The 144,179-nt window shown below is 36.8% G+C and overlaps 22 protein-coding genes across 22 annotated transcripts; 12 read left to right on the top strand and 10 right to left on the bottom strand.

The window, feature by feature from the left end:
- Window positions 1-13,862: 13,862 nt before the first annotated feature.
- Window positions 13,863-15,242, top strand: EAF02_001764 (uncharacterized protein; the record flags this gene model as incomplete). Its single annotated transcript, XM_038897812.1, has 1 exon — window positions 13,863-15,242. One exon carries the CDS (start codon window positions 13,863-13,865, stop codon window positions 15,240-15,242), a length of 1,380 nt encoding a protein of 459 aa, XP_038762787.1.
- A 2,345-nt stretch (window positions 15,243-17,587) lies between these two features.
- EAF02_001763 (uncharacterized protein) lies at window positions 17,588-18,325 on the bottom strand (the record flags this gene model as incomplete). Its single annotated transcript, XM_038897811.1, has 1 exon — window positions 17,588-18,325. The coding sequence occupies one exon, from the start codon at window positions 18,323-18,325 to the stop codon at window positions 17,588-17,590; it is 738 nt and encodes a 245-aa protein (XP_038762786.1).
- Window positions 18,326-19,848: 1,523 nt separating this feature from the next.
- Window positions 19,849-20,987, top strand: EAF02_001762 (uncharacterized protein; the record flags this gene model as incomplete). Its single annotated transcript, XM_038897810.1, has 3 exons — window positions 19,849-20,141; window positions 20,228-20,414; window positions 20,459-20,987. Exons 1-3 carry the CDS (start codon window positions 19,955-19,957, stop codon window positions 20,985-20,987), a joined length of 903 nt encoding a protein of 300 aa, XP_038762785.1. The 5' UTR covers window positions 19,849-19,954.
- A 544-nt stretch (window positions 20,988-21,531) lies between these two features.
- EAF02_001761 (uncharacterized protein) lies at window positions 21,532-21,792 on the bottom strand (the record flags this gene model as incomplete). The annotated part of the gene is made up of 1 exon (XM_038897809.1): window positions 21,532-21,792. The coding sequence occupies one exon, from the start codon at window positions 21,790-21,792 to the stop codon at window positions 21,532-21,534; it is 261 nt and encodes an 86-aa protein (XP_038762784.1).
- A 1,903-nt stretch (window positions 21,793-23,695) lies between these two features.
- EAF02_001760 (uncharacterized protein) lies at window positions 23,696-24,554 on the top strand (the record flags this gene model as incomplete). The annotated part of the gene is made up of 2 exons (XM_038897808.1): window positions 23,696-24,360; window positions 24,404-24,554. 2 exons carry the CDS (start codon window positions 23,696-23,698, stop codon window positions 24,552-24,554), a joined length of 816 nt encoding a protein of 271 aa, XP_038762783.1.
- Window positions 24,555-25,164: 610 nt separating this feature from the next.
- Window positions 25,165-25,560, top strand: EAF02_001759 (uncharacterized protein; the record flags this gene model as incomplete). Its single annotated transcript, XM_038897807.1, has 1 exon — window positions 25,165-25,560. One exon carries the CDS (start codon window positions 25,165-25,167, stop codon window positions 25,558-25,560), a length of 396 nt encoding a protein of 131 aa, XP_038762782.1.
- A 3,077-nt stretch (window positions 25,561-28,637) lies between these two features.
- EAF02_001758 (uncharacterized protein) lies at window positions 28,638-28,922 on the top strand (the record flags this gene model as incomplete). Its single annotated transcript, XM_038897806.1, has 2 exons — window positions 28,638-28,825; window positions 28,889-28,922. The coding sequence occupies 2 exons, from the start codon at window positions 28,638-28,640 to the stop codon at window positions 28,920-28,922; spliced, it is 222 nt and encodes a 73-aa protein (XP_038762781.1).
- Window positions 28,923-93,254: 64,332 nt separating this feature from the next.
- On the top strand, window positions 93,255-93,849 carry EAF02_001757 (uncharacterized protein; the record flags this gene model as incomplete). Its single annotated transcript, XM_038897805.1, has 2 exons — window positions 93,255-93,366; window positions 93,521-93,849. The coding sequence occupies 2 exons, from the start codon at window positions 93,255-93,257 to the stop codon at window positions 93,847-93,849; spliced, it is 441 nt and encodes a 146-aa protein (XP_038762780.1).
- Window positions 93,850-94,176: 327 nt separating this feature from the next.
- On the bottom strand, window positions 94,177-96,577 carry EAF02_001756 (uncharacterized protein; the record flags this gene model as incomplete). Its single annotated transcript, XM_038897804.1, has 4 exons — window positions 94,177-95,239; window positions 95,290-95,451; window positions 95,527-96,466; window positions 96,553-96,577. The coding sequence occupies 4 exons, from the start codon at window positions 96,575-96,577 to the stop codon at window positions 94,177-94,179; spliced, it is 2,190 nt and encodes a 729-aa protein (XP_038762779.1).
- Window positions 96,578-98,916: 2,339 nt separating this feature from the next.
- On the bottom strand, window positions 98,917-99,799 carry EAF02_001755 (uncharacterized protein; the record flags this gene model as incomplete). Its single annotated transcript, XM_038897803.1, has 3 exons — window positions 98,917-99,393; window positions 99,484-99,639; window positions 99,752-99,799. The coding sequence occupies 3 exons, from the start codon at window positions 99,797-99,799 to the stop codon at window positions 98,917-98,919; spliced, it is 681 nt and encodes a 226-aa protein (XP_038762778.1).
- Window positions 99,800-104,774: 4,975 nt separating this feature from the next.
- Window positions 104,775-105,386, top strand: EAF02_001754 (uncharacterized protein; the record flags this gene model as incomplete). The annotated part of the gene is made up of 1 exon (XM_038897802.1): window positions 104,775-105,386. The coding sequence occupies one exon, from the start codon at window positions 104,775-104,777 to the stop codon at window positions 105,384-105,386; it is 612 nt and encodes a 203-aa protein (XP_038762777.1).
- A 1,041-nt stretch (window positions 105,387-106,427) lies between these two features.
- Window positions 106,428-111,502, bottom strand: EAF02_001753 (uncharacterized protein; the record flags this gene model as incomplete). Its single annotated transcript, XM_038897801.1, has 3 exons — window positions 106,428-109,884; window positions 109,936-110,755; window positions 110,818-111,502. 3 exons carry the CDS (start codon window positions 111,500-111,502, stop codon window positions 106,428-106,430), a joined length of 4,962 nt encoding a protein of 1,653 aa, XP_038762776.1.
- A 2,207-nt stretch (window positions 111,503-113,709) lies between these two features.
- EAF02_001752 (uncharacterized protein) lies at window positions 113,710-114,507 on the top strand (the record flags this gene model as incomplete). Its single annotated transcript, XM_038897800.1, has 2 exons — window positions 113,710-114,145; window positions 114,200-114,507. 2 exons carry the CDS (start codon window positions 113,710-113,712, stop codon window positions 114,505-114,507), a joined length of 744 nt encoding a protein of 247 aa, XP_038762775.1.
- A 236-nt stretch (window positions 114,508-114,743) lies between these two features.
- On the bottom strand, window positions 114,744-116,675 carry EAF02_001751 (uncharacterized protein; the record flags this gene model as incomplete). The annotated part of the gene is made up of 1 exon (XM_038897799.1): window positions 114,744-116,675. The coding sequence occupies one exon, from the start codon at window positions 116,673-116,675 to the stop codon at window positions 114,744-114,746; it is 1,932 nt and encodes a 643-aa protein (XP_038762774.1).
- Window positions 116,676-117,469: 794 nt separating this feature from the next.
- EAF02_001750 (uncharacterized protein) lies at window positions 117,470-122,118 on the top strand (the record flags this gene model as incomplete). Its single annotated transcript, XM_038897798.1, has 2 exons — window positions 117,470-117,508; window positions 117,565-122,118. 2 exons carry the CDS (start codon window positions 117,470-117,472, stop codon window positions 122,116-122,118), a joined length of 4,593 nt encoding a protein of 1,530 aa, XP_038762773.1.
- Window positions 122,119-122,665: 547 nt separating this feature from the next.
- EAF02_001749 (uncharacterized protein) lies at window positions 122,666-123,808 on the bottom strand (the record flags this gene model as incomplete). The annotated part of the gene is made up of 3 exons (XM_038897797.1): window positions 122,666-123,069; window positions 123,142-123,633; window positions 123,778-123,808. The coding sequence occupies 3 exons, from the start codon at window positions 123,806-123,808 to the stop codon at window positions 122,666-122,668; spliced, it is 927 nt and encodes a 308-aa protein (XP_038762772.1).
- An 847-nt stretch (window positions 123,809-124,655) lies between these two features.
- On the bottom strand, window positions 124,656-130,133 carry EAF02_001748 (uncharacterized protein; the record flags this gene model as incomplete). The annotated part of the gene is made up of 5 exons (XM_038897796.1): window positions 124,656-126,925; window positions 127,564-129,716; window positions 129,768-129,880; window positions 129,939-130,005; window positions 130,090-130,133. 5 exons carry the CDS (start codon window positions 130,131-130,133, stop codon window positions 124,656-124,658), a joined length of 4,647 nt encoding a protein of 1,548 aa, XP_038762771.1.
- Window positions 130,134-130,615: 482 nt separating this feature from the next.
- EAF02_001747 (uncharacterized protein) lies at window positions 130,616-131,651 on the top strand (the record flags this gene model as incomplete). Its single annotated transcript, XM_038897795.1, has 3 exons — window positions 130,616-130,985; window positions 131,072-131,490; window positions 131,562-131,651. The coding sequence occupies 3 exons, from the start codon at window positions 130,616-130,618 to the stop codon at window positions 131,649-131,651; spliced, it is 879 nt and encodes a 292-aa protein (XP_038762770.1).
- A 966-nt stretch (window positions 131,652-132,617) lies between these two features.
- EAF02_001746 (uncharacterized protein) lies at window positions 132,618-134,431 on the bottom strand (the record flags this gene model as incomplete). The annotated part of the gene is made up of 6 exons (XM_038897794.1): window positions 132,618-132,839; window positions 132,893-133,008; window positions 133,082-133,373; window positions 133,422-133,685; window positions 133,740-134,217; window positions 134,268-134,431. The coding sequence occupies 6 exons, from the start codon at window positions 134,429-134,431 to the stop codon at window positions 132,618-132,620; spliced, it is 1,536 nt and encodes a 511-aa protein (XP_038762769.1).
- A 1,113-nt stretch (window positions 134,432-135,544) lies between these two features.
- Window positions 135,545-137,647, bottom strand: EAF02_001745 (uncharacterized protein). Its single transcript, XM_038897793.1, has 3 exons — window positions 137,403-137,647; window positions 136,027-137,348; window positions 135,545-135,981 (listed from the first exon to the last, which is right to left on the bottom strand). Exons 1-3 carry the CDS (start codon window positions 137,461-137,463, stop codon window positions 135,565-135,567), a joined length of 1,800 nt encoding a protein of 599 aa, XP_038762768.1. The 5' UTR covers window positions 137,464-137,647; the 3' UTR covers window positions 135,545-135,564.
- Window positions 137,648-138,144: 497 nt separating this feature from the next.
- Window positions 138,145-139,825, top strand: EAF02_001744 (uncharacterized protein; the record flags this gene model as incomplete). The annotated part of the gene is made up of 2 exons (XM_038897792.1): window positions 138,145-139,538; window positions 139,609-139,825. The coding sequence occupies 2 exons, from the start codon at window positions 138,145-138,147 to the stop codon at window positions 139,823-139,825; spliced, it is 1,611 nt and encodes a 536-aa protein (XP_038762767.1).
- A 3,248-nt stretch (window positions 139,826-143,073) lies between these two features.
- EAF02_001743 (uncharacterized protein) lies at window positions 143,074-143,949 on the top strand (the record flags this gene model as incomplete). Its single annotated transcript, XM_038897791.1, has 4 exons — window positions 143,074-143,155; window positions 143,216-143,246; window positions 143,304-143,423; window positions 143,493-143,949. The coding sequence occupies 4 exons, from the start codon at window positions 143,074-143,076 to the stop codon at window positions 143,947-143,949; spliced, it is 690 nt and encodes a 229-aa protein (XP_038762766.1).
- Between the last annotated feature and the right edge of the window lie 230 nt (window positions 143,950-144,179).

Here is a 144,179-nt window from a genome sequence, read left to right as displayed (position 1 = left end):
GTTTTTTAATAGCCTAGGGATTTGATGATTATAAGTATTTCTTTATTATAAACTTTGTAGTTCAGTTTAGTGGTAATTATTGTTTTCGAAAAGTAGATAATTGGTAATTATTTATTGCTATACTTCTGAGATAGTATGCTAGCGATTATGTTATTGAATATATCGATTTCCAGTATACAGAGTAGTGTATAATTATAATATTATAAAAAAGGAATGGAGATGAATCTGTCTTTGAATATATCAAATACAATTTAATAGATTTTATTGAAATAGAATTTGATGTTCACTTTTATGAATTTATAAAAAGGTTTTACTATTATATTATAATTCTTAATAAATCAATAATAAAAATTACAAAAATCTAAAAACAATTGGATATTCTTTATAATAATAGGATAAGTTCAAATAACAACTACTTTAATCTTTTTTGAATTGATTTATATACTATCTATAGAAATAATAAAACCTAAATACTTTGTATATTTGATATTGAATTTATATTTCTTAAAATCTGCCTAAAGACTAGTAGACTCAAGTTGTTTGAGGATACATTTGATATATTCCTTATGTTCATCTTTGTTTTCAGAATATATAAGAATATTATTAAAATAAACAATATAGAAGTTATCTAAATAATCAAATAGGATATTATTTATATATTATTAATAAGTCGTAGGGCTATTTGTTAGTCCAAAAGATAAAACTTTATATTTATAGGAATTATATCGAATATAGAAAGTAATATATTCTTTGGAAACTGGATCTATACAGATGTAATAGAATGTTTATTGAATATCTAATTTAATATACATCTTTGCACTAGTAAGTTATGTAAGTATTTCGTTAATAAAAGGTAAAGGGTATCTGTTTTTGTATATTAAAAAATTGAATAATTGGAAATCTATATAGAATCTTAAGCTTCTATTTGGCTTTTTTATAAAGAGAATTGGTATTGTAAACAATATTTGACTAGATTCTATAAATCCTTTAGCAAGATTCTCTATAATATATTCTTTAATAACCTTAAGCTATTCGAACAATATCTTATATAAAAGATTATATTTGAAAGCTTTTTTATTTTCTCCTTCAAGTATAATCTTGTAATTATACAATCGAAAAAGAAATAGGATATTGGATTTACATTTGAAAAACGCTTGATAATATTGTTAATAAACTTTGGAAATTAGAGGCTTCATCTCGATATCTACAATAACACAATTGAGAATAGCAATAGTTTCTGGTTTAGAATTGTTTAAAGCAATAACTGTAATTAAGATTTAATGATTATTATCTTAATTAAATTTATAAATCAAGATAATATTATCAATTTCTATATATATAATTATAAAGATTTTATAATCCTTATTTCTCTTACAAATAAATTGAAATTGAGTTGGTTTGAATATATAGATATTGAATATATTGGAGATACAAAGCAGAAAGGATTTGTAAACAGATTGAATAAAGATTTGACTAAGAATAGATTTCTTTTTCAGATTAACTAAAACTTGAGCTTTGATTACATTTGAGATTATTATATTAGTCTCTTAGAGAGGGGTAATAAATATTTCAGATACAATTGATGCTATAATTGATTATCCATTATCAAATTGGTAATATATCTCTTTCAATCGGGTGTTCCGATTATTAGCATCTTTCTATCTCAAATAACTGATTCTGGGTTGTTGAAAACTATTTCTAATTAAAAGTATATTTTTTGATAAGAAAATAGTAAAAGGATATTTGAAAAGCTATTCAAAATATTGATTAAAATAATTGACTTTAATTTGAATCTTTACTAATCATTTGCAATCTAGAATTATATTATATAAATCCAAATCGATAATAAAAAATGGCAAATCAGATTATTATCAAGTATTAATTGTGAAATTAAGAAATGTGAAATAAATAATAGCTTTATTTATTTATTTATTTATATTAATTAACGTCTGTTTTGAACCTCCCTAAGGGTATTTAGATGTGCTAAGATAAGGAACTATTTGAGCGGCATGATCGTCGCAACCGAATTTAGCAATTTAACTTCAATGCCAGGGGCTATTCGCTTCTTTGCGGGTGCGATCCGCTTTTGTTTCCAGAAGGGAACGTCTGATCCGGGTTGTTGTTGAGGCAGAGCTTGGTTTCCGGGTGGATAGGCTTGTTGTGGGCTTCGATCCTTATGGTAGAGGAGAAGAAGCGAGAGTGGGTTGCTATTTGTTTAGCCGAGCAGCAGGGCTCTTGTATTATATATTAGGTTTGTGGTTTTTAGGGTGTAGTGTATTTGAATGATTAGTTAAGTAATAAGTTTATAAGGAATGAGCAACAAGTTTTGTTGAAAAGATTGTTGTTTTTTAAGGGTCTTTTAATAATTAGAACAAATCTGAGTGTAGAACTCTGAGTTGGTGATCAGCTGAGTAAGCTTGTTAGATGTGTGTAAGAGTTTCTTGATATATGTGATCGCCTACTTGTTAAATTGTATTTCTATAAAGACAAGGGGCCAGTCTAAACGCTTTAGATTGTTTATAGTGTATTTAAAGAAATGATATAATTCCTTAGTGTTACCGCATAAGCAGTTCAACTTGTTGTTTTAATAACCAAATCGCTGATGATAAACGGCATAATCGCCATGACCTGTTTTCATAGTTATCAATCAATATAAGACTGCTCTTGGTAGAATTAGTTCTTTTAATTCCTTTATACTGTATCTAGAAGACCACTTCTTGTAACCAGCAGAGAGAGAGAAGTTCATCTCTTCCCACCAAATAGATTCTGTGTGTAGGCGCTTCTGACAAACGATTGTTCGGACCCTATTGATTGTTGATAGCTTGTTGATTACCTAATCCATAGGTTTAATTGCACCTACATTTGCTAAGCGATCTATTTCTTTATTGCCTTCGATCTTTATATATCCAGGTGATCACTTTATCCTAACATCGAATTGTTTTATTACTTTGTGATACTTATAAAAAGCCCATTATATTGTAGGCGGTGCATTTCCGTGTATACCCCAGATAACCGATGTACTGTCAATACACATCTAGATCTGGCTGTTCAAAGAATCTTCAAGCATAATGATTAGATACTCCAATCCACGCCATGCTCCTATCGCTTCTGTATCGAATATATGTGAGTCGCTTTGGATCTGCTTAAATCCAAAGGCTATTTGAATGCCATTGTGATATATTGCATATTTATAGTCAATATAATGTTTACAATCAATAATTTATTTTGATCTGTTAGAGAAGATTATATAATCTTCAAATAAAAGTTGTTGCCATTATTCTTTAAAGGTTTAAACTGTTTTTTTTTTGGTTAATCTTTTTATTAAATCCATTCTATAGTTATTCGAGAAATGCAAACAGAATAGTTTTGAGTGTTGTGTCTCTAGAATAAGATAACTGAACCGCTAGATTCTTATAAGAAACCTTCTTGTTATATCTATTTCTTATCCGCGTTTTTGTATTACTAGCTTCAAACAATTTACTAGCAAGTATTAATTATCAATCGTTTTTAAACGGAGTGCAAATTGCAATTTGGCATATTCTAACGTAATTATCCCCAATAGCAGGCCTGTTTCTTTAATAAGAGCTGTAATTGGTGTAGTCTTATATACTAGGATCGCTCCTCTTACAGCAGTATTGATTATTCTATTGATATAACGGAAATGACCTTTTATGCCTGTACTTATACTTGAATCGCTTTGGTCTAGACTAGGCTTATATTTACCAGCGTACCATACTTCCATGCCGAATAGTGCTACTAGAAGAACGCAGATGATTACTGCTTTTTTTAGAAAGGAAGCTAGCAGCCCATGTATAATGCGAGCAATCGATCTGATATGCAAGGCTACTTTCATAGCTTTCGCTGTATATGTTTTGACATATTATAAGAACAAGAGCCAGTGATCGAAGAAGATGCCCAGCTATCTCAGAGTAGGCTAAACGCTTTCACTTGTTGTAATCGGTATTGGAATGATTATCAGATCTGGATTCACTATCAATAGTGAATTAATGATATTATGTTGTCTGGTAATATGAAGTAGTTCGAATTTCTCAGGGGTGAATAGGATTTTGTTCTTCTTGTCCTATTTAATGATCTGCTGTACTTATCATTACAGAATCCTAGTATTTGTAGAGAGATACTTGGAAGAGTAATAGATCGCGATATTATCTGTATAGCCAAAACGGAATTTCATATCTCGATTAAGGAGCTCAGCAAGATAGAGCATATAGAGTATAGGTGATAGTGGGGATCCCTGAGGGGTATTGCATGCTACTAGATACTCTTCAGTTGTAATGCCTTCGAGTCTCACTCTGACTTTTCTGTTTGTAAGAAATAAATCTATCAGCTTGAGCAACGAAGTTAGCCATTCTTGTTTAATTATTCAGCTCAAGAGTTGATGTTTCAAGAGAGTATTAAAAGCTTTCTGTATATCTATAGTAATAATCGAAACTACATTGCTAGTTGTTAATGCGAGCTCCGCGTTGTGAGTGAAGGTAGTTGCTAAATCTATCCCTAATCTTCTAAGAAGTGTTTTGCAGTGTTGTGGGCTGATTACTTTATGTCTTAAAGCTATTCAAGATATTTGGCTGGCTATATATTGTTCGAGATCCTTTTTGATGCAGAAGATTAGGGCTATTGATCGCCACAACTGCGGTGACATTTTATCTTTTTTGCCTATCTTAGGAATCATTATTACCTCTGCTAGCTTCCATCCTTTTGGGTAGTAGTTTAGAGCTAGGCATGATGCAAATATCTTCCGGATCAGTGACTTGATGCTCGGCTAGTATGCCTTAAGGAGGTGTACAGTGGCTCGATTTACTTCTGGTGTAGTATATAAGGCTCCTATAACATGCTTTTCTACCTTTTTAGTCGAGATTGTTTTTTTTCAGGGGAGGGTCTCCTTGTGTGTTTGATTACGTAGTGGATTATTTGGAAGATTATTGTTCGCCTTGAATCGATTTAGAATCGCTGTAAATAGAGTGTCCACTTTCTTTTTTGTATTGCAGATCTCCCGCTCACCGATTATTAGAAAAGGGGATTTCGCATTACTTTTGGGGATCAACTTATACTATCCTATAATTCGATAGAGTTCTTTATCATCCTTAACCCTATCTAGATGTATAGTTCAATAGAATCTTTTAGCTTGTCGTACTACTTTTTGTAAAAAGTGTGTAGTATAAATCTTCCTTTCCAAGTCCGTTTCTCTTTGTGCTTTTATATATGCTCGATAAGCTTCTCTGTACTCATTTGTTCATTATAACAAGGCTTTCCCTGCCTTTCGATCGATTTTGCTAATCATTTGGATTGACTTGTCTAGTACTTTCACCAGCTTATTAATGTAGGTCTCGATCTCGGTTGTGATCTGGATATCTATATTACTGAGGTGAGCTAGCTGATTGGCTATTAGTTTACCCAATCTCGGCAGATCCGCCTCCTTTATCTGGTAATGGTATTGATCTCACTCTATTGTTCCGTGGTTTGCTAGGTTGGTAATCTGAGTAGTATGATCAAATCTATAGTGGAGTTTTTCCAGTACCTTTGTATAAGTAAATGGTATATTGGAGAAGGTTAGGTTTAGTATATACCCTTTTGTGTAGGTGAGTATACCTGGGGTACCTATAAATTCTATACCCTACTTGTTTGTCTATGTTGCAAGCTGTGCTCCTTAATTAACTGTAATTATTTCCGATTCCTACAGTTTATGCTTTGTATTAAAGTCTTCTCCTATGATTATATACTTATTTGGAATTAAGTATGTAATATAATTAATAATATCCAAAGTGTATAGAGCTTTGTAGATATTTAAGATTGAGTATTCATTAACTTGTATTCAGAGTAAATCTTTATTTTCGAGTTAACCCATTTGCTCTATTTTCAAGTACACATCTTTTCATATATATATTATAACCTAAGGGCCTTATTTGTTCTCCTCCAAGTCTCCCTAAAGATTTCAGTTATCGATTAGCTAATACTGATTATATACATTGTGATTTTGTATGGTTGAATTCCAGTATAATCTTGGCTCCTATAAACAGATTACATCCAGCTGAGCTTCAGCTACTAGCTGTAATAATATGATATGATTCGCATATCCCCAACCTATATTCACCCAAGCAATAATGAAACCTTTATTCCTCTGAATATGCTCATCGATTATGCTACTTATAGAAAGGATCTAGATACAGTATCTACCATTATAGAAGTCTTTGCATTGTTTATCTCCAAATCTATTAAAGTGAAGGCTTTTTTGCTAAGACTTTTATATTAAGATTCTGCTAACTTTGGCTACAAGCTGGATGTGTATATAATATAATTGGTATGATTAACAGACTTGTACTAAGCCTATACAAATATTTGCTGAGGTATTCATTCTTATATACTATAATCCTCGTCCCCGGAGTGACCGGGGTTTCTGTGATTGTTACTCTAGGAGGTAAAGGTGATTCAGGGATATGATCCGCTTTGTTTGTATCTGCTTTGTATAGCATCTCATAATCTTTTCTACTAATAGTTCTGATTGCAGCCAATTCCTTTACGATTAGAGCGATTTATTGTTTAGTATAGATCCTAAGAGTAGCTGGGTAGTTGAAATAGCTAGCACAGAAGGGCCTATAACAATTAATACATTGAGCTGTTTTAGTACATTATTGATATACAAGTGCGTTTTTATACTCAATGTTTAGTTTACTGCATATCGAGCATCTTAGGGCTCTATTGCAGGTGAAGGGGTTACAGTACCCTAGGCAGCCAATACTGTGAAGTTGAATTTCCCGGGGTTTATCTAGAAGAACCGAATAGGAGCTATTATTGAATAATCGAAACCACAGTACTGCAATATTGAAGTTAATAATCCAGGTGGCTCTTTTAATAATCGGGTTGACCCCGCTATATGCTAATCTGTAGTTGATTAACTGCTTGCTGATTTGAGCTATGATTTCCTCCTTGATAAGCTTAATGGGTATAGAAGCAGGAGCACCTTCGATGTAATAGAAATCGTGTGGTATTTGTGGGACTGTATATATGAATCATTTTTCTAATCTATGTATATTTATTGCATGAAGGGTTTTAAGTATCCGCTCGACATTTTCTGTTTTCATGATCTCCTCCCGACTAGCACCAGAGCTGTACCTTAACGTCCAGCCTGTGTTGTTCCTCTGAAGAAAGGGGATCTCTGCTAGTGTGATCCCAGTAACTGCCTCTTTTATTTTGAGTCTTAACAGGAATAAGCTAGTCTCTAAAAGCAGAGCTTCCCCGTCAGCTATTATAAGGATCGTTTTCTCGATCCGATCATTCTCCCTTTTGAGTCTGTGTGCTCCCGAGCGATCAGTGTTCGTACTTCCATTAGGAGCAGAGCGCATTATATTAGTGGAGCCTGTAGTGGGGCTTGCTGTCTCAGGCCTTATCTGAGTTTTCAGTGCATCAATATAGGTTTTCTGCGTATTGCTTTTTGGCTGTAGTTGCTCCGTTGTGGGCTTTCTCCCTTAATCAAGGGTAATCTCCATTACTTCTAGTAGAGCAGAGATAATCGTGCTCTTAAACTTCGCGGCGAGTTTGCGTTGTTGGCCTTGGAACCCTTGTGCAAGCTTATCTGCTAGCATTGCGAATGCCTCGATTATCTCCCATCTCTCCCCCTCTATCTTATCGATCCTTTCGAATCGTTCCTTAATTGTACTAAGGGTAGAGCCTGTAGGCGATCTTATAATTGGTGGGGGCTGTATGCCAGCCCCTGAGGTGTTGGTGACTGCTTGGGGGGGGAGCGCCCTTTGGGTTGAGGAACCGCTCGGTGCGCCAGGGGCGCGCATCGCCATCGGCATAATGGGAGCCTCCTGTGGTTACAAGGTTTGATAGGATTAAGCCTGCTGGGGCAGGGGAAATAAATAAGGAGTTAAAGTATTCCTTTAGTCTCAAAGCCGAAAAGCCTTAAACTCCCTCACGAAAAACATCTCCTCAAGATTACTATGAATAATAGCTTTATCTTATACATTATTATAGCTTTTAATTTCAATTAATGATTCGAATAATATAAAACGGGATTTGAATATAGGGAATAATAATAAAAGAAGTATCTTGTTGATAAAAGCAAAGCCATTCGCTTTGGAATCTATAAGAGATTGAGTATTATATAAATATCCGTTTTTCGAAAGTATATATGGTAGATTTATAAAATCATTTTTTATTAATTTTATCAAATCAAGGAATCTTATATTCTGGATTGCATTTAGGAGGGAATTTCTATCTAAGTATATTGATTTAAATATTAGTTTTTGATAGTACAAGCAAACTCGATAGTTTTTACTTACATTTTTTGATTTATATTCTTTTCAATATTTTCTTTTATATTATAAAACTCTTCATCTTTTTTAATCTTTTGAATTTCAGCTATAATACTTATATTATCTATATATAATATAAAACTATAATTTATTTCTGATATAGGGATAATAGTATTATAATTGAAATTGTTTCCTGGAAATGAAATATTATTTGACTTAAAGGTTTCTATATAGCTAGTAGGAGTATAAGGAGGATATTAGATATGAAACTGAGTAAATAAATTCAAATTACTCGATAAACGGAAAGTGCTTTTAGGGATAATCAATGAATTAATATTACTAAATAGCTTTTTAAAAAATATCTCTTTAATTATTTTGTAATAATTATATTCTCGAAATATAATTTTGAGTTCGTTGATTTTAATAAGCTTGATAGCTAGATTCTCAATAGTGTAGTATTCGTTAATATAAAAGCTAATAGCTTATTAAAGAAAATTGAATATTTTTCTTTTCAAATTATAAAGGAGAATTATTGAATTAATGATTTCCGTTTGTATAGCTAATAATCTAAACCTGCGATATTATATTAGAAAGTTTCCTTATTGAGTATTATTAGATATAACCTAATATTCATATTCAATTTATGTATAATCGGCTTTGGCTGGATTCTTGTAAATAACTATAAGCTGATTAATCAATTACTATCTTGTTAAATAGGGAACTTGAATATATAACAAGAATATATATTCTTGTATTTTTTTTTCATTTAATCTATTATATAAAATCATTATTGTATTTTCGAGATAAATGAATTTTCATAAAGTTCGAGTTGTTTAGTAACTAATAATTATCAAAGGCTTACTTTCGGCTTTATATCATTTTTAAGTTTGAATAAAAGATTGGTGGGCTTCAGAATATACGAATACTTTATTATAGTGATAAATAAATGAAAGTAAGGTGTTTAGTGAATTTGTAGATTACTTAATAAAGTAATTGGGTTTGAGAAAGATTTATTATTAATACTTAAAAGGGATTATCGCGAAGATTAACTTTGCAAACAGGGGTTTTTCTTGTTTTTCTTTTTCCTGATAATAGGAGATACCCTTTCAATAGAATTGATTAGAATATCAGAAATCCAAACTCCGCGATTTATAAGGGAATCTGCATAATATTACTATTGATATCTTGAAGATTGAAATAGATAAGCGGTATTAAGATTACATTATAGCAATTCGTTTTTGAGTTTTATAATTTCGTTTTACAAGTTCTCAAAGTTTTTAAGGGTTAGTACTTGTTCTTTCTATGATGGGAGAGTATGTGTCGATATATTATTCTCAAGAGTTAATGTTTTGATCGAGGAATTGTTTCTAGGCTGTTTATCCTTTCTATATCTATCAATATTTATATTAGAATTGTAAGAATTATAACCATCACTTCATTGAGATTAACTATTATTAATTAGGGGCATTCGATCAGCAAAAAGGGGAGAGTAATAGAGTCCCTTTGAGGTAAATAGGTTAAATATAATAACAATACTTATAACTTTATATATTGGAGATTTGTTATCTTCCATTAAATAGATTTATTCGGAATCAGCCCTCTTCCTATAAGTGATATCGAATGTTCTTGATATATCCAAAAGATATTATGATTATAAGGTATTATTTGATCGGTTATTAGATAGCCATACAATTGTATAGTAAATTGTAGATAATATAATACTTTGCTTTAGAAAAACTACAAAAGTAGGGTACAATTTATTCTTAAAATCTATAATTACAGAATCAGGAGCAAAGCGCTTATAGAATACTCCTATATACTAGCTATATATATATAATTGTGTATGTGTGCAAGCACACACATGAGCAATTACAGCTACAATTGAATGCGATCCGTGACAAAAACAGCTGCTAGATCTATCCCTGATCTTCTGGGGAGCACTCCGTAGTGTTGTGGGCTGATTACTTTATGTCTCAGAGCTGTCCAATATATGAAATTAGAGTGTATAGTCAATCTTGCATTTGAATAATTATTTCCATTTTTGATAATCCAAGGTTCTTAAATAATAATAAGATTGATATTGAGTTTTATTATAAGCTATAGAATATTCTTTATAGCTTATAAATTTCGATTAAGATTTATTTGAATGATTTGAATATTAGTGTAATTCATTAATGAGTATTATTCGATTTTTGTTAAATAGTCTGATAGGTTTTGTATGTTTTTGAATTTGCTATATAATTCTTTTAGTAGTTCGAGCATTTTGCTGTTAAATGTTGATAGAACTTTTCTTTGATATTATATATTATATATAAATATATTAATATAATATAAGACAAAAAGACCATTGTCCTCCGCAAGGAGCCTGGCTGGTTCAGTGATAGAGTGATCGGGTCACTCTCCTATTGTTCTACGACTTATGGCTATAGCGATCTGATCCACATAGATCTACCCTATATACCACCTCATAGGTCACCTTAATGTGGATCTTCTGATACAGCTTTACTAAGCTCTGACAATCTATTGCTAACCCTAATAGAGCTTTTCTATTATGGGCCACAAAAGCGATCGATCGAATACTGAGGGGGAATTGATCCCCCCTCCAGCCACCACTATTACGCCTATACGCCATTCCGCTACTCAGCGGAATTATTGTTCCGGTTGCTCCTCTCAAGCAGCCCAATAGCCGAATCCTCCACTTCTCTAAAGCACCATCACACACACACCCGCTTCTTTGAAGCGGTACACCTGTATATATTGCTCCTATCCATAAAACATAGTTCTATGATAAAAGTAATTATACAATTAGAACGCTCCTCTCCATGAACAGAAAGAAGCGCTAGGAATATAGGGCCAATCAAAAACGGTCTTATTTGCGATTATTATACTGGCTTGTTTAGGATATATAGAAGGAACTGGGTTTACCCTGTAAGGTTTTATTAGTGTGCGCATTAGCACCTTTCTGTATTTGTAACTCTAGATCTAGTCATGTCTTTCATACCCCTCGGGAGGTCCTTTACAAGACGTTAATCACTATAAATAAATAAATAAATAAAAAATTAATGTAATATACTTGCCTCTATATAAACCACAAAAAGGGTTTCTTCTATAATAAATATCTTGATATTCAAACCTTTAATACTTTTGGTATTGTATAGTTGGTTTCGATTTATAGAAGTTTTCTACTCTTATATTACTTCTAGCAATATATAGTCGCTTTTGAATAGCTAATTCTGCTTCTGATTTTGTGACAAAAGCAATAACTATAGCTCCCTCTTATTGATAAGCTTTTTTGAAAACTGATATAAGCCAAAAGAGGGTTCTGATTAATTTGAAATCTGAATTAAAGATTTTGATTTCCTCTAAAATAAGATTTATTCTTTTTGATTCTGAGAATTCTCTTATTGGGATTTTATAGATAATAACTTTATATCATTCTTGATCCTTTTGAATCCTCTCGAATTTAATAATATTATTCCAAATAGTTTTTTTTTCTAAAAGGAATTATAATGTAAAAAAATCGTTTGCTATAATAATAATATTATTATTAAAGAATAAAGTAATTATTACAATAACTAGCCCTTTGATTTCACTCTTTTGAAAGACTTTGTTTATTTTATTTCGAATAATTAAGGAGAAAAAGGAAATAGAGTTTGGGATTTCTGGTTTGATTAGAATTAGGTATTTTTAAATGATTTCAATCTTTTTGTTTATTGAAATAGGCTTAATAGCTTTTCCTTTACTAACTAGATTTCATTCTCCTTCTTTTATTATAATTACAAAAGTTGATTTAGTTGGTATTATAGTAATTAGAATTAGATTTTTGACTAGTGTTTTAACTTGAGATTCGATTTTCCGTATAATTGATTTGAGATAAGTGATTTGGGATATAATAATATTAAAGACTATAATAAGCTTTCCTTTTTCAATATATTCTCTAAAGATTTCTAAAAAATCTAATAGCTTTGATTGCTCATTATGTGATTAAGAAAAAGTTGAGATTAGTATTATAAAATCTCTTGTTTTTAGAATCGCTTTCTTTGATGTAATTACCTTATTTTATATTCTAAATTGTTTGTTCTGATTGCTAAAGGGTATTTATTTATTTTTTATTTATTTATAGTGATTAACGTCTAATATCTGACCTCCCAAGGGGTATTCTAGATGTACTAAGGAGCGGGCCTATAGGCCGCTAGCATTCCAGCTGCTTATAGTAGTGTAATGTTAGTTAATCAGGGGCTTGTTGCCTCTGATGTTCTCCCGCTCAATACCACTTATAGCGATCCTGTGGCTATTCTATCTAAGGATTTGTGGTTCTATTTTAAAGAGCCTTGTTTTATATACTATTCGGATATCAGCGGATAATCAGATCGATCGCTATCGATCAGGAGAGTGCTCGGAGTGCTTATAGCTAATTGGTATGGATCTTAGATTGATTGGGATGAAGAGTTTATCCTTGGGATATTGAAGTAGATTGGAATTCGTGTAGTTTTATATAGTTTGGGTATATTCTAGTATAAAATCTGGATCTAGCGAGAAGATCAGTAAAGCTATGTTGTATTCGCAGAATGCAGTTGATATATGCTATCGCATCCTATTTGGATTGAAGTCGATTTGGTGTAAGCGGCCAGTCACTGCGCGTCTGATTATTGATTGAACATTGAAAGAAGTGCAGTAGGCTTTTCTCAATCCTGTATATATAGGTCTTCGTGCTATTTTCGTGATTGAATCTGATGTAATAGACTGCAAAGTCACCGTATCCGATCCGCATCACTATAAGTCTGTATAATACCCCGCGAGGGAGCTTGAGGCTTCCCGGCTCCGAGGTATTATATGCCGGTTTTGCTAAAGGGTATTGTAAAGTATTATTTCTTATTTTAATTGAATATATAGATAGTATTGATTGTATCTTGAATAATAAAAAGATTACTAAGTAGATTGAACTTTTCAACTCTTTTTCTAGAACTAATTGACTGGTTAGTTAATAAAATAAAACTAGAGATTTCGAATTGAGGGTTTTCAGAAGGCAAGGGAAGGCTTGAAGGTATTAGGATATCTAAAACAATAATAAGATAAGTGTTTGATATAATAAAGGCTTCAGAAGAAGCCTCCATCATAGCTATATCCCAAAGTGTTGATAGATTATTGAAATAATCCATATTGGGAGTTATATTCTTATTTTGAAGGTTTGAAATAAAAATTTTATGCGAATTTTCATATGAGTTTTGTGTTTAGAGTACCGATAACAATATCACAACAACTATTGGTTAGAATCACTTGGGGGTAATTGCAATCAATTTGGTTTAATAATTATAATCTAAATCGATCGCAAAAGGATCGTATTTCGAAGAAAAAGTTTCCTTCGAAATTTGTTGTGTGTGGGGCATAGATATAATTAGTACACTTATTACGATAATAGTTCCATCAAATTACTTAGTCTCCATTTAAGAGCTTCCAACGTGATCAGGATATACAAGAATTAATTCAGATTATCTTCCAATACAGTTGAGACGTGTGAGTGCGTTAGATATAGACTGAAGATCTCGTTGAGCAATATTTTCAATACAAGCCATCAAGTGCCAACGCAGCATGGTTGACTCAAACTCATTACTACCAGATGTCGAGAAGCTTATCACCGATCCCGAAGTTCTCAGGGTCTTGCGACTTTTCATCTCGCTAGGGCGAACCGACATAATCAAATTCCTAAACGAGACAGTCAATCAAAATCCCAAGGCGGTCCAAATCACATTAGATACTGTCTACTTTTTTGTGAAACGAGGATTGCGAACTCAACGCTATCTTACGTCCCAAATGCGTACCGATGTAGAACCCTCTGATTGGCCATACGACCCTGACGAAGAAAATTCTTTCACGTCTGCTGAAAGGCAGCTTCTAGATAAATATAAGTTTGGGGCGCGATGGCCCACAGTGCGTGGAGCAATCGATATATTTCGCCGCGGGCTCATGCACTGCGTCGATAAAATGACTTGGAAAGATAGCGACACTGGGTTGACATATCGCGCCTGGAATACTGTCAACATATGCCCTCCCGATAGACGCCTATGGGACCGAGAAAGCACAGCGTATAAAAGTCAGAGGTTCTGTGCATATTCACGACTGCAGTTTGTGATCTTCTACCCAGGACTAGTCAACCTCGCATTCCTAGAGCAAGGGCAAGCCGATGTGCTGGCGCGGGCCGAGGGACACTTCGACAGACTGTGGGCGCGCGACGAGAAATTTCGCAAGACGACTGTAAATTTAACGCGTAGTGTTCTGAAGTACTACGGTAGCGTTGACGACGGCTACACCAACTACGAGGGACTTTTGCCCAAAGAAAAGCTGGCGAAAGAACGGAGAATCATTCTTGAAGATTTTGACGCTCAGCGTAAAGCGATGCTAAAGGCTAACGCGAGCGATTTTCGCGAGTTCTCTCATGCGGGCTGGTGGTTGAAGTACGGGAGGTTCTGGAGCCCTGGGAACTCGGTTGGCAGCATTCTACATTCAAATAAGATGCTCGTGGGGAAGAACTTCAGAGATCATTGCAATTTGGCTAATGACTCCAAAGAGATCAGTACCGAAGTGGCCACGCGTGCAGTCAGACACTATGGTTTTGGATACGTGCCCACTATGATGACTAGAAGCAGCAGATCCAGATCCTCGTCAAAAGCTTCACTAGGGAAGACAGGAACAGAGAAAGGAAAAGGAGAGAAAAGAGAGAAAAGCCGAGATAAGTATCGAGAAGAACAGAATCAAAGCCTACCGATTCGAACTAGTCGTGATCATGGAAGTTCACTAAGAAGAACAGAGAGTCCTGGACAACAACGACAAGAGAGTAAAAGCAAGACAATAGAAGCAAGAACGCCAGCGAAGAAATCAAGTAGAGGAACTAAGAAACCAGCTGCTCAAGTTGATAATGCTGCTGTTCCATCTTCGTCACGCACTGGCGGGTCGGGCCATTCCGGCACCTAGGATAGGAAAATGGCGATGAGGTCATGTATTTTTACTAAAGTGAGTGGAAAAGTGTAATTTAGACATGATACTGTATCTTTAGTAGCGATATGATACATAAATAATGATGTAATTTCAATGGCTGGAGACTAGAGACTAGAGACTAGCATGTAGTGGCCAAAAGGGCGAAAAGATGACAAAGATTAGAAAGGTTACGTCTACTTTAATTCCTAGCTTGACAAAACAGGTGAGAATTCCAAGTGTTTGAATATTATTGTTCGAAAATGTTGAATGTTGAATTATACTTGAGTACCTGTCCTATTGGCATCGATGTAGTTTTAAATCGTCTGAACTTTTTCAGACATCAAATGTCTGAGCTGCCATGTAATTTCCAGGTATAAAATTTCGTTTATGAGCATGTCTGCCACATACGACCATAGACTGAAGAGAATTGGGCATCCCGTCCGCTCTGCCATACACAAGCTTCAGATCGGTAGATTAGTAGTTGGGTGGGTGACCACCAGCGAATTCCCCCTGTTGTATGTTGCTTTTTGTTTTGCTGTAGAGGGAGGTGGGTGACGACGACGAGGACGTCAATGGTGGGAACTCCGGGAGATTGTCAAAAACTCCCTATTTTGGGCCATACGTTATGAAAAGTAGCTAGAGAAATGAGCTGAAAATTGAGATTGAGGGGTGTGTCAATACATTTTGGAATCATTGCTGTTGTTGAGAGTGGCCTCCGGTCAGCAGTAAGATCTTCCCTGTGAGAGATCAAGTTACAGATCATGAAAGCCTGATAGGGTCGAAGCTGGTAGGTATCTTAGTATTGCTGTCCTTCGCTTAATTGATGTTACGCTCGGCTATTGCTTTATTCCTGCTATGACTAAGGTATTCATTTCATGATACCATTTTCACCGCTAGCAGTCTGTGCTGTCATTATAAAACTCACCACATACATACATAATCGTCTCAATTAGAGATAATCACTTGGTTCATGCTATATGCAAATGATACCGCAATTTCTCACGCTCTTCCCGCTGTTGGTTCTTAGTTTTGTCAAAATATTTTCCCACATTATTCCACCTGTTCTATATCTCGCTGATGTCGATAGTCGATCACGAGTAAATTGATTGTGTGATGGAGTTTTATGAGTTTATCTGCAGTTTTTCTCTTTGGGAAAGGGTGGGGGACCTGGAGAAGGAGAGCAGGTTCAAGTTCTGGGGTTTGGATGAGTCACTTCTAGGTGATCTAGGAGGTTATTGTAAGCTGGTTATATATAAACATCTCAAACGGATATGATATCAATAATGTTTTATTATACAATCTGAAGATGAGATTCCAGGAAGTTTTCGCATCCTTCCTTGTGCAACATGCGATAGCATCGAGGGTGTGGAAGTTGGTAATTAATTTTACTGCTGGGAGGTATCAGCTGAGATTCCATCGATGTTTCGGGGCGTAAATTTTTGTTATCGTTGTCCGGGCGAGTTTGGTTATTTTCCCAGAAATCTTATTGTCATTATCATTGTCGTCTCATGGCAAGATCAGATGATATAGAGATCCTGAACCACATTGTGTTGACTCAGCAGATTTTACAGTCCGTCAGTAAGCTATCTGTATGAATATCACAACGTGAATTTATGCCCAACTTTACCTCGCTGAAAGCTACATGCATTTTTATTTGGCTATGAGCATATATTTATAATTACTAGCGAAAGAGATGATTCAATACTATTCTTCGAGGCCTTACAATACAGAAAATCTGTTACTATTATTAATGGATGAAAGTCGTTGCTTTTTCTTCACCATCTAATCTTCATCTGATCGACCCTTCCCGCACCTCACACGCGAACTCTAATTCGGGTTAGTACCTCAAAAGCTTAATTATTTGCTGTTGATGACAGTATTTAGAGCCCGCGCTCTACCAGCTTAGCGTCTTCATTGTAAGTGGTGGAACGGATTTAGAAATACAAGGGCATACTTTAAATACACCCCCTTTCAAATTCCTTGCCGTTCTCCGATGCACTTATGGCGATTTCGTAAGAAACTATTCTTGGAACAGGCCGGCAGACCAAACAAGATCACAGAGTGGAGAAGGGTTCTCCACATCTGACTGTTTGAGCCCCGACTGGAGCCAAAAAATTGTTGGGAGTTTTTGGAAACAAACATGAAATTGACACCGTTGTAATATCTCTGGTCATATAAATAAATTAAAGGTGTTTTCTATTTACACTAGAAGATTTGATTATGTTTTACCATGTCCGGTTGCGAATTCTTGCGACCGTTAGAATTCTTTGCTATCACTGAATATTGAATCCAATTTGTCAATAGTTCCCAACGCCATGACCCGCGATTCTAATACATTTGCATTATATTTCAAACCCAACAATCCTCCTCGGCCATTCCAAAATCTCGTGATAATCGTGTCCAACTTCCCTCCAAATAACCCCAAAAAGCCCCTTACTCCAACCCTTAAGCCACCATACCTGTGGAACCTTTCCGATAATCACACAAGAAAATGCCACAATCACCAGAGCAAGAGCATCTCTAGCCCTGATCAATTTCAAGAATTCTTCTTGCAACCCGCATCCGCATTCGCCGGATAGATGCGGATTGTCATTTTGTCCTTCTTCTGTCTTCTTGAAAACGGATTTTAGAGAAGTGATTGCTGTTGTACAGAGTGTTTCGTTTTGCCCTTGGCTCAAAGCATATAGTCGATCAAAAGTAGCTTCTGCATCCGGTGACAGAGTGACCTGATCTCTTTGGAGGGAGGGGGACTCTAGTCCCCGTCTCACATGCATAACGGTTTGCCAACCTTTAGATAAAGAAATAGCTTGAACCATGTCGTCAATCAATCCCACTGAAGCCTCTTTCTTTGCGTCGGGCCTGGCGAGACCAAAAGCAAACATAGCAGTAATACTCGAGAAAGCAATACTGGCAACATCATTCCCTTTGTCCATATTTGAGAGGATGGAGTGGTAAAGAGTAAGCCCTCGGGTGTGATGTGCCGTGGCGATCTCGATATATTTCTGAGGGTCTGAATGGGATTCTGCGTAGTGAAGAGCTGATAGGGCAAGGAGTCCATGGAGAAGAAAATGATGTTCCATTGCTTGATTCAAGATGAGAGTTTGTGATTTTTTTTAAGGCATCGAGATTATTGGTTGGATTTACTGTGTACACGGTTTTCGTGAACCAGTGGATTATCAGATCTATGTTTTCGAGATTGAGTGACGGAGTTTTCGTGTCCGAAGCCAGAACTTCCTCACTTTGAGGAGTCGAGCTGTAAGCTGGAGGTGAAGGGCCACTGTCGTTTGATCCTTTACTGTTTGTTTCTGACGTAGATGGGTCATCAACCCAGACAAGAGATTGCACTCGTGGGTAATTACATGTGATATCACGTGAGACACATCTCTGGCAGCGGGGCTTTTCCTCGTCACACTTCGAGGAGAAGCAAAATAATGTTAGCGATTGACGTAGAGTGGATAAAATCGACATGCTTGAGTTTGTGTTCAAATTTCAGAGGTAAATAAAAAAAAGGGGAGAATAGGTGGTTAATGAATATATAAACATACCTTGATTCGCCTCCTTTTGCAACCAAGACATCCATTGCGCGACTTCTTGTGAGGTCTTCGGATCATCGGACCTGATTGAATTGTGCAGTCGTACCTCAGACTTGAGAAAGGTGTATACGCGACTAGGTCTCGGTCACAGGTAATCCAACCAATAAGATATGCCTCGAGAAGTCGTCGCTGCCTTTCGTTTATCAAGTACTATTTGGGTCTTGAATACGATCAATGGAAAATTTGAAATGTCGAAGCTAATGCGGCTTTCTTCCTTACTCTTCCAGTTTGTTTGATAAGCTCGTGTCGAATCTTGGAGCGGGACATACGTATATATGGCTGCTTTCGGAAATGTCATACGAAAAATAAGGTTCCAGCTTGTCGCCCCCACATCTGGCGTTTTGCAAAAATATCTTGGCCAGTAGGCGAGTTTGGCGTTTATTAGGATCTGTGCATCTCGGAGCGTACTCGTACACGACTTCCCAATATGGATTAGTTGTTACTGACTTGGTCGATTCCGGTTAGACAACTTGAATCAATTCCAGAGAATTTCTTATTTCTATTTTCGAGAAGAGGGTGGCCGAGCAGGCAATGTCTGTCTGTATGTTGTGTGTTTGGAGTAGCTTCGAAATTTCTCACCTCCGACTTCTGTTTAGTGGCAGTTGTCATAACATTTCACTTTGAATCGTCTCAATTTGGTCCACCCCTTGCATGATGAGGTACCCTACAAACCGTCTATCTGTCGTTGCAAACTGCCGATAAGCCAAGAACAACAAAAGGTCCTAAAATAGAAGCCGATCAGGTCTCCGTGCTGTTCATCATTTAAGGAAATCGTTCTTGCAAGTCATGACCCCTGACTGGCTATCTGGCACTTCATATTGGTAGGGCTAGAGTATTCGGTCTAGATGTCAGGGTGCAAGTGGATCACCAACTCTCGTACTGCGTATAAGCTGACCACATTGGTAAGTGAGGGCCGTCACCAATGCAAGTTGATATTTAATAGCAAGATACTTATCTCTGCTCCATCACCTTATAATTTTTTATTCTTTCTAACCTCCACCTTGTTTACCATTTCCCCAATTTCATATATCTTATGTCATTATCACCATATATACTGCCTTCTATCTATTAATTCTGGTCTATTTTCAACAAAGGGAAATTAAACAATAACACATCATGGATATTACACTCATCCAGTCTCCAGAGGGGAATATCACTGGAGGCGTATATTTCACTTACAACCCATCAGAACCCGCTGCCTACGGGTTCACGGCTCTTTTTGCATTACTCACTTTGGCACATATAATCTACATGTTTCCATTGCGGTCATGGTATTTTATAAGTTTTATCCTAGGTGGAATATGTAAGTATTGGACTCTAGAGACACAGACAATTCGAGTGTCTTTACACACCGCTAGGTATTCCTATTCAATAAGCTAATAGCCACAGGTGAAACGTTTGGGTACTATGGACGGAGTGAATGCCATGACAACATCAATGATCTTGGTCCTTGGATCCTGCAAATGATCCTCATTCTCGGCGCGCCTACCTTTCTTGCAGCTTCGGTCTATATGACACTCGCGCGACTTACCATAGCCTTAGGAGCAGAAGAACATTCAATGATTAGTCCACGATGGTTGACCAAGATTTACGTTCTGATCGACGTACTTTGTTTTTTAGTCAATTTCTGGGAGCAGGAGTTCAAGCTTCTGGTGACGCAACAGTCATAGCCGTTGGAAACAAAGTCATTCTCGGCGGTCTCGTATTCCAAATCATAGCATTTTTCTTCTTCCTTCACATGGCCTGGCGTATCGGTTCCCGTTTCGAGAAAATCCAAGAAACTCATCCGAGTAGCCTTCGTTATCCGGAACTCGAGAGGGGATGGAAGAAGTACTTTCGAGCTTTATACGCAGTTAGCGTACTACTCATTATTCGAAACTTGATGCGTGCGGTTGAGTATGGACAGCAGGCAAGCGGTGGAGGATTTTCATATGCTACGAGAAATGATGATGGAACTCTCACCTATGTCGGACATCGTTCCAAGAAAATTGGAGATATAGAAGCGTTACTCTATGTGTTTGATGCTGTGCCAATGTTCTTGGTGGTTTTGATATTCCTGATTATTCATCCGGGGAAATTCATCAAGAGGGCTCGTGTTGTCAAGGGGGAAAGATTATCAGTCACTGAGATGGAGGCTTTGACGAAATAATAGCGATTACTGCTAGAGAAAAATGAGCATATGGTCTCACAACAGTCACTCTACGGGATGGGGTATGCAATGGTTCAATTTTTTTTTGTTATTTCATTTGTACATAGACTACTTTCATTTGTACCTATCGCATTTCCTCGCCTAACCTCCTTCTTTCGTACTATTCATCGTGTTCAATCTTGATCCACTGCTACGATTTGAAAAGGTGTGTGAACACATGAATACAGTATATCAAGCCAATTTCGCAGATATATGTCAATAAGTACGACTTCTACAATTTCTCGATGGAGAGTAAATTTTTGCGTAGGAGGATTCTATGTTTGAGATATGAAGAATGTCCCTCCATACGGGGAAGAGTTTCGAATCCCAAACCCGCAATTCAAGAATTGAACTGCTTCGATGCTGTGGGGCAGAAGGTACTCCGATCGCTTCGCACAAAATATCCCTAAGACTATTGCAGTGCAAGCGAGATTTCAGATGGATTCATCAGTATGACTCTCCAAACAACATTCTATCACGCAAGGGGCTCATCCACTCAGTTCCTCTACTTGATGTTCTTGTTAACAATGCTTTGCATCTCCTTAACCTGATCACTCCCGGTTCCCTTATCCGGGGCTGGGACTACATTCTTGACCGTGATCAAATTTTGTTCTTCTCTCCTAGTAACGGTATATTTACCACCAGACCATGTTTGGATATTGGCAATGATCTTGTCCCCAACTGAGTCGGGGATTCTTCCGGCACTCTTGGATGTGTAAGTTGCAACTGTGCCGTTTTCGTACTTGGCGCTGTAGTTTAGACGCATGGCTAAAGACTTGGTTGCAAAGAGTATGAAGGCGAGGAAGAAGAGCTTGAAGATGAACGATTCTGGAAGGTAGGCTGATGGACGATGGATTACGAAGAGTGGTTGGTTTGATAGTTGTTTTGAAGATTTATCGAAGTGATTGGTATGTTGTCAATGAGCTTCAGTAATGTGCTTTGGTTCAATGATGTTCCTGTGAAAGATTAGAAGAATCTTTTTGCGGTGGGAGGTGAGAGACACTTATATCTTCATCTAGGTGCTGTGTATACGCACACATCATGTACGGTGTGTATTGATTCATAAGATCGCGCTGTTTACGCCAGTCTATGAAACCAAAAAAGGTAAAGAAAGTTGTATCGAAGGGGATCTTCTGACATACAATTCGGAGCGTAACTAGGCCACGGTTATGCTATAAACATTTTACGGTGAATTCTGGCGAAGAAGTTCATCTTAAGATGAGATAGCTATTGCCCGTATTTTGCATGAATATACCGTAGACTATACCCTCCGTCGTAGTTCGAATGAGGGTGCAACTACGGTCATTCCAGGATTCGTTTTGTACGGTACCAATTCAGATCATAGGGCAATCCCCAATAATGAGGTATTTCCCACTGAACTTGCAATATAAGTTATTGTGGAGAGAATGCTGGATGATATCGTCACACTGTGGGAGTAGAGGATGAAGTCCAACACCCCTCCTCAAACGAGATTCTCACGTCACAGCTTGCTCGATAAAATTTTCATCGCAAACCTCTCGTCTAAACAACGAACATAAGAAGTCCAGATTATTCCATTCCTTCAAATCCCTCGACTTAGGATGGCTTAAAGCTTAGCAAGGGAACGTTCTAACAAATTGGAATACGGAAATTATTTGCACTTATTACTACCTTTCAATTTTACTGAGAATTGGTAGAAATATCTGCTTGGATGAAATGTGTTTGACTCTAGACAACGATACCATCTGAAATTACAACAATTGAAATTTATACAGAGGTTTCTCAGAATTCGCGAATAAATTAATGCATCTTGCAGTACTTTGATATCTCCGTCTTTGCAGCGTTTGTCAGCGCCTTTTTTCCTGACTTCATGCGTAAAATATGGCTGCTAATCTGTTGCTTCTCTTCACTAGGCTTGAACCTGTATTCGCTTGACTAAAGATGACCTCGAATTTTTGAATTTATGAAATATGACATGGATATAACAGGTAAGTGCCAAACCCTAATCGGAAACATCCTCTCTTTTCGAGTACGTATTTAGTGAATTTCTGATTAGGTCTACAATCCTTCTCATTTGACTGTGATTCTTGTTCGTCAGTGGCACAAGCATTCCAAATTTGCTTTATTTGGTACTGGCGGAGGCCCTATAAATATAGTATATTAATAAACGGGAGGGGAAGCCAATTTTCTTCCTTCTTTAGAGGTTTCGGTTGCTGCAATGCCATGTAAAGTAATCTCACCAAAGGCAGGTTGTATTCAAAGCAGTCAGAGCCGTCGCACATAAAGCTAGAGCCTAGTTAGGGTTAGCGTTGTTTTCTTTACCCCACCACGGCGTCTTAAGAAGGTTCAAGTTAAACATCGTTCAAGTTCTTCACTAAATCAACACAAGATCATTCTGAGGACTAGCTCCTGATTCTCAATCTACGATATCTATTGTGATCTCACACTTCAATAGACACTCTTTACAGGAATAGTATAAGGGAGCTGTCCACCTACCACAATCGCGCCACAATAAACAGCAAACAGAGCCTCGAAACTGGACCAAACGCAATCGCAGAAATTCAACAGCGTCTAAGATATTCGAGATTCAGCAGGACTTTGTATCTCTTCCATTAATTTCACAGAGACTCTCAAGAACTTTCACGTCACTTACGTCGGCGCCCCTCATAAAATCACGATACCTAACAATCATGATATCAACAACAACCACTCCTTCCACGTTTCCCCTCTTCTCCAGCCTCGCTCTTGAATTACGCACTCAAATATGGCAAGAATCTCTTCCATGGGAATTCCCTCCAGCACTGTACTTCTACAAAAAAGGATGTTGGCAAGCCCGAATCTTCACCGAATCTGATCCAGGTTACTGCAACGAAGTCAGTGAACAATTCAGCACCGAAGATCTGAACAGAAACTTGGAATTTCGCTACGATCTTCTTGATAATTTCCACGTTCAGACACCTCTCTTATTTGTGAACCATGAGGCTCGAAAAATCACCCTCACTTGGGCACGCAGTCATGGTATCGAAATATGCGGAGATCCACTTTTCCCACGCTTGTCTCTTCCTTTCAACCCCGCTAGGGATATACTTTATTTGCCTGCTGTTGAAGGGTACAAATTTTTCACGGAACCTTATAACCGATCTTCTGAGGAAGACATGATTAATCCAACTCATGGAGTATTCAATGAAGTTAAGCGTTTGGCTGTGCCAGAATCGGGGCTTGGAGCTTACTTCGTCATGGCCGGGTTCGGCGGATTTTCCAAGTATTATAATATTGAAGCACTATATGTCATTATCAATACGCCACTGGGCTTACGTTCTATTGATGATGATTTGCATGTGCAGTCGCGATGGGAGTGAGAGCTTGCCATTATGTACTTTTCTCTTAGACAGCAAAAGATCGGTCTTTGAACTGAAAGAGAACGGATATAATGAGGATGAACAGATACACCTTTTGACTCAGGAAATTAGTCGACATTTGACACCTGAATTTATCACCAGCTCGCCTGCCATTCGTGAGATCCGACCTGTTTTGGCTGTCAAGGGTTAATAGAGGGTTCATGCGATGTAATATAGTTCCACATACCACAAACCTAGAGTATCAAAATTTTATACAAGACCTTTCAAAGTACACTTTTATATGTATATTTGACTTTCCATCTTTGTGGCAGAAAACTGCAGTGTTTATGAGATCTTTGAAGCTATGATCTGATGTTAGGAGCTGTTGTTACATTTTCATTCTCAAAACTTCCACATTTCTAAAACACTGGATGCAATGATACCAAACTACATGATATCATCCTGTGTACTCACTTGAATGAACGGCGTGGCTCAAATGATAGTCCATTTCCTTGCACAAAGCACAAGTCTATATCATAAATTCCTGACAATACCTACCGAGGGAGTTCACCTTTACTTCGGTAGGTAGCGAGAGGGCACTAGCAAGGCTACGATCTAGCCTTCCTCATAATAATATTTACGACATCGACAAATAAATCTCCCTCCGCTTTCATCTGCAACTTATTTGGGAAACCACCATCCTCTTCTCAACCACTTGTAATCAATTACCTGCCTCCACACAACGCCACCCATCTTCAGCCATCTTCTCGATTTAACTCACAGAAAGCCACTTTCTCTCTCGAATAATCACTATTATCGCAATGGTACGATCTCAAGCCGCCGATGCTTCCACGGCGGAAGCTCGCGCCCAATCCACCAAAGCACGAGCAACAACCAAAGGCGACAAAAACAAAGAATGGGAGGTCAAAGAAATTCTCGAAGTCAAGAAGAAGTGGAAGAGTCTATACGTTCGAGCGTCTTGGGTTGGCTATCGCGAAGAAGATCCAGAATGGTATCCCATCTCCGACTTCAAAACCTCGCCATACTTGTTGAAGGAGTTCTATCGGGAGAATCCTAAAGCCCTTGGTCCGCCCGCACAATTACCTGCTTGGGAAGAGGCCTTTGAGGCGGGAGAGGAAGACTATGAGCACTTGAATAGTAATAAGCCTATGAATCCGGTTTCAAAGTCCAGGTACCTTAAACAAATGTTTGAGTAATTAAGTGAGTAAAATGATGGCTTTCTTTGAGATTACTACGAAGCCAAATATTAACTCAAATGGTAGGGGATCGAATCAAAGTATACATGTGCTTGGCGAATGAAGAAATCTTGATGTCAAATATCCTTTCTCCAAATTGTTCTACGACTGTTGTGCGCTTGCTGGATAGCTTCCGTGTCGTGATTCTATGATCTGGGGACTTTGAGACGAAGAGCCATGAGAATACATTTACTGCGCATCCTATATAATTTTGTATGGGGAGGAAGAACATGAAGAGCCTCTATGGTCGGAGCTGGCAGAACATAAGTCTCAATAAATCTGGAGGATATTGTCAAATATATTAGTGTTGCTAGATGTTGCCACATCAAAGTTGTCATATCAAAGTTTCCAATCAAGTAGATAAAATTTACACAATATTGCAAATTTCTCATCTAGAACAAAAATTATAACTGAATGTGAAAATATGCAATAATGAGGAGACTACCTAGATAATGTTCGCTGCGTAATTTCCTCTACAAATTTCAACTAGTCCTGTTGGAGACGAAGTTTAATAGCCACGTCTAACCCTACATGAACGAGATAACTCACGTCAGATCCAGTATTTCTACGACTAGGCTCCATGATATACCTCACATCCAATTCAATCCAGAACAAGTTTATATAACTTAGGGTTCTCGATGCTATCAGTATAAGGTTTCTCATTAGCGTACGACTATTTCATCCGTTGCGGAACACCAAACTAGTCTCTCACAGAAGATGCCAATCAGAGCCCCCCAAAGGTTTGTGATGCACATCTTTGGAATTGAATTACAAGCTCTATCCTGGTAAGTATGGAAAAGCCCTCATTAGTCGATACTACTATGGAGTTGGTTTAGTGTCTTGCGGGTAGTATTCTAGGAGCGAATGTCGATAAGGGATTGTTAAAGGTTATGTTGCACATCTCTAGTTTGTTTGACAAGATTCATCCTGGTAAGTATGAAATGCACAATTCATGCGACTAGATGCTAGATGAATCAAATTTGGTCTTTCTCCTGATACTAGACTGCTCCCAACAAATGCCAATTAGAGCCCCTCATTAGGTTATGCTGTACATCTCTAGTTGTTGTATTACATAATTGATCCTAGCAAGTGTTAATTGCCTCTCATCAGTACATATAACGGGATACGGTTGATTACCGATCGAGGGTCTTTCAAACTTACGATAGTACAGCTAGGTAATTTCGCATCTTGATTAAACGCCCAATTAAAACAAAGCTTACTAGGTAATCATCTTCAAACTACAGCCAATTAGTTCTTACCCCGCTATCCTCTACGGCCTAAACAGTACGGTCTTTGGAAATCACGAAGTAATGATTTATTAGTGTTCTTCAAGAATAAGCGAGTACTCAGGAAGTTAGATACAGGACAAGTAGAATAAAAAAGAACTTCTTGCTCATCCCCAAGTTTTTTTTACAAAAACCATTCAATACCTTCTCACCATCTCTCTCCACCATTAAAAATCTTCAACAATAAGGGATCGCAACAGAAATCATTTCCTCTCAGACAAATTCTTCCCTCTACTACCATCACGTCACCTTTTACAAATTACTTCATCAAAATGAAAATCATTCTGTACATCGTCGCAGCAGTATTAGCTTTTGACGCCATCAATGCTATACTCTCTTTCTCAGGAACAGTCTTAGGTGGCTTTTTCGAAATGAAAGAAAAGGAATTACAGCATGCTATGAATCTCAAGAAAGAGGAGTCGGAACAAGCCCTCAGCTTAGCGAAGTACAATTTTCAGGGAATCTGTGCGGAAAGGTAAGATATTGGATTCTTGATGAATATCGATGACAAACTCCTAGAGATTTACGTGCTAACCGTTATTAGAGATTCTATAAAGATGAGCTTGAGGAGATGAAACTCAGCAATCGGGAACTTCTAAATGCTCTCCTCAAGATCCCTTTGGAAAGAGGCTTAGGAGAGGATGAACTCGATGTTGGTGGGGCGGATGAGGGTTCTGAAGTTTTATGAGGCCTTTAAGAACCTTTATCTTATGGGTTGGGGACATTCATCGACAATGACAAGAATGTTTTACTGTCAGGGGTGCACACGTACGTAGTACGTATCTGGGATTAAAGCTAGGGAGGGATCAATCCAGATTCCTTTCGTAGCTTAACTCTTCTCTCTTCATAGTTTACAATATCAATTGAAACTATTCAATCTCTACAGGTCTTCGATGCATTCACTCCGTGACATTTATAGTGTACAATATCTGATTTAATACATCTACTAGCTAGTTGACTCGATGTAAAAGTCTCTAATAGCTCAAGATATGATATAATCCACGAGAAATGACTATTTCAATGTGATTAATAGCACAAATGATCAAGCGGATAAAATTTCAAATATCAAGTGAAAGGCAGTAGATAGTTTTGATCAAACTTAGTAAGCTTTTATCTTAAGAAGTTCTAAAGATTTTTCTTTTTTCTAGTATCAAGTAGTAAGGTTAGAAAGAAGAAAATTCCTGAACAGTTCTATTTTTCACAAGGGGAGAAGGGAGAGAAGGAAAAAAGAAAAAAGTGACGATGTAGCAGAAGGAAGAGAATCAAAAAGAGTAGTCAGAAGAAGAAAAGGTTAAAAGAGCGTTATTTTGACTTTCGATTTTATAGCTACTATCAATACAGTTAACCAATCTTATTTATATACATTATTAAGTAAATAAATAATCTAAAACGAAAATTAATTATTAGGTTACGGCGACATGACGATACTATAAGAATTCAATAGAGATCTACAATATCTTATTAAGAATTATCCAAAAACATATCTAAATTATTCACTATAGTATTTTATCCCTAAAGCCACGTTGCTAGAATGCTAATAAGAACCGTATAGTATCAATCAAGCGAGCTTTCCAACTACTTTATAGCCATCACTCTTTATGATTCCAAACCAAAATTATCTTCGCCATAACAACTTTCTATCATCCATCTACGATTTCATTTTCTCTTCCTGATTTCAATTCCCTCGAATAACACATCACCACAACATCATCACCACCGCAACATCATCACCATCACCACCATCTACCCACCATGTCCTTCGGCCAAGAACTAGGCAAACTCATGGAAAATTGGTACTTCATTAATATCATCCATAGAATGCTCGCAATATTCGCGGATAACGGCGAAAAGACGAACCTCCGAGCAGAACTTGAAGAGGCACAGACAAAAATCCTCAAGTTGAAGGAGAAAAACTTGGCGCTTAAAAATCGATTGGCACAGTAAGTTTTGTATTTATTAACATCTGCGATTGTGATGAAGAAGTCGAACTAACGAGTAAATAGACTTGAGACTAGAGTTGCGGCTCAATTTCTCTAGGGTCGTTTTGGGGAGAATCTTTTACCATGATATCAGACTGTTTTCGACTTTCTGTTTCAAGATTCGACGCTGCGGATTGACGGTTTAAGATTTGTAGGGGGAAAGATGTCGACTTTGGTAGTGATTAGGAAGTTTGAGTGGTCGTCCAGCAGTCAGTATCTAAATATCGAACACCGGATAGAGGACTTCATATCGACTGTTTTTGAGGGTTCAGGAATGACTTTGTATTTTGGGAATTTCAGGGCATTCCGGAAGGGGTTACCTGTGGCATAGCTTTAGGTGTTCACAATCGTACTGTTCTTGTGAGAAATAAGAGTCTATTTAAACACCTCTCGAAAAGGTTTCATACGTTTATTGTCCATCTTATATTTAGCAAATTCTAGTATGTCAGATGAACTGAAGTGAATTAACTATATTTTAGTAGTATTTAGGCATATACTATATTTTTAAAACAGAAGTAGAACTAACCATCTATAGATCTCATGCCGTAATTATCTTTTTCTTCGAGGTTTATGTTGTGAGGAGGTATAATAGAGGTAGTCTTTTTTACACTATCGTAAGTACGACTGTACGAGTGAATTAGGAAAATTAGAAGATGGGAAGAGTATCTATGAGAATTGTGGGTATGAAAACTCTATTTCTGATATGATTTGAGTGTTTGATTGATTGATTGATTGATTGATTGAATTTACGTCCACCTTTAGTCTAAGACTATATAGGACAGCTGGGCCCGATGGGCCCAACAGGTAACTTTTTGATTTACAATATTAGTTATAATCTTATTAGAGAAATGAAAACAAATACTAGGGAATAATGCCTACTCATTATATGCATTACATATAATAAGAAAATTCTGATAATTAAGAAATTGTGAGAAGGTCAAGCTCTCCTTTTATTTTCTTAATTGTTTTTTTTTTATTCTTTTTTTCTTTTTTTTTTTATTATTATTTTTTTCTCTATTATTTTTTGTTTAAGAGTTCTTATTAGATGCTATGTCTTTGTAGTGATTTTGATAATATTGATAAATTTGATAACTAATTTGATATCTATTTTGATATACAATAGAAATTGTATAATAATTTTCAATAATAATATATTCTGGAATATCTTTTTTCTTTCTATTTTATATATAGGATAGTTAATCAGGAGGTATTGTGATATCTTAATATTATTGTATATACATTTATTATTAGAGTGATTAAATCGATATAAATATAATTTGATATATTCATAACCTAATTTCAATTGGAAGAGTATACTAGTAGTATTTCGATTGATTTCAATTAATAGCTTAATTTTCAATCCGTGTCACGGGTTCACTAGCGTAGTATATTAGCGTAGTGGATGCTTAGTCATCTTTGCCATTATATGGCAAAGTTACATCATACCACTTTCAACCTTTTTGTAGAATATCATATATCCAATCTAGTATCTATCCCTTACACTATAATAGTATATTCTATTTTCTTAAAGGTCCTATTGCTATACGTCAATAGCAATCCGATCTTAATAATAATACTTTGATAAAAACTTTGTCTTCACCCTTATCTTCATTCTCATCTTTATCTTTATTCTTATTTTCATTTTCGTTCTTATTTTTGTTTTCGTTTTTAAAATAATAAATACATCTGGTTTGTTGTTTGCAGAAAACAGAATTCAAATATCCGATAATCTTAGAATAAGTATTCGAACTGTTTTTACTAAATAGCAATAGCTTGTAAATGAACTTTTAAGCGTTTTCAATTCCGATTTTCGAAATCTAGTACTCAGTCTTTCTGAGGATAAATAATTATATTTATATTATTTATATAGTGTTGTTAATAATTTATTAGAATCACTTTATAATATATAGATTAGGATGAATATAGATTTGAGTAATAAGCATACAACCCTAATCAATATACAAACCCATTTATAAATCCAGATATAACTAAATATAGTATTATAAAACCAGCTTTCTTAATTATTGCAAAATACATCAGTTTAAACCTTTAACTCATTTGCTGGCGCTTAATGACAAATCTTTAAAAACCCGGAAATCTTTAAAAGAAAGAAGACTGGTATAATAGCATAACAGAACGAGTATCTAGCTTGAAAACAAGGATTACAAATCTGCTGGATATCTGATATTACTGTATTTGATATTGAGAAGAAGAAACTTTTGTATATAATCTTTTTTATTAAAGGATATATATATTAAGAATAATTAAAAGATATTAATAATATTTTACAAAATAACTTGGTTTATATAATTGCTGATTTATTCCTCAAAAAGCTTGATAGTCTTTATATTATAATCAACTCTAAACGGAAAGCAGCGATTTAGTTTAATAAACTCAAGATATTGGAAAAACAGGCTTTTGTAATATTCTATATATAATTAGAATACTTAGGTAATCAATATTACAAGTTTAATTGAAAGATAGTTTTTGCTTTAAAGCAAAAAGTCTTTAAAAAACTAAAACTTATAGTTTATATAAACTCAAGCCTCTGTGCACTAAATGATATCAAAGAATAAAAAAAGAAATTCACAATTTGGAGTTAGAATTGCTGGGAGAATGATTATTATAATATAGATCTATCAAAAAACAACTATAATCAACCTCGATTCAATACAACCTTCTCTATATTTGCTACCGCTCTATATAATAACCCTATAAAACTTGATATAATCAAATTCCAAAACAAAATATAATAATACAAAAAGAAACACCATCTCAGCCTTTATTATTACTATAAGAAACCAGATTACTTTATTTAGGATTGCAATGCGAAAAAACAAATCGATACATAGCGAGTAGCTAAAGGATACAATATAGAACCTCTAAGAAGGGTATTAGAATACAATCGCAGTAATACTAGAAGAGGAAATCAACAATTCGGCTGAAGTGGATAATATCAAAGCAATAATAATCACAATCAGAATGACTTTCGGGAATATAATTATTAACAATAGCCTTACGCACAATAATAGCTTAATATAGTCCATAGCTATATTGAAAATAATTCTTTAGCATCCTCAGAAAGTACCTCTAATATCTTTCTATATAATAATATAACATTACCATCACTATTCAATAGTATATACGAGTTCCTAGGAAATGTATTACTTCCGCAATAAGTCAATCGTGAAGATTATCAAGAAACAAGGAATGGATAAGACACACTATAGATAGTACTGAGCTATTACAACTCAGCTCTATAAATAGCAAATCTCTATTTATTTAAACTATTATATTTCCAATATATATTTTTCCTTTTAATATAACTAGTCTGATTAATAGCAAATGTTTTGGTAAAGTATTCGCTAATCGATTATTTATCAATCAATATAAAATTCATATCCAATTCTTATCCCATTGCCAACAGCTTTATTTAGTCGATGGTAATGTAATAGATATCATTACAGAATATTTTATTATATCTATAACGATAGAATTATATTTAGAAATCTGAATATTCTTTATTACGAAATTTTTTCTTGATATATTAATCATTTTTGACTTGTTATAGTTATAATACCATAATCTGTATATAGATTAAGCGAATATAATACTTTCTTTTATTTTTCGATATTGTGCAATGTAATGTTATCGTAAGGGGAGCTTATGCTTTCAAGTATTTATAATCAAATCGATTTAGTAATAATCTGATAATATCTCAACTCTTCAAAGTATTAATCCAAAAACCAAAAGGATCTTGAATATATTACTGCCATCGAAGATTGTTTTCCAAAAAGCTTATAAAACAAAAGATTATTAATTACTATATATAAAGGATAATCATCTAAAGTCACAATCATTAATATAATAACTGTTATACTCGAAACAAAAGTCGGATACTAGCTATATTATAACAAATTATATTGAAGGAATCTTATAATATCATAATACTATCAATGTGCAATCGTAAGCAACCTGTCACACCGCCAAGCGTGTCAAGTCGCAATCCAATCGCTTCAATGATAACAATAACAATTATATCAACAATTAAAGCGAATGGAGATAATGATATATGATTTATCTACAAAGCAATAACTAATTAATTCTATAAGGAAAACGGAAAGTAATGAGTAATCCTAAAAATCACAAACACAATCAATATATACATTAAAACCTTGAACAAAACAAAACTAAGTTATATTGATATATTGAGATCTGTATATATCAATAGTATAATCAAGACTATAAAACAAGCTAGACCTATATAGAGAATCCCTATACCAATCACAAAAGCAATCCTAAAGAAAACTGCTAAATCCTATATTGATATACTCAAGACTAAGAAGGCGCCTTAGGCATTGAAGAGCGCCAAGACGAGTACACCCAAAACAATGGAGATAATACAGAAGTACGAACAACAGGAGCAAAACAGCTACACAATCTTTATAAAGATAGAAAATAGATAATAGATAATCGCTAATAACCCCTTCAAACTACGATTGAAGATTATAGAAGCAGTTCCTGAATTAAGGCTCGAACTGATCCCCTCGCTTTATCACAACAAAACGGGGTGGACCCTGGAATACAAGATACCAGAGGAATACAAGAACCTCTTACAAGACGAAAATCGCATACGGCTGATCACTGTACTTGATACAAATAATGCTCAAGTTGCGGAGACCTGATACAACTATATTGTACCTCAGGTCCCTTACAATATACTGAGCGCGCTCATAACATTTCCAGATATAATTATTCGAAAAGAGATCCAGGCGCAGGTAGGAGAGAAACTAATGCAATACAGAGTCTCTAAATACAGGGTGAACCCTTTCACAGAGAGGGCTAATTGAATTGTTAGTTTTAAGAAGATAGTAAAACCATTCTGGCTATTTAATATCAGTGAATACTCGAAGCTTCTTAATAGATTGTGATACTCTTAATCATAATAATATTCCAACAAGTATTAGCTATACTATAACCCGTATATATATTATTGCCCAGCTCGTTACTCTAGATACAATAAACTAACTACTAAATACATTAATAGAAAGATCTATAAGCAATACCAAAACAATACTCAATGTGCGGAATGCCTAGAACCCTTTCGATCCGCATACAGTAACTGCCCTATAGCACTACAATTAGTTAATGAAAAACTGATTAGGCTTATCTATTAACAAATAAAAGAAATCAGGATCATTAGTCGAAAAGAGATTTAGAAAGTATATAAAAGAAAGGCACCTACTCCAACACTAGCCAAACAGCCTTAAATGATTATCCCCAGACCCCCTATACCGAAAGCCTATATTACTGCCTACAAGAACGAATGGCAATTGGTGAATTGATTACCCAAATAGGCTCAATCAGAGAAGGGCCTTTTCAACAATCCGATTTACACCCCAGATTATAACCCTTTGTGCTGTATTAATAAAGGAATAAACTATAATATAATAGCTATAGCTAAAAAAGCCTTCTCATCTTCTAATTCTGAAATAAACAAGGAAAGTAAATCAAATGCTAACAAAGCTATCACCACCTCTGTATAAATTGCATAATCAATACAAACTCAATAGGGGGAAGGGGGCTTACAATTGTATGGACAAATATAAAGTGCGGATATTCTAATTATATTACCCTTTTATAGATTACTAAAGAAGCTGATATAAATATTATCTATATCCAAAAACCCTGACTATATAATAACTCAGCAACCCAAAATCATACTACATATAATCGATACCAGCCAATCGATACCTAGAAAGCAATTAACAGCCCTGAACATAGGCTACAAGTAATTATTTATATACAAAAAGGAGATAATTTAAAGATTAGACAAATGAGATAGACCAAAAATAGAGATCTACTTTAAATTAATATTAATAGGTACTTGATCCTTAATACCTACCACACTTTACTTAATCTATTAATAATAGAATATATACTCGGATTAGAGATTGCCTCAGGAATTAGTACAATTATTGGAAATAATTTCAATACTAAATATAATCTGTGGGAACCTAAAATAGCAATTATTAATCAAAATAATATATTTGCATAATAGACTATCGAATAAGAAATGAAGTATATTGGGATTTCTAATACCCCTATACATACAAAAGGACACATTCTGAACCTAACCTTTTCTAATCTGATTACTGCTATAACAATAATCAATAACAACCTGTACAATAATTCTAATCACACCACTCAAATTACTACTATCTCGAACAAAGGAACCTCTGAATATAAGCAAGTGTATATCCGAATATGCGATTCAGATCTACTCTACCTAGTAGATATAATGGCTAACTGTTTAGCAACCTCTAAAACCCGAATTTCCAATCTATCTATAATATCAATAAATTAATTATCAAACTCATAAGCATATTAAGCATCTTTATAATAACTATGGGACAAAAAGACTGCAAACCTTACCAATCATCTTTATAGTAAATTAATGAGTATAAGAAGATATACCGAATATACATATAAGTCAGAAGAACTGGAACTGCTGATGGAATAGCAATGGCCCAATAGAACCTATAAAGGATTGTATAAGTATTGAAATAAGCTTATTAGACTAAGCACTTAAATGATGTATAGAACAATCAGGAACTATATAAAGTTATAAACTAGTACAAGCTAATTCTAGAAGTAGACTTCAAAACCCCTTTTTAGTAATCGAAGGCTAGGAGATTACTAATATTAAGGAAAAAGCTGAAGTACTCTTTATAACAATACTCAATTACTTTAAAGCATCGAATAATCTATAACACAATTCTCTATAAAAATAAAACTATCAGATAATCTTATTATAGAAAAGAACAATTATTATAAAGAAAATGAAAAAAACATGTAATAGAAGTCAGAAGCATATTACCCGAAATCGATCGGGTAATTATTTGCTTTTTCAAGATATGCTGGTCTAGCACAAAGAGTGTAATATATGAGATTTTCGCGGTCTACCTTAGGTTTAACTATTATTCTAACAAATAGAAACTTATTGAAATAGTTATACTATTTAAGATTAATAAGAAGAATAGAATATTCCTGAGATTGTAAAGATTGATTATATTGATATTGTATATTGAAAAAAAACTAAAAAGGTATATTACTAGTCAAATTATATGGACGATCATGAGATACAATATTATCAGTCCTCAGTATTACAGAGTATTACCAAAAAGAGCTAGTATTAATCTTATAACTATCTTCACTCATAATACTAAGCTTGCTTTAGCAATTGGCAAAGTGGTTATACTAATAACAATAAATGTACAAGGTGCTTATAATATATTCCTTAAAAAACAGCTTCTACAATATATGAAAAAGCAGGGTTGGCTTATAACACTCTTGCAACTTGTTGATTCATTCCTAACTAGGAGATGTGTGTGTGTAAGGCTTGAGGGGATTATAATATAGGATTTCCTAATTATATGTGGTACCCCCTAGAGATTGCTATTCTTCTCTATCCTGTATATTCTCTACCTTACTGAGCTTCTCAATCAAGATAGAGTATAGCACTTTGAATATACTGACGATATAGCTATATATTATATATCTAAAAACTTATTTATAAATATATATATACTCTACTGAATTGTTTGATGTATTCTATAATAAGGAAATCAGAATAAGGTCTTTTTCACTCCGGAAAAGTTTGAGCTACTTTATATATTGAGGAAACATAAAATTGCAAATCCGGCTATAAGGATAAGTCGGGATCTAGTTATTATACTGATCCCTTTAGAACTCACCAATAAAATATAATCAACCTTACACTAGCTTGATGTCTTTTTTGATCAGTATCTAACATTCCTACAATATGTCAAAACACACACCGCGAAAACTATGTGTATTGCATCCCACATCCGATCAATAACTTATACAGCCTATGAACCATCTGCAATCTGCTTGTGAAAAGCGATTATTATCTATATACTCCCTGTTGCCCTCTTCAACTCCGAAATATAGTTCGATAAACTATACAAATAATGCTTAAATACAGGCTATATTCCGATTGATATCGAAATCAAGAAACATATTGATCTAATTAGCAAGACAATTCACAATACAAACACAGGGAACTTTATCTGTCTATAAGACAATCCCGACAACCGTACTTTTATAAAAACTAGTCTTCCAGCTGGAATTATTGTACTAGAGCAAGCTAAACTAAGATTTGCATTTCGGCTTTAAACAATGGATATATAATACCTACTTATAAACCGATTAAAGCTATATATCAGAAAGAGAAAACGAGGTATAAATACTCTGAAAGGTCCCAATACAAAACTATAAAGAATAGAATAGGCAATTCCTGCCACCAAGCGCCCCAGATTTTTATAGCCTCACTTCTTTCCCGAGTACCACACCAATCCAATAAATAATATGAATAAAGAGGATACCACAAAAGCATTCAAGAAATGGTGGGACTTAATCCCCCAAGAAGACTATTCTATATTTCAGACGGGTTTGAATAATACAATGAATATAATCACTATATAAGATATGGCTTTACAATCTATTATAACAAGCAATAGATCGATAGTAGCTATGGCCGTATACACAAACAATCGTATGTTTTTAATGCTAAGGTAATCGGCGTATGGTAGGGATTAGAATGTCTTCTGAGTATTATTGATTGCTTTTATTAGGGACAAATATGGTTATATATTGATAATATTTTAATAATCTAAGGAATATAAGAAAATATTATTACCTCCTTTCAATGGGTATATATAAGTGTTATTAAATGATATAATATTATAATATTATAATTAAATGATTCTCTGGGTATATTGAGATTGAGAACAATGAGGCAGTCAATTACTTCGCTAATCAGGGTACGGCTGGGCTGCTTGACTCTGGCTTATCTTGCCTTTCTATAGTCAGTAGCTTTTATTCTATCCTATATGCCAAATGTTGGTGTTTTGAGAATAAATAGTGAAAGGAAAAAAGGGACTTGATCTCTGAACTATACAATATATAGAAACCGATATATGATATCTTAAAGCCAGAAAGCCTCAAGCTTCTTTGCAAAGTATTATATAGACTTATAGCAATACAGATTGAATATAATGATTTTACAGCTTATTATATTAGATTCAATTATAAAAATAGTATGAATATTTGTATATATAGAATTGAGAAAAGTCTATTATATTTCTTTTAATATTCAATTAATAATCAAATACACAACAACTAATTGTTTATATTAAATCAATTTCGATTTGAATAGGATATAATAGTATATATCAATTGTATCCTGCGAATATAATATAGCTTTATTGATCTTCTCACTAAATCCAGATTCTATATTAGGATATACTCAAATTACACAGAATTATGCGAATTCCAATCTGTTTTAATACCCCAAGAATAAGCTCTCTATCTCGATCAATTTAAGACCTACATTGAATAGTTATAAGCACTTCAAATACTTTTCCGATTGATAGCAATTGATCTGATAATTTACCAACATCCAGATGATATATGAAATAAGGCTCTTTGAAACAGGACTACAAATCCTTAGATAGAATAGCTATAGGATTGTTATAAGCAGTATTGAGTGGGGGAATACTAGAGGCAATAAGTCTTTGTTTAGTTAATATTATACTATTATAAGCAGCTAGAATACTAGCAGCCTGTAGGCCCGCTCCTTAGTATGTTTAGAATACCTCTTGGGAGGTCAGATATTAGATGTTAATCACTATAAATAAATAAAATAAATAAATAAATAAATAAATATAAAGGATAATAACAAACTTAATAATAATTATAAATCTGAAGATCCTAACATAAAACAAGATATGCCTATTGAAGCAATATTTACCTCTAATACAAACTATTACTATATAAAGACCTGTAATAGGAATACAGATATATAAATATAAATAATACAAAACCAGCTGAAAATATAATCTAATAGCAATGAACAAGATTATAGAATAAAGATAAAGAAAACCAAATCCAATAAAGGAATCATTATCACCCCTTTTAATATTATTATTAATAGTTCGAGAATACAAAACAAGCCTAAATATAAAGGATATTTAATGGTTACATACCTCGAGCTTTATTTCTTTTTATCAACAAAACAATATTTATACAATACAAATCACCTGAAACAAGTTAAATTAAGCTATAGCATTTAAATATAAGCTTGATTATATCTCTATAAACAATTTTACTAAAAATGAGTAAAGTTATAAAGATATACTTTAGGGATGTGATAGTCTAATGGAAGCATTTTCTATAATACTATTATATTTATATAACTTTGTTCAAGATTTTTATCTTTTCAACAAAGCTTGCTGCTCATCCCTTATAAACTCATCACTCAACTGATCACTCGAATACACTACACCCTAAAAACCGCAAACCCAATATATAACACAAGAGCCCTGCTGCTCGGCTAAACAAATAGCAACCCACTCTCGCTTCTTCTCCTCTACCATAGGGATCGAAGCCCACAACGAGCCTATCCACCCGGGAACCAAGCTCTGCCTCAACAACAACCCGGATCAGACGTTCCCTTCTGGAAACAGAAGCGGATCGCACCCGCAGAGGAGCGAATAGCCCCTGGCATTGAAGTTAAATTGCTAAATTCGGTCGCGACGATCACGCCGCTCAAATAGTTCCTTATCTTAGCACGTCTAAATACCCTTAGGGAGGTCCAAAACAGACGTTAATTAATATAAATAAATAAATAAAAAATTTGTTCAAGATTACTATAAACTAGCTTATCTATAAAGAATCTCTGAGATTGATATATTAAAATTCTTAATAGAAAAACTAGATCTTAGTGATAAGAAATACGAAATATACTCCCTAATTGACTTTGAAATAAATTATTAGCTTTCCTTTCTCAAAATACTAAGGTATTATTATTATAACAAGCTTAGGATTATAAAATCGAATTAATATCAAATAAAGAATTATCTTATTTCAAAAACCGGCTATTATCACTATTAAAATTCGAAATAATTTGGAAATGGATTGATGATAATCTTTTAAAGGATTTATTCAGAAATCAAAATCTTGTAGTGTAGTATTACTCCTTTTGGTAGTAAAGCTAGAAGGCGAAATCCATATTTATCAAGATTATCAAGAATTAAATAATATTATAATAAAGAACTGCTATCTTTTATCTATTATACAAAAAACTCTTGATATATTGTATAATATTAAGGTTTATTTCAAACTGGATATTATTACTATTTTAACAAATTGTGTATCACAAAAAAAGATAAATAGAAAATAGTTTTTATTATACATTTTGGATTATTTGAATCCCTTATTATACTCTTTAGGTTATATAATATGCCAGTATCTTTTCAGTATTATATTAACTATATATTTTTCAATAAACTCAACAAATATTGTATAGTATACCTTAATAATATTCTTATTTATTTTAGTAATAAGATAGAATATAGGGAATATATATAAACAATTATCTAAAAACTTGTTAATGCAGGTTTATAGATTGATATTAATAAATACGAATTCGAGATAATATTTATATAGTATTTAGGTCTGATTATTATTATAGATGGTATCAAAATGGATGCTAATAAAGTCAAAGCGATTATATCTTGAGAGTAATCCTTTTCAATAAAAAACCTATAGTATTTTCTAGGATTTGCTAATTTCTATTAACAATTTATAAAAGACTTCTCAAAGATTTATTATTTTTTAAATAATTTGTTACACAAGAATATCTTTTAGGTATAGGATTAAATATATAAGAATACTTTCGAAATACTAAAACAGATTTTTATAATTATATCTATCTTTGTGTATTTTGATTATAACAAATGTATAGTTTTAGAAACTGATATTTCGGATTAGATCTTTGGGGGAGTGCTTTTTCAATATAATAATAAAAATGTTTTGTAATTAGTAGTCTATTTTTTATTGAAGTATTTAATAACAAAATATAATTATAAAATCTATAATAAAGAGTTTTTAGTAATAATCAAATTAATAAAAGAATGGTAATCTGAATTTTAGGGTTTGTAATAAGAATTCGAGGTTTTTATAGATTATAAGAACTTAGAATATTTTATTATAATAAAGGCTTTTAATTAATAATAAATTAAATAATCCGAGTTTTTATTCCAATACAATTTCTGTATTATATACAGATTAGGTATTAAAGCTATTTATCTGGATACCTTGAGCTACAAACAGGAAGATAGATCAGATTTTTCAAATCCTAACAATAAGTGGCTGAAGAATAGAAAAAGAATAATTTTATTAGTATAAAGGTTTGATATTAATTTATATAAAAAATTGATAGGGGAAGTAATGCTGGTATTTATAGATTTGATAATATCTATAGGAAATAAGTTTATCAACAAATTAATTAATAATGTTTATACAAAATCCGATATGGTATAATAATTGTTAGTAGTAATTAGAGATCTGTATATATAAAAATGGCTAGTAGAATTCTAAAAGACTATAAGAATCGCTATACAGAATTATGAAGTATTTAATAATAGAATATATTATTATAACAAGCTTTGAATATCGCCTAATAATAAGCTGAAAGTACAAATTATTTATAGAATGTACTCTTTCAATCTAGTTGATTATCCTGGATATACTAAGACTATCAATATTATCTTCTAAACCTATTAATAACCAAACATACATTAGAAGATTGGTGCATATATATAAGCATATATGTTATGTACTCATACTAAATTATCAAAATCAGTTTTACTAGGGTTTTTAAGATTTCTTCCAATTCTATTTTGAGTATAATCTGATATATCAATCAATTATATTATATTTCTTTTAGAGAATAAATATTACAATTTGATATATAAGCACATTCTGATAATAGTATATAGATTGATAAAGATGTATTACTTCATTAATATAAGAATCTTGATTACAGAAGAATTGATTAATATATTATTAATCGGATATATACTCTACATAGCACATCAAACAATATTATCTCGAATCGAAATATATAGTTTATATCAGGATTCTAGGTGCAATTGTCGAAAAAACTAGCAGTAACTTTAAAATACTTTTTAGCCTTTTATTTATAGATAGATAGGTAGATAGAGTGTATTAACTCAGTTTTCGAATAATATCTATATATTTTTGTTAATTTTCATTAAGATGATTAAATGGAATGGCTATTATTGATAAAGTTTGTCTTTAATAATATAGTTTCGGAAATTATAGGATATTCTCCATTCTTTATTAATTACAGTTTTAATTCAAGTATTGATATAAAGTTAAGTAAACCCTGCTCATTAAAAATGATATTAGTTTAAAAATATGAATTCTTTAAAAACAATAAAACAGCGGATAGAATAGAGAGAATTCTGGATTAACTTTAAGTATTTGCTAGATAAGTTATAGATATATACGAAAAGTATGCAAATCGATATTGAACTGACTCGCTCCGATATTGTATAGGATAGAAGGTATTCGTTAATGTAAAGAATATAAAGATCTTTTGAAAAATAAAGAAACTAGATAATAAATAGATTGGATCTTACAAAGTCATTAAAGTTTACCCACAATCTTGTCTTATTTAATTATTAGAAAATGTATGAATCTTCCCTGTTTTTTATTACTCTTTACTTCTACCGATATATAACAATAAACGGTTCCCAATGCAATTCCAGATCAACAAAGTAAAAACTGTTACTACACAGAATAGAATCCTTGAAAAGAAAAATGGCGAAGAGGAGCCAGTCCAGAAATAAATATTCAAAAACATTTTAGATAATTATAATAAGAATAGATATTATTATTTAATTAAATAAAAATATTACGTTTTAACTTAACAATTAGTCTTAAATCTTAAAGATAATGAAAAGATTATAGTTTATTATTATTGTTTATATCTAGAAAAACTAGATCCACCAAAATGGATACTGGAAAATCTGGAGGCTAAGGTAATTTTGATTTCTGAATAAAAAACTACAAAAGAATTTGGGGAGTGAAGGTATTCATTACAACAAAAGAAAGTGTGATTTGTATAATATACTTTCTCTCAGTTTGCTTGGGATAAGCAAATCTTAAAGAGAGGGATATTGTTATAGGTTTACTAGCGTAATATATTAGTATAATGGATACTTAGTTATCTTTGCCATTATATAGCAAAGTTACATTGTATCACTTTCAATCTCTTTGTAGAATATCATATATCCAATCTAGTACCTATCCCTTGCACCGTGATAATCCGATTTTCCATGGAAATAGTTTTAAATAAGTTAATGCTGATTAATTGAATCTAAGTTTATATTGATTGAGAGTTAAACTCTATTAATCGAGAGAGGATTCTTTGATTATTATTCCTAATAATCCAAAACTGATTTCATTTAAGGTGAATTGTATTATAATAGCCTTTTTTGCTAGCTTATCTATTAGTTTATTTCCTTTAACTGATGTATGCCCTAATATTCAATTCAAGGATATTTCAGATCCTTTAGTTATAATAGCTTTGACTACCTTGATTACTCGAATTTGGTATACTTGCCCTGAATAGTTTAAGAGTATTTTTAATCAAAAAAGGTTTATTTGATTATCTAAATAAATCTTGAACTTCTTTTTATTACTAATAATTGAGCTAGTATATTTGATAATTTAAATAATTCCATATAACTTTCTATTATAGATTAATTGATTACTTTCAATATTGATTTATTCTTAATATAAAATCTAATTATTTAATTATATTAATACTATTCCTATACCAATACCTATTCCCTTTTCAATGAAAAAGATATCTGTATAAATATAAATAGTATTTTGATTTTTATATTTAAAAATGATATTATAAAATATTGCTACATTTTCTTTTAAAGCCTAACTAATATTAATTTTGAAAGGGATTTCCTTTTTCTATAAAAGAAAATGAAAATAAATAATCTTTTTGAAAAAGAATAAATCAAATTTTTTATCAATTGATTTTCTAATTCTATCAAGTTGAATTAGTTTATATAGCTTTCTTTGAGAAGTATTAATCGCTTTTCGATTAGTATATTGATATACTAAAATAGCTTTTTCGATGTTAATTGAATATTTGAATAAGAGTTTTATTAATCAAAAAGCGTATTACTTGATATTTGAGTCTAATCAAATATTTACTGATTTTAATCCCAATTCGATTTCCATTAAAAGAATTAAAACAGTTTTGAAAACTTCTAGTATTTTTCGAAAAACTAGATTTTAAAAAGCTTATATTTTATCCTTAAAATGAACTTGTCCTCTCCATCAAATTACTAATCTATAATCAGTTATACTAATCACACAAACTATATATAATTATCAAAAGCTTTAGAACTCAGGCCTTTTTCAATATTTACTAGCCGAATCATTCAATAAAAGGCTCCTTTTGCTTGTATAATTCAGATATTGATATATTAATTGAATTTGAGATTTGGATCAAACCATATACCTAACCATCTAATTAAAGATTGAGGTTTAATAATATCCGAATTAAATAATATAATTAGGAAGTTTTTGGTTAGTTTGGATACTAAAAAGTGCATTAATTCTATCTTTACTAAATCAAATTGAATCACACTTTTCGAGCTGAGTTTGTAAATTTGCTTTATAGCTTTCTTAAGAAATCTAATATTCTTTTTCCATAAAGATAAGTTTGTAATTAAAGCAATATCATCAATATAAAAAAGAAATTTAATCGATTTTGAAAAGAATAATTCTCTAATATATATTAAAAAAAGGATTAAAGAAATTGGACTACCTTATGGTATTCCGGTCAAAATAGGTTTGAAGGATTCGATTTGATTATTAAAAGAAAGTTTTAGCTGTCTTTATTATAGAAAAAAGACTATCCAGGAAATGAAATTCGTTGGTAGTTTCAATTTCTTATAAATATCTAATAATCGATTTCTTGAAATATAATCAAAGGCTTTTTTTATATTTATAAATAGAATTAAAATCTTTTTATGGATTTATTTGTTTTTTTCAATTTCGGTGGTTAGAAGAAGGGCTACATCAATTACTGATTTCTTTTATTGGTTTTTAATTTGATTTTTGTGTAATAGATTAGTAGTTTTTGTTAAATAGCTTAATCTTTGAGCTAAAATCCTTTCGCTAATCTTTTCAAGGTAATTTAGAAGTGTAATAACTCTATATGCTTTTAGGGCTAAGTAATCAGATTTTGAAGATTTCTTTAGAATTGCTTTAATAGCTTATTTTTAGTATTGTAGGTAATATCCTAAATTGATTAGATTACTGAATAGATTGAAAAAGATTCGTAAAATTACTTTATATGCTTTTATAATAATCTCTTGAGTGATTCCATTTGGGCCAGAGGTTTTTTTTTGGATTTTGGCTGAGCAAGCATTACTTAATTCGATTTGTGAAAGATTAGGCTATTCCTATTTCTTAGATTGCTTGTATCCTTCCTATTATGGTTTTAGAGTGATAGGAGGAGATGGGAATAGAATTGATTTAAAAGCAGAGCATTTTTCTTCAAAAGAGCTTTCTATTGAAATATTCAATATCCTTTAGTCTTGATAATCTTTTATATAAGCTATTGCTTTGAATATTATTTATATATCCTCTTTTTCTAGAAATTCATTTTAATGATTCTTTTTAGCTATTTTAATAACCTAAAAATACTTGTTTCTAGTAATTCGATATTTTTTTTTGAGACTTGAGTTTTCTAGATCCAATTTAATTAATTGTTTTACTTTTTCTAACTCTTTTCGAAAATCTATTAATTTGGGGGTTCATTATAACTTTGCTTTTCTAATTAATAAAACTTTAAATATAATATTTTCAATAGCTTTTTAAATAATCCTTATAAATTTGCTTACTGTTTAATCTAAATTAGAATAATTATTTCTTTTTTTCAAATTATTTAGCAAATCTTTTTTAGATGAGATTATTAATATCAGAATAAAAAGAATAGGGGAATATAATGATTTTGATTTCAATATCGATTCAAATTTATCCTAATTAGCTAGCTTTGTATTGTATTTAGCTAGTGATATTGTGTTAAGGGGGCTTGCTTTTTTTTATTTTAGCTCAAATAATATTCTTATATGATCGAATTCTGTATCTGAAAGTGTTTACCAGTTTTGGATTTGAGAAACGATTCCTTTTGAGGTTAATGTAAGGTTAATGATATTTGGATTGAGGAGATTGGTATAATAAAAGGTATTGAAATTAGGTTTGTTAAGAAGAGTAAAATTCTAATCTTCAAATCATCTAATTAATTGATTAGTGTTTTTATTCTTTTTCGAAAAAGGATTTTATTATGGGTGATGAGAATTGAAGTCGCCTAAAAAAATAATTTCTTATATAATTATTGAATTATATAAGTATCTTTTAATTATAAAGTTCTGTCACGGTGTGAGCTCACGTGATATGCTGGTCCTATCGGAGAGGACCGAAAGGAGCGCTCGCATCGGAGCGCAAGCGAGCTAGGGCCCGATCGGGCTAGCTTGCTGTAAGAATTCCGTATATCTTCAATTCAGAAGATCCTGTATTGTAGCTCTTTGAGCTACATCTTAATCCTCAATCTAAACCTATTACCCGAATCAGTATAGCCTTGTCAGATTAGAGCAAAGTTATTAGAACCCTATCTAACCTGCCTGCCTCGTGATATTATATAGCTTCTATCTATTAAAATATTGCTTTTGTAATAACTATTTCACATCCGCCTGGCCAATCTAGGGACTTCTCGGAATTTGGCACTTCTATATCGGAAAACCCCCAGGTTTGGTATCAATACCTTCAATCGGCATTTGCGTATTATACCAAGCTAAAAGAGACCAACAAATCATTCGAATGCGAAATTTCCGAATCCCTAATCCGCAAATGTATTCAAGTTGTTCTACACAAACAGGTTGCTATTCAAAACGCCTGTCTACTCAATTGCCTTGCCGAATCTATGCTTACTATACCTGCTCATTTGGAAATTGTATCCCCCGAAACTCCTGTTGATTTTATTCCCGAATCCACTGTACCTACTTCAACCACTTAATTGAGTAAGCGCATTCCCGATCCGAAAGAGTTTGATAGCACTTGCTCCGACCTGTACAGATTCATTTAATAGATATATGGAAAATTGAATACAAATAATAATAGATTTCCAATAACTTCTATCTACTTGATTTACACTATTAGAAAACTTACTGGAAAGGTATATGAACTTATACTACCTAAGATCTCCTATGGGATTCTTTAGTTCACTAATTATATCACACTTTTTGAATATCTCGAAAACATTTTTGAGGATTCTGATCAAATATAAAATGTACAGAATAAATTATATATACTAAAGCAAAGATACTTCGATTTTAATACCTTCTTCGCGGAATTCCAGAGATTTGCTTTAAAAGAAGAGATGTCTGATAATACTCTAACCCTACTTCTATTTCAAGGAATCTCTTGTAAACTATAAGATATATTATTATATAACTCTATTCTAACCTATAAATTTTATTAATATATTAACTATCTATAACAATTCGATAACCGATTTTGTTAATATTAATAACAAATCTATTATATTTATTCTATCACTTTCAAAACTTTATTCTAGAGAATAATTGCTATTCCACCTTTACAACTCGCTAATCTAAAGTTTATTTCTGAAGATCTAATAGATCTGAGCTTAGGAAAAAAGGAATATACTGCTAGAAACCTGGGTTCGCAGTGGGAATATAGTGAATATTATTATTATAGCTCTGCTAGCTATCTGATACAAGACTATCTATATTCTGATACTCATTCTGTTCAACTTTGAGTTATTATTATTACAATTAGCTTTATAAGAATCAATTCTATATCGAACAATCCTTCAAAAAGCTGAGTCCCTATTTATTCCCTATTTCGTTCTCTTTTCCACTTGCCGATTAATTTAATCAATTCGGAAAACGGAATATATTTGATCTAAATTGCAATCAGAACAATCCTTTGTATATCCTCTATTTATTTGTTATTACTACTTATAGCTTTTCTTTAGAAAATAAACTAAATAATTATACAGATCTAATAATTCTATTTATTATTCTATTTTTGGAAAAAGACACCCTTCCGATATATACTATAATTAATAGTGAATATAAAGGAATTGCCTTTACAAATCGAAATTGAATATTTTCCCAGAAAATACTAGTATACTAATTATCTATAGTATTCGAAATTATAGGATTCGATAGAAATACTCTGTCCGATAATCGAATTACCTTCTACATCCGAGTAGAACTCAGAATCAATAATTATATCGAGAAGAAAATCGTTTTGTATATAACCGAGCTAGCCTACTATCCTATTATACTAGGGATAACTTGGTTTAAAAAACACAATCTCTATATCAACTTTGCAATAAACTTATTCCAATTCGATAGCTCGTTTTGTTATGAATTTTGTAATATTTTATCCTGTCTGTCTCATATAAAAGCTCTATTAGATATTCCTTCAAAAATCTGATCTGTATATCTACCTGCCTACCTCGAAAGGTTAAAGAATAAGGATATAGCCGTAATCTCTTTAAAAGTCTATTCAGTTTATATTCACTGGAAATATGAAATGTTTTAGATATCGATCAAACAAATCGATAATATTCTAAATAAAAAGAAAAAGATATTCGATCCTAAAGACCTATTATCTGAATTCCGAAATTGAAAAAATGTCTTTTCCCCAAAGAATATAGAGAAACTATTCCCTTATCAATTATACAATTATAAGATCCATTTTAAAAAAGGAGCTATTTCTTTTTTCGATGCTTTATACTTTATATTCCATTTCAAATTAAAAGTCCTGAAAAAATAATTGGAAGAGAATCTTAGAAAAGGGTTTATCTGATTAAGCTCCTTTCCTACCGCTTTCTCTATTTTGTTTATCAAAAAAACCAATAAAGATCTTCGATTTTATATAAATTATTGTACTTTAAATAATTTATTAGTTAAGGATCAATACCCTTTATTATTAATAAAAGAATCTCTAAATAATTTAAAAAAAATAAAGTATTTTAATAAAATCAATATCATCTTTATTTTCAATAATATAAAAGTGAAAGAAGGATAAAAATATCTAATTGTATTTTATATCCAATTCGGATTATTCGAATCCTTAATTATACCATTTGAGCTAACAGAGGCTCTTACAATTTTTTAGAGATTTATTAATGATTTCCTATAGGGATACCTGGATATATTTTGCATTGTTTATTTAAATGATATTTTGATATATAGTCGAATTCGAGAGGAATATATTTGCTATATTTAGAAGGTTCTGCAAGCATTGAGGGAAGCTGGTTTGTTTGCTAAATTCGAAAAATGCGAATTCCTGAAATCCGAAATCAAGTTTCTAGGTTTTATTGTAAAAAGCAATGATATCCAAATAGACCCAGAGAAAATCCGAACAATTATGAATTGGAAACTGCCTACTAGTATAATCGATATCCAAGTATTTATTAGGTTTTCGAACTTTTATCAACAATTTATTAAAGATTTTCGAAGATTATTAATCTAATAATAAACCTAATCAGAAAGAATATTTTGTTTTTATAAAGCCCTATCTATTAAAAAGCATTTGATCAATTGAAGTGAGCGTTTATTGAAATATTTGTTCTAGTTTTCTTTGATTGAGAAAAGGAAGTGATTATAGAAACCAATATCTCTAATTATATATCCGCTGGAGTACTCTTTTAATATAATAATAATGGAATACTTAGATTTATTGTATTTTTCTCTAAAAAACATTCAATAGTTGAATACAATTATAAGATTTACGATAAAGAACTGCTAGTTATTATTCGTTGCTTTGAAGAATAGCATTTTGAATTGAAAAGTGTTATATTACCAATTCAAGTAATTACTAATTATAGGAATCTGGAATACTTTATTATAATAAAGCTATTAAATTATTATCAAATCTATTGATCCGAATTTCTATCTCAATTTAATTTCCGAATTACTTATCACCTTGAAAAGCTAGATATTAAATCCAATATATTGATTAGAAGGTTAAAAGATCTCTTTAAAGAGAGGGATGAATGCCTTCTGTATTAAAGCTGTATTATCCTGAAATGAGAGAATCTAAATCCCGATCTGTTTTCTACTATTATTATTCTAATTGAACCCAAGATTATCAAGAGAGTATGCTTTATTATAATCATCTATAATCAGAGAAATCCTAATCCTATTAATACTATCAATTATTTGGATTCTAACGATACTGTAATTTTACTAGAAAATAATAAAGTTATAGAGCCTGCAATCCTATATGCCATATCTGTATCTAATTCTGCGATATAATTAGAGGATTCAGAAAACCTTCTAAATCTTCCTGTCAATCTACTTACCCTGTTTCACAAAGGCTACCAAGCCGACCCTGTACCCGAATCTATCCTGAAATCCCTATAAGAGGGATCCCCAAAATATCCGAAAATCATTCTTATTGAATATACTGAAAACAATAATCTACTATATTATTAAGGGAAACTATATATTCTTGACCATAACCCCCTGAAAACCTATCTACTCCGCCTATATCACGAATCGCCTGCTGCTAGTCATTCGCATTGTACCCGAACCTTCGAATTACTATTCCGAAATTACTATTAGCCTGGATACTATAATTATATTACACAGTGAATCCGTAACTGCTATAATTACCACCACACTACCCCGAATTACAAAGACCAAAAGGAAATTCTCTACCCGCTTCTAATCCTGCAGAGAGCTTGGTAAGATATCTCAATAAATTTCATTACACATTTACTCGAAAGTACCGGTTTCGATACTATTATAGTAGTAATCGACCAATTAACGAAAATGAAATATTTCTTGTTCTATTATAATATCTGCAATTCTGAAGAGGTTGCCCGCCTGTTCTAGAAGAATATCTGAAAGCTTTATAGCTTACCCCTAACCATTATATCTAATTATAAAGCTTAATTCGTTTTTGAATTCTGAAAATATATTTATAAACACTTGGGTATAGCCACCAAGCTTTCAATCACTTACCATCCTGAAACTAATGAATAAACCAAAAGGGCTAATATAATACTGGAATAATATCTCCAATCATATATAACCTACCTACAAGACGATTGGGTAGAGTAACTCCCATTTGCCGAATTCTTTATTAACAATACCTAATCCGAAAGCATCTAAATAATCCCGTTCTTCTTGAACTACGGGTTCCATTCTTGTCTAAGCTTCGAGCCTGCATTGTTCCAGAGTAACCGTTCTGTTGTACGAGATGCCGAAGAATTTGTTGCTAAAATGGAAGCCATCTTTTTATACTTATAGACTGAATTAACTATTAGTCAAGCCCGATATTCAAAGAATATCGATACCCGCTGTTTCCCTATTTATAGATATCTACCCAATGATCTAGTTTGATTGAATACTAGAAACATTAAGATCCTATATCTACAAAAGAAGCTCGATTGGAAGAACCTCAGGCTTTTCAAAATCCTGAATCCGATAGACCCCTATGCTTATAAATTGGAGCTCCCGGTTTTAATAAAGATTCATCCTGTTTTCCATATCAATCTACTATATCCTGTATATAATAATTCTATTCCTAAATAGTATAATCCGCCACCACCCCTTATAGAAATAAACAGCCTCAAGCGTTTTGAGGTTACCGAAATTCTAAATTCCTATTAAAAAAAAAGAGATTATGAAGGACCTCGCCTGAAATATACTATCCGTTAGATCGGCTACAATACGCTAATCGAAGAACCTATAAGCTACCTAAAAGATATACAAAAACTAATCCGCAACTTCCATTATAGATATCCTGACAAACCCAATCCCACTTGACCAAACCCCGCCTATCTGTAGATTATAAACCATGATATGCCGCCTCGATAGAGTTCAACCCTTAGAAGAGGAGTAATATCACAGTATAAGCTTATATAATATATTAATCCTATCGAAAAGAACCAAAAGAAGTGCTTGCACTGGAGTGCAAGCAAGCTAGAACCCAATCAGACTAGCTCGCTATAAGAATTCCGTATATCTTTAACTCAAAAAATTCTGTATTATAGCTCTTTGAGCTACATCTTAATCCTCAATCTGAACCTATTATCTGAATTAGTATAGTCTTGCTAGATTAGGGCAAAGTTATTAGAACCCTATCCAGCCCGCCTGCCCCGTGATAAGTTCTTTTCTTTAACTTAATCAGTTTTATTGTAAATATTAACTATTTGGAAGGTTTTATTTCCATTTCGATAATCGAAAATCTGAATATCAGAATCTCTTAGAGAATCGGGAGAAAGGTTGATTGTAAATTGAAGGGTTTTTGAAGTATATAATAATATTCGTAATCAATATTTGAAATCGAATTTCGAAAATATTTATATAAAATTAAAATATATAATTAATCTTGCATTTGAATAATCATTTTCATTTTTGATAATCCAAGGTTCTTAAATAATAATAAAATCGATATTGAATTCTATTGCAAGTTGTAAAACATTTTCTGTAGTTTGTAAACTTTGATTAAGATTTATTTGAATAATTTGAATATTGATATGATTTATTAATAAGTATTATTCGATTTTTGTTAAATAGTCTGGTAGGTTTTGTATGTTTTTGAATTTGCTATATGGTTCCTTTAACAATTCGAGCATTTCGCTGTTAAGTATTGATAGAACTTTCCTTTGATATTATATACCATATATAAATATATTGATGTAATATACTTGTCTTCATATAAACTACAAGAAAGGTTTTTTTTACAATAAATATCTTAATATCCAAACCCTTAACACTTTTGGTATTGTATAATTAGTTTCGATTTATAAAAGTTTTTTACTTTTATATTATTTCTAGTAATATATAATCGCTTTCAAATAGCTAATTCTGCTTCTGATTTTGTGGTAAAAGTAATAACTATAGCTTCCTCTTGTTAATAAGCTCTTTTGGAAGCTGGTATAAGTCAGAAGGGGATTCCGATTGGTTTGAAATCTGGATTAAAGGTTTTGATTTTCTTTAAAATAAAATCCATTCCTTTCGATCCTGAAAATTCTTTTATTAGGATTTTGTGGATAATAACTTTATATTATTCTTAATCCTTTTGAATTCTTTCGAATTTAATAATATTATTCTAAATAATTTTCTTTTCTAAAAGGAATTGTAATATAAAGGGATTGTTTGTTGTAATAATGATATTATTATTAAAGGATAGAATAGTTACTACAATAACTAACTCTTTAATTCCATTTTTTTAAAAAGCTTCATTTATTTTGTTTCAAATAGTTAAAAAGAAAAAAGAAATAGAGTTTGGGATTTCTGGTTTGATTAGGATTAGGCATCTTTGAGTGATTTCAATCTTTTTGTTTATTAGAATAAACTTAATAGCTTTTCCTTTATTAACTAGGTTCCATTCTCCTTCTTTTGCTATAATTGCAAAAGTTGATTTAATTGATATTATAATAATTGAGATTGGATTTTTAACTAGTATTTTAGCTTGAAATTCGATTTTCTATATAGCTGATTCGAAATAAGTAATTTGGAATACAATAATATTAAAGGCTATAATGAGCTTTCCTTTTTTGGTATATTCTTTAAAGATTTTTAGAAGATTTAATAGCTTTGATTGCTTATTATATAATTGAAAAAAAGTTGAGGTTAGTATTATAAGATCTCTTGCTTTTAAGATTGCTTCCTTTGGTATAATTGCCTTGTTTTGTATTCTAAATTGTTTATTCTAATTACTAAAAGATATTATGGGGTATTATTTCTTATTCTGATTAAATATATAGGTAGTATTGGTTGTATCTTGAGTAATGAAGGGGTTATTAAGTAGATTAAACTCTTCAACTCTTCTTCCAAAACTGGTTGGCTGGTTGATTGATAGAATAGAACTAGAGATTTCGAATTGAAGGTTTTCAAAAACAGAAAAAGGCTTAAAGATATTGGGGTATCTAGGATAATAATAGGATAAGTATTTAGTATAATGGAGGCTTCAGAAAAAGCCTCCATCATAGCCGTATTCTTAAGTATTGATAGATTATTAAAAAAAGTTTATATTAAGAATCTTATTCTTATTCTAATAATTCAGAGTAAGAAAATTTTATGTGAATTTTTGTATATGTTTTGTGTTCGGAATGCTGACGATAGTAGTACAACAACTATTAGTTAGAATCATTGGGGGGCAATTGTAATCAGTTTGGTTTAATAACTATGATCTAAATCGATCGCGAACGGGTTGTATTTCGAAGAAAAAGTTTCCTTTGAAATTTGTTATGTTGATGATTTGAGTGTATATCATTCTCTTTATATAATTGAGTGCAGGCTCCGGATCTCCAAGCGAAAGTACTTAGGATCAGGATATAGGTAGCTGTAACAAGAATTCGAGTAGTACATAATTCTGACTATGATAATATATAGCACGATTACACTGTATCGATAGGATAACTCTACGATGAATAGATAAATCAGAGCGTAGAATGTAGTAAGCTGGCCTACTCACTCGATTCGTATATTTGTTTATGAACCTATTAATCAAGGAGATGACATTCTGAAGATCTAATTTCCTATTCTTCGCTATTCGCAGCTCTTCTCGACTACATACATACACATAAGTATATTAATTTCAAGTGATCCTAGTACTCATACAGCCAGGAAGTTCAGAGTCAGTTTCGGACATCCTTGTACATACTTTTCCACGCTTCAACATTAGTATATCTAAGAATCCAAGATTCGAAATCGAACAGATTCAAATATCTCTATCTAATCGTAATTTACTGAGAGAAAAGACATCGATATTGAATTCTATTCGGGACTTCGGACTTACGAGTGACACGAATAGATGTTTATTTCATCAGTACAACAATATCGTATTATAAGCAACAGATGAGTAATATTATGATCGAGAAGACCCTTATGTATGAAAGAATATTACTATTGATCTTTACTTCCAGAAGCCTCTGTAGATAGCCTGTTACTTGAATAAGAGGATGAGTTCAAAAGAAGAGACTCTATCCCATCCATCGTTTTCAGAATATCTACTTGCAACTCTCAGCTAGCCTAAGGGCTCGTTCGGATCTATTTTTTTAGACGATGTAGATAATAAATGTAGTCTAAATAAGTGTTTACCGAATGCTAATATAACCTACAAAATTGTTTTAGATTTTGTTGTCAATATAATACGTTTACCGAACATTGATATTAAGCTACAAAAAGCTACAAAATGTAACTCAACAAAATTTAAAATTTGTATAGTAAATTCGCTAAATCTATAATAAAGCTTCGACCAGTATTTGTCAATATATTGTTACTCTATATTTTGTAGGCTTACAAATGTAAACCTATATTCACAAAATATAGGCTACATTTTTAGTCAACAAATCAACTAATCTTATTTTGGTAATAAATTAAAAAAACGATCCGAACGGGCCCTAAACTATTTCAGAGTATCTAATCTACCTGTATCAATAAATCCATGTTATTTTACATAGTTTTGAACTGCGAAATAAAAATACTGAATGAAAAGATAACCAGAATCATAATAAGCAGCCGAAGAAGATCAATCTGAATCTTAACCGATATCCCTACATCGTGCACGTCCCTGTATCGTGCACGTTTTTAAACTCATTCTACGACAACTTTAATATTTAATAATAAATACATTCAATAAGATATAAAGCTATAAGTTGTCTAAGAGTATAATAAGATATAATAGATTAGAAAAGAAGATTTAAAACTTCCTTATTTAAATCTTATAGGAATCTTGATCTGTCGGCCTTGTTTCGACCATATAACCCCCTCCCCTTCTTTTATTATTGATTTATTCACTATTATTATATTAGAGGGCTTTATAACTTTCTTAGATATTAGATCTATAGTATATAAACCTTTTTGAAGCTTTAAATTTCTTTTAATAAAAGATCCTATTAATTTACAAACTCTTTTAATCTCTTCTTTAATATCTCTTATAAGTTAATAATTCATTTTCCTTTATACTATCCTCTTTTTAGCTTCAATTACCTCCTTTTCCTTTTTAGCTTTTTTATTAGCCTTTTTCTATATCTTAACTTCCTTTTCCTACTCTATAGCAAGCGTTTTCTCTGATTAAAAGATTTTAGCTTTTTCAATTTGAAAAGGGGAATATAAAAAAGTATTACTAATCTCCTCCCCTACAAGATTTAAATGCTTGGAACAAGTTCTTTTCTTCTTTTCCATCTTTAAAACCTCTTCTAGACCTTTTGCTTTATATAATTGAATATCAGCTTTAGCTGTATTAATAAAAACAGCCTTAAAAGCTTCAAAGTGATTTTGAGGTTTTGATTTCGTCGAAATTCTAATTTAAGTTAATATAGAGCTTTTGACATATATAGTGTTTTAAATTTATTCTTTATAAGCTGTATTGATATTCTTGGAGGTTAGCTTTTATAATAATAAGGAATAGTATTATTATAATGATAGTGGAAGATCTAGTCAGTTTAAGCTTGAGGGATAAATCGAATATATAGAATAAGAGTTGAATTGAAGTCAATTTAGAAGAGCTAGGCTGGGTTGAGATGAATTGCTTGCTTTTTTCTAGATTTTCTTTAAAGAATATTCTAGGTTTATATAGTTTATAATGAAATTCCAGTATATTCTATGCTTATAAATAAGATCGATTTAAATCGTATCTTATAGAATCATTTTAGATAATAAAAAGAAAGTACAACCAATCAATTTAGCGATATTTCCTGTATACTTCCATCTAGTTCCATTTCATTCTATTCCATTATAAATCAATTTGATAAGAGATACTATTATACAACTATATGATAATATGATTTTATAATATAAGATCATATTATATGTGTATTAGTCATCAAGATATCCCTTATTTAGTAAGATATTAATAAGTGATTTAGTGGACTTATTATGAATCCTCACAGATATAAATAGTGTAATAGCTCTTTCTGACTTTATACTAAGTATAATAGCCTTCTTGTTAAATGAATAAATACCCGTTTTTTCAAAGGATCATAGTATATTATAGGAAGTCGCAGATTGAGCCTAAACCACTTTAAAGATAGCCCAAAAGTTATATTTCAATATATTAATTAAACCTCTGCTTTTATATATCCAATTATTGAGTTCTATATCATAATTCATTAAAAGGGAAAGGAAGTAGCCTATATCAAATGGTTATAGTCGATATATAGAATGGGGAGGCAGAATCAATAATATGATCTTCAATTCATTACATTTTAATATAAATTCCATATTAATATAACTAGAATGATTATCTACAATCAATAGCCAATATCCTTTATCTATTTTTAAATATATATAGTATTGAAAGACTTTTGTAAGCCAATTAAGCCCAAAAGTATTAAATAACTATTTATTGTTTAAGGCTTCGAAATAAACTTGATCTTTTATGTCCACTTTATCAACCTATGTATCTTATAGATTGCCTGATTCCTCTTTATAGATTAAGGTAGGTGATAGAGCTATACTATCAATAGTTATATATACTAAAAGGGTAATAAACTCTTTCAATCCATTTTATTTTATTTTTGTAACTTTATCTTTTTTATATATACTAATACTTATTATCCTCTTCATAGCTCTCTCAAAACTAATCAGGAATCCCTTCTTGTCCCAATTGTATATGTTTTTCGATACAATATTGTATTTTATAATTGCTTTTGCTAACTAAATGAATAAAAGAGAGAGGTTAGCAAGAGCTTTTTTAAATAATATAAATCAACAATAATATAAAATAATATCAACAAGATTATAAAAGTATTCAAACATATCCATATTATTAGCCTTGACATACAAATTATCAATACAACAAAGATATTGACTTTGAATACAACTTTTATATTATTTAACAAAGTTAGCTGTTTAGTTTTTCTTTATAAAGCATTCTCTTATCTTTTTTACTAAGGGACAAGAAAATCAGCCTCAGGGCATGCGAATCGACCTACAGCAAGCGGTATCCGCTCTATAGCAAAAACTGCTATGGAATCGGCAGTACAGGTGTGGTGGATCAAACAGAAACCAATGCTCTCCAAACAATACCAGAAATGGAATCCAAGGAGCACAAACAAATATCCTAATAAACTAGAACTTTTACGAGCTACTCTCCATTGTATGTTAGTAATCCATTTAACACATAGCGATTTCGAAAACTATTACTAACAATTTAAATATGAGGAAGCAACGATCCATTGCTTATGTGGTGTATACAAATCCCCCAAGCACATTGTACACTATTGCAAAATCCTTGTAACCTACAAAACCTAGCTTCCAGATATCAGGCCTAAATATCTATTCTGCAATCAGATGGCTCAAGAACAATTATTGAAACAGCTAATACATATACTAACCAAGTTCGCTGAATTTATTACTATAACAGACTTCTACAGGAGTATATGCTCTAGAATGCTATCAGAAGAATAGAAAAAGGAAATGGAAATGGATCGATTGATCTAGGTGAATACAAATATAGAATAGAAGGTGATCGATATAGTAAGGTTATAAAGAACAAAATCGATATATGCAATACACTACACTGCATTAGAATATATACAAAAACTATTCTTACAGGATAAAGTAGTTTTCAATCAAAATATTATATAAAAGATGTGAAGGACTGTCATAAAAGGATTCAATTCTACCTTAGAATCTAAAACTAAAGAAGGAAGAAAAGAATAAGAAGAGAATTGTAAGGGCTTCGGACTATATATATCAATGAGTTATGTGCTAAGCTAAGGTTCTAGAAGCTAAATGATTAAAAAAAGAATTTGAAAGGGATTGAATCGTTATATTACCCCCTCATCTGAAAAAAGCTTGCCTTTGAGTATTTATCCATCTCTTTATCTCCAACAACAAGAGTAGCTTTTATATATATTCTAATGCAATACAGTATATTACATATATCGATTTTGTTCTTTATAGCCTTACTATATCAATTGCCTCAGATTTATATTCACACACGAGCTTATAACAACCATATCTACGGATATCCCGAAATCATATTATACAATACATACCAGCGCGATCGCTGTAGCGCTCCGAGCTGCTTGGCTCGAGAATGCTGTCGCAGCAGAATCAGAGAGGGCCGGCGAGCCAGCCGTCACCTACAGGGACAGCGGGCTCCCCGATCGATCTCGATGACCGCTCCTCAACCACCGCTCCGAAGAGAGCGCGGATTAGCAACAAAAGCGCTGGTCCCCTCTCAAGCTCGTTCGAGAGCGGCCAGAACACCATTGAAACAGCTGTGAAGACAGCTATTCAGAAGAAGATCGATACACAACGGAAGCGCACTGCAGACGAGGCTCTAGTACTCACCAGCTTCGAGACGATCCTCGTACAGTTCGCAGCGCAATTTGCGGAACAGGATCTGAGCCGACTGGCAGGAGAACTGGTACGCAGAGCATTAACAGCCATCACAGACGGTACAAAAGGGACCTTCAACTCGAAGCTAGCAATAGAAAGCGTGAAGCCAACTACGCAAACGTATGCGGGGATGCTTCGAACCCCCAAAACCGCGACCGCTACTCCCTCCGGTGCAACTGTGGAAGCAGGGGCTGCAAACGGGCCCAAGCGGGGGATCAGTGGAGCACCGAGATTAGAACGCACAGACGAAAGACTCTTCCTCCGACTCGACGAACGAACCAAGATGGAGTCGTCCTCATGGGGGATCAGACAGGCGCTAGTAAAGGCGGTCCCAGAGATTGCTACTCTAGGGGCTAGAGCTATTGCGGCAGTAACATCCACCCGAACTGGGTGGGCAGTCACAGCTTCCCCAGAAGCCCGTATAGTCCTTCTTGCGAACAAGCAACAGGCTATAGCAGCTACTAAAGCTACAGATCTTGCGATCAGTGAGCCATGGTATACATATATAGCACCAGGGGTCCCGATGATCATTACCGATCTCCTGGGAATGCCCACAGAGATTGGGGAAAAACAAATGAGGGAAGAAATCTGGTATCAGACGGGACTACGTCCAGTACGGGTAGCGAGATCCAAGCTCGGAGCAGATGAGCAGAATCGGATCACCTGGATACTATCCTTCCAGGAGCAGCCACCTCGTTGTAACCTATTCAACGAGATCCGAATGTTCCCAGCAAGTAGAAGACGAGCCTTGGGAAGACACGACCCAGGGTGTCAGCAATACTGTGAAAGCTGGAAATGCAAAAGAGAAGCGGTATGCAGAAAGTGCGCACACCCGCTATCTACTCATGAGCCAACCGGGGATTGTAATCACCCAACACAATGCGCAGGATGCCGCGGGCCCTTCCCAGCGGACCATGACAACTGCCCTATCAAGCCCCAGCGGGTGAATGGCAAGACAGTGCGCCCGGATCGAAAGCAGATCCAGATCATCCGACGAGCAGGGGAGATCAGCACTACTATCGCCTCAGCACCAGCAGTAACAGTTCAAATACCGGTGATAGTGCAAGGAAGGAAAAGGAAATCTAGAATGGATGCAGTCTCCCGACACGAAGATGGCAGCAACTCGGAAAGCGATACTGGAAGAGAGCAAGCGAACGATATCTCGGGGAGCTCAACGGATGAGGAGCGGGATGCGCAAGGTCAACGTATCACCCGTAGTAGGGCAGCAAAGATCAACAAGAATCTCAACCTTGAAGCTCTGAGTAATCAGGCTATGACTGGGGGACATGATACAACAATGGAAGATCTATATGAATAGATCGAATCCGCTATCTATTGCCTGGATAAACACGCGGAAAAGCCTCGCACCGCATGCAGCAGCATTGCAGCGAGCGTTTGAGGAAAAGATCGATGTAATATGTATACAAGAGCCCTGGGTATCCAATACACACACTCAAACACATAACGGATACCAATGCCTGTCCCCAGTGACCTCCTGGAGGGGGAGCGGGACGTGCGAGGAAGGGCAGGGACGCCCACGAGTAATGACATATATCAGAACTGAGACTAGACTACAAGTGCTACAATTAGCAGGAGAGGAGCATAGAGACTATATGTGGCTTTCTATAAACGGAATTAAACTACTAAACCTATATAGGGAACCGAATACCTCAGGAGTCCTGGAGATGATCCTTGACCTAATACCAACTGGGGACACGATCATTGGGGGAGACTTCAATGCTCACCACACACTATTCGAGCCAGGTGTGAATACAGCGCATGGTGGCAATCGGCTCGCGGAATGGTCCAGCGACAGAGGCCTCAAGTTCACGAACATCCCGGGTCAAGCGACACACAGAGCAGGACACGTGATCGATCTAGTCTTTTCCAATATCCCAGGAACATATACAGAAGTAAGGGCTGATATGCATTGCGGATCCGATCACAATACCCTCCTCACCATTATACAAAGAGCGAGCTCAGCACCGAGATCCCAATACGCGTATCGCATCAGGGAGGAAGACCTACCTCTGTTTCAAAGAATGGTATCAGCTAACATAGTAGGAATCAAACGGGAGGCACAGACAGCAGTCACAAGCATAGCCCTGGATCGAGCCGTCGAAAACATGCAGAAGGTACTACAACAGGCAATCAGAACGACAGGAAGACCGGATCGGAAGACAGGAAAATCGGCCCCCTGGTGGACACCCGACTGCACGATCGCTCGAGATGTATACCTCCGGAGCCGCACAACCAATAGCGATTACTCTACAGAATGCAGAGCATTCTTATCGTGCATACGACAGGCCAAAAGAGGGTACTGGAGGAAATTCCTTAATGAGATGAAATCAGATCGAGACCTATATAGAGTGATCGGATGGCACGACCTGAGCCCCACATACCGCTCTCCACCGATCATAGTAGGCGAACGCACCGCTACGTCGGATGAAGAAAAGGCCGAGCTGCTACGCTCGGAGATTCTGCAGCGCTTCAAAGCCACCGACGATCTCCCGGACTCCGGACACGATCAAAGTGGGGAAAAACTACCCTGGGGGGAGCCTATCTCCATAGAGGAAGTGGAACGTAACACTATAGGGGTCTCGAGTACATCCCCGGGGACAGACCGGATCACAGTGAGACTACTGAAGGTTATCTGGACGGAAATAGGCCCAGTTCTACATACCATTTTCAACAAGTGTCTACAGCTCAATCACTTCCCTACAGCATGGAAGCAAGCAGAGGTAGTTATGCTACCAAAAGTGGGGAAGACAGACCGAACGTCCCCACGATCATGGCGGCCTATCGCCCTCCTCTCCTGTATTGGGAAGGGCCTTGAAAGGATCATAGCAAGACGTCTAGCGTGGATAGCCCTAACACAAGAAATACTCAGCCCACAACACTGCGGTGCCCTTCCGAAACGATCGGCTATAGACTTAGTAGCGTCGTTCGTTCACGATGCAGAAGTAGCGCTCAACAAAGGCCACGAGATCACAATGGTTACGCTAGATGTACAAGGAGCGTTCGATGCTCTACTTAAAAACAGACTCCTGAGACGAATGAGGGGACAGGGGTTCCCACAGAACCTGATCGCTCTGATCGACTCCTTCTTAACCCAAAGGCAACTCAGGGTTAGACTTAACGAAGCAATAACTGGCTACAGCACAGTGGAATGCGGTACCCCACAAGGCTCACCCCTCTCGCCAGTCCTGTACATGCTTTATCTCGCAGAGCTACTCCAGCAAGACCCTAAACTCCGATTCGGGTATGCAGACGACATCTGTCTATACCGATCATCGGCAAGCGTTCAACAAAACGTCGCAATGCTAGCAAGAGATGTGAAAAGCATATTCCGCTGGGGAGCTAGGAACAAAATAATCTTCGCACCCGAAAAGATGGAGATGATCCACATAACACGGCACAAGCATTCCATCAACCCGGCATGCGAAATAAACCGCGATTGCACCATCTCTCCGATCGCACCAGGATCGGCTCTACGATGGCTAGGCGTGTGGTTTGATCGCAAGCTCACATTCAAACAGCATATCGAAACGCGAGCAGCCAAAGGCCGGAAATTGGCTCATCACATCCAAGGGCTAGCCCGGATCACAAACGGACCCCCAGCAGCATCCTTACGGAAAGCAGTGATCACTTGCTTATACCCAGCCCTATTCTATGGGGCAGAGGTATGGTACGCAGGACAAACAAAAACCACTGGACAGCACCGAGACGGGACACCAGTAGTAGTGAGCGCCCGATTAGGAGGAGCGATTCTAGCTATCAACAAGGTCCTACGAATAGCGATCAGAGGAGTCCTCCCAGTCTGGCGAACGACCCGAATACAGTGATAATGAGGGACAGCGCTCTCCCACCAGCAGAAGTAGCACTAGAACAAATAAAATGGAGAGCAGCCCTCCGTGCCCAAACTATTGATCCAAAACACCCTCTTTATCACCGAGGGATAAGAGCCACCTACTCCTCCGGCAGCAGGGAAGGCCAATTGCAGCCAGCCAGAACAAAGGTCCAGGTGATCAGCCAGTGCCTTCCCCGAATCAAGGAGACGACTTTAGTAGGGCCCCACTACACACCAGGGTGTCGAACGGATCCCACTAGAGGCCTTACGAAAGAGGTAGCGGCAGAGCAGTTTCAGGAATGGTGGAACAAGCGCACACACGATCAGATCACCATATTCTCTGATGGATCGGAACAGACCGACAAGGATGGTAGGCGAGTAGGATATGGATATGTCGTATATAGAGGACAGACGGTAGTATGCGAAGGAAACGGTGGATTGCATCACAACTCTCATGTATTCGACGCGGGAAGCGATCGGGGCATACCGAGGCCTCCAAGCAGCGATCAGAAATATCACCGGCATAAAACAAATGGAAATCTGTATGTGCATCGATAGCACATCGGTGATATGGGGAATGAGAGGCACAGCCTCTATCACATCGCAGTGGGCTTTCCTCAAATGTCACAACTGATGCAAACGCACTCGATCCAGATCAAATGGTCGCCAGGCCACACAGGGATCGAAGGGAATGAGCGTGCGGATGCACTCGCTGATAAAGGGACAAGAAAATCAGCCTCAGGGCATGCGAATCGACCTACAGCAAGCGGTATCCGCTCTATAGCAAAAACTGCTATGGAATCGGCAGCACAGGCGTGGTGGATCAAACAGAAACCAATGCTCTCCAAACAGTACCAGAAATGGAATCCAAGGAGCACAAACAAATGCCCTAATGAACTAGAACTCTCACGAGCTACTCTCCACCGCATGCTAGCGATCCGCTCAGCACACGGCGATTTCGAAAGCTATCACCGACGATTTAAACACGAGGAAGCAACGATCCATTGCTCATGTGGCGCATACAAATCCCCCGAGCACATCGTGCACTGCCGCAAAGTCCTTGCGACCTACGAAACCTGGCCCCCAGATATCAGGCCCAAATACCCACCCCGCAACCGGGCGGCTCAAGAACGACTACTGAAACAGCTAATGCACACACCAGCCAAGTTCGCTGAATTTATTGCTATAACAGACTTCTACAGGAGCATATGCCCTAGAACGCTACCAGAAGAATAGGAAGAGGAAATGGAAATGGATTGACCGATCCAGGTAAACACAAATACAGAATAGGAGGCGATCGATATAGCAAGGCTATAAAGAACAAAATCGATATATGCAATACTCTGCGCTGCACTAGAATACATACAAAAGCTACCCTTACAGGATAAAGCAGCTCTCAATCAAAACATTATATAAAAGATCGGAAAGCGCGCACGGAGGCGCTCAGAGGATCGGAGACAAAAGCGCAAGCGCGCTAGCTATCGCTTGGGAGGCTACTGAGGGTATTGAGACCTCATTTTTAGGAGAGGGGGATCATGTAAATTAGAGATTATCCAGCAGTTAGCCCAACCGTAATGCCCCCTGGGAGGCTCGCCTATACGGCCCGGTTGAAAATTACTAATAATAATAATAATTTATCTCCAACAATATTATTATATTATTATTACTATCTTTGTAGTGTTTCAGTTATTGAGGTAATACTTTAGGCAGACTGGGAAGGTCTTAATTAGCTAGATAATACTCTTTGAGTTTGTAAAGAGAGTATTTGAAGTTATTAGTAGTATATTAGGTAAGGTTAATATTGTAATTATATTATTATACTTGATAATAACTATTATTACGAGTACTCTTCAAAGTTATAATTTGTTCAATTTCCTATTCTTTTTTATTAATAATATTGATTGGAGGGTTAGGATTATTCACTTAACTAGGAAAAGGGTTATTCATAGCTTTTCGTAACTTTTTAGCTGAAAATGTATTGAAAATTTTCATTATATCTGATAGTGCTAGCTTGAAGGAATGCTTTATCTTTTCGATAATAAGGAACTTGCTGTTTATTGGAAAATCTAGCTTTTTTGAAGGACGCTTGGTTTGATAGTATTGTAAGTCGGGTACTCCACTTTCGGGCCACCCCTCTTTTGGGCCACCTTAAAAATTCATATTATATAGTTTTAAAACATCATTTATTCAACAACTACTCGGTATTATAATAAATACTTGAGGCTACACTTTCATCATCATCATTAGCATCTCCTATATCAATTTCACGATCTCCCGTTGCAATTTGCGCCTTCCTAATCTCTTTAATCTTAGAAAACTTCGAATTTGGATTAGTTTTCATCTTGCGCTTCTTTTTAGGAACGACTTGCTTCAATTGATGCTTCAATTGCTTTATTCGATACTCAGACTGCAGAATTTCATAATCCTTAGTGTCGAATCCCTTAATAATTTTCCTAAAAAGCTGGCGGCGAGTATAAAGATCAGTCTCTTCGCTCTGAAGGAATATATACGAATATAATCTTAAATCACTAGCTTTTCGAGACGTTTAAAAATTGAAATTGCGGACTCCTTATTCCATTGATGTACAGGATTATTATCAGAATGTAAATTCTGATTCGTAACTTCCTTATTGCTGTTCTCAAGCAACAATCTGAACATAATAGGCTTAGCGCGGTTTAGAGGCCATAAACCTGAAGCTTTTCATCCAGATAGTATATTATGCTCTGTTAAATCATCCAGTCGTGCTTTCTGATAGTATATGAGGAAATTAGTCTTTCCAACTGCTCCAGAATCCGATAAAGAGGCCAATTTATTGAGGTAGTGCCTGTATACTCTTTTGAGAGGTGAGAATACGGATAAATCAAGAGGCTGTAGGATGTATGATATATATGATGGAAGGAATAAGAAGTGTATGTTGTGCTTAAAGCATTTATATATAAATTCAGTAGTTTCATAACTTCCATACCCGTTCAATATAAGGAGTCTTAACTCATCTGGTAAGGGGGGGGCTGTCTGAGGTATAAAAACCTTTTTAAGCTATTCTAGAGTAGTATTATTCGTAATCCACCCATTATCTGTAGTAATGAAATGCTATCCTTTATAGAGCTTTAAATCAATTGGAAATTATTATTGTTGTACTGATTTTCCCTTCAATATAATAAGGGGATTAAGAGCTTTCCCCACAGCTAAAATACACTCTATAAGTAACATCTAAACTCTAGAATCAGGCTTCTTTTTCTGAATAAAATGATGTTCTGAGCTTTCTAGAATTAGTCTATTTAGTTTTTGGTCTTTTTGTATGCCTGCTTCATTCATATTATATCGGTGTTGAAGCTTAATATAACGAATTGAGAACAAATCTAATTTTGGGAATCATTGATTAATAATATCAACAGTTGCACTTTTGATACATGCTGAATCGATTCTAATTTATCTTTTAATTCTAATCTCTAAATTCTTTTAAAGAAAGTTTGTAACTTATTGTTTTCCAAATATAAAATCATCTTCTTTAATATTGAAAAGGTGTTCTTCAATTTCCCGAATTTGCTGATGTGTAGAATTAATACCTAAAGATTCTTAAATTAATATCCAATCTGCTAATCGTTTCTCCTGTATCAAGGCTATTTTTTACATATATTGCGCATCTTTTTTATAAAATAAATAACCATTTATACAGTTTTGAAAAGTAACCCTCGGAATCCTATAATCCGAAGCGGCTTGTCAGATTGAATGCCTATTCACCATTGCACATAAAGCCGAATTAATGTTAACTTCGATATATGTCTTAAACATGATGTAAATAATGATATATCAAAATTTTAAATCAATTAATTCAAGCATTGTAAAGTTATTAAAGAATAAATAAGAGAGGTCCCTTTTTGCGGTGAGCTTTTTTAAGGTGGCCCAAAAGAGGAGTGGCCCGAAAGTGGGGTACCCGACTTATATCAAGCCATACAAAATCGCTTATTTTGAAATCGATAGGTTGTTGATGTGCATTAGTTTTAAGCTAGACTTTTTTTTAAATATTTGTAAGGTGTTTTGTAGCAAGTTTTCATATATTGTAATATCATTGAGCTATAATGTGGGCTTTGTTTATACTGAGCTTATTCTTGGTTTTGGTATTATGGAATTTCCAATCCTAAAAGGTTCGTGGGGGATAGCTGTATACAACTTCAAATGGAGAAATACTATCAAGAGAATTGTGAGGTAAGATAAGCTGTGCGTAATCTATTATCGGTAAGAACTCTAACCAATTATCTTGATAATAGAAAACGAAGGGTTGGAGTCTCTTTGAAGATACTGATTATAGATCTCAGTTTATTTATCAGTTTGAGAATGATCCATAGTTGAATAGCTAGTATTAGTACTTAGAATCTTTTGAAATTCTTTTCAAAAACTTGATATGAATTGGGATCCACAATTGAATATTATGGAAAAAGAAGAACCGAAATAGTAATAAATATAATAAATATATAATTTGACTGCTGTAATTGAATCGATCGTCTTTTTGCAAGGGATGGAGATAGCTTGTTTACTAAATTGATTGATAATAACAAATATATTGTCATATCCATATTTGTTTTTATTGAAGCTATAATAGTCCATAGTAATATGTTCCTAGGGTCGGCTTGGTATTGGCAATAGGTGTAGTAAGTTAGGGGTTTTGTTTCGAGGGATATTTATTCTGCAATAAGTATTGTAATTTCGATAGTATTGAGCTACTATTTGAGAGATTCCTTGTCAATAATAGCAATCGGTTAATAACTTCAGGGTTTTTCGGATGCCTGAATATGCGATAGAGATATTATTGTGGGCTTCTCGGATTAAGAGGGTGTGAAGATTATTTGTATTAGGAACTATTAATTTGTCTTTATATAATAGTAGTTCATCTTTGAGGCTAAAATGATTATTGTCTTTCTGTATTTGTTTTTGTAAGGCTTCTAAAAAAGGAGTATAGTAATTAGTAAATAGAATATAATCGATAATCTATAAAACTGGGAAAATCGGAACTAAATCTAGAGTTCGGATAAGAGCTTTTTCAACAGGATCTGGTCGAAGCTTGCAAGCTAGGATAAGAGGATCGATTTGATTGTTTTTCAGGAGTTATTAATAGTATTATAACTTTTTCTTTTGATTTTGGTTATTGAGTTTGTTGGTGTAATGAGTAAAAGCGTTGGCTAATGAATTGTCTTTTTCTGAATAATAGTATATTACAAAATTGTAGTCCGTCAGGAGTTCGGTTTATTATACTTATTAAGAGTTTAAGGCTTTTGTAGTTATAAAATAGACTAGTGCTTTATGGTTGATATAAATACAAATCTGATGTGATATACTAGTAAGTTCAGTATATCAATATTCAAAGGACTTTACAATAAAAAGCATCTCTTTATCATAAACTTCGTAATTAAACTCAGCAGAAGCCATAGTTTTCGAATAGAATCCTATGAGTAGCTAATCTTTGCTATACTTTTGTAAGAGAATACTTGTTACTATTTTATCTGAAGTATCTGTTTTCAGTATATATTCAAGATCTTGTTAATAATACTATAGAATAGAAAAGGAGGTAAAAGAGTTCTTAAAAGCATCAAAAGCGTATATGTAGTTATCATCGAATTGGAAGGGAATATTATTTTTGATTAAATTGATTAAAGGTTTGGCTAATATATCAAAGTTACATATAAATTAGTAATAGAAATTACAAAATCCTAAAAAGGACTGAATTCCTTTAATTATAGTTGGATACGCTTAATTGCATATAACAACAACTTTTTCAGAATCTATTTTAACTCCTTCTTGTCACGGTGTGGATACACGTGACCGATAAGCAATAAGCTAGGCCCTGTTAGACTAGCTTATAAATGAAAATTCTGTATATCTTTATATTGAAAAATCCTATATCGTAGCTCTTCGAGCTATATCTTAATCTATACCCTATACCTATTATTCTTAATACTATTAAATATAAATTCCTGATCCCGCCTGCCTACTCTGTAACACTATATAGCTCTTATCAATATCATTGTAATAGCAATATCAGCTCTGTATCTGCCCAATCACCCAAAGAATACCTCTAAGCTTAGTATAGCTATAACAAAGAATCCTCAAGCTTAATATTAATACCTTCAGTCAGTAGTTGTATATACTACCAAATTGGAAAAAGCCAATCTATCCCTTGAATACAAGATTCGAAAAGCATCTATTGAGAAATATATTGAAGCCTCCCTACACAAGCAAATCGCTGCGCAGAATATCCGCCTACTCGATCACCTTGCCAAATCTATACCTATTCCCATTACACCCTTTAAAACAATATCTACTAAATCTGCCCTTGAATTGTTTAATATTATTATATTCATTTTATTCACTACTATCTGTCTGAGTAAATGCATTTCCAACCCTAAAGAATTTGATAATTTCCGATCCAATTTGTAAAGATTTGTTCAATAGATATATACAAAGATAAACTCGAATTCCAATTGTTTTCTTACTATCTTCACTTATCTGACTTATACCATTGGAAGACTTATTAAAAGAACTTATAAATTAATTCTCCTCAAAATTATCCATAATATCCTGTAATTCACTGATTATAGCCTGTTTTTAGAATATTTAGAGAACACTTTTGGGAATCCTGATTGTAAACAGAATATTTATTATTATTATTATTATTAGTAATTTTCAACCGGGCCGTATAGGCGAGCCTCCCAGGGGGCATTACGGTTGGGCTAACTGCGGGATAATCTTCTAGTTTACATGATCCCCCTTTCCTAGGGATGGGGTCTCAATACCCTCAATAGCCTCCTAAGCGATAGTTAACACACTTGTGCCTTTATCTCCGATCCTCTGAGCGCCTTTATATACGCTTTCCGATTTTCTATATAATATTTGTTTGAAAACTGCTTTATCCTGTAAGGATAGCTTTTGTATATATTCTATTGCAATATGGTATACTGTATACTTCAATTTTCTTTCATATAGCTTTTCTAAATCTATCCTCTTCTACTCTCTGCTTATATTCGCCTAAATCAATCAATCTCTTTCCTTTTCTCTTTCTATTCTTCTAATAATGTTTTAGAGCATATACTTTTATAGAAATTTGTTATAGTAATGAATTTAGCGAATTTGGCTAATGTATATATTAACTGTTTCAGTAATCGTTCTTAAACTGCTTGATTACAAAATGAGTATTTGGGCTTGATATCTGGGGGCCAGGTTTTATAGGTTACGAGGACTTTGTGGTAATGTATAATATACTTGAAAGATTTGAATACTCCACATAAACAATAGATTGTTACTTTCTCATATTTAAATCGTTGGTGGTAGTTTTCGAAATCGCCATATACTAAGCGGATCACTAGCATGCAATAGAGAGTTGCTCGTAAGAATTCTAATTTCTTAGAGTATTTGTTTATACTCTTTGAATCTTATTTCTGATATTGTTTGGAGAGCATTAATATCTATTTGATTTACCATGCTTGTGCTGCCGATTCCATAATAGTTTTTGCTATAAAGCGGATACTGCTTACTATAAATCGATTTGCATATCCTGAGGCTGATTTTCTTATCCTTTTGTTAGCAAGTGCATCCATATACTTATTCCCTTCGATCCTTATATAGCCTAGCGATTATTTGATCTGAATTGAGTGTATTTACATTAGTTTGTAGTATTTGAGGAAAGCTTATTACAATATAATAAAGGCTGTACCTCTCATTCCCTATATTACTGATATGCTATCAATGCATATACAGATTTCTATTTGTTTTATACTAGTGATATTTCTGATTACTGCTTGAAGGCCTTGGTATACCCCGATCGCTTCCATATCGAATACATAAGAGTTGTAATGCAATCCACCGTTTTCTTTGTATACTACCATCTGTCCTCTATATACAATATATCCATATCCTACTTACCTACCATCCTTATCGGTCTGTTCCGATCTATTAGAGAATATGGTGATCTGATCGTGTATACACTTGTTCCACCATTCCTGAAACTGCTCTGCCACTACCTCTTTTGTAAAACCTCTAATAGGATCCGTTCGATACCCTAATATATAATGGGGCCCTGCTAAAGTCGTCTCCTTGATTCGAGGAAGGCACTGACTGATCACCTGGATCTTTGTTCTGGCTGGCTGCAATTGGCCTTCCCTGCTATCGGAGGAATAAATAACTCTTATCCCTCGATGATAAAGCGGGTGTTTTAAATCAATAGTTTAGATACAGAAGGCTGCTCTTCATTTTATTTGTTTTAATACTACTTCTGCTAATAGAAGAGTATTATCCCTCATTATTACTGTATTCAGGGTTGTTCGCCAGACTGAAAGGACTCCTCTGATTGTTATTCGTAGGATCTTATTGATAACTAGAATTGCTCCTTCTAATCAAATGTTCACTACTACTGATGTCCCGTTTTAATACTATCCAATGATTTTTGTTTGTCCTGCATACCATACCTCTGCCCCATAGAATAGGGCTAGGTATAAGCAAATGATCACTGCTTTCCATAAGGATACTACTAGGGATCCATTTGTGATCCAAGCTAGCCCTTAAATATGATGAGCCAATTTCCGGTCTTTGGCTGCTTGCATTTCAATATACTGTTTGAATGTAAGCTTGCAATCAAATTACACACCTAGCTATCGTAAAGCCGATCCTGGTGTAATCAAAGAGATAGTGTAATTGCAGTTTATTTTGTATACCGGGTTGATGGAATGCTTGTACCATATTATATGGATTATCTCCATCTTTTCGGATACAAAGATTATTTTGTTCCTAGTTCCCCAGCAAAATATATTTTTCATATCTCTTACTAATATTGCAACATTTTGTTGAATGCTTACCGATAATCGGTATAAACAGATATCGTCTGCATACCCGAATCGGAGTTTAGGATCTTGCTGAAGTAGCTCTACGAGATAAAGTATATATAGGACTAATAAAAGGAATAAGCCTTATAGGGTATCGCATTCCATTATATTGTAATTAGTTATTGCTTCGTTAAGTCTAACCCTGAATTGCCTTTAGGTTAAGAAGGAATTGATCAAAGCGATCAAGTTCTATAAAAACCCCTATCCTTTTATTTATCTTAAAAGTCTGTTTTTAAATAGAATATCAAACGCTCCTTATACATCCAGCATAACTATTGTAATCTCGTGGCCTTTGTTGAGCACTACTTCTGTATCATAAACAAACAATAATACTAAGTCCATAATTAATTGTTTCGGAAGGGCACCGCAGTATTATAAGCTGAGTATTTCTTATATTAAAGCTATCCATACTAAACATCTTACTATAATCCTTTCAAGACTCTTTTTAATACAAAAGAGAAGAGCGATAGGCCACCATAATCATAAGGATATTCGGTTTGTCTTCCTTACTTTTGATAGTATAACTACCTCTGCTTGCTTTCATACTGTAAAAAAATGATTGAGCTATAAACACTTGTTGAAAATGGTATATAGAACTGGGCCTATTTCCATCCAAATAGCCTTCAATAATCTCACTGTAATCCGATCTGTTTCTGGGGATATACTTGAGATCCCTATAATGTTATGTTCCACTTCCTCTATAGAGATAAGCTCCCCCTAAAGTAGTTTTTCCCTACTTTGATTGTATCCGGAGTTCGGGAGATTGTCGGTGGCTTTGAAGTGTTACAGAATCTCCAAGTGTAGTAGTTCGGCCTTTTCTTTATTCAATATAGTAATGTGTTTGCCTATTATGATTGGTGGAGAGTAGTATGTAGGGCTCAGATCGTACCATCCGATCACTCTATACAGGTCTCGATCTGATTTCATCTCATTAAGGAATTTCCTCCAGTATTCTCTTTTGGCCTATCGTATGTATGATAGGAATGCTCTGTATTCTGTAGAGTAATCGCTATTAATTGTGCGGCTCTGGAGGTATATATCTCGAGCAATCGTGCAATCGGGTGTCTATTAGGGGGCCGATTTTCCTATCTTCCGATCCAGTCTTCCTGTTGTTTTGATTACTTATTATAATACCTTCTGTATATTTTCAACGGCTTGATCCAGGGCTATACTTGTGATTGCTGTCTATACCTCCTATTTGATTCCCGTTATGTTAACTGATATTATTCTTTAAAACAAAAGTAGATCTTCCTTCCTAATACGATACACATATTGGGATCTCAGTGTTGAGCTTGCTTTTTATATAATAATGAGGAGGGTATTATGATTGGATTCGCAATGTATATCAGCCCTGACTTCTATATATATTCCTGGGATATTGAAAAAGACTAAATCGATCACATATCCTACTCTATATATTGCTTGCCCTGGGATGTTCGTGAACTTGAGACCTCTATCACTAAACTATTCCACAAGCCGATTGTCATTATACATTGTATTCATATTTGGCTCGAATAGTGTATAATGAGCATTAAAGTCTTCCCTAATAATCATATTCCCAGTTGATATTAGATCAAAGATTATCTCCAGAACTCTTGAGGTATTTGGTTTCCTATATAAGTTTAATAGTTTAATTCCGTTTATAGAAAGCTACATATAGTCTCTATGCTCCTTTCCTACTAATTATAGCACTTATAATCTAATCTCAGTTCTGATATATATCATTACTCGTAGGCGTCCCTACTCTTCCTCACATATCCCGCTCCCTCTCCAGGAGGTCACTGGGGACAGGTATTGGTATCCATTATATATTTAAGTATGTATATTGGATATTCAGGGCTCTTGTATACATATTATATCAATCTTTTCCTTAAACGCTTATTGTAATGTTACTGTATACAGTACGAGGCTTTTCCGCATATTTATTCAGGCAATAGATAGTAGCTTCGATTTATTCATATAGATCTTTTATTGTTGTATCATATCCCCCAATCATAGCCTAATTATTCAGAGCTTCAAGATTAAGATTCTTATTGATCTTTGCTGCTCTACTATAGATAATATATTAGTCTTGCATATTCCGCTCTTTATCTATTAAGCTCCCTGAGATATTGTTTGCTTGCTCTCTTCCAATATCGCTTTTCGAATTACTGTCATTTTCATATCAGAAGACTACATTCATTCTAGATTTCCTTTTCCTTCCTTATATTATCACCAATATTTGAATTGTTATTACTAGTGTTAAGACGATAGTAATACTGATCTCCCCTGCTCATCGGATAATCTGGATCTGCTTTCGATCTGGATGCACTGTCTTGCCGTTCACCCGCTAGGGCTTGGTGGGATAGTTGTTATAATCCGCTGGGAAGGGCTCGTAACATTCTGCATATTGTGTTGAATGATTATAATCCCTGGTTGGCTTATAAGTAGATAGCGGATGTGTGTATTTTCTGTATATTGTTTCTTTTTTGCATTTCTAGTTTTTATAATATTACTAATACCTTGGGTTGTGTTTTTCTAAGGCTTGTTTTTTATTTGTTAAGAATATTCGAATCTCGTTGAATAGGTTATAACGAAATGACTATTTCTGGAAGGATAATATCCAGGTGATCCGATTCTGCTTATCTGCTTTGAGCTTGGATTTCGCTACCTGTATTGGATGTAGTTCTGTCTGATATCAGATTTCTTTTCTCATTTGTTTTTCCCCAATCTCTATGAGCATTCCCAGGAGATCGGTAATGATTATTGGGACTCCTGGTGCTATATATATATATCATGGCTTACTAATCGCGAGATCTATAGCTTTAGTAGTTGCTATAGCCTATTGCTTGTTCGCAAGAAGAACTATATGGACTTCTGGAGAAGCTGTGACTACCCATCCAGTTCGGGTGGATATTACTATTGCAATAGCTCTAGCCCCTAGAATAGCAATCTCTGGGATTGTCTTTACTAGCGCCTATCTGATCTCTCATAAGAACAACTCCATTTTGGTTTGTTCATCGAATCGGAGGAAAAGTTTTTCATCTATACATTCTAATCTCGGTGCTTTATTAATCACCCGCTTGGGCCTATTTGCAGCCCCTGCTTTTATTATTGAGCTGGAGGGAGTAGCGATCGCGGTTTTGGGGGTTTGAAGTATCCCTGTATATGTTTGTGTAGTTGGCTTCACGCTTTTTGTTACTAGCTTTGAGTTGAAGGTCCCTTTTGTACCGTCTGTGATGACTGTTAATGTTCTGCATATCAGTTTTCCTGTTAGTCGGCTCAAATTCTATTCCGTAAATTACATTGCGAACTGTACAAGGATCGTCTCAAAGCTAGTGAGTACTAGAGCCTTGTCTGTAGTGTGCTTTTGTTGTGTATCGATCTTCTTCTGAATAGCTGTTTTTACAACTATTTCAATAGTATTCTGGCTACTCTCGAGCGAGTTTGAAAGGGGACCAGCGCTTTTGTTGCTAATCCGCGCTCTCTTCGAAGTGGTGGTTGAGGAGCGGTTATCGAGATCGATTGGGGAGCCTGCTATCCCTATAGGTGACGGCTGGCTCGCTGGCCCTCTCTGATTCTGCTGCGACAGTATTCTTGAGCCAAGCAGCTCGGAGCGCTACAGCGATCGCGCTGGTATGTATTGTATAATATGATTTCGGGATACCTGTAGATATGGTTGTTATGAGCTCGTTGTTCTATGAACAGAATATTTAGAACTAATTATATCTACTTAAACAAAAATATCTCGATTTTAGTATTTACTTCATCGAGTTTCAGAAACTAGCTTTGAAAAACGAGATACCTGATAACGCTCTAACCCCATTGCTATTCCAAGGAATCTTTTGAGAATTATAAGATATACTGCTTTATAACCTATTCCTATTCTATAATTTCCAGAAATACTCTATTTATCTATAATAATTTAATAATCAATTCTATCAGTATTAATAATAAATCTCTTGAAATCATTCTATTACTTCTATTTCCACTAGGAAAAAGATTCTTGTTCTATTATTCAAATCTATTTGTAACCCTGTAATCCGATCTTTCTATACAAATAAGGTTACTCTTTCACCCACCCAGAAAGGAGATTCTATGGATTTCAGCTTTTAATATCGTATTATTAATAATAGTTTGTTCTGAAAGAAATAAGAAGAATATTATCATTATAGCTCTATCAATTATTTGATTCGAGATTACTCATATCCTAATACTCACCCTATCTAGTTTAGAATTGGGATTTTTAGTTTATTTAGATATAATCCTGTTTTAAGAAATCTATTAAGGGGCAGAATATCTATCCAATCCTTGTTTTGCTTTTTGCTATAATCACCGCCTCGCTTTTTGACTAGCTCATCCGAATTGGGAAATAGAACTCACCTGATTTAAATCACTATTAGAATAATCTTCTATATAAACTCTGTTTGTTTATTATTACCATCTAAGGATTATTCTTAAAAAATGAATTAAATAATTGTACAAATCTAATGATTCTATTTATTATTCTATTTCTAAAAAGAAAGACTTTCCTAATCTATATCATAATAGATAATGATTATAAAAGGATTATCTTCACTAATCGAAATTAAATATTATTCTAAAAGATTCCTAAATATAAACTATCTATTATCTTCGAAATCATTAAATTCAATAATAAAATTCTATCTGGAAATTGGGTTATATTCTATATCCATATTAGATTTAGAATCAATAACCATATCGAAAAGAGAGTTATTTTATATATAACTAAACTAATTTATTATCCTATAGTATTAGGTATAATCTGGTTTAAGAAGTACAATCTCTATATTGACTTTGTAACAAACTCCTTTCAATTCGATAACTTGTATTACTACAAATTCTATAACACTTTGTTCTGCTTATCCCAAATAAAAGCTTTTTCTGATATTTTCTTGAAAGCCCGATTTGTACACCTACCCAATCACCCTGAAGGCCTCAAAAATCAAGATATAGCTGTAATCTCTCTAAAAGCCTATTTTATATACACCCACCGGAAATATAAAATGTTCTAGATCTTTATTAAACAAATTAACAATATTCTGAAAAAGAAGAAAGAGTTCAATCCGAATAATCTTCTACCTGAATTCCGAAATTAGAAAGATATATTTTTTCTATAGAATACTAATAAACTATTATTATATCAATTGTATAATTATAAAATCCGATTCCAAGAGGAATCTGTATTACCCTTTGAAATCCTATATACTATATCCCAAACCAAACTTGAAGTTTTGAAAGGATAACTGGAGGAAAACCTAAAAAAAGGGTTTATTCGTTCTAGCTCTTTCTCTATCATATCCCCTATATTGTTTATTAAAAAAACCAATAAAAACCTCCATTTCTGTATCGACTATAAAGCTCTAAACAACCTATCCGTAAAGGATTGATACCCGTTGCCACTAACTAAAGAATTCCTGAATAATTTGAAAGGGATAAAGTATTTTAATAAGATCGATATTATCTCCGCTTTCAATAATATCAGAATCAAGAAAGGATAAGAGTATCTAACTACATTCCGTATCCGATTCAGCTTGTTTGAATTTCTGGTTATGTTATTTAAGCTGATAGGGGTATCTGCTATGTTTTAAAGGTTTATTAACGATTTTCTACATAGATATCTAGATATATTCTATATTACATACCTAAATGATATATTAATATATAATTATACCCAAAAAGAATATATTTGTTATATTCAAAAAATCCTATAAATATTGAAAAAAGCTGGTTTACTCACAAAATTCGAAAAATGCAAATTCCTGAAATCTGAAATTACTTTCTTGATTTAATTATAGAAAAGAATAATATCCAAATGGATTCAAAGAAGATATGGATTATTATGAATTGGAAATTACCCAAAATCGTGATTGATATATAAGTATTTATTAGATTTGCAAACTTTTATCATTAATTTATTAAGAACTTTTCAAAAATAATCAACCCAATAGTGAAACTAACCAAAAAAAATATTCTGTTTCTATAGAATAATGCCTATCAAAATGTTTTTGATTGATTAAAGAAAACATTTACTAAAGTCTCTATTCTGATCTCCTTTGATTGGGAAAAGGAGGTAATCCTAGAAATCGATGTATTAGATTATGTTTTCACAAAAGTCTTTTTTTAATATAATAAGAAAGGGATTCTAAGATTTGTTGTGTTTTTTTTGAAAAAATATTTTGTTGTTGAGTGTAACTATAAGATTTATGATAAAGAATTTCTGGTCATTATTTATTGTTTTGAAGAATGATATTTCGAATTTGAAGGTGTGTTGTCTTTAATCCAGATAATTATGGATTACAAAAACCTGAAATACTTTATAATAATGAAATTGCTAAATTGCTGTTAAGCTTGTTGATTTGAATTCCTGTTCCAATTTAACTTCTGAATTATTTATCACCCCGAAAAACTAAATGCCAAATCTAATATTCTGATCAGGAGATTAAAGGATCTCTCTAAAGAGGGGGATGAATACCTTTTATATTAAAATTGAATTATTCTAAAGAAAGAAAACTTAGATTCTAATTTGTTCCTTAATATTGATATATTAAAAGAAATCAAGATCGCTAAGAAAATATAATTCACTATCACTATATGAAGCTAAAAAAACTCTAATACTGTCAATCCTTCTGATCCTGTTGTATTTAAATTTAAACTCCTATTTGCTATATTAGAACCCAATTCTATAACACTTTTAAAAAATTGAGAAATACTTTTAGATCTATTTGTTGATTTGTTATTCCTATTTTAAGAAGACTACCAAGCTAATCCTGTTTCTGAATCCATTTTGAAATCCCTACGAAAAGGATTCCTGAAATACTCGAGAATCATTTTTGCTAAATGCTCCGAAAACAATAGCTTGTTGTATTATTGAAGAAAACTGTATATTCTCGATTATAATCCCTTGAAATCTTATCTGCTCTGTTTGTATTACAAGTCCTCTGTTAATAATTATTTGTATTGTATTTGAACTTTCGAACTATTGTTTTGAGATTACTATTAGTCTGGAGAAAAGACGTGTAGAATAGGTAGATTTATTGGTATTAAGTATAGTACATATTCTATTGAAAGCTATGTACAATCCAGTTGACTATATCAATCAAGATGATTACGTAATACGCCTAATGCGTTTAGCCTGCTTTCTAAACCGATTCTATAAGATATGCGCCCTTGTATGTATGCTCTAGTTAAACTAAAATAAGTCTTATTTCCGTATTCCTTTTATATATACCATAATAGCTATATAGTATACTTAGTCCTCTTGTTTTGTTGATCAATCAACGATTACCATAGGAATCCACTCATATACCAGCTTACCATTATGTTTAAATTAAATGAATAATAGAATTCGCCGAATTGGTAGCTAGAGTATTCGTAGTTTACTATCCTAATATAACTTTGCTTATTTTGGGCAAAGTTAAAATATAGATTCTACCCTTTCCTAAAAAAAGAAAAAAAGAAAAGACTAATCCTATAAGACAAATGATATAGTTTGCCATATATCAACTCCTTTTTGTAAGTTAGATGGAAAAGTAGACTTATAAATACCAGCTTGTAGATTTTGATATTTCAGTATATCGTCCTCGAATAGTATGCGTAGGTGTCCGGTTCGAGGCTTAAAAGGCTTTAAATAATCGATATAAAACAATCTGCGAATAGTTTTTCCATTAATTTATTGCAATTTATAGGATTTCTAATAATCTCCTACAAAACCAACAATGATAAAGGGATTACGGTAGGAGGGGTATAGTTTCTTCTTAACTGAGGCGCTGTTATATAGTATTACCATATCTCCTGATTAATACATAAAATTACCTCATACGTTTATATTGTATTTTTCCTTATTAACAGCTTTCTTTTAGTCAAATCATTTCAGAGCTTTCTATCTAATTAGCTTCCGGTTGTGTATAAATTCGAAAACTTTAGTATAGTGTATCTCAGGAAAAAACTTCTCATCAATATTCTTAATAATAAAAAGATAACTCTATATTTCCTTTTATTTATAAAAAAAATATTCGATTTCTAAAGGGCTGACTAATTAAAAACCAAATATAATCTCGTAAAGGGAATAACCTAAATGAAATATCTCTTATATATTGAAAAAGTTAATATTAACTTGAATCTCAAGTGGCTAATTAATAATACCAGATTCGATTTTTTTAAATATTCTTTAAAATAGATCGTTTCCTTTTTCGGTTATTCCGGACGACTTTTTCGCTTCGATAACTGTAGAAATAAGGAGCATACCGGATTTTTTAGAAAAACTGTGTAGAGTCTTGTTTTCAAAATGTGTATCGAGATCGTGTATTCCTTTAATAGGGATTCTAATTGTATTAAAAAGTTAGCCTAGATATCTAATAATCTCTACTCCTATAATACCAACTATCGGGAATACTCAAATATAACAAAAGAAGTAATCAATAATTAATAAAATATAAATGAAATTGAAATATCCTTCTTTATCGAATATACTATCATCGTAGTCCATATTTTCAGTAGTAAGTCCCATATTTATTAGTTTCTGTACTATAGACCAAGTCATATTTAGAACCTGAGCTTTGTTGACTGACATAGGTGAGAATAATCCTATAAAATCAAATCCGATAAAAATAAATGAATAATTAATCTTAAAAAATATTAAATAAGAGATACACTATCGAATACCATGCTTGGCGTACTTCAAATAACCTAAAATGTACTGCTTGACATCTGAAACTAAATAAGGCTAATAGTAGTTTCTAAGCTTTTTGACAATCAATTCCACAGCGAAATATCCTTCTTGATTATATATATGTGATAGAATATCAAATACCTTGTATTTTTATATGCAACACTTATCAACTCTATAGAACGTATAAAAAAGTTTGTTTTCGAATAAGAAAAAATCCTTAGTATGGTGTAGAAAAGATACCTTTTCGAAAATAGAAATCCCGTCGGGGAGTGTATTAATAGAAATATAATTGAATATGTTGTAATACTAGAAATCGTTCTTGTACTTACTTGAAACTGGTTTAAAAGAGATGTTGTTAGTAATAACTATAAGTTGATTTAATATTGCAATATCCAGATCATCTCTGAGAGGTTGTGGTGTATTGTAATCTATAATAACTTAAAGTTATTTGGTTTCACACAAACAAAGAAGTTCTTTATAATTATCAATTCCGTTTTTCCAAACCCATTTAAAATTCCTATCATTCTCCTGGAATAAGCTGAGAGAGTTTAAAAATAAATCCAACTTACAATTCGGATTGGGGAAAATAATACGGAAAAAGACGTTTACAATCTTGTTACAAGATCCCTTAATATATTTAATAATAATATCCAGAGTAGATAGCTTTATAGCCCAGTGGGTGTAGATTCTACGAGTTTTGGTTTTAGGGAATAAGAACCTAGTTAATAGCATATGATCAGTAAAAATCTTGCAAGATCTTGGGTAATGGAAGTAATAGTGATATTTGTGTACAAACTTAACAATTACTAAAAGCTTACATTTATAAATACCATAATTTCTTTGAATCTTAATAAAAAGAAATGAGTTATATAAGACAAAATATGTAATCAAAGATCCTGAGATAACTCCTAGGAAGTATTGTTTTTATATAATATAGTAATCTAATGTAAAAGCACTAGAATTTGTATACATCTTAACGGGAAGGGAGTAGTCGATACTATATAATTCAATCACTTCAGAATACTTAGCTTGTAGAAACTCAAAGGCAAGCTGTTTATACGGTCCCCATTACTATTCGACATTGCCGGTAAGATAAGAGAGAGAATGAGATATCTCAGCAAAATTCTTAATACCCTAATGGATTATTTGAATAATAACTAAAAAACTGTGAACTTCAATAGGATTCCTTGGAGTAAAAAAGTCCTTAATCTTAATAGCTTGGGCTGGTTTGGTAATTATTACACTGTTTGTTTGATAAAATATACTTAAAACTTCCATTTCACTTATAAATATATATAGTTTCTTAAAAGAAAGATATAGTTGAATGAAAGCTAGTCTTGAGAAGAGGTGGTTTGTAAGGGTATTATAAACATCTTCGACTATCTTACATCCAGAAAATATATTGTTCATATAGAACTTGACTAAAGCTAAATTGTCTAGAAAATTAGGTTTAAGAATAAAAGAATATTTGCCAATATAAAAAACATTGTCCTTTAAATAATAATATTTTTCTAAAAAGTGGGGAATATAATTATAAATAATATATAAAAGCTCGAATATTGAAAAACATACAGTTTGAATACCTTATGAAACATGGGTAGGTTGTATTTGAGCGGAATCTTTTATAGAGAAGGCGAAAATATATCTATCCACGGGATGGAGAGGTATTGCCTAATACACGTATTTAAGATTAAGTTATATAAAAACCGTATAATTGGGGTGAGATAAATATTTATGAACTTCTTAAGCTAGTATACAGTAACTGTTAGGCATTTCTTCTTTTATTTGTGAATAGTCGAAAACGACTTATCGTTCCGAATTAGATTCGTAAGGAAATAGTATAGGATATATAATACCGGGTTTCTCGATGATGAGAGACATTACAGACCAATCGGATAACTTGCCATTAGCTATTATAATATATTCGTACATAAAACACTTATAGTTGTTTTGAATAATCTTATTCAACTAATACATTTATTGAGGATTATATCGAGATCGAAACTTGTATTTGTACAGAAGTATGCCCTCCTTTAAACATACCCGATAAATAAAAAGAGTAATTAAAGGAATATATCTTAATTCGGTTGCATTCAAATCCCTGTAAGTATATAAAAGATACTTGACGCGTTGTTATAGCTTTTCTATAGCTAAAGGACCAATATACATGTTACTGGTATTAAACCATTCTTACACCAATTCAATTGAATCCATGAATAATGGTTAAGGAATAGATTGTTTTTTAATAGAATATACATGATCGAATAGAATAGAGTATTTTGATTTAATTTGAGAGGAAAATGTAAGAAACTGATTTTTGGGAAGAGATTTCAATTTGAGTCAAAAAGCGGAAGATTTATATGAAAAATTTATAGATTTAAATATATCAATAAGAATATCGGATTTGTACATCTGTGTAATATTCTTTAAAGAATATAGTATCCTAGCTCTTATATGCAAAAAGGGTTTGGACGGTCGGGAGATAGTCTTTTTCTGTAGTTTAAAGTCATACTTGGGATTTAAAAGTTTAAAGAACTAGATGAAGTTAGGGATTCTGTGGAATCGGATTCAGTCTCAGAGACCTTTTTAATAGTTTCGGTATCGTTATAATCAAACAAGAAAACCTTTCCCTTAGGATATATTATATCTACATCGAAATAGCTTGATTTCAACAGTTCACTCTTTATGGAAATCTCAGCTTTTTATCTAGCAATCTGATATTTAGGGTTTGTTGGGTAAAGAACTAATTGATAAGAAAGTGATTATACTAGTTATAAAGTTTGAATAAGAATACAAGATTCCGAAAGATTCTTGTTATTAATAGAAATAATGCAATTGAAAATGTCAATATAGCCTTTAATGGTATAAAGCCATGGTAAACCAAAAAGTAGGTTCTTTTTATTCTTATTAGGGTGATTCTCATTGTCGGGTTGAATAAAAATATATACAATACATTGAATACCTTTAATCATAAAGCTAAAAGTAGTATATTATCTTAATCCAGTATTCCTGCTATCAGCTGTTCCCATGGAAATGGTGTTTTTCGAGACAATCTGGTATTATAATAAATCTAAATGATCAATAAATGCTGGGGAGATTATATTATTATTAGATCCTTGATCAATAATGTAATGAAATCTGCTTAAAATGATTTTAGTAGTATATTCCTTTTCTGGGATTGAAACGATTCTCTGAACTCAAAAAGCTCTATCCTGATCGGAGGTCTTAATAATGATGGGTGAGATTGGGATTTTAATTGCCTACAGATTCATAGACTTAGTAAAATCGATTTGTGCAATTCGGAATTCTAGTATATAATTTGTATCATCTAGTAAATATGGAAAATGTTGCTTCATTTAATTTTAATTCAAGGTAATATTTGCAATACGAGTATAATGGACTTTAGTTAAGTTATTATTAAATCTGGGTTATATTATAGCATGCAAGATAGATTCATTCACAATCTCGACGATAGATTACATATCCTTCTTTTTCTTTTTAATAGTATTCTCTTGAGTTGTAAGACATCATAGGTTTTTAGATGCATCGGGTGAGATTTGATAAAGAGTCAATATATTAATTTCAGAGGTTCCTGACTTAAAAGTGGAAAACAAGTTCTTATAATCAATAGGGGTTTTTCTTGCTTTTGCTACGATGTTGGATAAAGGCTTAGGAGGCTTAATAGATCTCTTTATTAGGACTGGATGGGATGTAAGTTTTGAAATATATTCCTTATATTTGTGTACTATGGGAGGGCTTGGAGGAGCTCGAGTTGATTAAAATTGAAGTGTGAAATTACAAAATAGAGATTGAGGCGAATTTTTAAAAATTGATTTGGGTTTTTCACGAAAATAAGGGGCGAAGATATCGGGATATCTGTCACGGAGAGTATCCTTCATATAAATATCCTTCATACGGGGTATAATATATTGATCTCCAGTAGTACTAGATGTATTATTAGGTTTAGCTCTTTTGCGAGACGATAGATTAAAAGCTTGAATTTAATCTTCTTATTCATCATCTGCGTTTACATTAAATTCTATATCAAAGGAATGTATTTCAGGTGCGGGTGTCTTATTATCTGAATAATCTAAATCATCGTTGATTTGTGCCAAAAAGAAAATAGAATCTGATCTAAAAGGGATTGAATCCGGGCTGGTGGGAGGCTTAGGTTTTTGGTAATTGTTTAGGTCGATTTGATTATTAGTATTAGACAATTGAGGGTGTATATAAGCCATTAACATAACTATAGTAGAATGGTTTGGGAAAACCATATTTCTTAAAACAGCTTATTCCTAGTATTGAAGAGGTTGATTTATGCAGTTTGGTTTGGTGTGATTATAGATTCTGTATTTAAAATATAAAGGCTTTTTTGAGTAGTTGTATTATTCCGTTCCGTTGATAATATTATTCCGAGAGTTCTTTAGGTCTAGTCCAGCCTCTTTTGCTTGTATGCTTATCGGTATAGGAGCTTGAATATAAGTAGATTAGAATATTGAATTTGATGGTCTCGAACTCGAACTGTTATTTCCTTTATTATTAAAATTATAATTATTGTTAAAAGTATTCTGATTTTGTCGATTAAAGGATTGGGATTGAGATACTTGTTCTAAAAAAGATTCAATTTTCTTTTTGAACAAATCCTTGAGGTTTTGTTTTTTTAAAGTATTGGTGATGTGATCGACGATATCATTTTGGGTGAGTGTCTTTTTTATTTCTATATTCTTTTGAGTATTGTATATTATAGAATAGCTTTCATTTAGGGATCTGTAGATAGCGTTTAGCTTGATGAATCCTGAGTGGAGATTAGGATCAATAAGACTGGTAACGAATGCTTTAATCAAGGTTTCTTGAATATTAGCTTGAAGAATATCGGTATTATACTTAGAGAAAGGTATATCTTTGCAGCCCATTTCCGATTATAGATCCTTAATACATTAATAATATTTTTAAATAGATTTGTCTTTCTTTTAAACTAAAGAGCTTATAGTATTAAAAACTATTTATACCGAATCTTTATTTTCCTTATTCGAAAAACAATCAATAAAAATAATAATAAACTTGTTTTGCAAAACCTTATTTGCTAAATTAATATCATTTATAACCTTAAAAACTCTCTATCTTTATCTAGCCATTCACTAACTCTACCAACAAATTTAAACAGGACAAGATTGAAAAAAGCATATGGCTTATAAGTATCATTATCAATAATAAAATATATAGCTTGCTTGGCTTTCCAAACCCATAACTTAGTAATATTCTTTTCTCCCGAGAAAGATAGTATATTGTTAATCTTGACTTTAGTTCATTCAATATGAATTATTAAGGTAATAAAGTTATTCGATATTGTAAAAGGATTTGGCGGATGGTATATCAAAAGGATTTCTTGAATTTGGAGGATAAAAAGTTGAAGTTATAGTTTAATAAATAATAAGATTAGATTTTCGAAAGGATTTTGTATATCCTCTAATAATTGCTAAGCGAATAGGAGATAAAGATTTCGTTCTTCGGGATTAAAATAAGGGTAATATCAAAAGAATCGAATAATAATTTGGATTTGCTTGAAGAGGATAGTGCTAGTATCGTTTAGGGTAAGATTGAAAACCTGCGCCGCAGATTTCCGAAATCAAAAGTAATATTAAAAAGATATCTTAAAAGTCAAAAGAAGTTTGTATTCTGATAGTAAGATAACGCTAAGTCCTTACAAGAAGTGTTATAGAAGTGAATATATAGAGTATTTCTAAAAAGAGAAATATTTGAGAAATAAAAAGAAGAATTAGAAAGAGTTGTTCAAATATTGGATTTCCGTAACTATATGATGGTCCTCCAAATTAACAAGACTATATAATATCTACAACTCTTTTGAAAACTCTTTTGATACTGGTGTATTGATTGTCGTACAGACACTGCCGTGTAACAAATTTAGAGGTAAAGAGGGTTTCTGAATATTCTTAATTAAAAGGCTTAACTACGAAGAGAATGGAGGTAAGATATTGAACGTATCTTGAATCCCTGTGTAGGTCATCAGAAAAGATGTGTAGAATAGATAGATTTATTGGTATTAAGTGTAGTGCGTATTCTATTGAAAGCTATGTACAATCCAGTTGACTATATCAATCAAGATGATTACGTAATACGCCTAATGCGTTTAGCCTGCTTTCTTCTGGCTATTACAATTATATTATATAGTGAGTTTGTAATTGTTATAGTTATCATCACATTGCCCCTAATTGTAGAGGCCAGGAAGGAGTCCTTCGTTTGCTTTTGATCCCGTAAAGAGCTTGACAAGATATTTTTATAGATTTTATTATACACCTACCCGAAAATATTAACTTCGATGTTATTATAATGGTAGTCGATTATCTGATCAAGATAAAGCACTTCCTGTTCTACTATAATACCTATAATTCTAAAGAAATCGCTTGTTTGTTTCAAAAGAATATTTAAAAGCTTTATGGTTTATTTTTAACGATCATTTCCGATTGTGGAGCTCAATTTGTATTCGAATTCTGAAAATATATTTGTAAGTATTTGGGAATATTCACTAGATTCTTTATTGTTTATTATTTTGAAACTAATAAACAAATTGAAAGAGTCAATACAATACTAAAGCAATATTTCAAATTGTATATGGTTTATCTATAAAACAATTAAACAAAATAGCTTTTATTTGCCGAGTTCTTTATCAACAATGTTTAATCCAAGAATACTCGAATAATTTTGTTCTTTTTTAATTACAATTTTCATTCCCGTTTAGATTTTGAGCCTGCTTTATCCGAAAGTAACCATTCTACTATAAAAGATATCAAGAAATTTGTTTTCAAGATAAAAGTAATCTCCTTATATTTGAAGATAGAATTGATTACTAATCAAATTCAATACTCAAAAAATATTGACTCTTACCGTTCCCCTGCCTGTCAATATGCTTTTGGTGATTTAATTTGACTAAATACCAGAAATATCAAAACCCTATATTTACAAAAAAAGCTTAATTAAAAGAATCTTGGTTTATTTAAGATTCTAAATCCAATAGACTCCTATACCTATAAATTGGAACTTTTTGTCTTTATAAGAATTCACTTTGTTTTTCATATCAATTTATTATACCCCACACATGATAATCCCATCCCTAGGCAGCATAACCCATTGTCATTACTTATAGAAATCGATAGCTTGAAGTATTTCGAAATTGCTGAGATTCTGAATTCCTATTAGAAAAGAAGAGATTATAAAGAATCTTACCTGAAATATACTATTTACTGGGTTAACTATAATAAACCAATCAAAAAACCTGTTAGCTACTTAAAAGATACATAAAAACTAATCTGTAACTTCTATTATAAATACTCTGATAAGTTTGAACCTATCTGATCTGAATTACTTGCCTGTAAGATTGTGAATTGTGATTTGTTGTCTTGTTGGAGTTTGGTTTAAAGGAGGGGGGTAATATCATAATATAGATATATGTAATCAATAAGTGATAAACTAGGCCCTATTAGACTAACTTATAAGTGAAAATTCTATATATCTTCACATTGAAAGATTCTGTATCATAATTCTTTAAACTACATCTTAATCTACACCCTGTACCTACTGTTCTTAGCACTGTCGAATATAGATTCCTGATCCCGCCTGCCTGCCCCGTGACACTTCTATAAAGATTATAAAACCAAGGTATTTAATATAAATAATATTAAATTCGCTTTTCTTTAGATCGGCTTAAAGACTAGCGTCTCTTAAACATTATAAGACCTTTTTTACATAGATCTGATATTCTAAAGGATCTGAAGAGTAAATTAAGATATTGTCTAAATAGATTATACAGAAATCATTGAGATAATCAAAGAGAATGTTATTTATATAATGTTGATAGATAGCAGGACTATTAGTTAGGCCAAAAGGAAGAATACGGCACTTGTAGGCTTTATAGCGTATACGGAAAATCATATATTCTTCGGATTGAGGGTCTATTCTAATTTGATGAAATACCTGATGAATATCAAATTTGATGAAAATCTTAGTGTTAATAAGACGGCCAAGGATTTCGTTAATCAAAGGGAAAGGGTATCAATCCTTTCGAATAAATAAGTTCAATATACGAAAATCAATACAAAGTCAAAGACTTCCATCTGCTTTTCTCACAAAGAGGATAGAAGCTGTAAATAGAGTTTGACTAAATTCAATAAAGCCTTTATAAAGATTATTAATAATATACTTCTTGATTATTTCGAACTCTTCAAAAAACATCTTATAAAAAGAACTATATTTAAAAGCTTTTTTATTATTACCTTCAAGAGTAATCTTATAGTTATATAATCGATATAGTAATAGTATATCCGATTCGGCTTTTGAGAATATATTGGTATAGTCTTTATATTCTAATGGAATAAAAGGTTCTACATCCAGTGCAAATAATAAGGCTAATAACGAATATGTAGCTGTACGGCATTGCAATAGACTAGAATAAAGGTCTTGCAATATAGTATCAATTAATTTGATTGATCTTTCCTTTTCAGAGCGTTAATCGATTAATTCGCTAATTTCGTGAAAAAAGCTAATAAATAATTCATCGTTTTATCGGCGTATATAGATCAAATGGAATGTAGGGTCTATAATAAGAGCAATTCGATTAGGCGCTTTGAAGCTATCTAAGGAATGCAGAGTAGAAAAGCGCCTTTTACGAGGTATAGATATAGATAAATTATCTTTTAAGACTTTATATAATAGATCCTTTAGAATTTCGTTTATTCACTTGATACTTTTGGTTATTGATTTCTTGAAAGTATTGCTAGTAATAGTTAGAATCGAGGATATCTTTTTAAAGTTTTTTCGAAGTTTTCTTTTAAAGGTTTCAAGACTTTAAAGCTTTCTTGAAAAGAAACTTCTAATATTTGGATATCAGGGGATATATTGGATTCTATTGAATTATCCGAAAGAGTAATTTCATAATCAGAATTAATTTGTGAAATTAGATTCAAAGAATAATATATATTATTAAGAATAAAGGATTTTTGTTTTTTTCCAATATTAATCTAACTTTCAATCTCTTCGCTCAGCATCTAATTGTATTGCTAAATCTAGAGGCTTAGGTTTGAAGTCTTTCTAAGAAAGAATACGATTGAAAGCGAAAGAAAGAGTTGAAGAATAAGAACAGAGCTAAAGCAGTTTCTGCTTCTTATAATCAAAAAGAAGGGAATACTCAGCTAGCCATTATTATCCTAGAATAACACTATTATTCTGAAGAGTAATAATCAGAAAAGAAATATATAATTAAATACATTTATTAATCGTAAATGTAAAACAAATATAATAAGTAATTTATTTACCTATAATACTATTATATCCTTTAACAAGTATCGGAACGGGTAGTTTAGCAATAAAGATAATGAATATCAAGGAGATTTGTTGTAAAAGGGCTTTGTCAATAAATACATAGCTATTAGCTCCGAAGTCAATAAGAGCTTGAATTTGAAAAGCAGTTTCTTACTTCGAAATTATATAAGGAATAGTTATATAAAAACCTCCCATTAGCTTTTGTAGATTAAGATATCTTATATCTCTCAGATATTCTAAAAGGAAGACTTTTCCTAAAGTTTGTCTTTTAGGAGCTTTGTATTTATTATTTTTTCTTTTTGAATGAAATCCACTAACTGTTGAGTATTGGAAAGGTTATTGATAGATTTGCTAAAAAGTTTATCAATACCAATAATCTCTTGAATTCGAGAATCGGATTGAGTTGGAATCGAATTTCTCGTTGGATTATTAGATTTCCAAGATTGGGAATTATAATAAGGATTATTTGAGATAGAAACTGTATTAGATTAGTAATTCGATAATAAACAAGGTAAAACAGTATTCACGGAATATTATAGGATCTCTTGACTAATCTTAGGCATAGAATATAATTGTTATAAAGCAATTATATAGTTGCTAGTAGGATTCGATCGAGTAGCCGATGCGATTATATATTCCCTAGCTTTAATAGATCGGTAATTCATATCATAAATTTGAAAAAGAGCTGTATAATCATTAACACTTCGAAAACTAGTGAACTCCGTAATATAAGTATATACTAATTTGATATTAATTCGGTTTCGAAGGCTATTGAGAAGAGTAGAATTATCTTGAATTCCGGCAGTATTAGTTAATTGTCGAAATTTTTGATAGAATTCCCAAAATGGCTGATTTGCGTCTTGTTTCAATGTTTTATATTGATCTAATACTACTCGTTGCTCAACCGGATCAATAGTAACTTGTACAGCGGCTTTAATTAATCCTTGTGCGTCATATTCGGGAGAGGGATCAAGGAGCAGGGGCTGCAAATAATTACAAGCTATGCCTTCGGTATTAGTGACAATATAAATCCTGTATTGTTTTTTGCTAATAAAAGTATATACATATTGTTCCAGGTTACATTCAATTAGATATTTCCATAGTTTGGGCTTTAAGGCTTTGCTATCCGAAAGCTTTTCCATAAGGTAAGGGATTTTCTTTATTTTATAAAGAGTAAAGAAAATTATGCCTTGCTTATCAAATGTGGGTTGTCAAGAAGAGATCGAATCAGAAACAAAATGAATATCCTTTTTGTATAAAGGGTATATAATGGCTTCCATAGAATCCACAGATTCGATTGTATCAAGGATTAACTGATATAGGGCTTTCTGGGGAGTAGAGAATCGATTTCGAGAGTTATTCTTAAAAGGATAAGAGGTATGAATATTGTTGATTTCCAATTTTAATTTAGTAATAATAGCATTTTGCTAAATAATAAGATTGAGAAGATTATTGGTTCAGGCAGAAGGCTTTTCTTTATCTGATTCTTTGCCTTTTTGTAACATAATCGTTTTAGAAATGAAAAAATCCAAATCTTCTTTGTTATTATCAAAAACAGCAAACTGATTTGAGGTTGAAATAAAAAGACTAGTTTTCGTTTGAGGAGGAGGAGTATGTGGTAATCCTTTGTTTTGAAAGATTATAATTGTATTAGATTCTTCGGAATTGTAAGGAAAAGCTTAGATATACTTCTTTGCAACTCTTTTCGATTTTCTTGAAAAATTGGTATAAGGATTAGGGGATTGTTGTTGATTAATTATCCTTCAAAAACATTTCCTTATCTTTTGGTATAGATTCTTCTAGTCTATGCAATATCGATGCTTAAATGGTCTAAAAAAAGATAAGATATTATTTGATATACCATTACCGGCAGAGGCTTGTATAGATGAATTTTAGATAATATAAAGGATTGTTATAAAAGGATTCAATTCTATCTTAGAATTTAAAACTAAAAAAGAAAGAAAAAAATAAAAAGAGAACTATAAGGGCTCCGAACTATATATACCAATAAATCACATGCTAGGCTAAGGTCCTAGAAGCTAAGTAATTGAGAAAGGAATCTGAAAGGGACTGAATCGTCACAAAAGATCGGAAAGCGTGTACAGAGGCGCTCAGAGGATCGGAGACAAAAGCGTAAGCACGCTAGTTATCGTTTGGGAGGCTACTGAGGGTATTGAGATTTTACTTTTAGGAGAGGGGGATCATGTAAATTAGAGATTATCCCGCAGTTAGCCCAACCGTAATGCCCCCTGGGAGGTTCGCCTATACGGCCCGGTTGAAAATTACTAATAATAATAATAATAATAATAATAATTATCTTTTTTACTAAGTTTCTAATTATAATATTTGTAGAAGATATAGATCTTTGTATTAACTTATTAATCTGATTTAATAAAGCCTTTTTCTATTCTAATAAAAGATATTGGTATATATCAGTATAGCCTATCTTGTAGAAAATGGTTTTGCCTCTATATTGTTTTGAAAGCGTAATATAATCAACTCTGTATAAATAAGCTATCTAAATGTATTTAGAATATTCTTAGCTTTTAATATAATCTAGCACAAGCTCCATACAGCTTTCTAAAGATATATTGTCGCGATATTTAGATAGTGATATTGATGTTTTTGAAAGCTAAAAAAGCGTGCACGATACAGGGACGTGCACGATGTAGGGATATCGGTTATCTAAGCGAGCGAATAGAAAACTTTCAATTGACACCTCAATGTATACACAGTTACCAATAGGTAGGTAGATAACCAAACAAACGAATCCCCCTTTCATTCTCTAGGTACCTAACACAAAATTTCACTAAAACCAAAAATTTATTTTATTTACATCACCAAAATCAATAAACCCCATACCCAGAATCCCAAAACACAATACAATCTCCGCATAAAAGCACGGGCGGGAATCCAACATCCGCCTTAGCAGCGGCATTATAATTCCGCCCAGATAGAGTTAAACAACCTATGTAGAAAACTCCCCTCACGATTGGACATTGAGATTTCCTTACCTGATAGCATCACACCTATTCTACAACTTCTATATCATTACTCACAAAGAAGACTAGGTAATACCTACTCAATGCATGCATGCATGCATCCATCCATCTTACCAAGCATGCGGAATTAATAATTCCAGCTCGAATTCCACCCACTACCGACGAAATACTATAAAACCTCTTCCCTCGCCTCCCAAACCCATATCAAAATTCAAAACCAGAAAATCAGCTCCCTTGAAACTCACTCCCACATCATCTTCTATTTCAATTACATCTCACTTCGTATCGAATCAACGACAGACTTTTCACCTTCACATACCAATACAAAAACCATGTCCGATCTCCAATACTATGCATATCCCACGACAGGCGAGGAAAAATTAAAGCAGCATGGTTACAGCCAAGCTGTTCGAGTAGGCGATCGCATTGAGTGCGCTGGTCAAGGTGCGTAGTTGAATTTTCTTCTGATATATGTATACATATACCCATAAAGATCCTCCCCGGCCATGCAAATCCAATCCCCAAATCCAATTCCCCTTCCCATCCTCCACCTCTCCATGGCCATCCACACACACTAACCCCCTCCCCCACCCACCAGGCGGCTGGGATCCACACAGCGGACAATACCATCTCGAAATCAACGCGCAAATCGACCAAGCCTTCGCCAACGTCGAGTTAAATCTGCAGCACGCGGGCGGCCTCAGCTGGAGCCAAGTCTTCCGCGTGAATTCCTATCACGTGCCGATGAGCGACGAAGCTCTCGCGGCCATGACGCGGAATTTCAAAAAGTGGATGCCGCACCATGCCCCCATCTGGACGTGTGTCGGAGTGGCGCGTCTCGGGGATGAGGAGATGAAAGTGGAGATTGAGGTTGTGACGCTGGATGCCGAGGGGGCGGAGAAGGCGAGGGAGGCGGGGAAGAGGTGAGGGGTGAGGGTGAGGGGTGAGGGTGAGGGGTGAGGGCAAGGGGAAGGGATAATGTATTGGGCTTGTGTGTAATGAATGAAGTTTAGAATCCAAGTAAAGATTCTAGATTCAGTTTTACTATCACTGGTTTTATATCGCAACACACGATACTTTTTATTTCAGCACTCACCAATTCAAAAATCATGATTACAACATCAACACTTTTTCCAGGCCACTAAGCCCATGACATCAAAAAATCCAATAAACTATCCCACATAATCTCTTTCGCAATGAAATCCATTCCCCATCAAATCAGATTACCCAATCATCATAACCTATCTACCGCATCTAAGCCGGATGATCTGTCCCCAAATCCGGAACATCTAAAGCACCCCCTCCAAGATCAAAATCACGAGTAGGACTAAGAATACTAGGAAACTGAGAGGAATCTCTCCACAAGGAACTTGAGTTGGCATCGTCGTTTAGCATGAAATCAAGTTGGCCCATCCACGATTCATCTCCTTCTTCTGTCGAGAAAGCGGCAGTATAGAGATCTGGATCCAATTCTTGGGCTGGGTCAGTGGTGTGTTGAAAAAAGGTGTGAGAATCACAGATACCGTTGCGATTCTCCGCGAAAACTTCTGGAGTCGGGATTATATTGGTATCAAATCTTTCTGGGAGGTTGACTGTAGAGTTTAGAGTCGTATTTGAATTCCTTTCCATCGAATTGCTTGTATTAGCTTGTTGCACATAGATCGAGTTTGCCAGCGTCGGTATTAGGTTTGGCTCGGATACTTCGCCAACGAAAATCCACTTTAGCGGCAATGCATCAACGACATTCCACTGTACAGCCAGCTCTTGGATCTGCGTAAGCGCTTTGCTAGCCACCGGCCACTCATCCTGTAGAGCCGTCAGAGTCTCCATGCAAATCTGGAGTCTGCGGCGCGCGAGGGATATTTGAGTTGGTGTGCGTGAGGTACTGAAGAGAAGATGCATGATGGATGCTGTGAGGATATGATGGACAATGAATGGAAGTGCCGATGTAGGTTTACCCTGCTTAACATTGTCCGAAGATTGTAGTTTGCATGTGGGTTCTGCTAGATAGTGTTTACGGAATAAGTGGATATATTGTGTCATGCGAATTGCAGCAGATGATATTGTCGCGAAGGCAAGTGAAAATGAGTCACTCGCCGGTGGATCGCCGAGATAAGGGCGATGAATCATGAGAAGAGACATTTGGTAAGACATTTGGAGGAAGAGAGCGGAACGTGGTGGTATAGATGCGGCTGTGGAGGTGGGAACTAGCAGCCAGGATGGCATAGCTTGTTTGAATGCTAGAAGTTCTGCTCGTGCCAAGAGTAGCAGGCGACTTCTTTGGGAAAGCTCCAAGGCTTTGAATTCAAAGGAGTATCTGATTTTATGTCAGTGCAAATATGCTTCCTATGTGGGGGCATGTGTTACATTTGGTCCATGAATTGATCGTGCAATTGCCAAAGTCCACAATTATAGCTGAAGGCAAGCTCATCATGTGAGGCGTCTGCGCCCAATAGAGAGTGTAGAGTTGGTACTTGCACACGACGCCATGGAACTACACAACTGATGCCAAGCATAGTGGCAGCTATTCTAAAGAAAATAGTATTAATGTCGAGTGTCTGTAGAGATATTTCCATGGGCTCATTAAGATGAATGAAATCTTACCGATCGATAAAGAACAATGACCAAAATGTTCTGAGTCGATTCTCCTGTTCTTGTTCTAAAAGTCTTTTGGAAGTGTCAGACTTGGAAAGAGCACCTAGACCAATAGCATGGAGACCAAGACCCATAGCAAGACCACCGGCCATAGCTAACGAACACAATTCAGCAAGATTATACAGACTTGGAGAAGAAATCTTACAGATATATAGAGAGGCACAGCTATTATGCTCCTGACTCAATTCCCTCCATGCAATGATACTTAGCGCTTGAACCACCGGTAGAGACGGTTGTTCACGACAAGCCTTAACCGAATTCAAATCCATGCATTCTTCAAACTCCTTCCCAGCATTCCTCTCTTCCTGAACCGTCGAAAAAAGAGCTCCCGCCGCAAAAACAGACCCGTACAAAAGATCCAGCGCCGGCTCATCAAAAGGGTAGAGTTCGGGATAGAGTTTATAAGAAGGGGGAATGAATTGATGTACAGGATTGAGCTGAGTTAAAAACAGATTCATGAGATTTGTTTTCAAGCTCAGATTGTAACAGGCGTCGTGGATGGGCATCATGTTGTTGAATACCTGTGACCTTTTACGCGCTTCAGATCGGGCTACAACTGCATCAGCCGAGGAAGGAATGCAGAAATTACCAGATGGTCCACTGAACATAGGCTCTCCTTTATCCCCAAGGTCAAGTCTCCACACTAGTGTGGCAATATCATTAATAGCCGAAGAAGACAACGGGAGCTCTGTACGAGTCGTATTTCTTTGCTCCCCGACTGAAACATTGTCTTGATGAGAAGGCAAGCTTGGAGCTTTCGTCGTGTTCGCCAACGACAAAGCACTGGAAGGATTTTCGGACGACAACAAACATGAAGCTTGGCCCGCTTGCAGCTGAGCTACCTGTGCACGAAGTGTCGAGTTCTGCTCTTCCAAAACAGCCACATACTCTGCATCTCATTGTTTGCGTCTTGATACATGTACAATCAGTTTATACTGATCAGCACTTGATGGTACTGAGTGCAGCATCACTCACTTGCGTGTTTCAACCGTTCCTGCATATTGACAATCCTTCTGAGATGCATTACAGAAAGTGCATGATGGGCGTAGACCATCACACTAGGAGATTTTAGCTAATGCTCTATGGGAACTATAGCTAGGTATATATATCGGGATTCTGCCCTACCTTTCGTTTTCTCTTCCGACACTCCTCACATGCTACTCCTGTACGTTTTTTCTTTGCGATGTGATGCAAGATCCATAGCTATGTAGGATCGGAAAGCAACTGACAGTATTAATTGTAGTTCACTCTCTATTCTTCTTTAATTGAATTGAATAGATGGTTGAAGATTGAATCTTTTTCTTGTCGTAGTTTAGTTTAGGTCAAGTTGGTCCACAAGTGGGTGCACGGACTCACAGGATAGTTTATATAAAGTACAATTCTATATCAAAAAAGACAATCTTAATAAATCAATTAAAATTTATAATTATAATAAATCTTTATGAAATATAATACGTAATTATTAATTATAACAAATTTACACAACATATAAATTTCCATTAAAGCAATTTACTAAAAACACATACTATTATATCTCTAAACCTCAAATCTCACAATTCTTAATTCAACTTCAAACATATTATTTTAGAATACTTTTCATACCTTCAATATAATTTTAAATAATATTCAATTCATCTTCGAGTTTAGATTGAATTTTAAAATTGATGAGTTTTAATGTAGAATTATTCTTTCTTCTTAAATATTTTATTTTAAGAATCTATATATTAATCTATTGATAGTCTTGAAATTTACTTATTTGTATAAGTAAAAAGAATAATAATAATAATAAGAATAACGAAAATATGAAAATAAGTATAATAAAATTTATATCAAAAAGATTCTATAAGAACATCTAGTAAGAATAATTAATAATCTAAATAAATAAAAAGAAAAAAAGAAAATAAATACCCAGTAGACAATTATTCTCATCTTACTATATACTTCGTAATATCTAGTAGAGTTCTTTCTTTCTTCTTTCTTTATATTATTAAAAGATTACTAGGTCTATTTATAACATACCTAACGATACCCCGAAAGGATTCTAGAGATAGATATCGATCTATAATTTGATTCTATTGCTCCTCTCGGCCCCCTCCTCTTCCCCCCCTCTTCCTCCCCTCACTCTCCCCTCATGTCCTCTTCCCCTCTCTTCCCTCTCTTCCCTCTCTTCTCTCTCCTCCCCCCTCATTCCTCTCCATCACCCCTTATTTCTCCTCCCCTCTCTTCCACCTCTCTTCCACTCTCATTTCCTCCTCTCACTTCCTCTCTCCCCCCCTAAACCTACCACCTACCACCTACCCATCACTCCCTCAGTTCCCCTCCCCTCCCCTTCCCATCCAAACACCCCTTACCCCTTCCCCCTCCTTCCATCCCTCCCCCAATACACAAAAATCCATCCTCACAATCCATCCTCACAAAAATCCATCCTCACAAATCCATCCTCACAAATCCATCCTCACAAATCCATCCTCACAAATCCCCACCAGTGAGGATATTACTCACATCCCTCACATCCCTCACATCACTTCCATTACTTACCTACATCAACACAATACTTATTTTCATTGAGTAAATAAGTACCTAAATATATAAATGAGTACCTAAGTATATAAATGAGTACCTCCACTAAGTAAATAAGTCAGAAATCCTACCTACTTCCATAAATCCCACATTCCCTCAAATCAAATTGAATTAAATCGAAATCGATCAGCCAGTGAACTCAAAGTAAAGGTAAAGATGAACCCAAGCACTTAGATACCCACCTGTAAAGAATCTTTTTTATTATCGCATGAATTGAATACGAAGAAGTATCAAAGACATACATACACATACACATTACCAAATTCACATCACACTACATTCACATCCACACTTCTCAAACTCCAAACAACACTTCAAACTTTTGTTACTATTATTTTGTTATTTCGGATTAGATACTTTATCATCCTGAACATCCCTGTAGGCGATCTCCCTCCTAGCTAACCTCCCTTACGATACATCTCCTCATTCTTCTCCTCATCGAATGATATTCTCAGCGAATAAACTCACACAAACAAACCACCAACACCATGCTATTCCATCCCATCCCATATGTATATCTGCCAAACCTAGCAATTCCCATACTCCATGTACCGATCGCTGAATGACCATCTAATAATGCTCAAATCCCATCTAGGAAATTTGAGGGGTATCATCCAATTCTATATATTCATAAAAAGCAAACACAAAACAAAAGCACAACTCCACTCCACCATTAATTAATTGCCACGTGAGTAACATCCGAGAAGATCGTTGAATCATCGAGGGGGAAAGACCCATTTAAAATCGACCTTCACAAACTCAAGTCGAACGGTGTCTAAACATTGGTGGAGCTTGCGCTTGAAATCCCACAATATAATTCTTTTCCTCTCCCTCCATCGTCGTCCATTTAAGCGGTACCGTCGTCAAAACATTCAAGAATTGCTCTCCATTCTTTCGATAATTGATAAGAGTAACCTGTGATTCCAAGCCACATTCGAGAGCGGTGCGAATAGTTAATTTCGCCATGGCGTTGGGATCATTCTTTGGATTTTGTATCCCCTTCATTGTGGGTGCATTGCCGAGGTAATCAAAGGTGTTGGGATTAAAAGGTTGTTGTAGGAATCTGCAATTCTTGCCAATGATTTCGGTTTGAGAATAGCCGGTGAGGCGTTGGAAAGGTTCACTGCAGTAGACGATTGGACAGTGAGGACGGGAGGAATCGCATAGGACGAGAGCTACGCCGCTATCGATATTTCCCAGGGGATATGTTGGATTTGGACGACGTTGGATTTGAAACTAAGTCATGTTAACACGGAAAGTGCTTTGAAGAGACTTCACCCAAACGAGAGCAAGCAAGCTGCTTCGAAGGTAGAATGGAAAACGTACCAGAATTTGTAATACATCGAAACCACTTGGAGAATACAAGCCTGGATAAATCATAGGATCGGAAGAAGCAGAATCTCGACTATCTGGTCTTGGACTTCCACTTTGTTGAATTTGTTGATCTCTCATGGCCGCATGTTCTGCATACAAGGCTTGAAGCTATTGTGAAAGGATAAGCCTCGATGCACACTCAAGGGATGTGTTGAGAGATACATGACAATGTCACCCTCTCTCACACACGAGTAAGAGGAAGGAAAAGCAAAAGACTCACCTCTTTCAGCTTCCTAAGCTCTTCTTCATGTTCCGGAGACAACATCATTTCGAACGAGTATCTTTTTTTTTATTTCAACGTTTCTTCAGAAGATGTATGACGCGAGGAATGGAGGATGGTGATACAAAGAATTACTTTGTACTTCTGGACATTGGTGGTATTCTTTTTTGCTTCACCCTTTCCTTTATATCCATTCCCTTGAAATACTTTGAAAAGGTTTAGAAATTATGATTCGATCGAAGTGGGGAAGAGGAGGGGAGGGGGTTGGAATGGGTGGAATGGGTGTAATCAACATTTTGGGGTACCGTTATTTTAGTATTTTAGTATTTTAGTATTTTAGTATTTTAGTATTTTAGTATTTTAGTATTTGTGAATTTATAGTTTAGGATTTAGGGTTTAGGATGTGGGATTAGGTATTTTAATATTTAGTCCTAAATACTAGGTAGAGACTAGGTAGAGACTAGGTACATTCTTGAATGAATTGAGAAGGGAGTGGAAATAGTAGAAATAGTGTAAAAGTATGAAAGTTTAACTTTGACTGACAATCGAACTAAGAAGGATTATGATAATACAGTACTCGTAGGTATACCCAATGTACCCTGGACTTTCTCTTTATCGTAAAGCTACTTTATTCATCGTATCCATAGAGTACTCTGTGATGAAAAATAAACTTAAGCCGACGAGTAACAGAGAGAAATTATATAAAGTGTACTAGTATCTCGTATAATGTGTATAGACTACCTAGATAGGTATATACCTAGTACCCACCTATCCATGAATATAACAGACACACACATCGAGCAAGAAGGAAGAAAATAATAAACACGGCCGACCGAGAGAAAGGGAAAATGCACGATTCGATCGTGAAGAGCCCAGGTGAAGGATGTTTAAAGCTTTTTCCCTCTCTCGATCCCCAGGACATCGCAATGTGAACCAAAAAGGAAGTGACGATCGACCAATCATATCTTTAAATTACCGAATTATGCGAGAAAAAAGATATATTTGGCACGTTTCTCGTCTATGACCACTGCGATGGACTGGTCCTAATATATAGGTAACATATTATACAATCTTGCCCAAGCCATACTGGCGCGTCGATTTGGACTTGCATGAATCTCGAGAGGCTCAATCGGAGAAATAGATGAGACATCTGAATCTCTGGATACCTACTAGGGAGTATGGAGGCAGCTACCTAGTCTTCTCTCGATCTTGAAACAATAAAGTGAGGACATCATCCTAAAAAAATACTGACTCATCATGTGATACTAGCATGGAAATGATGGAATCGAACAATCAATAAATATCCTAGGGAAAAACATCTCTGATCAGTGTGAATGTGAAACTACCATGTGCATCTCAAGGCACGTGCCGCGGAAGAGGAACGTATCATCCATCTCACGATATACCGGTATCCCTAGATATACTATGTATCTGCCGTATATTTCCCATGTTCCGGTCTGTCGATGAAAGTCGATATCGATGATGATGATCATGATCATGATGATGATGCCTGTCTCGCTGGTTTGGTTTGACACTTTACATGCAGTGACGGTACATTGTACGGTATGAATATCCTTGCGTGCGTGCGTACATTGCACTTACATTTGCACTTACATTTGCACTTACACTCACACTCGCACTTCCACCTGCACTTCCACCTGCACTTCCACCTGCACTTGCCCTTCTAACTCTAACCAGACAGGTACGCACCCTCACCTAGCCCCTCTCCCTACGGAGTAGTCACAAATCCAAATAAGTGGAGACTCACACCACATTCCGCGAATCGATCTGGATCTAAAGGTTTATCCGAGTACCGAGCCCCCTTCATACAAGTTCCAACTAATCAATTACCACTTACCACTTACCACACCCCCGCCTTCAAGTTTTGTTCTCCTTCTAGTCTTCTCCTCCGTCCCGAAGGTCCTAGGAGGTGCAGTAGGTCACACACATACCTGGGTAGGTCACTGGTATCGATTCGATCCATCCTAGATATCGATATTGAATATCGATACGATCGATGATCGAGAATTGAGCATCGATGATTGAGAATCGAGGGACGCTTGAGATTTGCCCATGACTCCTTTTAATCTACGAGACACATGGGGGTCTGGATACCAGGTATGTACGGAGCAAAACCTCCTGTTTGAATGCAATGGAAGTCTTGGACATAGGTATTGCATATTCACCGCTTGTTGGTTGTTACGAGTACCGTATCGTATTATAAATTTCTAACATTGATTTGGTGATTTCGGAATCTTGTGCATTTCTTGTTCAGAAAAGCGTTGGGAATGAAATCGTATGTTTATTACAAATCGTATCTGGGTATCAATCTACCCACGTGCTTTCTCGTGATTTATCAAGTTACCTACGGTATGGCATCAGATTTGGCTTTACTTACGAATGACCCCTTTATCTCATTTATCTCATTTATCTCTGGATGATATCAACATCATTATGAATCGATTACTCACTATCAAATACTCAGTCATCACATCACTTTTGTCACCGATGAGTTACTCACCTAGGCATGATATCCAACTTACAGCCATCCACTCTACCGTATTATGATATAAATATAAATAATATCCAACTCAAACCATCACTCAGGTACTCAAAATACTACCAGTACTACCAGTACTACCTAGTAGGTATCCTCTACCAGTAATCCCCTCATCATTGCACAGAAATCACGTTTTTATAACAAAAGCATTCAAGGTTATCTCGGGATTAATCATATCACGAGTAGGATCTGGAGAGGTGATCAGATAGGTGCCTACCCATATTACAACTCATCATCACATTTCAGATTCTAAAGAAATGCTAACGGCCACACTTGAATTGAATCATTTATCCAGCCATCCAGCCATCCAAGAGCTTTCTCTATGGTCCATGGAGCCCGAATTCGTGAGATGTTTATCTGCTACCTACTCTCAGCTACTCTAACTTATCGTGTAAGTCAAACACGTGATTTTACTGAGTACAGTACCCCCGAGCCCCCATCATGATTAGTACACACATTCCTACCTGTGAGCATCTTGAGTCTCTTTCAAAAAAATGAGAAATGAGATTCTCTTGATTGGAAATGAATGATGATATATAGATCATATCATATCAATCATATTCCATCTCATCTCATCTTATTCAAATTATCTACATCATCAAGCCATTACCTGAATAGTTACCTATGTACCTACCTACCTACCCATCCACCTACCTACCTCACACAACCCAACGTCCAGACCAGATACCCTCCTCTCCCCTCCCCTCCCCTCCCCTCCCCTCTACCCCCAACAAACAAACTTCCAAACACGCAAAGCCTACTTCCTACCTACCTACTCTTCTAATACCTACCTACATACATACATACATACATACATACATACATACATACATACATACATACATACAATCCAGAATTCGCATCAAAGATCTTTAACAGACCCAATAGATGAGGAAGACTCTCGATTTCTAGATTGCAGATGCACTTCTAGATTGCAGATGTAACCTTACGGTACCTAGCTACGATGTAGATATATCATAGGTGATCTTCCTTATTCGTTCTATCAATATCAATATCAACTTTTTGGAAAGGTTTTTGGAAAGTTGATTTTTTGGAGGTGGAAGATGGGAGATGTATGGTGAGATGTGAGATGTGAATTGGAAAGATGTGAATTGGAAAGATATGAGATGTAACATTATGATAGATATCTTGATGATGTATATAAAATCGAATCAGATCAGATCAGATCTCAATCTATATCTCAATCTATATCTCAATCTATATCTCAATCTATATCTCAATCTATATCTCAATCTATATCCCATATCTCCAAAACACAAAGCACAAAAGAAAAAAAACATAAAAATTAGATATAAAAATCCGAAAAATCAATCATCAATCATCAATCACCACCATAAACTCACTCTCAAGTCTCGACTCTCCCATCCACCCAATCCAATCCCGGCATCTCCTCGGCCCCCAGTCCCACCTCTCACCCTCACTCTGGACGAAATAAACAGCACACCGAAAAAAGAATATTAATTCTAAAATTCTCTTTTTCAATCAACAATCAATAATTTTGAATTTTAAATTAAAGCAGATCATTTAGAAGCTAACAATTTATAATATCTCTTCAATTTATTTATCTTATTTTATTCTTTCAAATTGTGATTCAATTTTCAAATAATAATATTTGAAAGAAAGTCTTGATTTTGACGGGTTTGGTGTGCCGTTTATTTGAGTCACCGCCATCACAAAACTCATAACTCAAAACTGAAAGATGCCTCAGGCCCCCACATCCCATCCCGCGCGCAATAATTTTATATCAGATACCTAGACCGATAGAAAGCAGACCCTCACCACCGCATCTCCCCTCTCTCCTCTCCACCACACCCCAAATTCATCTCGAGATTTAACCATGGCGAAAAAAAGGTATGTGCCTTATTCCTTATCTCTCATTCCCTCATTTCCCATCTCGCATTTCACATATCTACTCTTCGATTTATTCTCTATTCTCTTCTCTTCGATCCTTCAAGCTCCCCCTCCCCCTCCCCCTCCCCCGCTCACAAACCCCAATCCAGTCCAACCCTCACGAAAAAACAAACCCAAAAATATAAAAACATAAACTAACACTTCTCCCCTCCCCTCACAGCAAAATCCCGTACAATCCCCGTCCGACTCATTTCCATGGCTCTAACGGGCTACTACAAGACGCTTATTCGACCGCGGGCGCATCGTCCGCTTAGTATGTTGAAGTATGATCCTGTTGGTGAGTTTTTTTCTGAGATTTCTTTTTTGGTTGGGATTGAGTTTGGGATTGGGATAGGTTTGGGAGGGGGATGAGGGGTTGTAGTGGAGGGAGAGGAGAGAAGAGGGGTTAGAGAGAGAATGCGAAATCGAGATGTGCTAGTGAGGAGAGAATTGAAAGCAAAGAGGGAATGCGATTGGAAAACGCAAATTTGGATTTCTCTTTATGATTGAGAAAATGGAGATGGAGACAGAGCCAGAGATTGAGATTGAGAAATGCGATTCGCGAATGAAACAGAGAGGATATGGGACTTGAGAAAGCACAAACTGCGATGTGGAAATACATCTATTCGCATTGTATTCCGTCGAACGAGGAAAAGGAAGGGAACCTCAAGGAAACCAAATTACATTCGAGTCATACTTCAATTACTCTACGCAGCATGTATACAGCCAATTCATCGTCTCGTCTCGCCTTGCCTCGCCTCGCCTCATGGATACTTCAAAAATTCCAAACACGTCTGCGCGCTTCGACCTGTTCTCCTCTCCTCTCCGAATCTACATTCGACTCCTTCCCCTCTCTCTCTATCTCTCTACCATCACCAACTCGGAATCTCGATCCGCCAACTCAATCTCATATCTATCTCTCCCACCCACATCTCCTTCGCATTCCATCGCAACCCCCCCGCTTATCTCGAAAATTCCACCTCCGCCTCCAACCCCAAATCCACACTCCTCACACTCACACAGACCTCGACCAAATCCACCATTCCCATTACAATTCCCTTAACCTTTAAAAATACAAACTGCAAAGCTAACCCCCCTTTCCCCCATCTAGTCCGCAAAAAGGTCCTCTTCCTCGAACAAAAGCGTGGCGGTGGTGGTAAATAAATAAATAGATCAATCACAATCACAATCACATCCATATATCTATCTATCCATCCATCCATCCATCAACTAAAACACCGCATCACACCTAAATCACGCCCTCACCTCACCTCACCTCACTCCAACACAATACAGCAAAACACAACGCAATCCAAAAAGACAACGAACAACAACACATACACACACATAAAACCCATCAAAAAAAAATCAGGAGATACCGGAAAAGGCATGCACGCAGTGACAGAAATAATATATATGCTTCTGTGAGGAAAGGAAAGAAGGGAGGATTTATGGCATACCCATACGAAATAAGGGAGATAGATGATTATTTGGATGTATTCTCCGGTATTTGCTCTGGGATAACTTCAAAGGGGGGGGGGGGGGGGGGGGGGGGGGGCAGAAGAAGAAAATTCACAAAAAAAAAGCCTTTATACTACACGAGGAGATACCATTACTCAAAACAGAGTGTACGAATAGGTTGCATGGAATGGCGTATGGGATAACATCATGAATACAATCACCATTTTATTACTTGGAGCCACATGAGACACTGTAGTGAACATGATTTGGTTGAAAATATATTAATGCAAATTTTAGATTTCTAGATCATCTAGCAAAAATGATGCATAACTTTCGTCCCTCTACCTTCCCGACATATATAAGCGATATTTGCGAAACAGCAAAACATACATGTTACATATTGTGGACCTGATCCCATACTTTTCTCATATCATGTAATAACTCTCCACCAGGCAATCCCTTTCAAGCCAACGAAAAACAGCCACTTCAAGTATGTTAAAAATATCCGTTTCTCCTTCGATACACCAATTGCAAGTTCTTAAAGCAATATCATTTCTCTTTCGTACGTCCAAAATTGTGAAAGTTTGCAAGCATATACAGGGAGGGCAACAATAAAGTGGTTGTTGACAATAACACTCGAAGGAAAGATGCTATCATCGGCCCAAGTTGGGCGAATTTCAATCCCGAGGTAGTCAAGTCAGCGGTTGAATATGACATTGCCTCCAAAGCTGTAGAATATCCACCTCACTGAGAGTCTGGAATAATTGTCTTGTTTATTGGCGGGCGGCGATTGATTCTTGGGGCTTTCGCAGGTTTGGTGGGTTGTAAATCCTGAGTATGAAGGGATGAATTTGATCTTGCTCTCTTCATTGCGTTTCGCTTGATCTCGGGTGTTGGCTCATATCGAGGTTCTGGTGCCCTTGAGCTTGCAACTTTTGGTTCTCCACTCGCAATACGATTGTAGCTGCCTGTACCAGTCCCACGGGTCGCTTGAAGTCCGATACTGGAACCGTGATTGTTTCTTAGTGCCGGCTTTTTGAAAACTCTCTCGTCTTGGTTATGAACTTGATCTTGTGAAGCATCGTGAGGAATAGAATAGTCCTGGTAGTCACCTTTCTTCAAAGCGGATTTAAGTGGCTTGTTCGTTCGGCGTTGAACAGATTCTTCTGCAACTGAAAGAATGGTCCTGGACGCTTGAGTTGGTGTATCGACAAATTCCCCTTCGAGAGTAAGCATGACTTCGTTAATTTTAGATTTTGGGGTACCAAGGTGTTCTTCTTCATAAGGATAGTACTTGGATCGACTCTCCATCTGTGCAATCTTATCATTCGATACCTGACGATTTTTGTTGTATACTCGCTGTAACTCCTCTCGGCTATGTGCAGATTGAACCATTGGCATAACATCCTCCAAATCAGTCAAAGGGCTTGTTGCGAGAGTAACAATAGTAGAAAATGGTTTAATTGGAGTCTGAATTCCGCTACTGTTGTCACCATATGTTTGCGAAGACGATAAAGTTCGTGAATATTTTTTGTTTACTTCTTCAGTCGGGAATTCACGGACTCTATGTTGATTTTCTCCCATGCCGTTTTCAAGTGGTTGATAATGGAAATTGCTAGATCGCCGCTCAGCAGGTCTGCGTGAAGACGATCGATTATCGTTGCGCGATGTTGGTTGAATCTCATCAAAACGATGAGAATTGCCAATCAAATTTTTAGTACTTTCAGTCATCGCATTCATGTCCTCCAAACGCTTTCGTAAACGATCATTATCCTTCATCAGATGCCCATTTTCTTCAGTGATTCCACGGAGTCTTCTATGAGCGCCTTCAAGTTCATCTTTAATTCTAAGAATTTCCTCTCGACAAGCTTGTGATGATGCATTTTGACTTGCTTGCTCTTTGCGAATTGAGAATATCTCTTGTTTGTGTTCTTGTTTGAATTTCTGAAATTGATCAGGAGATATGGAGCTTTCCTCTAAGCTTTGAAGCTGAAGCTTCTGCTGTAATAACTGGTCTTTGTATGCAGCTATCTTTGACTCACGCTCGCTGATGGTTTTTGTATGCTTATCAATCGTCTCCTTGAATGCCTTTGACTTCTCGATTGCGGTTTTGAGTCTCTCCTCAGTTTCTGCTTGTTTATGTTTGAGGTCATTCACTAAGGAGTCATGTTGGGCGAGTAACTCCTTTCTTTGAGAAAGGGCAAGCTGTGTAGTCTCCTGTCGAACTCTTTCTGTGGTTGATCTGCAATTCATTTGAAACTTTTGATTCTCTATTTCTAATGCCTTCATGGCAGACTCGACATCTCGAAACTTTTCCTCTGTATCGTGTAACCGTTTTTGAGTGGTGGTAATTGTCGTTTGGTGAGTTTGGATATCTTTCTCGGCTTGAAGCTTTTCATGGTTGGCAGCGGTAAGAAGGCCTTCCAGTCTAGAAGTCTCAGTGGTCAATTCGTCGACCTTTCTCTTCAATTCGGGGTCTTCTCTCGGTTGAGCAAGTGAGATTGCGAGTTGTTGGGTTTTCCCCATTAACTCTGAATGAACACCTGCCAACTCTCGAGTTAATTCATCCATTCGGGCGACATTTTTCTCCAAGTCCGCTTCTTTTGATTTCAGATTCGCCTCCGATTTGGCGTTGCTCTCTCGGAGCATATTGATCTGCTCACTAAGCTTGGCTTTTTCATCCATATCACCGCTGATTTGGATGAGACGTTCCTTAAGGTCATCAAAGAGCTTGACAGTAGACTCCTGGAAAGTAGTATCCTTGCTACCGTTATCATCTAATTTCGTTTCAATTCTAGAATAGAATTCTTCGAGAATATTCGTCAGAGTTTGTGGCCACTCCAATGTTTGGTTGAAAGAATTGGTGAATGTTTTTGATATTTCGTCAATCTTTCCATTGACACATTCGGCAGAATTCAAAAGCTTTTTGAGAATCCCGTCTTCTTTTGTGAGTTCTCCGAGGGTGTCGACTGGTGGTTTTTTGAGAATTTCCATGACTTCTTTGTGGCGATCCACGTCGCCATTGGGTTGATTTTGAAGTTGCTCCATGTCATGACGTAATTTTTTTAGTTCCTTCAACTTTAAGTTATAATCAGCCTTGAGGCGTTCATTCTCACAATGAAGTTCTCGAGCCTGCTTGATTTCCTCTAATAAACATCTCATTTTCTTCATTCGAGCATCAATCTCCATAATCTCTTGAATCTTTGATGCTTTGAACTTTTCCATCGATGCCTTCATCTCCTTTGATTCTCGTCTAAGAGTCTGATGGCAAACGACAACATCATTCATGTGTAGTTTGTAGTCATTGGATAAAACATTCAATCTCTCAACTCTCTTTGACAATTTATCTTTGCTTTCCTCCAATTGTTCGTTGATTATATTTGCAACTTGCAACTGATTATTCAGAATTGCAATCTGATTCTCTTGATCTTTGATAACGACTTGTTGTTTCTGGCACTCAGCGATAACATTATGAAGAGCACCGAAATCTAGGGAAGATCTCCTTTGGCAGCTACTGACGTGATCTCCGGTTTTACTGTTTTCATCTTGAGAATGCACAGCTGCTAATTTGGTGACTTTGGAAGCACTAATATGACTCAATGTTACCTCAGATATTCCTTGAGGTTCAAGGTCATGGGGTTTAATTGGTCTATTAACGACTTTTCGCTGAGCCTCATGTTCACCCTGAGTTCGTGGAGTTGTTTGAAGTCGAGGTGTCTGGGTTCGGGATATGTTTGCTTGAGATACAGTTCGCGAAGGTTCACGATGGCCTGGCTGGAATGTGGGATTCGGAATCGATTGATTAAATTCATCAGCAGAATCTTCTACTTGTGGATTATCCTCATATTCTACAGAATTCGCCGTGGAATCTTCCGTTTTGCCATCCGAGACTTGAATTTGAGAGTGTGCAAGAGGATCAGCATTCTTCACTGACTGGTTCATTGATCCTCGTTGGACAAGTTTGTCGTTGGTACGTGATCTCTGGGGTTCTGATCCCAGGGATGCTTGAATCTGCTTTGATAGCTCTTTCTCAGCAGACCGAGGTTCTGAATGCTGGGGTTGTGGTACTGGTACTGGAGGTTTGCTTGGCTTTTCTCGCTGTGCTTGCAATTTTGGTTCGTCCGCGAAAGCTTCTGGGAATGGACATTTCTTGACTAAGTTACCGTAAACGTTGATTTTGCTCACGGCGAGACGATTCATTCTACGAGAGAGTCAGTCGATAAACTTCGGACGAAAGGGTAGATATGCTTACTGATTTGAAGACTTTTGTCTTAGCCGGGGACGATCCGCATAATTGGTTGGCGTAGCAGCATTTTGTTGAGGTGGAGGTAACCCAACCAGCTTAGATTGTTCACTGTGAGAAGCTTTCAGCATCGGAATATTGTTCGATTTACTGAAAGAGGCGACTTCATTGTGACTTGCAGACTGCGGAGTGATATTATTTGGAATTGAGATATTTCCTTCCGTCTGAAGTGGCAGGTTTGCCATGCGCTTGGCGGGCTTTTGGATAGGAGGATGGATGGCTGAGTGGTTCTGAACAATGGGTCGTGCAGCTTGCTTAGGACCGCAGGCCTTGACTAACGAAACAGGATCACTATCGGGGATTTGATGATGTTGAACATTGTTACGCAAAACTGAAGAGACACCTCTCGGAGGATAACCCAAGTTTTGTAGAGGTATGTTGCAAGTACCGGGAAAACTCTCCTTAATTGCCGTGTTTTGAATGAGAGGGGGTGGTATCTGCTCCGGAGCTGGCCTGTCGGATGGAGCGGTAAGAACATTGGAATTTTGGTGGTGTTTCGAAGCCTTAGAAACTGGTAGAGGGACGCTTTTCGGATGTTGAGCTGAAGTAATTAGAGGTATGTTGTGAGTATCAAATGGCTGTTGGCTCAATGGCATAACTTCACCAACAGGGATTACTTCTCTCTCCCGAATCTGCCTAACAGATGCAAGGACGCGAATATCGGGGACAGGATGAGTTGCAGAAGCATGATGGTCACCAGTGGATAACTTCTGCGTATCATTCACCAGGTTTGTCGAAGGTTCGCCGTGAAGCTCGGGGTTGGGAGTAACTGTCAAAACATCAGTATCAGATTGACCTGATAGCTACGTAGCTCTGTTGCGATCAGCTTACCTTTCGCCAATTCTTTGGGGGATTTCTGTGTTATTTGAGCTACAACTTTCGGTGCAGATGCATTCTGGACTGTCGATCCATAATTCCTTGGTCCAGGGTGAAATTTAAAAGGAGCTTCTTCTGGCTCTACTGGCCTCGAAAACATTATGGCTGGTGGCATATTGGTTTGGCGGGCGACATTGATGGATGATCCGTCATTCTCCGAGACATGCGGCTTTTGGAATGATGGAAATGTGTTATCGAATTGAGTAGTATCTTCAATAGCCTGAGTATCTATCTCAATGCCTGCAAATTGAGTCTCTTCAATCAACGACCGAGAACCAAAACTGGCATTTTGAGTGTCTATTTGATCAGACTCTTCATCATTCCGAATTGCTTGGGTATCTTTTTCAATGTCTGCAAATTGAGTTTCCTCAACCAAAGAATTGTTGCTATCTTGCTGAGAATGGTGAGAAGGGTATTGCTGGGGCATCAATTGTGTATTCAAGACCATTTCATCCGATTCGGAGCCAACGTCAATCATTTGTACATCATCAGCGTCAAGGTCTTGTTCTTCATTTATATTTGAATCGTGATACCAATCGGTACCGCCAAGAAATGCATCGTCAAGGTAATCTTGCTCAGAGGGAGGTGAATGGGGCGGAACAACGATTTGGCTCTCCTGTTCGTCCGGGTTCAAAACCATTTTGACGAGCGTGAATCACTAAATTCGCATAAAAATTAGATTTTCTCAGAATCTGCAAAATCCGAAGAAGCTCCTACCCAAGAAGGTGGCAGAAACTTTTATCTGCGGAGAAATGACGAACATCCAGAATAGATTGGAATTTGTTCACGTCCAGGGTTTAAATGATCGAGTGGCCGGGTCTGATGTTCCTAATTCCCCTTCTTTTGCCAGCTTAATAATATGATTCTGATGTAAATCCTCAATGAAGATGATAATGATATACGGTCTGTTACTCCACGTACATAATGAATGAAATGCAGAGGAAATGAAAGTATACGGAAATGAAGAGAGAATCGACGAGATGTCAATTATGACATGGAGACATGAGGGAATAGAATGTGGGGTACAAGTGAAATTTAGGTAGACGATGTGTGAGTTTGACTATGAGGGCAGGAGCACCTTCGGTCCTTCCTTTCCTGCTACATTCGCCAGCGTGAGCCAGCGCAGCTTTTGTTGGGCAGACCCAACCAGCGTTCGAAGAGAAAGGGAATCATGGAAGTGGCATATGTTACAATAAATATTTCCATGGCACTATTCGATTTCTCCATGTTCTTGTGACAGATGAGGATATATTATTGCTGGAGGTACAGACACGTGATAAACGCGTGATTATCAAATCTGCTCGACTTCGAGATCAATAAACATGTAAAGCCCATCAAGTAGCTAACGAAGATAAAGTTTGATAGAATACCCATTTCACAGACCAGATCTATCCTCGTTTAGAAGTCTCACGAGATATGAGATTCAAAAAGTAATCATATCCGAGAACGTACTTCACCGCATACCTGTGCCGTCGTCAAGCATTGTACTGACCATCACATGCAAGTCACCTGCTGGCGTTTCCGTCTCCCGCAAGATCTATTTTAAGATTCAGACTTCCCTTATCGTTTCAAGGACGGTGGTATCGAGTGCAGTATTGGAACGGACGAGGGAGTCGACCGTACACCAAACAGCACGCAAGTACACGAAAACTCTTCAAACGCTCCATGAATCAGCAATTCCAGCCCAAATTTCCACATGTATCTTGAGTATCTCCAATTCTGATATCGATCAAACGACACATACGTGTAACTACCCATCACATTATCCTTCCCGACGCCTCAAATCCAACCACCTACCTAAAGTCCTGGCAGAACCACGAGCACCCGAAACGCATCTACCTTTAAAAGTATTTCCCAAGCTCCTCTCAAGCTTGGCCTCATTTTATATCATCTCTCGATCCAATCAACATCATCAAAATCAAATATGTTGCACATCTTGCGGAATATTTGAATGTTGTACTGTATGTATGTAAGTAAAAGAGTATTAAAACATCCCAGCCTGCTTTGATATTGCGTGTAGTTCTATATTGCGCGGGGGACAATACAATACATGTTTCTTCCAAAATATCATCGGAAATCTACCGACCGAACCACATACATGTACCAAAGTCCCCTAACCAATCCTTCTGCTTTCCCTCACAAATCCCCAACTCAGACCGTCTCACCACATCACTCTCAAGTCTTCACAGCCACTCCAAAATCATCTCTTCTCACTCCCGCAGAAATAAAGATTCTCGGCAGTCACCAAGGCAATAAGCATGCAATTATAACCCCATCCCCTTCCCCCATAGGTCGATAATTACTAGCGCCAATATGTTGGCGCTTAAAATAGTCCCCTCCACGAATCAAACAAACGAACCACACTTCATGCAATATTATTTGCAGCAACCCTTATACCACTATTTTTGTGTGAAACTCATGTATGGAGTATGGATATAGAGCTATACAAATAGAAGCCACCCATTCAGCGACCACACCGAGGATATCTCCAGTAGCAGAATTAAGCTATCATGTAGCAAAAGTATACAATAGCGCTTACAGCCATCTGTGCACCATAAATTTACAAAAATGGAACAAGGAATAAATATATCCCCTCCCTCCCGTCATTTAATCACACCATTCGGTTTCTTCATCTCCTATCTGATTTGTCTTTTTCTTTAGCTGTCTCAATTTCTGTATGCCACTATCACTATCACGGCGTCAGGGGTTTCATTAATCTTTTTCTTCTTCATCCTTTCCTTGAATGTCATTGGTTTCCTTGATTCTTCAACAGGAGTCTAGCGTTCTACATTTGAGTTTTTGTATTTGAGATTTTGATTTAAGGATTACCTAGTATTTTATTTCATTATGAGGTCCACTGTCCCCCTTACTTTTGTTCTCCTCTCTTTCTTTCCTGATGTAATTTTTGCTCAAAATTCCTTCTTAACGTCTACTTCTACTTCGGCTCTCATATCTACCACATCTACACTTGTATCAAGCACTGCTACAAGTTCCTCAGAGTCTCAATTGTCAACCGAAACACCGTCCCCATCATATACGACCTCCATATCCCTTACTCCAGCCATGTCCTCCAGCTCCGTTGCCTCGTTTTTTTCCGCGCTTGCAACATCCGAGCCCTCAGCCCCCAACAATCCACCAGCCGGCGATGCCGCGAGTACGGGCGGAAGTGCCGGAGCTGATAGTGATGCAGGTGCGTCTGGGACTTCGAGTGGTGGTGTTCAGTTATCGAATGGAGCTATGATTGCGATTATTATTGCCGTGATTGGCGTGTGTCTCTTTGGAAGTATGAATCCCTTCTTTTATCAAAGAAACGACGAGGAATTAACATAATGGATAGTAATTTCAGCAACACTGTTTTATCTCGCCAAGAAACGTTCCTGGGAGGTGCGCAAGAAGCTACGGGCTTCGGCACGCAAAGTAGCCGTTGCCTTAACACCCAGAAGAGCTACATTCGGTAAAGACGTGCATAAAAGACCCGGGGGCCGTGGATTAGAGAGAATAGACGAGGTACCGCCCACGCCCAAGATATCGAAGACATTTGTGAGTGTGAACGATGTGGAGAAAGGAGAAGGGAAGATGATGGAATTCGAATTGTCGGATGCGCCGAAGTCGAAATGGGCGCGGAAGATGAGAAATGAAAGATAGATGGTGATGATAGCTGCTGAGACGGCTTTTGTTTTGTGTTTTGATGTATAAATGTTTGATACCCATGGAATGATTGATATGAATTGGATAAAGTTTTTGGATCATCCCTTTGTTCTGCGAATAATGGCATTTGTTTTTGTGGGAGGCATAGTTTGCAGGTATTTGAATTTTGGCGCTTGAAAATTCTCATGTTATGTATTATGAAATGGGTATCATGAAGTCTCAACTTCGGACTATTACAATCTTCTGAAAACGTTTCCACTGGCGCTTCGTCTTGCATCTTCGCGTCTACTCCTGCTGTTGGCAGGCTTGGCTTCTGTCTTCTCTTTATCTTTTTTACCAGCAGGAGCGAATGTGACCGAACGCTCACCAACAACATCGCCCCTGTTTTTGCTAACCCTACCAGTGCCTTGTTTGCGGGCTCCCAACGCATTGTCTTTACGTTGATGACCCGATTTCTTGTAAGACGAGGAAGAAATACGCATCTCAGCAGCTGGCTTAGGCTTCGACACAACCTCATCTTCACCATCGCTTGATTCATCCTCACTATTGACCTTGCGCTGTTTGATCTCCTCACCACCACCGGGAACCTTAGTACTAGGGTTGAGAGCTTGGAACTCTCTGCTACGCTCATCAACAGCGAAGTCTTCGTCCTCGAAAAGCTTGCCGAAACGCGAGTCACCCAAGAGACCAGCATTCTCATCAACCTTATCCCTACGCTCTTGTTTCTTGAGTAATTTATCGACCAAGTTCTGGTTGACCTTGACCTTCTTGCCACCTCTGATTCTACTGGCTCGCTCCTTCTCGACCTTCTCCTTGACTCGTTTGGTTCTCTCGTCTTCCCAGACGTAAGGATTAGCAATCAACCTGGCTTGCTCGTAGAGTTTAGAAGCCACGAAGTAACCATGCATATATGGTCGTAAAAGATTGGTAGTTCCGATGAGATGGCCCAAGTTGAGAGCTTTGAGTTCTGGTACTGTTAAGAACTTGTAATTATCGTAAGTTTCACTTGGTGCCTCCTCTGCCATTTCTTCAACCATATTATCCAAGAACGAACACCATTTGGGTGCGGGACCCAGTTGTGGAATGAAGAAGGCATGTTGTTGCTTTCCTTCGTTGGCCGTGAGGAGCATACCACTGTTCTTGCACCACGCTACTGAGTTGATGTCCACTGCTGGTTCGACCGATGTCCAGGCTTTTCCATCTGTTTCGTCCCACAATTTGATGATTCGTTTATCTGCGGATAAGATTTTCTTTTCTTGTGAAGAAGTGGTCATGTGCATCAAAGTCTTGATCGCATAACCATATCCTTGATCTTTAGTCAAGATTGGCACAGGTCGTCGAAGATCATACAATTGTACTATTCCTTCGGAGGATCCTGTCGCAATCGATATTCCCGATCTGTCGAAATCAAGCGCAGTAATTCCTCCCTGTTGACCCGCGAGAATTCCTACTCTTGCTTTGGATCTTGAATCCCAAAACTCCACCGTACCAATTGATGTCCCAAAAGCCATGAGGTTATGACTTTCTTCGGCAATAGATGCACAATTGACACTTCCAGTATTTATGCCTCCTTGTAAAGCGCCGCCGCCGGAAGTCGTCAGGTCATCACCGCCAACATCAATTTGGTATGGTTTCATGTAACGTCCTATTTCGAGATTCAATCGATATACTTCTCCAAGACCGTCTGCATTAACGCCAACTGCAGGTATTAATGCTTCCGTCGATGCTCTATCGTAGACAAGGTCACGCCCGTACCGAGGCAATCGAGTTTGATAATGACATCCGCCCTGTGTATGAAATTCTAGTCTACGATCGGTTTGTAGATGAAGCGATTTTGTGTAATCGCTAGACAGGAGAATGAAGGAATGATTAAGGGTTGTCGTGTGTCTTGCGAATGAAAGAGATAAATGAGGAAGATAATGTGTGTGGATTTGCGGTTTATATGTGCCAGTACTCATAACCCATTCCCCATCCTCACTAACTCTTATACAAGAGCTAGCTTCTTCGAATTCGAAATCCTGTAAAAGTTCGACGCGATTGGCATATTCTGGATCGTTTTTCAAACTACGCTTTCTTTTGCGAGCAAGCCAGTCAGGTAGAGGGCGTGCAGTGGAAGCACCCGAAATGGTGTACACAGGTACATCATTTGGGTTTGTGAGCTTCATGTTGAGAGATTGATAAGATCAAATTAGGTTGTTATTTTCAATGATAGATATTTCGGTTTCAATTTGCCATGTTGTGAAAGATGTCGCATTCAGACGGCTTCAAAATGAGAAAATTAAATGTCGGCTCTAGAAATTATTTTCTTATCGAAAAAGCACGGCTTCCGGCGATACTTTCAGCCGGCGGCCGTGACGGCCGCAGCGGCAAAGCGGATTTATCAAATCATGCTGACAGGGATAAATCAGCCTGTTCGAACAAATAATAGCTGGGCGAGCTGGGGCAAAATCAGGGTAGCGCAATTTAATTGCTTAGTCCGAGTAATCGGTAATTTTGACTATGCCCCGAAACCATGTTATCAATAACTCTTGTAGACTATTGAGACTATCGTCAAATACAGGTACCACCTGCCCAATACTTTGGACCATTATATTTTGCTGTCTCAATGCTTTCAAGATACCCAATTCATCTGCGATTCTACTCTGTGCTCAGCTTTTGATTGCTTTTCGCGATTTGTAACAACAATTCAGTTGCACCTTGCTGAACAGCCAGCCACTGCGACAGCCGACATCTTCATTTTGAGATGGAGCCCTGCGAGTCCAACTCAAGCTCCCCGACTCAAACAACTCAGATTTACCGATTTGATTCGATAGGATCATCAACAAACTTACTTGGATATATAAACGAGATCATTTGGGCTGCATAAAGGGGAAAATAGCTTGTCGCGGAGGAGGGGGGGATCGGCGCATGACATCGGCTGTTTTGCATGTTCATTTTATGAGTTACGACCTGTTACGATATGGATCTCGGGGATCAACCTACCAATGTATTGTGTTGTGTAAGGATTCTTGCTCGATTTGACTCGAATAAACTTCGTAGCTAACATCTACTCAGGACAATTTTGCATCAATAACCTATGAATATTTCGAAACCCAATGGCAATCACCTTCCTCTATAGCAAAAAAGCATTTACAAGACGTGGAAACCGCTTGGAGGAAACACGGCACTTTAGTATATTACGACGCAAAACGAGAAGGGATCTGGGTCTTCCAACCAAGCCCAAATTCCCCGAACAAAGCTCTCGATGAGGGGGACGATCTACTGAGCCAAGCCAGCCTTCCTACTGTGCAAGGTGTCGAGTTGTTGAAGAAGGATAAAGGGACATATGAACCTTCCTACCTTGCAAAGAACAAATCCATACTCGCAGCTAGTTTGAACACCCCCAGTAGCACGTCTTCGCCTTCACCTCTCGAAAATGCACTACGCAATGCACAGAATGTCAATGCAAGGGCCATGCAAGCAAATTCGGCCCAGAATCTACATGATCCGGCAGGAGCATCTCCTGGTGTTAAATCCGTGGCCAGTCTAGGTGACACTTTTGCGTTTCTGAAAGAAGTCCAGGAGCACTTCATATCATCCGTTCAGGGCTCCATCATGTATAGGCTTTGCAACGACCACGGACTGATTCCTCTCAACTCACGGACCTTACTTCTCCCCTCAGAATCACCATCTAGATCAATGGCATATTACCAATCTCCAAAGGTTTCTGACGACACAGTCACTCTGGTGGATTTAGACATCAGTCTCAGTTCCCTGGGTGCCCTAATGGTAAAAGCTTGTTCTTACGTCACCCCTGGTCTTCAGAGTATAAGCCACTCAAGCCCAGAGAAGCTCCAAAGAACTTTATCCCAGGGTACTGAGTTATGGCTAGCACCAGGGGGAAACCCAGCGAAATTCTACTCATTTTATGACGATGAGCAACTGCCCGGAATCCAACCTATTTCGGATTTACAAAAATATCCTGAAGATCAAAGCTGGCGCTTTCATGGAACGACAATTAAGTCCTGGCAATCTCGATGTTTGGATTGGTTGTCGACCAAGGGTTTTGATTCAACTTCAATCGAAGAAGGAGGATGGATGTTTGTGCAGGTGCTAAATGTTAATTATGGATCTTTGAACCCCGAATACGCAGATATACCTTCTTCCGATGAAGGTGCTATTGTACCTTGGCCAACGCTGTTATGCTTCAGGGCCATCAAAACTTCTACAACTGACCTGCAGCCTTCAAGTGCGAATTATTTTGGGCTTGTAGATCCTCTGACATTTGTAGAAGAATGGTCTATTAACGCCGAAGAAAGGGCGAGGATCATGTCGAATAGGCAGCAGGAGCGGAATGTCGTAAAGGCTGCTAAAGAACAGGCTGATCAGGAAGCCCAAATCATTCGAGCAAACAACCATTCTACAGCATTACTGGAAAAGGGTAGCAATGCTGGCGCAATGTATCCCACACCTCCAGATGCCATACATCACCCTGGGGGGCCAACGCCATCATTCGACGGTGCAGTCACAACGCCTGGGAACCCTACCCATTTATTCCCGCATGATCACGAAGCAACGAATTCCAGCACATCCATCATGAACACTGCGGACACTGATAACTGGGTAACTTCAGAACAGAAACATCGCTCAAATTCCAATATGAACTTTGGAGAAAATGACAATGATAATGATAATCTCTTTGGAGACATAGGAGGAGATTTGTTTGGCGATACAGACATCACTGATGCCGACTTCAACTTTTTCGACCAACCTGATGATATAGAAATGGATCATCAGTCAGGGTCCCCGGTCGAATCTAATTTACCTCCTGCTCATCAACATAAGGTTGTTGAAAAGTTATCCGTTCCCAGTAAGCCATCAGTGCCTCAACCAATATCAAAGGATACAATCATGAAGGATTCTCAGCCAGAGAACAACATACAACAACCCACGTTCGACCAGCGCTTCTCAACTTCAGATATGGATATGGATGTGGAAATGTCAAACAATAACGACAGCTTGATAACTTCTGTTCAACCACCCTCTCCACCACGCATTGTGGCTCCTTTCGACAAAGAAATAGTATTCGGCCAGTTGGCAAGACGAAAACGAAAACGAAAATCGAAATCGCAGTCATCTAGCGAGTCCAGCGTATTCGATGAAGTCAAATTTGAATACTCTTTAACAGAGGTTGATGAGAAGTATGGTCGTAATGGGCGATTTCGATATTCCGATGATGATCTAAAACCACAGCTTGTAGAGCCGCACGATCCTACGAACCCAGAATCTTTTGGTAGACGAAAAAGTGAGAATAAAGCACACGAATCCGATGTGTTGACTCGAATTCTGAATAATGACAATGCGCAGTATGAATTTGAGTTAGACAATGAAGCAGAGCTAGATATTGCTAGCGATTCTAACAGTATAAGCGACGCATCGGAATCTGACGAGACACCACCAGTAGGGGTTTCGACCATGGTTAAACTCGGCACGAAAGGAAAACGCTATTTTGATGAGGCCAGTATGAGTTCATACAACGCTTTTACCGGAGAATATGAACCCTCCGCCGGGACTCCACAGTCCGTGATCGAACCACATATTCCGATTTTCGAATCTGATCCCGCAGATTGGTCTCTAACGCCGTATTTTACCTCCCCCGAACCAGATATTCAGCCTAGCGGGTTATCGGATCTAGACTTGATCGAAACGGCCCAAATCATTGCAGATCAAGCTGCTTCAGGGTCTCTTCGTGTGAACGATCGAATAAGTCAGAACCCGGACGCCCATGACCAGGCTACCTTTGCTACTAGAAGACTAATGACTGATGTCTTGCAAGCTACGAAGGTGTGCTTGAAAGATGTCAGAAATTGTACTCTGAAGTCATACCTTACCATCCCTGGGATTCCAGCTGTAAATGCGGCTTTGCGTTTACCACCCCAGGGTCGACCCATGCCAAATCCTAGAGCAGCACAGCTTACGGATCCTTCAAAATCTAGCAATCTATTTCCCATTCAACCTCCACAGCTTGAAGTACGTAGAGGCGACTCCAAGTTGGCAGTTCTACCTCCCGCAATACAATTTTGGGATAATTTAGGGCTGGCGCCTTACACTGGAAACAAAGATGTTAACGCTGTTTGCATATATCCCAATATCGTAGGCATCAATGAGAATGCTGATATCTTCCTCGATCAAATGCGAGGGGCGTATGAGTCATTCAGATTTGGAGGACACGATCGTATTATGTTTCCAGACTCACCTAGCGGCCTTCTGAATTACCCATGCGATGTCAATACAAATAAGGCAGCTTACCTGAGCTCGCTTAAAGATGTATTGACGCGGTTGGGCAAGAATCTATCAACTATGACTGCGGAAGAGAAAAATGTCGTTGTATACTTCGTTTATCCTCTCAATAATCAGTCTCTACTCGTGAATATCTGCACTGCTTTCAAGCACCTGTTCAAGGTCTACAGGAAGTCGTTGTCCGAAAAAAAGCTGAAAATTTACAACGAATTGGTGCTGCAGCTTGTGCCGTTGGATTTTATGGCTGCTCCTAATTCATTAGTAGTACCATCGCCGGCGGAATATTCACGTCTTGCTATGGAAGTATATGATCGCTGTGTAGATTTCGTATCATCTTCCACTACAGCAGCTATCCTTCTAGAGAAACCTCTTCCCCGGAACATTGATTTTAAGTTGAATATCAATCCATCTCCTGCATTGTTGCAAGAGAACTCATGTCTTCATATTGCTTATGCTCAAAGTATCGACGAACGATGGATTACTGCCGCATGGTCAGATAATAGGGGCACCAAACAGATGACAGCCTCATATTGCCTTGGGCGGAAGAACGAGCCATTCACTCTTCTCTTTACGGATGTTGCGAATGAAATCTGGGAGACCACTCTTGACTTGATCTCCAGCAAAAAGGTTCACTGGCGTATAATCATTGCAAAGACTGCTGTGATGGAACAATCTGAAATCGATTTTTGGACAGGTCTTGCCTCAACAGAATCAAATGGTTCGATCAGTCTCACACTAGTCACTGTACAATCAGACCCATCTTTAAGGGTATTGCCCCCACAAACAAAAATTCCGCTGCCATCGATGACAACATCACAGTCCGCTACGACGCCCGTCTCCACACCTCAAGCATCTCAATCTTCGGTTTTCTCCCCGGGCAATGCATCAACACCAACAACGAATGCCCCTACCCCTTCCGAAGCACCATCTACATCTACACCCGCTGTTCCTCCCGAACCCGATGATCAAAGCTCTCGTCTCCTAGATGTCACAGATCAAACTTGGGGTGCAATCCTCTCTCATCGCCTCAACAATTCGAATTCTCTTCTCGAATTTAACCCTGCTCTTATTTCCGGCTACCTCGTAAAAAATAGCGGTACGAGCACCGATGATCCGCCGATAGTATTGGAAGTCAATATCATCCATGCGGAGGTTGTAGGAAATCCGCGCACATTTCACGATACTTTGTTAAGGGAGATTTTAGGTTATTATAGGGGATTGGCTACTTTGGCAAGGGTCAGAGGCGTGGTGCATCCTGTCAGAGACGGGAGACCTTGGCACGTTGCGGCTGCGGAGAAGGCGGTCAAAGCTTTGTATATGTTACTTTGATAGGCTGTTTCTGTCAGAAAGGGATCCGGTGAACAATTGGATGGCGATTCGGGAAGATGGTGGTGGGATATATTAAATTGGATTGCGTTAAATGAGTTGATAGTGGCGGTGCCGTTTCTTTTGTGGGATGTTGATAGATACCCTGGGGTTCCTCTTTTCTATATGTACATGGTCACCCATTGTTGATGTGGGTTGGATGTCATGGATTGTTTATATGATGTTAGCTGCGTTAAAAAATGGCGTGAAGAGAGAAAAGAAATTCTGGTATAAATTTGATTATGATAACAGCATTCGATTCGTCTTCGGCTGTTCCTCAAGAAATAGCGAACAAGTAAATACTAGATGAGCTACGCGGAGCATCATTTACCAGCATTGAGAATTAACAGGTTGTTTCACGTGTTATGGTGAAAAATGAATATTGAGTCCATCTCGTCTATATTTTTCAGCGTATATGCATGCCGTTGATGCATCCAGGTATCAAAAATGCACAAAGCCCATCCATCCCTCCCTTGCATGAATTCTCCTCACATTCTCACAAATCGTCCATCTAAGAATCCCACACCCCCGGAAACAAGTACTCCACGTTCTTCTTTCCCTCCTCTCCTCTTCCCTGTTCCTTCGTCATAAATCTAACCATGCCCGTGGTGTTTCCTTCCCAATGTTTCGCCAAAACCATCTCACTATGTTCCTGCTTACTCAATGCATCAAGCACTGCTCCAACCAATCGTTTTGCATTCTGTCCATTGGCATGCATATGTCCCATGACCATTTCCACATCTACATCGGCTGTGCTGTGCCAGCAGTCATAGTCGGTCGCCATACAGATCATTTGGTAGACCATTTCAGCTTCGCGCGCGAGCTTGGCTTCGGGAAGCGCGGACATGTTGATCACGGAACCGCCCCAGGAACGGTACATGTGTGATTCTGCACGGGTGGAGAAGGCGGGTCCTTCTATTTGGTGGAGGAAAGATTAGTTTATAATTTCTACAAGGGGAAAGGAAGACATTAGGAAAGGCAACTTACCCATACAAACGATCGTTCCTTTGTCATGTAAAACAATTCCCTCTCCCTCGAGTGCATGTCCACATTCCCTCACTACCTTTGCAATCTTCTCATCGAATGGATCCGCAAAACCCACATGTCCTACAACACCCTTCTCAAAAAAGGTAAAAGGACGCACTCCCTTTGTTCTATCAATAACCTGATCTGGCACTACGAAATCGCGGGGTTTGATTTCCTCGCGCAAGGAACCCACGGCACTAAATGCGATGATGGTTCGGACGCCGATGCTGCGGAGAGCAGCGATGTTGGCGCGGTTGGGGATTTCGTGGGGGGCAAGCTCGTGGTGAGTACCATGGCGAGAGAGGAAGGCGACGGGAGTAGAGTTGTGAGAGAGGATGTGGATCGGGGAGGAGGGGTAGCCCCAGGGGGTGAGTGGGTTGAGGGTTGCGATTGGGACGAAACCTTCGAGGGATTGGAGACCGGTACCACCGATTACGGCAATGTGAACGGGGTCTGGAGGGAGAAAAATTGGTTAGTTTGGGAATGGAATGGAATGAAATGCAATAGATTGGTAAATCTTTGGGTTGAAAAAGGAAAGAGGGGAGATAGGATAGAGTAGGATATTGGGTGATGGATAGGTTATAACATTCTACATACCAGAGAAAGTGGTAGGAAGTGATTCGGCCATATTGGTCTTGTTCAGAGTGTCGTTGGTGAATAAAAAAGAGATCGAGGAATGAGGGTTCCCGAGACAATTTTTATGTCGAATTAAAATCTTCCTGTATGGCGAAATCAGAGAAGCGACAAAAACCAACAAGGTCAGTTTGGGTTCGGCTTTTTTTCAAAAACTACCCCGCCAACACCGCTCCTGCCCCACCAAATATCCGTGAACAAGGATTGCAATATCTCCACGTGGGAAGCGGAGACTATATAGACAGCGAGTGAGTGATATCAAATGTCAGTGATATTTATCTGTATATTTTGTTAAGCGCAATAGAAATACACTCGGGTAAGAATGACTCGTGTGAGTACATGCTCCAATGACATTGAAAATCTCATGCTCACTGCAATAAAATACAATATACTAGGTAGTGCAAAGCAAACTTGCTAGATAGAAATTCCATGGTCGATTTGCTATGCTATGGTATACTATGCTATGATACAACAGTAAAAAGGTATCGCTATCGATCTTTAGGATCATAAAAATCACGCTAGAAGCAATCAGTGCTTGTGGTGTATGATTGATGACTTGCGCCCTTGCCATCTTCCATAAACTCTCCATAATCGGTGCTCTTACACTACGACGTGAACCCACACGTCCATCCTATAATCCATACAAGTATCAATACAGTGGTAAACACACACATAATAATCATACAATTCGTTGCATCGTCAACATCTCATCATCCTTTCCACCATTTTTCCACTCGAGTCTTCAGGGCCATCGTGTTAAATGGAGAACAGATGGACCTCTATCTCGCAGATGAAAATGTTGCTCTGAGAGAATTGATCTACCTTTACACAGAACATCCTATTCAATGTCCCGTCAACAGCTTTCTGTTTTTCTTCAACACAGCTAGAAGTCTTTTCTCCAACTCTTGGGTCTCCTTCTTTGCGATTTGCATTGCGGACTCGGACTCCTTTTCAGTTAGTAACTGGACATTTCGATCCTGTCGTCCATCATCAGGATTTCGGTGCCCCACAAAACCCGCGGTATAATTTGCAACTCTATCGTTGAGGTCCATGTCATGAAAGTCTGGAGCGTGATTGTTTCCATTCAAAGGGGACCAGCTGGAGGTCTCGCCCCCTTGAAGTGCAGTGTCACCTGCCAAAACATTCGCACTGAGTGCCTTTTCTAACTGGGGATTGTTAGAGAGAGATGGTAAAACATATTGGTTAATGTAATTCAAAGCTTCATCACGTTGGATCTTGCTGACCGCATCCATAGGTGTAGTATTGCCGGTGGAAATGGATGTGGGGAAGTATGAAGCAGGTCCATTTGGAACCGCGCGACCGCCAACCAAATTAAATCCAACGCCTGTGTTTTGCAGTCCGGAAACAAATGCAGTAGGACCGGCATTAGCTGCAATTCTTGCTTGAAGCTCCAAGTATCGCTTCTCTTCGTCAGGAGTAAGATTGCGAACACAGTCCCCATTAGGTGTCAACATGATCCGTATTGATCCCGAAGCAATCTTGTGAACAGTATTTCCCGCGTTCAACTCGGCCCGTTCTTCAGGGCTTACATCAAGTTTTGCAAGCGCTTCGGCGAAAGCTGGTCCAAAATTATCCTTCTCTCTCTTCCTCTCATTACTGATACCAGGTGGAGTTTTCAATATCTCAGATAAATTTGAGATAAAAGGAGCAAGGCTGGCTGGACTTGGACCTGTGCGCTTTTCTACAATCTCCTCATCTTCGACAACAGGAACCTGTGGCGACTCAGGTGGGGGCGTAGGTTGTTGCACCTTTGCCTTATTCTTGCCCTTTCCCTCACTCTTATTGACAGGTTTGTCGCTGCCAGTTGAAACAGGCTTTTCTGGCGCGATAGGTTCTGCGGGTTTACTTTCCTCACGGGTAATCACTGCAGGCGGAGGTGATGGCGGTCTGCTAGGCGCCGAAGCAGAAGCATTAGGTGCACTGTTAGCATTCGGTCTGTCCCTCTTCTTCGTCTTTCTGCCCATAATTGGCTCTTGTTCTCCAACTTTCTTGGCTTCAGCTGCAGCTGCCATTTGCTCTTCTAGAGCCTGTTCCTTCTTTGCAGCCTTATCCCTTTTCGTTTTTGCCGTGTTGCGAGTAGGTCGCGGCTGTCCATTCCTGGACGGACCAGGTGAGCTCGCTCTCGAAGCTGTTGCGGACATGAGAGACGCATTATCATGCTCACTGGTATTATCAGGAAAATGTGCGGGGTACGGAGCTACAGATGTTGCAGAAGTTGGAGCAGGGCTTCCCATGGGAGCCGTGCCCCCCTTTGGTGTAGCAGGACTGGTGGTCAAAACTTTGAGAACGAAGTTAGATCTCACTGTCGATGTCGAAGGCGCTGGTAGCGCGGGAAAACCTGACGTTGGAGCAACAGTTTGACTGGGTTTCTCAAGAGTGTCTGCTATACTAGTAGCAGGATTCGTGGAAGCTGAAATGGCCAAAGTAGATGGCGCTGTTTTCTGCTCGCTTGCCTTAGCAACCTTCTGGGCATTCGAGGGTTTTGGTGTAGATGGCGCCTTCGAAGAGGAGGCAACTGGTTTTGAAACTTTCCTAGGTGCAGGTTTTGTTTCCTTCTGTGACCCGAGGGCTGGAAAATCATCGTTGGAGTAAGGCGTTGGAGTTGCAGGAGTGATTGCTGCAGGGCGCAAAGGGGTTGTCGGAACTACAGGCACTGTACTAGACTGAGCTGCAGTATCCCTTGGCATACTAGAAGAAATAATTTTTGTTTCATGTTTTGTTTTTGCTTCAGACGCTGATATCTCAAGGGTAGGGGCAGGTAAAGCTTTAGACTTGACAGGAGAAGGCGTTGATGGTTGAGACATGGCAAGTGGAGTGGCAACACGGGGAGGGTGCACCATGCTAGCTTGTCTCGATGGTGTGAACGGAGCAGCCGCTGAAATTGTTTTAGAAGGTTTTCCAATTGGATCTTCGCGAATTGCTGGAGGAGGATGTCCATGGGGATTTGGTAGCCCAGGTGGAAAAGCCGGAGTACTCGATCGAGACACCTCTCGGGACATTTCGCCATATCTCATGGGTGAGTCATCCGGTACACTGTCTGACACCAAAGCGTCCACACTGTGCAAAATGCTCTCATCGAAAGTTGAATCTTCTAAACAAAGTTAACGTTAGCGTGTCTCCATTAAAGTGAGCAAATGTGAAGTGATAAGTGGGCGGTAAGGTTAAAGGAGCATCATCGGTTAATGCACAATGCTACTACAAGATAGGGACACGGTCACATCACGAATCCATCATCGTCTTCGATAATTGAAAGAGCGGGCTACTGAAGGTACAAAATATGTAAGAATGATATATTTCTCCAGCCACTGTCGTTGGCGTGGGAGCGGGGACTATAACGTACATGAGAGAAGCGGCCGCGACGAAGACGATGATGGAATTCCCGGCGTGACCTGTTTTGATCTTGTTGCGCACCCAGACGAAATAAACAGAAAAGAAACGATGGCAGCAATCCCATTAGGTCCTCTCACTCATTTTCCAACCGTAATATGACGCCAATGCATCCGAAGCATCCATCTTGGAGCTATGCCATGCCCGCTAAAACAAATGTGTGCTATACCGAGCAATAATGCAACACTCTTTGAAGAGTTTTTGCCAACGCCATCCTTGTAAATGAAAAGAAATATCGTTATCTACAAAAGCCACGCCAAATATTACGCCCAACTAACATAGTCATCTACCATCTAGGGAATCCTGCACCGCCGCCATACATTAGGTTGGGGTTGTACCCACCTTGAGCCTGACCACCAAACAGCCCCTGTCCGACTCCGGCATTGCTCTGTTGTTGATGCTGCATTCTCGCCTGCAAGATACTTGGGTCCGCAAGATCGACTAAGCCACCTCCCCCAGAGGAGGAAGTGTTAGCATGCCTGTGCTTCTTTCCCTTCTTTTTCTGCTTTTGACCGAAGTCATGAAACGCCCCGGTCTGAGGACCGTAGAGCGATGCCAGAAGACCTGAAGCAGGAGCTGGAGTGGAGGAGGCAGATGGGAACTGTTGATGAAGAAAATTAGGAAACATGTACTCACGCTTACTTGTATCAAGACCCTGATTGCCGCCAGCACCAGGACGACCCCTCAAAATTTCACGAAGCATCTCACTACCATTCTCCTTGTTAACTCCTCCAAAAGCCGAACCGGCACCCATCGCGTTACCAAATCCATGACCTTGGCCAAACATCCCTCCGCCAATAGGTGGGGTATTGGATTTTAGACCTGAGAGTCCAGGGGGAGCTGGGATTGAAGGATTAAATGACTGGAATCCTTGCTGAGGATGACTTGAAGGAGGCATCATTGAAACTTGCTGTTGCATCATCTTGGAATTGGCAGAAGGTTTGATAGATGATGGCCCAGCGGCACCATCCCCAGCGAAACTATACCGAGAAGATTGTCTGTTGTGACCTGGCTGTTGGAAGAGTGCGTTATTCTGGTTTGATGGATTTCCGAGTCCAACCGGGGAAGAAATGTGATCCATGAAGCTCGGCGGGACACCCGATGGGGATTTGAACATTGAGAGTTGTGATTGTTGCAATGGAGTGAGCGATCTTCCATTAACAGAACCCAAATTGCTGATGTTCTGGTAGTTTTGTTGTTGCCCAAGACTTGGGCCAAATGGCCCGTTGGTAGAGCCACGTTGGATTGGCAGCTGAGAACTTTGACGACGTTGAAATCCAGGAGGGTGGTTGATCTCTCGTCCATTATCCTCTGGCTCGCCACCCAGTTGCAAACTACCACTCTCAGGTTCTTGTTCTTCCACAGGTTCAGGTACAGATTGAAGATCGGCCTGCGATTCCTGCTCCATGTGTAGACGCTCCTCTTCCTGTTGTTGCTCGCGCATCAAACGTCGCTTTTCTCCACCATGATCATCGAAAAGTAGTGGAAACGACGCAAGATCGTCTTCGTGAATCTTTGGACCATCCCAGCTGAGCACATCCGAATTGATTGACCTAAGGAGTTCGGCGCCAAAGGGTTCCTTTTCAGGATGCGAAACATCTTCGATTGAAGGGGTGGGTTCTCGAGCTTCAATGGGGCTAGCTTCCTCGGATGATTCTTCTTGATCTTCAACAAGCTCTGGGGTTTCTTCTTCGACAGCTTCAGTTGTAGAAGGAATAGCATTCGAAATAGCAGGACTGGGGGCAGCAGCGCTAGTAGCATGACTTCCTCTTCTGCTGCGTTGCTGCTGTACGCCACGATTGGCCCAGTTGGCGGTTGATGGAAGAGCGGGGCCATCCCCATTGTCTGAATCATCTTTGCTTCCTTCCCGTACCATTGGTTGTGCAGCGGCAGCTAAAGGCTGTGCTTGTTGAATTGGTGGTGCTGCTTGTGCTTGAGTGCGAGATGAAGATGCCTTGGTCGGCAAAGGTCGTTGCGAGTTCACACTGTTAATCGATGACAAATCTTGTCTAGAGTAACTATCATCATTGTCGCCTGGCTCATGCAAGAACATGCAATTCTTGTTCGTGCAACTTTCATTACGCAGATATGCCGAACAGTATTTCGTGGTTCCTAATTGCGCTCTTAAGACTCGGTCACCGTTTGTAGAACCGTTGACAGCCGTTATGCATCGTTCGGCATCCAGCTTCGAAGCGAACGTAACGTAAACTCCGAAATTTTGACCTGAATCGTTCTGTTTGGATTTACTGACCACGATCTTGAGGATCTTTCCATACTGGCCAAAATATTTTTCGCCGCGTAAGGTTTGAAGGAGCTCATCCTCTCGTATACTGGGACTTAGACCGTTGACATATACCAAGTTTTTCTGCACAACTCGTAAACCCGCTAGATGCTTTCGATTCAGACTTTCCACTTCTCGCTTTTGTGCTTCTTTTTGTCTTATTTCGGCTTTCTTTTTGGCGTTCTTTTGGACATTGGCCTTAAATTGAGCGACTCTGTAAATTGCGGTCAGCAGGTCGATTTATTGACGCTTTAATACTACATACTCTTCAGGTGTAACAACTTTCCATTTTATCGTCTTCTCGTCATAAGCTCTTCGACAGGCAGGACAGAGGCCGTTGATATTGTTCTTGATATTATTGTAGCAGAACTGACATATCTAAGATAGTGGAAGTTAGCATCAAGCCGGCAGACGGTGTCAAGGAAACAATAATTACCTGGTAACCACAAGGACATGGTTGAAAGTTCTTGTCTGATAGATCGAATTCTTCAACGCAAAGTGGGCTGTCGAAATTTGATTAGCAAAGTGTTCAAAAGATACAATTCGCCCAAGCTGAAAACGGCTCAACAGGAAGTATGGGAACGTACCAGGTATCATCATCTTCATCAATGAAGCTGTCTTGAGGTGCCATTTCGAGTGTTCAAATGTGCGATTGAACAACGAGACGAAATTCCAGAAAGTATGAATTTGGTTCTGATACGATGGTTTTTGGTGCGCTAATGAATACAGCGCGTTGTTAAGTATTGTGAGAGTATTATTAAATTATCAATACTCTAGGTATGAGATGCGGGGTTTCCGGTATCGATACGTAGAATTCTATGTAATGTAATGGTATTGTTGTGAAGTGAAAAAGAGATCAATTAGATGAGTGTGGGTGTGGTAGGAACTTCTTCGAGGATCATTGAGTTAAAGTGTAAAAGTCATGTTCGCTCTTGGTTTGTCCACGCTAAAATCTCGGTTATGTAAGCTGGAAGCAATGAGCGGCGCAAAAGTGGAAACCTCAGGCACCTTCTCTAATCTTCCGGGATCATTCAAGCACCAATCTGAATATCATATCATCGTCAATGAATTTCTAATCTTTGCAATTGAACTTCATACGATTCAATTTCAAAGATGGCGATGAGGGTTTCGAATAGTCGGGCTTTGGCCTCCGCCATTAGATCTACCAGAAGCACTTTGTGCCAACCTAAGAAGCTCAATATTCGAACATTTGCCTCCACACAACATGCCCGAGTTGTTGTCTCTCCAGATACTCCAAACATGCGCCATGCTCAGAGAGCTCCTGATGTTCCAGGAGGACTTCGGGTTCCTCCTGTGAATCCTGCAGACAAATACGCAGCAAAGGCAGATGATATGCACAGATATGGATCATGGCTCATGGGGTGCCTTCCAAAATACATTCAGCAATTCTCAGTATGGAAAGACGAGCTTGTTATATACATCTCTCCTTCTGGAGTAATTCCTGTATTTTCATTCCTCAAATGTAAGAAACATATGCCTAAATATGTGACAGTACCTTTGGCCAACTCTATCCGGTTTCATTTCACAGAAAAAGCTGACTATTTAAAGATAATACCAACGCGGAATTTACTCAAATCTCAGATATTACCGCCGTTGACTTCCCTACCCGCGATCAGCGTTTCGAAATCGTCTACAACCTCCTTTCCGTACGCCACAACTCCCGCATCCGCATTAAGACCTACGCCGACGAGGCTTCCCCCGTTCCCAGTCTCTGTAGTCTCTATGACGGCGCGAACTGGTACGAGCGTGAAGTCTATGACCTCTTCGGTGTCTTCTTTATTGGTCACCCAGATCTCCGTCGTATCATGACAGATTATGGGTTTGATGGCCATCCATTACGGAAAGATTTCCCATTGACAGGTTACACGGAGATTAGATTTGATGAGGAGAAGAAACGTATTGTGGTGGAACCATTGGAGTTGACTCAAGCGTTCAGGAACTTTGAGGGTGGAACTGCTGCCTGGGAGGTATGTTCACATTTTTATTTCACTCCTGCCACTTTCGAGCTATCAAAGTGCATGATACTAAAATTAAATAGCAAGTCGGACCTGGTGTTGATAGAAAACCCACCACATTCAAACTCCCTACACCCAAGCCAGAGGAGAAGAAAGAAGAACCAAAGAAATAGATTCATAGAGTCTATTGTATATAAACTGTCGACAAACGTATTTTACATCCATACAAAGATTTCTAAACCCATACAAATGTCTTGTTACAGGCATGCTAAATCTTGCCTCCGCATTGCCGAAGTTATGTCGGATTGCATGGAAACAGAAACCGTTCGTGCCACTATAATCAGTGATGATTTCAGCTCATGTCATACACCTCTAGATGCACATTAGCCCAATTGCTATTCACTTCCCGTACTAATTAATATGGAAGCTACCCAAAATTCCTGTTTTTAGTGTTAGTGGTATGAAACTAGGCCATCATCCTCGTCATACTTTAATACAACCTTTTCCACCCACCCGGTCTTTCTCGTTGACATATTCGCCTCAAATTACCCATTATAATATTCGACCAGATGATCGACGAGCATAGTCCCCCGCCCCAAGTTTTAAGACCATTCCCTTTTGAATCTAGACGAATGTTGAAAATCTTTAAGTCATACATCTTCAATACATTTCCTTGAAACATTGCTCTCTAGTGAGATACCATCTCAAGAATGCCATTTTGTTTGCTATTCTATGGTTTTGAGTTCTGGTCTTTTCTAGCCTTTTCGATCTTCTTCGACGATTTCATGAGTCGAGCTCCTCACGTGTCATCGTAATTACCCGAGTACTGATTGGTCGCTCTAATTGCCTTTAAGTTTTTTGATGTACATCTCGGAGGAAAAGGTACACAGTGGCATATCCGCGCCCAATGCTTTTTTGTTTCCTTCTAAAATTGTAGATAGAGAGAGTATTGCCAAAGATAAGATTCAAATATGCAGTCAGTATTGCATTTCCTCAGTTGTATTCATGATCATTAGTGTTTCAGTACCTGAACATTTTTGACAGATTGCATTGAGTAATCAAGCATCACAATATGAACTCATGTATACATTATTCTTCGACTCTTGTATCTAAGATACTTGATGCCCCCAAGTTTCAATTTATAAATAATAACGAAACCTTTTATTTTCCCAATCGGTCAATACAACACGCTCAACTGTCAAATCCACATCATCAATATCCTCTACATGTTTTGGCTCAGGATCAATATAAACTCCCTGTTCTCGATCGCGTCGTTTGTTCTCCCTGTCCATATACTGTCTTAAAATGATTGATAACACAATGGAGATGACCAAGCAAGCGATCATGCCGTCGTATGCCGTCTGTTACACTAGTTAGTTTTCAACAATCGAATAATAGGTTAGAGAGTCCATACGTGGTAATTCGGTGCTTCTGCGGATTTGAATAGCTGAGGCCCGCCGATGTTGCCAGCACAGTATCCGATAAAAAAGATAGCATTGACGGTGGTTTTCTTGGTGAATCCTGCTGTATCTGTGCGAAGGTATTAGTCCACATGGAGTGCTAAGAGAAATGATTAAAAAGCTCATGGCAGGATTCAACTTACTGCTAGCCATCAAACTGAGAAGAAGAGGGAAGGCAGAGGAAAACAAGATCATCATCCAGCATCCGACCAAACGTCCATATCTGTTAGATGTTGGAAGTTCCTTCACCAGCAATATCCCAACCAAAGCAAATATGTATCCAACAACGATAATTATGAGACGAGACCTTCGAACTTTCGAAGCTGTGTAGGTCGCAGCAATCACAGCTGCAATTTGGAAACCTCCGTTGGGCATGCCAAGTAAGATGGTATCCAGCTGGCCAAAACCGAAGGATTTGATGATCAAAGATCCGAACTTGATTCATTAGTGCAGGAACAACATTATTGCAGTGAAGGGTCTTACATTTGAAACTACACCATTGGTAATTGATGCCACAGCGATAATGAGGGATATTAACCATGTTTTAGGATCAACAAGAGCCTCGATGCATTGAGATCTCGACCACTCATTTGTCTTGTAACTATGTTGTGTCTTTTGCGGTCGTCGATCAGCAATTTCTCGCTCGCGTTGAGCGAGAAATCGAGCTGTCAAGGGGGCATCTGGCAAAGTGAAATAAAGTAGGACACCCCAGGCAATAGTAATCAAACCGAAAATGATAAATAGCCACTACAATGTATACATTAGATACCAATGTCGACACTAATTTGAAAGATGACTCACCCTCCATGATCCCAAGCTTCTTCCAATGTGAGCAATACCATAAGCTAGTAAGCCCCCAAAGGTATTGGCAATTCCATTTCCCAAAAACCATATTCCGTGTCTCCAAGCATGCTCAGAAGGCTTATACCATATTCCCGTCAACAAACTGAACCCGGGACTGACAGTACTCTCCGTGATTCCCAAGAGAACGCGGAGAACACACAGTCCAACAAAGTTATTGGCAGCTCCATGACATCCTAAAACAATGGCCCAGATGACAATTGAAACCGAGAGGTACTTCGCCAATGGGAACTTGACGAAGCCCAAGGAGGCTGGATAGTTGGCTATCAGATAGCCAAAGTAGAAAGCACTTCCTAACCATGAATATTCCTGTCCCACAAGCCCAGTGTCAGGTATCAAACCCATTATTGAAGCATAGTTAAGACTGCTTTTATCGAGGAATTGCAGAAAATAGGAGGCCGTCAGTAATGGCATCAAACTATTTTGTCTGTTAGATTTCTTGTACTACATCGAGATGGTGTTACTTACCGCCAGTCAATCTTTCTCAGTAGTGCTTTCTCTTCTGCGCCTGTCGGATGGCAATAAACTTCACCGATTTCCATGTTCTCAGTGTCTTTTCCCGCTTGAGAAGCATTTGAATCAGTACGGACAGCGTCTCCGCTAAGGTCCTTCCCTTTGTCAATTGAAGTCATGATCGAGAATAGAGTGTTGAATGAAATCTGAAGTCAGAATCATCCCTAGTGGGCATTCGAGGAATTATATCTATGCCAATTGCTCGAGGCTAAGATGGAACATGTTCAGGAGAGTTCAGAGTGCTATCTTTGTCCTTATCAGTAACTATAGAACTATTTTGGAAAGTTGTGATTTTGAGCACTGGGGAAGGTTGGGGAAAATCTCCAAGACGTCGTGATACTCGGTAACCCTGGCTGGTGATTCGCCAGAATTGACGACGAGATAAACCACGATGTATTCGCCGTTATCGGCCCCATATCAATTCGTGGGAGGTGCTTATCTTTTAAATGTTCACGTGATACTATTCCTTCAATTAAGGTGACTGTGCTGTGGTAATTGATGAATCTACTAGTCTGTGTAAAACCATGACTGATGTTTGGTTGGTTCAAATCGAAGAATTTGAAGATCGCTTGTCATACATGCATGTCTGAAGCTGACATCTGCGTAACCCCTCGTCTCATTTAGTTCTAAGACATCCGAAATGCCGTGTTCAATGTCAATTGGAATTCCAACAAGTAAGAGTTCTGGCCCCTGCTCATTATATATATAAAACTTTTCCAACTAAAATATAAAACTATTCAACTTTTTATATTCTAGTTTATTTATTATAATAAAATATAAAATCAGAAATTCTTTTGAAAACTGTTATTTAATTAATCAAATTTTATAAAAAAAATAGACAGAATATTTTTTATTTATTTTTTAAATAGAATTTGAAAAAATTAAAATTGAAAATTCTAAATTTTCATAAAAATTTGCTTATTTTATATAAAAAAAATATTATATATTACGATTTTTAGAAAAATTCGATTTCAATATTATATAACTATTTAACCAAAATAATGAAAAATATTTTAAATAATTTTTTATGTTTTAATTATAATTATTTATTACTTTTAATTTTTTGAAAAAAAAAAATATAAAGATTTGAATAAAAGATTTAATATAATAATTTGTATAAAAAAACCTCATTTTTATAGGGATTTTATTATATTTGTTATAGGGATACAGTAAGCAGGGGCCAGAACTCTTATATTAAATTAATGTAGTACAATGTCAATATCGGAAATTTAAATACATTTGATTAATAAGGTTATATAGCTAGGATAATTTCTTTTACTTTACTCAAAGATATGATTCCCAAATTGTTCCGCTTGAATGTAGAAATCCCTTGCAGTGATTTGCGAAGGCGATGATCAGTGATTCGACCCTGTAACCATTCTTGATGAATCATATCATCTGTCTCAACGGCTGCAATGAACAACGACCATTGAAACTCGTATACCGGCTGTTGCGATCCCGCAGGACAAACGTACATGGCGAATCGAAGAAGTTGGCTCAGAGCGGTTTTGATCTCAGTCGAACTTTCTGCTCCGAACGGACTTGACCTACATCGGGCGAAATATATCTGCAGAGCGTAAAACATGGTAGCTGAGTTTGCACAATTGAGCTTCATGGCTGGTTGCAAAGTCATATCTGAAGATCCATAGTAAAACACAGCTCCATAACGCTACGTTAAGTAAGTACTAGTTTTCCGAGATGTGTAACAACTTACTATTTCTAAAGCTGCGAACTCTTTTTGCAGACTTTCTTGCATTACATTTGCCTCAGTACACGGGGGTTTATGACTGAATTCGCTGATTTTGCAACATAGAATCAGCATATCAGACATCATATCGACTGGTAAACAACTCTCAATATCTCGAATGCTTTGTGATATTGGATATTCTGCTCCCCAGTTCAGTTGTAGAGCAAGACGAGATTCCGCTTGTACTGATAAAAGTTGATCAGGATGTGCTTGAAAATGGTTTGCCAAGTTAGGCTTGCATCCCAAAAAGCTCCCTTGAGCATCCATTTTTAGCAACCACATGATAATACGAGCGATCAGACTTCGCTCTGCACCATTTTTAGTCGAGCTTTGGTTGGCTAAAGATGATTGAGCATTTGTTGGTACTATCAAATTATGCTTTGTCAGATGTTCTATTGCCGCAAGACTCAGTCGGTCTAATTTTGATATAATTGTACCATTCGATCGCGACATATACATATGTATACAGTAAAAAGCAGCCAGTATTGCGAGATGGTCTGCGGGATTTTCACACTGCAAAGCTTGCATGAGTTGCTCCGTGCCTTTTTCGTAATGTTTGTGCCCAATCTGGCGAAGACGGCTAACACTGTCAGAGTTGGAGGGCATATCGTGGAGTGAAACAGCTAATATGAGATGAAGAAGCATCTCCGAGTGCTTCAGTGCATGAATTAACAATAAGGTAGGAGTAGACCATTGCGGATCTCTGGTCGTTTGAGATAGTGAGAATGCTGTTCGGTAGTGGGTAAGAGCCAACTCCTCGTCGTTGTTCAAGGACATCCCATTTTCCAGCGACCTCTCTTGTGTCGACAGTATATTCGCAATAGCAAGCGGTTCAAAAGATAGAGGGCTGTAATTTGTGCGAGTATACACATTCAAGCTCTGAGGGTCTGGAAGTAACCATTCGGCAACCGAGTCCAACAACATATCTGCCCCTGCCTCAATTACTGGCGCCTGGTTTGGAGATACGCCTTCAGGATGTCCCACTGAAAATGAAGATGCTGATGCTGCTGCTGCTGCCAATCCATGGTCATATCCCGAAAGATAATGATTTAACAGTGCTTCTGATTCTTGTGGTTGTTCCTCTGATACTTGTAAAGCTGGTGAAAGTGGCTGAGGAGACCAGTCAGAATCTCGAGACTTTATTGGGCCAGCACCTCGTCTTCGTTCTCTTACACTTGGTAGAATACGGGAGCACGGCTGCTGGCAGTCAAGCTTCAAACGCTCACATCTTCCGCATGAAGGAAGACACTCATCACATTTGACTTTTTTTGCACGGCAAGTCAAGCAGCCTTTCGATCAAACCATTAGCAAGCGCTGGACTGTATTGATGCTGGATCACTTACCGTATTTGGAACGACCAGTCGTGCTCGATCGTTTTCGTTTAGAACTGATATTATCGGACATGGATGGAGAGACCGGCACGATTAGAGTGTCATACAAATTGGCAATATGATACACATAGTATGATTGATAGAAGATGTTCTTGAGAGATTTCGACAACCCCTCGATTCGTCAGCACATTTGAGCTTGTGAATCAGTATAAAATATACGATCAAATTGCATGGAGTTTCCCTAGCACGTCGATGATTGTATCTTCTGATGACAAAGTTGGTGCACGGCACAATGAAGATTGAAGATAATCCACTGGACCCCCACTTTCTCCACACTGAAACACTTTCAGAGGACACAGACTCCAAATGATTAAGCGAGGGGACGTCGGTAACTGCAGGGTTTGATTGGCTGAAATACACGATGTGCTCTCGTATCTGTCATTTCTCCTCTTAGAGGGAAAACACGACCCTACATATTAATACCTTTTTTATCTTTACCTTATATCAATCTCACTACTGATATGGAAATTTTCGGACTCTTGAAGCGAAAGTGGGCTTGAAAGTCAGTTTATCGCGAGAGAGTCATCAAGTGGGATAGAAAACATTTACACAATTGTTCAAGCAGCGTCGTTGCCATACACGACCTCTTCTATTTTCACCTGCAAAGTTTTTGAATATCTCGTTATATCTTTGGCTTAAGATAAATTCAGTTTCTCCAAATCGTTAAGATAGCCTGACATCTTCCTCCGGCGTCATGGGTAATACTATATCATACAACGTTGCCGAGCATAAGCTCGATCTTGGCGACGGAAAAGGTTTTATCACAGGTCTTCAATATGATACAAAGGCACGTCGGTATGCTGGGGTACCATATGCACTGCCTCCCTTAGGAGATTTGCGTTGGCGAAAACCTCAACCACTACCTGCTGACCATACTTATACATCACATGATGGCACGCCATTCGATGCTACAAAATTTGGACCGATTTGTCCACAGGCCGCTTATATGTCAGCCAAGAAAATAGGAACCCCTGAAGAGGCATTTGGCGAAGATTGCTTGAGACTTAATATCTGGACACCGGTTGAAGCAGCCAAAGATAAAAATTGGCCGGTTATGCTATGGCTCCATGGAGGGTGGTTTCAAATGGGAGACCCATCACATGAACCGGGAATGGATCCAACCGAACTCATTTCAACGGGAAAGTTGAACGCTATTGTAGTAGCTATCGGTTACAGACTGAACCTGTTTGGCTTTCTGGCTGGTGATGCCTTGCAAGCAGAGAACGGCAGTGCCGAAGCAGGCAACTACGGATTATGGGATCAGAGACTAGCTATTGATTGGGTACGCGAGAATATTGCAAGATTTGGTGGTGATGTGGAGAACATTACCCTTGCAGGGAGAAGCGCAGGCGCTTATGCCGTACATGCACATGCTATGTACGAGTTTCAAAACCCAGCATTTTCAGCCGCGTCTCCATCATTCCATCGAATTGTCATGATGTCAAATGCGATCCCCGCACAACCAAAGACACCTGCTGAATGTCAAAGCCAGTTCGACGAACTGTGTCAGTTCTTTGATATTCCAGAAGGCTCTAGTGGTGCCGAAAAGCTGGAATTGCTGCGCAGGATAGAGTCGAGAAAACTTGTTGACGCAATCATGGAACTGAAGAATCACACATTCCGACCTGTGACAGATTCATCATTCATTCAACCAGGCATGATGGACTACAATCGCAATGGCACTTTTGCGGAAGAATTCAAGAAGCGAAATTTCAAGATAATAATTGGCGAAATGTTGAATGAAGAAACACTTTACGCTGCAACGAATGGACCTGAAGCAAACGTGGACTCTCTTCGCCTTCAAGTTTCTAACTACTATGCACCTGCGACAACGTCTCGCGTGCTGAAACACTATAAAGTCCCAAATACAAACGATAAGAGCGATTGGACGGCAGTATATGGTCATATCATTTCTGATGGTCAAGTGCGCGCACCATCTCGGTTTTTAGCAAACAGTCTTTTCTCAAATGGTGTAGGAGTTGAGGATATCTGGCGGTATAGGATTTCGTATCGACTTTCATTCATAACAGATGCTGTAGCACCAAGAAGCTTTGGTGTGGCTCATGCGATGGATAAACCTTTCTGGAAGTAAGCCTTTCTGTTGAAAAGAAAAAGTACAGAGACAGCATTTGACTGACAAATCTCTCACTCCGAATAGTTTCTCAATAATGCACGGTCCAACTGAACAAGAACTCGTTCTGATGACGAATTGGATTCGTGACTTGGTCGCATTTGTAGGTGCTGAGAACGACCATCGATATGGTCCTAAGGAGATCGATGATTTTAAAGTTGCTACTCCGGAGGGCAAGATTGAAATCCAAAAGGACACAAGGTGGAAGGAACTCTTGGAGCTTGCTGATATATTCTCTGGATGAGAAATTTCAGAACTTACTTCACATATAATCTACAATTATGAACAACCGCAGTCTAGAATTGAAACCTATCAGACTCCCAAAAACAAATATAACACCTCGAGTTGATCTGACATTAAACCCAATCTGACAAGAAAATTTCATCTGCGACATAGTGTACAAGCAAGCTAGTACTCCAGGACCTAGCAAGTGCCATCGTCGCAACATGCGGGCGATTCTTTTGTACATCCGTCCTCGTTACAACTACAATTCTTAGGATCCGGTGGTAACGTAACGACAGGTGCTGATGTAGAAGTTGCAGAAGCTACAGGTGCAGAAGATGAGGACGATTCGTCATCTAGTGGTATGACATAATCGCAAATAATCGCACTAGTGTCATCAGCATCAATTACTGCCTCACCGTGGCAATTTGCAGGCCAGACTGGTTTTGACAGAGTTGTAGGATCTGTACTTTCGTCTCCAAGATCGAGATTCTCGACAGTGGCCTGGACATCGGTTTGCCTGGTCATGCGGTTGAAACCACGTTCGGGTAGTTTTCCCGGGTAGGCTGTTCCTTTGCCTGTCCAACCCCATTGTTTTCCTTAAAGTTTGTCGACAAAGTACCAGACGTAATTCTCCACTGTCTGATTGTCAGCTTCTTCAAAGTATTGAAAGCCGAAATGGGGTGGAAAGTGGTGATAAGAAATTCCTCGTGACATGTACCATTAGGAACAATATTCTGGTTTATGTTCATCTTATCACCCTGCATAAATTTCCATGCATAGTCTCTCGCTTAACTCATCCCATATATTTTCTACATCTCATTCAGCGCCAAACTAGAGCCAACAAGATTAGACAACTTACACGTTTTGGGAGATGGTCATCGATCGTATCAAACAAATCTGTAACTGTCATTGATTATTAGCACATGCTTTCGTTGCGAAGATCTAGAACTTACGATGTTCACTATAACCCATTATGTCACAATGCAACCACTAATTCCAAGTTAATTAGCTTCGCAGTTTTGGAGAATGAAGTCCGAGAATGAGTGTGTATACTTACTTCATGAAGCATAACTTGCTCATACGAGACATATCTCAAAGCCCCAAAACTATCTTCGGATACTTTTGGGCCACCAAGAATCTCGTTCAAGTATCTGCGGCTTTCAAAAATGTATCGCTCCCAGCATATTCGGCAAGTCTCACAGCGTTTCGAGTAGCTTCCACAAGAATATTGAAATTTTCGATCTGCGAGTGATGGTTAACAAAAGATACCATGCGGAAATTTAAGATCACATTAGGCACTCATCACTCCAGACTAGTGTTCTCCACCAGATGGACTCGAGTATTAAGAATGCAATTGGGAAATTGGAAGTAGTCGACAATTGAATTCTCAACATTGAATCATTTACAAATGTTGATCCTCAAAAACTCTTGTCATGAGCATAGAATTGCAACTTAAATCGCACGATACATCATACTTGCTCCCGTACGGTCGCTCTGCATTGGGATACGCCGTAGCCCACCAGACCCCCTTGTACGCATTTTGCAAGTTATTGAGCATAGCTATTTCAGACAAATCCAGGGCCCTCTTTTCGATGGTAGCGTTAGATATACTGGCATCTCTGACATATAAATACTCAGAAGGTAATACTGCAGATAAAACCAAAGAACATTGAAAAAGAACGATTGCCAACGGAGTAAACTTAATTTGCAGCATTCTATCGGACTCTTCAACAAGAAAGAAACTAAATAGAGACTAATGCAAGTATGTACACAGAATGAGGTTCAGAAAAGTACATCATCTTGAAGTCTTTATACGTCTACTTTGTTCTTTCTCAAGGGAGAAATGAAGGTGTAGAATCTGACCTCGCCCCAAATCCAACTTCTACAGCCTACGCTCAGGGCTTATGAGTGCACTAATTTTGCAACTGTTCGTAATTCAGTAAGTAAAAGCTTGAAGCGTCTATATCTTAGGTAAGTCAAGGCTAAATATCCTGAGCTCCATGATTTCATGCTAAATTTAGGGCCAGTGAGGCAGACAATCGATGACCGCGGTTACAACCATTGATGGTGGCTCAGAAATACATAGGATTGTTCGAGTGTCTCTGAGACTTGAGAATCAATACTGCATACTATGGGGTGTCATTTGTTGCTAAAATTGGAGAGAGAAACTAGTCCTATTGGCATGCAGGTACTCGTAATTAATTTGCTCAATGGGTAGGAGGATTCAAAAGGATGCTACGAGTATGCCTTCCATAAAAGACTTTGGCACATCATGCAAACTTACTTCGTAAATAATCTAGCTGAAACGATTTTCTAGGGGTCGAGGTGACAACTGTTGGCTGGAAGATGTGTGGTTCTATAGCGTGTTTGGTACCTGCGAAAAGTGGCCATCCCTTTTAGCTTGGCGAGCTCGGCTCAAAACAAGCCGTATACAGGGGGTAACAGGGCTCGTTTTAGGGTTATGATTGGAATGAGTACAATTAAAATACCTTAACGAGGAACGATTGTAGGGCAAGTCTGATGCCAGCAGCCGCGGTAATTCCAGCTCCAATATGGTATATTTGATGATGAGAGGTACTCAAAACGTTCTAAAATTACACAGCGCTCTGGCAGAATCAGTCACAAGCCACTCTTTCCAATTGTTGATGTTCAGCAGGCTCTCCTCAAATAATTAAGAGCATCAAAGATTGATATAGCACATCTAGCTGATTATTTTTGCTACCTAATACACAAAGTACATCACACAGGTATCTCTCACTTCCAAACCCACAGTATAGTTGGTTCCAGACTCTGTTACCTATTCAGAGGATCTGTGGTGGCGGAGACGTAGTTGTTGGACGCTTGCAGCATGTCCGGGTGTGTGTGGTAACCAATAAATGTCCAACTACCTAGGTACATATTGTTTTGCACCTTACCGCCGCTTTTACCACTAGTCTCTACACCCTGATACTTGTATATCTTACAAATGTTGGTCGAAACACTCGATGACCTGTTCGTTCCCGTTGAGACATCGCAGATTGTTGTTCAAAATCTTACGGGCTGTTGGAGTGTCATTGGCCTCATGAGAAATCATCGCGAATTTCCAGTCAAGAGAGAGAGAACTCTATCCGTAGCCGTTCGAATCACTGTTACGGCAGACCTGCGGCGTTGACACATCATTGCCTCCGCATAGCTCCCATCATTTTGTTGATAAGACTGTTCTCATTTTCAAGTTCGAGAACTTCCAACTGGCCTAGAAATTTCAGATAATTGACAGATTCAATCACGATGTATCGGCTCTTTCCATACCTTCTCGCCTGCAGTCTATCTGCATTGGCTGGATCTGCATGGGCTTCCTTGAATGACTTTCGTCAGTTATACTATTCGTGTATATAAATGTGTTCAAACTAACATTTTATTGGCTTTTCAGCAATTGGTATTGCTCTTGGAATAGACTGCCTGTCAGTAATTTCCATTCGTTGGTATATAATTATTTGCTGTTACTGACTTTGAACTAGAACATCAGCATACATTAATGAAAGTGATGATTTTATAATGGTGGCCAAGGTCAATACCACACAAGAGTGGAAGAATTATACCTCTTCCAAGCCTGGCTATTGGGATAACGGCGATAATCAGTATGTCTAGAGGAAACTACTCATCTGTGTTGAATCTTTGCCGTGTCTGGTTTAACTAACGCAGCTCAGCGAAAAAGAGATATATTCGGACTCAGAACTGAAAGAACTGCTCAACGTAACACTATCGGCCATTCAGAAAGCAACTGAAACCAAACTCAATAGACCGATTGAAGTACTCGGTATTACATATCATGATGTTATGATTGGAGATCTCAACAATCTACTAGAAGTCGCAATCAAGCTTTTGCCTGGCATGAAAGACGGCTCGCAATTACGGCATTATCTCCATAGCATGAGATTAGGATATCGCCTCAATACTGCAGAAGCCCTTGGATACCCAGCAGGAACTGACATTGACCAAGAGTCCAATCTACTGTTACATTTCGACTATCAGGATAGTCGTCTTGAGGTCTCAATAACTGATGGAGGGACGAAAATAAGTTTGGTGGAACAAAGGTTCAAAATTCCCGACTTTGGGGGTGTGGGACAGATTGCTTCTGTAAGAGCATATCTTTTAGGTCTATGAAGCACTCGAGATTTGTCTATTCGAGATCCCTTAAGATTTATCTATTATGACGTCTTTGCTAAGACCAACATTGGATATTTGCGAACCAAGAGGCTAATGATGTATCACAGCCCGAGCAACTTGAACACCTTGCAACCCGCCTGAAATACTTTGTTAAAATAGCACTCTCAGATTCTCAGCCACCAGAGCTCACGGAGTTCAGACGCATCATCTTCAGTGGCAACGCGCCC

Source organism: Botrytis sinoallii (genome assembly GCF_014898435.1).
Source record: "Botrytis sinoallii strain Bc 23 chromosome Unknown BSIN_002, whole genome shotgun sequence".
In the NCBI taxonomy this organism is placed as follows: Eukaryota; Fungi; Ascomycota; class Leotiomycetes; order Helotiales; family Sclerotiniaceae; genus Botrytis; species Botrytis sinoallii.
This window is presented reverse-complemented; position numbering and strand designations above follow the sequence as displayed.

Bases quoted from the DNA above. Each gene is read 5' to 3' on its own strand.
- EAF02_001745 (XM_038897793.1), bottom strand. From the start codon at position 137,463: ATGTCCGATAATATCAGTTCTAAACGAAAACGATCGAGCACGACTGGT. The intron at 137,349-137,402 runs GTAAGTGATCCA...TTTGATCGAAAG, and splicing joins GACTGGTCGTTCCAAATACG to GCTGCTTGACTTGCCGTGCA. The intron at 135,982-136,026 runs GTAAGTTGTTAC...TACTTAACGTAG, and splicing joins AGTTCGCAGCTTTAGAAATA to CGTTATGGAGCTGTGTTTTA.